This window comes from Solea senegalensis, linkage group LG10 (assembly GCF_019176455.1).
Source record: "Solea senegalensis isolate Sse05_10M linkage group LG10, IFAPA_SoseM_1, whole genome shotgun sequence".
NCBI lineage: Eukaryota > Metazoa > Chordata > Actinopteri > Pleuronectiformes > Soleidae > Solea > Solea senegalensis.
In genome coordinates this window covers 4918378-5062556 of record NC_058030.1, presented here as the reverse complement: position 1 = coordinate 5062556, position 144179 = coordinate 4918378, and the positions used below count along the sequence as shown (strand labels likewise).

Below are 144179 nucleotides of genomic sequence, written 5' to 3'. Positions count from 1 at the left end.
TGGAGGGTGAGGAACAGCATGACAGTCGTGAAAGATAAAGCAGGTTACAAACTAATATGAATGTTCCCATCAGGCTATAAACAGGGTTAACACTGCTCCCTGGTGGTGAAATACTGGAGCACAACCAAAGCACAGCTGTCTGTCCTTAGTACCCATATACTGTGTATATATATACATATATATATATATATATATATATATATATGTATATATATATATCTACAGTATATTTGTACAGTTTGTAAAAGGAAGCCAAGGATTTAAGAGCCAAGAGAAGGAAACTTCTCTGTTTTCAAAAAGAGCTCTGTTCGACAGGAAAAGGAGTACTTACATGGATCTTAGTCGCTAGGTCCAGGTCTTTAGGTCTTTTTTAATAGCACATGATGTCAATTTTTTAAATTACGCATTTACAGGAAAACAGAAGATAAAGCACGGTGTGATTGACAGCTGGTGTGTTCTATTACTCGCAGGTGATATCTGTGAGCGCCCGATTTGAAAAACTGTTACGGCACAAGTGGCAAATCTTCAATATCAATATCATTTTGATATTGATACGTATGTCAGTACCCACACATGAGCACACACACACATATGCACAATATAACTGAGAGCGCCCCATGCATGGCCGGAGGGATGGATGAAAGTGTACCACTTGTGGAGCACAGGGAAAGCATTCTTTATAATTCACAGCTAATTTAAACCTGATGGGCCACAGTTTGAGGTTTTTTTTTTGCTTCAGCTCCTGGTGCTGGTACTCGGCCTCGACATGTTGAGAACTGAGGCCTTGCTCACCTGAGAATCGCTCTTTTGGAGCCAGAGAGAAAAATGACTTCCAACCAAGGGGGAATGGTAAATGGGAACATGGACATCATGTGCTCTTGAAAAAGACCTGAAACTTGTGGCCGAGTTGTTTTTGCAACCAAAAGGAGTCTCCCCCTGGTGGCCATTCCGCGTATTAAACTTTGTGAAAATGCTGTAGAATCAAACCCTCTAAAAAAAGGAAGTATAAATATCAAAACTCAGTACACGATTGCAAACAAACCGACTCCTGATCCTAGATCTAGTTTTCCAGCATCGACCGATGATGCACAAGAGTTGTTTTCTTTTCGCTCACAATCCATAAAGACTGATTTGATGTTTAGGGGGTTGGACTGATCTGGGCTGGTGTTTCTGGGAGAACGTTTCTCCCAGCAACAGGCCTGACGTGGAGGAAACCCGACCAGCATCTGTCCTTTAATCTCCTCCAGAGGTTGGCCACTAAGGGCTTGTGTGCGCACACACACACACACATACACACACACACTCCCCCTCATTCTCTTCCACACACACACATGTGCACATCGAATCTTCCCACCAACATGTGCCCCACTGGCCATAAAAACTCAACTCCTGTGAGAAAATTAAGTAAAGCGCAGAACATGTTAAGGAACTGCCTGTGTCTTACCGCAAGAATGCACTCCTTCATTTCTGAAAAGACACACACCCCGCCCCCCCACCCACCCACCCCCCCAATCGCTGATGCTCTTTAGAGCGGCAGTTCGGATCCAATGCCAAGCCCCATGGGCTTTATTCGAGAAACTTTAATGACTTCAATGTGTGACTACTGGAAACACCACTAATGTTTTCAGAGAAGCTAGGTACAGGCATACCAAGGGGGCCAACAGCATTTTAATTATTTGGCCATTGGACGTAGATAAACTGCGGCATCTTATTTGTTTTCAGCCTATACCTGCGACTGCATGGCGGTGCCATTTCAAACACGCATCGCACTGCAACGGCACCGTGTGTGTTTCCTATTCCTGGGCGTCCTGTTTGACACTGGTGGTGGGGGGAAGTCACGCAGACAGACAAAACCAAAAGGAAGAAATGTGTGAAGCCATGGAATGTGTTTTAAATGCTGACTGTACCACAGAAGACAGTGTTAGCTACTCTGGGAGGACTTGGTGGTCAGACAGCTGAAACAAACACACACAGATGACATACAGTGCGGATTTCAAGGACTATTGAAAAAAAAAAAAAACGTATCCGGGGGCTGACACTGGAAATAAGGAGTCACCACATGACTTGAGTTTCCGCGAGTCGCAACGCAGAATGTGACCTTTCTCTTTCTTTAGCCAGCGTGCTGAAAACACCACAAGTGGTGACGCCACAGGCTGTGTTCATAGAGATAATCTTTCCTCATAAATCTTTGTTGCACGCGTTCTTTGGCTCCCTAACACAATAGACTGTTGAGAATAAAAAAAAAAACATTTTAAAAAATCACATTGACATTTCACGTCTAGCCATTATATGCAGCTAGGACGAAACCACCTCAGTGATAGTTGGGCCACAGTGGAAACCACCGCAATTAAAAAAGAGGAATTAAAACAGGAAGAAAGGGAGAGAGGGAAAATGTGTTTCCGGTGTCTCGAGCCCCCTTTCATACAGAGATCCTGCCTTACAGAGAGCATGTGACCAAAAGATACAAAAGATGAATGAGAGATGAGAAAATAAGTGTTACAACGATAAGATCTAGGAAGTGATGGTTGAAAAACCTTTAAACCTCCCTCTGACCTCCATTTCCTGCTTTAATCATTCAAAATGACAACACTTGGCCTTCATGCTTAAAAACTAAAAATATGACAACACTTTCAAAATTCACATCTTCTTCCTGCTGTCCCAGACAGGGAGCCCCCCCTCTTGGCCACACCAGGTGTATTAGTGGCTAAACACATTCTTCCAGTTGCCCAAGATGGTGACTTGGCCCTATCACATTTCCACTGGAAAAACCACAGCTTCTGGATACCAAACATGCCAACCGAGTGCCAGGGGGGTGGCGTTGGCCATGATGCTGTTGGCAGCGGCAGCAGCTGCAGAGGTTGGCGAGAACTTGCTTTGCCTTCATATTTTGCCTGGCTCTTTGGCCCCGACTCTCTACGTGAAGCTACTCTACCGTTCAGGCCCCCCCCACCCCCCCCGATTGCCGGCAGAAGCCAAATTAAGTATAATGACTGTCCACATTTACGCTGCGCTTGCAAACTGCCACCCGGGCGACAAGCGTCAAGCAAGAAGGTGAAGTGTCACGATGATTTTGTTTGGGTTTTGGGAACCTAAGGTGTCACATGATCTGCATTTCCTCTTGTGAGATGCTCAGTCAGTGTCAAACAGTGCCATTAACTCTGAATCAACGTATTAATGTCCAATACACTGTACTAGACTTTTTTTTCCCTACATCAAAGGTGGTGCAGGAATCTGATGTAATTTCTTATAAACCAACAGATACTCGATGTGTATGTTGGCCGGCTTCTCTGCAGTATGTACCAAAGCCCCTCATATATGTTGAATTAGGAAGGTTGCCCTCTGCTTTGCCTCCTGTGTTTACTAAGAGCCATGGCTTGTCTGAATCCAGGAATGTGAGGAGTTGATCATAGAAACACAGAGCGACTTAATTCCCTCAAGTCTAAGACCTTGCAGCAGAAACACACTGAGGCCCTGTACTGCTGAGGCCAGCTATTTGTTTTTCCTCAGCTGCTGGGCGAGACTTCACACAGCTCGCACCAGAGGGAGCCATGCTTTCCAGCAGTGATGCATTATAGACCATAGGAGGAGATGAGAGAGGGCTGATTGTCGCGAGGGAGGCACGACACCCCCTCAGTGTCCTTTTCACACTTCAACAGCTTTCTTCCTCCTCCTCCTCCTCCTACTTCCCCTCATTTTGGGACAGACTTTAACATACCAGGGCGGAGGCTTGGGATCAGTGTCGCGGCCTTTGATCTGCTCCCTGTGCAGTGCGCACACAGTAACACAAATGTTCATGTTTATATTAAGTCTGCGGTTACTAACTAAGAGTGGTTTTAGTAGTAGGGGCTCTTGTGCCAAGGCAGCGGACTCAGCACTGCAGCTGGTCCCTGGACGCTGCTCTGCGGCTGCCCGCTGTCTCACAACGGTTAGGATCAGTCAAACGCGGATGACAAATGTCTCCACAGGGACTAATAAACCTAATAACTTATCATCTCACTGTGTCACTCTCCTTACCCCGTGCAGTTCTCCCCACCTACTCGGCCGCGCAGTGAACTAAAGTGAGCTGTAGCCCTCTCCAATGTACATGATGAAATCCAGGCACCTCCGAGTCAGTAGAGGCCCTGCCTGTGTTTGGACTCAACTCACCCGCCACCACAATATGCACCGTACCCAGACAGCTACACAGCTACTGGACCAGCATTCCTGTCAGTGTTAAGTTCTTAACCTGACTCAATTTAGAGGATTTCACAAGATGAGGGGGCTCTGAGAGTAAATGCTGTTAAATATGTTGCTGCCTGTCTTGTAAAAGAGATTTTTAATCTAATGATGCTTGGTTAGTGATATAAATAGTAGCGTTGTTTTCTTTAAAAAACAAAACACCCAGTGCATTAACTATTAGCAGTAATAGATACAATCTCATGTGGGGTAATTAGATGAGTTCATAGCAGCAGTTCGCTGGAAGTAAACAGTGGAGGAAGAGATGAAAAGAGGCAGCTGATTTGACTTTGAATCATAGCACATAAAAACCACTGACCACCGCACTGACGCCAGCAGAGATACTAGTGAGCGTTAACTCCTGTTTGTTCAAGTATTACTCAGAAACATCCCCCCAGGTTTTCCCACACACAAGTACCAAGCTCTAAGCTGAACCATGACTAACAAGACCACACTGGAATTCTAAAAAAAAAAAAAAGGTATACTGTATATCTACATGTGAATGAGGAGTATGAAATAAACCCACCACTTCTGTGTTTGTAATTTTGGCCAGCAGGTCTGTGAGGCTGTCGCCCCACTGCGACTGGTCAGCTGAATCCAGCTGGAGGCCACAGATCGCTGCCCCCACACTTCCTGTGGCAATCATGGAGGGAGGGTACATGGCGAATCTGAAATCTGAAAGAGGAAGACGAGGGTTTGAGTTTTCAGTCATATTAGTTCACATAATTATTGCTGTTGTTATTCACCTGGTGCACTTTATGTAAATCACACTTTAGATTCATACATGCCACAAAAAAAGTAGAGATACATCCCTCCCAGAGACAATATGATTTGGTAATCTAGCAGTCAGCTAATAAATAATCCTTCTTTTGTACCAGGCCTGAACGCAGCGCTCACTAATGACCACGGGCCTGGATAATGAGGGTTCACTTGGCTTGTAAAGAAGCTGAAAAGCAACTACCCTCTCCCACTCCCCACTCCAGACCCCCTTTCCCCAGCCCGGCCCCTTTTCTTCCATCTCCTGAGTAAATCGTGTGCTCACTGAAAAAAGCCCCATAGCGCTTGGAAAGGGAGGAATAAAGAGGCTCAGTGCCTCTGCCAATGCTCACTGCTGTAGGTCCTTTTTCCACGTGTGGTCACAGGCGTGCGTCTCAAAGACCAATAACCTTGTTAGCTCCCCTCACTGTCATTCATAATGCAAATGAGACAGCTTGTGAACGGGCCAGAAGCCCGAAAAGGCAAGGCAACTGGCATACAGGGGGAGAGTGAGGGCAAGGGAGACAGACAAGATGGACAGAGAGAGAGCGCGCGCAAGTTTTTCACCTCACAACACACACACACACACACACTCTCCTTTCTCTGTTCTTGCTCAACTTCTACCTTTCTTTCTGGACAACACATGGCCTGCTCAGACAGGAGGGGGCAGTGAATGGCACACATGCCCCAGGCTTTGTTGCTGCAACAGGCAGCGGTTTGCATTGGCGGCCCTCCTATCTTTTAGCATATTAATAGAGTGGTGGACCTGCGAGAGGGAAGGCAGAAGAGTGTGACTCCATTGTCCAGAGTCATCACCTCATTTCACCCAATTGAGAGACACAGCATCCATCCCCTCTCTGCTGATAACAATTCAGCGAGACAGGCTGGACAAAGGCCGCGGCTGGATGGAGGGGGGGTGGCAACTAGGGTCGACAGGGGGCAGGAAGATGAAGAAGGAGGGATGGATGGTATGGCGACAAGGCAACGGGGAGAAAAGAAGGGAAGGTGGTGGGCGTGGTGAGAGGAGAGGTTGTAGACAACGCTGCTGCTGCACATCACTCTTAAGTCTGTGTCCAGAACCTTGTGAGGTTTTGGAAGAAGAAAAGAGTCGCCCTCCAGTGACCCTCAACTCCTGCCTCCCATCAACCCCTCCACCCACCCCACGAGCATGCCTCTTTTCCTGGGCCACCTATGGACTAGAGGAGTGGGCAGCCGAGGCATAGAAACAGACTTCACATTAACATATTGCCATATTCAATTGCAAAGCAAACTGCACGCAATGGCTCTGAAGGAGATTTTTCTTCCTTCTCTTTTTTTTTTATTTTTTTTATCTGGAATCAAAGAGGTAGGCCCTTTGATAGCTGTAAAGACAGCCCCTCGCTGCCTTTTTAACATGCACAGCCAGGCGCTTTCTCATCTTGTGGGCTCAGTGTTGACAAATAAATGAACTTATTATACACCCCTGTGTTCGCCGCTGGGCCTCTGCCAAGGGGCGATTTATTAAAGGCTACCTTGAGCCAAGAGGAAAGAGCACACAAAGCCCCTCAGCATTACATCACTGCTGTAAGAGCACAAGTTTCTATAGCTGGGTAAGAGGACAAAGGCATACACGGATTTACTGTATGTGTGCAGTGAGTGCAGACTGACAGGCATGGAGGCAGACGCCTCAGAGACACAGGCGACAAACAATGGACCCATTCCTACATGTTTTAAGATGCAGTGGACAGCGGGCACACACACACACACACATGCACGCACGCACACACACACACAGCATAGCTGTAGGTTTGTGGGAGAGCCGAGTGTCGGGCAGTGGGCAGCAAGCTGATTTTTCGCACTCGAAACAAGACAGGTCTGTAGCAGAACAAGGACGAGCGCGTGCAGCTGATGCAGGCTAACACTCCGGCCTGGTGGCTGCTGCATGTGGGGGGAAGAATGGCTGTATTTTAGGAGGCCCTCATTGATATTCATGTTGAGGATAAACAGTGTATGTAGCTGAGTGGGGACGCCTGCGATGGAAAGCTCCCTGTGAGCAGCGGCTGGCTGGCCTGGCCTGCACGCCTCTCACCCCCTTCAATGGCCCTTTCTCCTCCGTGTGCCCCCTCGTCTCCATTCCTCCATGTTCCTACCCCATGAAACTTCATCCTCAGGCCTCTGGTCACACAGTCTGCTTCCCTACATGGCCCATTCCTCCTGGGTGGCTGCTATTCACAGTATGCACATTAAACTTGTAAATTAATTAAAGCTGGAAAGTTGAACAACAGCCAAAAAAGGAGAGAAAAACACCTCTCCTTTTCACCCACTCCTCTCACTCCAGTGCTATAAATCAGGGTCTTGTATTCTATACATGTAGCTCTTATTGACCTTGTTTATTAAACGAGCAGCATTACGAGCAACCTCGGCCCGCTGACTGATTAAGGCCAAAAACAAACACCATTTTTGAATTGGCATACAGTGAGTTTTACCATTAAATAAAACACGACCTGGTAGTCAAAACAAGTCCGTCGAGAGCGGCTCACACGCTCCATACCTCCAAACAACAACAACTATGTGTTTGAGCAGTTCTTCCACGTGTAACAAGGGAAGAAATCACTGATTAAGTATAGAAACTGGCCTCCATCTGTCATATTCCATTCACTCGTGTTCCAGACTGTCATTCATGAGTCACACTGTGATTTCGACTCATTTAGCCAAAAAAACAGCTTTTCTTTTTCCCTCCCCACTTGTAGCGTCTTGTGACAATTCTCAAAATTCTTGCACCATCACCTCCACGGTCACAGCTGCAGCCTTGAGGCATGGGTGATGAGGAGCATACAGATTTGGATCACAGGGAGTTAGAGTTCACTCTTTCTCCACTGTGCAAGAGCTGGTATCTGTGTTTGAGCCTGGTTTAAATATTCAAAAAGGTGTGTTTCGTGACACGGAGAGACACTGTCGTGGCTACTTGATCTGTGGTAAGAGTGAACTCCACGGCTGACGTGTATATGTTTGGTTTCAGGACCATTTTAAGGGTGAGCATTCACAGAAGAAAATCTCTCCCTCCCCTGTGTTTCTGCTGTGACTTAGCCGGCTACATAACAGTGTGGTGCTGATTACACGAGTGAGGTCAACGTGGGAGGGAGACTCAGGACATGCCACTCAGTGATTCAACCCGTTACACATTTTTAGGCACATACTGACAGGAAGTGCCTTCCTGCTTCGTCTGTTGATGATGCACACAAGACCGGACCCGATGATGAGGGATGATAATTTGTCGGATGCGGTGGCTAATTTGTCGGGGTTCTGACTCACCGAACATGAAGGCAGTTTTCGTGTAAACAAACACCAGTGACAACCTTTTCATTGACCACATCTGAGATGAATCATTCATCTCTCGCATGCTGGGGCTGAGCCTGGAGGGGATTCACCATGCAGCAGGCAGCAGCCACTTGGAAAGGAAGCTATGAGGAAGCATTCCTGCCTCTGGACAAAGTGAAACCTAACATCCAGAATGTGTGAATCATTTTAGACCATTCGGGCGGTGACTGTTGCATAAAAAAGCGTGTGTTTGTTTGACTTTGGTGCTTTTAACTTGGGAAGTGGACGGACTATTATTCAAAATATGATGTTTGGTTAGAAGTTGTAAAACTGCTGTGGTCAGAATATATAAAGCTATACGATAATATCCAGCACAAGAAGAGCAAATAGTCTATTCCACGGTAAATATGTTACAATTAAAGTGGTTAAGTGAAGCCTTAGACCAAAGCTTGACCCCTTTCAGGTTTGTTATTTAGTGAATCATTAGTTGAAACTAACCAGCTAATCATCAAATTACTTCACACAATCCACATACCAGGAAAAAAAAACATTAATCAAACACTCTTCACAGATAAAAGCACACACTCTCGGTTACTTAAATCACTCATTATTTATACCTACACTTGTATCAGAATCATCATTGTGTCGTCCACGACAATTGACTCCCTCTCTTGAACAGCAGTGTTGGCCCTGATCCAGAGTTTTCTTTTTGGTCAACTTCTATAACTATTGTCACCATTCCATGCATACCATTACAGCGATTACGCTATTGGAGCTGTTTTTAAAAAAAAGAAAAAAAAGTAGACCATAATCTCCCCCAATATGGCAAGAAGACGGAGCTCAATAACTGCAGAAGACAGCTTGGGGTGCATCTGTCTGCCCCATGCAACCCATCTATTCTCCCACTTTACCTCAATTGAATAATAATGGAAGAGGAAGCTCGGAGTGCGTGGTGTCTGTGTGTAGGAATGGAGGTTCATAATCTCCCTTAATGAGCTTGTTTCTGGGCTATTATCCGGCGGCCTGCCTGAGGGAAGCGCTGGTGTTTCCTATCAAGTGGCCCTGCAGCGCTGACCCTCGCATGGCTCTGCATATGAAATGTAAGGGCCAGGCCTTTTGTCTCCATTCTCTCAGCCTCTAGCTGAGCCCCCCGAGCCATTTGCATAGTTGTGAATGGACCAGCCAATGTTATTAATTAATACAGAGCCAGCCTGCGCCACCTGACAAAATCCCACCGAGTGGCTCGAACGGAACTGTTTCATCAAAAGAGAGGAGCCATTAGGAATGAGAGGCCTTATTCTCCACTTCTCCTCTTCTCCCTCTTGTTCCCTTGAAAACAGAGAGCCGTGGTTTTATGTGTGTTTTCTTTTTCAGTATAGGGGCAGCAGTGGTGGGAGTGGTGGTGGGTGGAGGGGTTGAATGGACTCTATGAAATAGGAAGGCCACAGGTGACCCGTTGTCAAATGTCTTGCAAATGTAAATCCTCCTGAGAGATCTCCTCCTTCTGCCGCGTCTTTACCTTCTCAGCTCCGCTCGAGGAGGATTCTCAGCAGATAACCCAAAGATTTACGGCTGGGAACGTTCCACAAATGAGGTTTCGAATTCCCAGAGATGTTCAGATGCACCAAATTGTTGACTCACTCACGCTCCCTCTTTCTCTGTCTTGCCCTCACTCTCTGTTTGCCTGGATACAAGTCTGAAGAGAGTATACACAGATAAATGGCCTGTTGCTAATCCAGTGCTAACTCCAGAAAGTCTCTCCTCTGAAACACAATGTCAGGAGGACGACTCCTGGAGGCTCATAAATTTATTTCCACTGCCTCATTGAAGCAATTAAGGACAAAGTGCATGCTGAGCGTTTCACAATGTTGCTTTGGGAATTGGTCCGATCACTGACACGCTGTCATTCCACACATTACTCCGCTGGCACAAAATGAGGGGTGAGAGATGTGGGGCAAGACAGGGAGAGAGGAAAAGAGCAAGCGATAGTAAAGGAGAACGAAAAAAAAGGGAGACACAGAGAGAGAGAGAGAGAGAGAGAAAAAAGAGGCGTTTTCCCTTCAACATGAACTTTAGTTGCCAACTTTTCTCACCCTCTCCTATCCATTGCACAATCGGCGCAAAGGATTCCATCCCTTTGTGTTTTAAATACCTGTCACCTCCCTTGTTTCAACTCATCTGTCTATAAACACACTCCTGTGAATGATGTCAGCACAAGGAGCCCATGTTTCCCATGAGAGGCTGCGGTTAGCATTTCTGTCCAAGGAAGCTGCTGGTGGTGTTGCTGATGGGGTCGCTGCACGTCATGAGAAAGAAAGGATCGGCAGATAACCTCAGTATCGGTGGATTGTCTGATTATTAAGTGTTTAAGAGTGTTCGGCGCTGGCTGAAGTCTCCTGACGTTCCCTGATGTTTGCTTTGATGAAGTTGACGCAAACAGGAGAAACCTGCCCTATAGAGAATCTCAACATGGGAACTCAACATGGGAAAGCTATCATGTCCTCCAGCTGTAGGGTGGGGAGGCGTGAGAAGCTGGTTGTGGGGGAAAGGGGGAGGAGAGATATGAAAACATGACATGCCTTAGAATTGCCAGTGCAAAAACAATACACTCCTCTGGCTTTCCCTAACTGCTCTGTTCTCTCCTTGCATCTCGTCTCTCTCTGCCTCGACCAAGCCGTCTCTCCGGATCAAGTTTAGGGCTCCCTGTTCCTCCCACGACTCGCTGGATGTTTGATCTCGAAGGAACAATTCACCTCAAGAGCAGAAAGACAATGGCATTCCCGCCTACACCCCTGTCCATTCCTCTTCTCGACCCAATGCGACATGGGAATGCCCCTCAACCAAGCAAAGTCTGCTTTGAAGTGTCACTGGATGCTCTGCAAGCCACTGATATGCCTCTAAAACATGACCACATACCAGCCAGGGAGAAGACAGATGATGCACATCAGACCTAAGAGTCTGACGCTTAAATGTCCCTCCATGACACATGCTTTTCTTAGGCATAATATTTGGCCCCTGGAGGTAATGCATCTTCCTAAAGTGACTGCGGGTCATGGCTGGACTACAGCAAACCTCTGAACACAGCTGTTTTTGCTACAAATTATGGAGCGACGAGGGCTTTTGATAGGTCGGCGAAATAAGGGTCGACCTATGTGGTCATCAGGTTTTCAAAACTAGGACAAAAATCCGTCAATATTACAGAAAAAAAAACACATTTGTGACATTAGGCCCCACTACTGTATCCTACCTGTGGCACAGAGGGCGATGAAGGTCTGGACATGTTTGCGAATAAGTGCCAGCTTATCCTCGGGCAGCGGCAGCCTCCTCACAATGTGCTCAATGAAGTCATTTGGTGTCACTGCTGCCAAGTTCCACTTCAATTTCCCCAACACCACCAGTTCCCATTCCTGGAGAGAGGGGCAAAGGGTAGAGAGCAGAGAGAGTTGACCGAAAATGAGAAAATGCTTAAGTGACACAAAGTAAAACCACATATTTACATATGAGACACAGCCAGTTGAACGGCAGTCTTAAAACGTGTGTGAATGTGACTCTGTGGGGGCCCCTGGCCCCTGTACGGTGGCGAGTGTGTGGATGTTAAGCATTATTGTTATTACATTAGACTTGGCGCTGGCCAAGCCTGAGACGGCGAAACAGCAGCAGCAGCGCCACCAACCCAGGTGACCTCACAACACTGTCTCCCTCCCCGACTGTCTGTCTGGCATCTGGGGACTTTCCTAAAGAGGCCCACCAGAGGCTCTGCAGAGTGTGTGTCGAGGCTTATGTGTGGATGTGGAGGGAGAGAGAGTATGGACAGGCAGGCTGTGCCTGTTGAGCAGGATCAGCTATAAAAGCATATTATCTTCAAAAAACACACACGCAGTTTAATCTCTTAACTCAATCACTCATTTATTTAAACTATTAAACCCCCCTTCATTGTATATTACCACAGAAAATGGGATTATTTTTCTTTAATGCAGCCAGTGCTTGGCTACCAATTCAACTAAAAGAAGTGAGAAGAAAGTGCACTCCACAGTCTGCTCATAGGTACTAAAGAAGAGCAAAGGTTTTGTTTTGAGTCATTTACAACGGTATTTGTGGAGCGGATGAAGCACAATCCTGAGGTGATGTGAAACCTGCACTCGACGTCACAAATCAAAGTGAATGTGGGTGTCTTGGGAAAATGTGATACATAATACAAGATGAGTGCCTGTGTGCAATGTGTGTGTGTGTGTGTGTGTTTGGGGGAGGGCACTAGGTGTGGCGCTCTCTTCTCTTAGAGGGTATTGTTAACTTTCACTTCCCAGAGAAGGTGATTAACGGAAGAGTTGGTGACTAATTTGGGAAAATATTTTGTGGTGTGGTTCCGGACTGCAAGCCTTGTGACTGGGACTATGGATACTCTTCATTTTTCCTTTCAGAGAGAGAGAGAGAGAGAGAGAGAGAGAGAGAGAGAGAGAGTGTGTGCACATGGACTCAGTCATGAGACAATTCAACATGGCTGCCACTGACCTCAGCACAGTGACCCCTTTTTTGCGCCTTGTATATTTCCCGATTGCCCTGATGTCAGTGACACGGACACAGGAGAGCAGGCGTGTGTTCTTTTTTGTTTTTTTTAACCACCATTACTCATACAACAGGAATTAAAGGCACTTTTGATTTCAAAGTGAAATAAATCTCTCTCTAAAGAGTGTCTATCTAAATGTCTGATCCTATGCAAATCATTGACGTCTTGTACATCATGGCAGCTCTAAAAGCCCTTTCCATCAAAGTCAAGAATGTGCAAGAATGAAACATACAGCGAGGGCTGGGCTGTGAGAAAACCTTGCAACACAGGCTCTATGCTGACAGAGTGGCAGAAAGGCAGGCAGGCAAGCACCCACTTCCTTCTGCTACTGCCTTCCTCTGGTCACACCTTCTTTGTAACGTTGTGGTTCTCTTTACAAGAAATTGTTACCAAAGATGAGGACAAAAAAAAAACAAAAAAAACGATCACATGCCCTGAGCAGCTGATCTCTGTTTCCTGTATCTGCATGTCAGCCAAAATACTGCCTTATACAGAAACAGCGAGGAGAGGCCTCAGCAAACCAGTTCAAGCAGTGAAGGCTTTGACTTCACACTGCATCTAAAGGTAGGACAGACTCAGCGCGGCTTTGAGCTACATGCACTTTTACGTGACCTCACCTCGGTCTCACAGTGCACCGCGTGTTTTAAAATACACACTTTCTGTTCACATGTAAATCCTGCAAAACTGTATTCCACTGACCATTGAACCCATCAGTGAAGGGGAGTAATTGAATCAGACAACATTCACAGGCAGAAATGTTTTCCAGGAAATTATCAGAAGCCAACAAAACCAACAGATGCTCGTCAAGAACTGGAATATACTGCAGCAATCAGCCCCAGCGGGTAGAGCCGCCAGTCAGCCAGCGAGGCAGACCCACAAACATCAGCCACGTCTGAATCATAATATGTGGCCTCTTTCACAACATGGGTGGGATTGGTTGTTGTTTACCGAGGAATGTTTATGTAGAACCACAGCGCAGTGTGGAAATGCTTATCTGATGTGAATCTGAGTTAATTAATTGGTTTGCACTGGTGAAAGCATCTGGTGTTATCAGGCCAAAGCAGCCTTATCAAATAAATAGGAACGCCGAGGAATGACATTTATGTCCGCTCTGTCCTGTGTCATAATATAGTGTGTGATATTTATTGCTGTGGGACCATTAATGCATTGAAGAAAAGTGAGAAATAACACGGCGTGACATCATATCAGCAATGTGTGCATCCATGGTTATTTCTGGGACGAAAGCTACTCTGTAAAAGGCAAACTTGAATTTCCCTGTGTGTCTCCCTCTGTAGCTGACAGGAACAGAGTCAGAACTTTGGCTGGAGTTCAAGCTGACCTCGTTGCTCTATGCAAATATCTACCACTAGATGGCGATGGAGACCACTGCACAGACTGGATGGGTACAGTAAAGTCCAGAGGGTCTTGTACAGTAAAGGGAGCTCTTGTGGAACAATCCACTGAGGAGCTTTATTTTCCCCAGGTTTTTTTTTGCTCTTCGTGGACCTTTAGTGGAGACTGGACAGCAGATTTGGTGAAATGAGGACAACATATGTGATGTTTAAAGCTGGAATGACTGCAATGCTCATATTTCTATTCACCTTGAAATCAAAATGCAATAAAAATCAATATTTCTTTTCAAAGGGTCATAATTGTGCAGAAAACATGTCACAAATAACCGGCGGGTGATGACAGCATGAATCCCTCAGAGGTGCCACTGTGAGTTTTGCAGAACAAAATGTTGCTTACCAGCAGCTCCTGTGGTCTGATGGAGTTATCTGTGTAGATGCAAAGCTTCTCTGCAGTTAATGGACGAGTCTCTTTCAATTTGGATGCAAGAAACATGCAGACTGCTCCCAGCAGCTGCAGGTTACACTTTTTGGTGGGTACCACGGCTAAAAACCTGTCTAAGTAGTTCATGGCCAGGGGAAAAACTTCTTCCTCGCACTTCTGCTCCTCACAGACCTGAGCAAAGACACAACAGACAGTACAGCGACGTTTAGCACGACCTGGCTTATTTCCCAGCAAGAAATGCATATAATGGGTTTATTAAGAAACGAAAGAAACATCTAATTACAAAAAGAGCACATATAAATTCAATGACACACAGAGTTGGGGCCCGGCCAAGATTTTGCGCCCAGCCCTAATCGGTTGCGACATCATAAATTAATTCAAAATAGATAATTTATTGCAAAGACTGAAATGAGTCCCAAACATATACTGTCAATAGTCACATTCCTGCAGTTCATTGACTAAGAAATGAATTCAAGTCCCAAACAGTCGAGCCAAAAACACCCCGACAGCGCTGCATACGGAAACTCACTTTTCTTCATTCGTCATATTTTCATAAAATAATTAAAAATATAAATAAATTATCTGGACCGTTTTTCTTCACACCATAATGTTCAGCGGGGGCTTCCACATCATACCCGACAATTCGTATCCAAATCCACACGCGGTAAATATGAATAAAATGTCAAAATTAAAGCCAAGTAACAGGAGCTCGGGATAGAGTGCGTCACCGCCGACCCGATGTGTTTATTTCAAAAATTAATTAAAATTCTCCGGTGGCTCGTACACGGACATTAATGACATGAAAATAAAGCGCAAAGCCTCGGGATTGTTTACATGCGGGTGTTGGGAAGAAATATCCGACATAGTGACAAAAATTGAACATAATTCCAGAGTGAGGCAATGCGACGGGGGGAAGACAAGAGGAGCGATAAGGCCCTCGCCCCTTCCGACATTTAAAACAGATACCGCAAATATTAGCAACGCTTTTTATGATCATTTCTGTATTTCGCGGACACCCAAGAGCCTCCTCTGTCAATGCCGATGGGCTTTAGCCGCTGTTATTGCGTTTATGACACTGTAAAGTCCTCTTAAAACGCACAAGCGCTCCTGTAAAAAAACAACATGGCGATGGAGCGCAGGGCAGCATTGCATTGGGGAGTGCATACGTGTGCATGGAAATATTCCGGCAATCTAAAATAATAACATTAAAGAATCAACAGGCAGCGTGTACACGCGCAAAGTGAGGCGATTAAAAGCAATTCTCCGCTGTCAGCGAGATCACAGCTCATACTTTGAAACGCAGTGTTCGCGAGCGGACTTTAAACATGCGCATGAAACAACGGCAAAACGACACATTTGGTTCATGTGAGGGATAAACAGTCGCAAACGAGAGCTGCGACTCTCATCTGCTGTCCACAAATTGCAAACGGAGCTCAGCAAAAGCAGCGGTGAAACAAATCAGGAGGCTTTCAAGTCGAGCACGGAAATAAAAGCCTAGAAGACTTGTCAGCACTCGGCGTTTCGATATACCTCCAACATCCACGTAGCGACCATCCTCCGCATAAACGGCTGAATATCTTTCTGGACGACTTTGAAATAGGAATATTGGGGTAGAAATCTCTCCTCTATGGTCAACAAGCTCTGCAGGACTCTGTCATCGCACAGGAGGTTGGGATCGGGACGAGCTCGTATGATGGTGTCCATTTCGAGGCAGAGCAGCTCCATGGTGCTGGTGCTTTCACTTAAGTCAAAAAGTAGGATTTCTCTCTCGGAAGCGCAAAAGCAGTGTTGCAGAGTAAAAATGCAAAAGGATGGCAGGGAAAGTCTGTTAGAGGCATAAAAGTGAGACTGCAGGGGCTCCGTATGAGTAGTCCTGCCTCTCCTTGTTGAGAACTTTTTCCTCTCTCCCCACAGTGCGCCTCTACTTTCATCCGCCTGGCCAGATCAGGCGCATTTCAAGCCTGCCACTGACGCAATTCACTTCATTACCTCTGTATAGACCAGACGCAACATGCTGCACTGCTGTCCCTCTCCCTCTCTCTCTCTCTCTCTCTCTCTCTCGCTCTGGCATACAAGACAAGTTTGTGTAAACTTGTTCCATTTCAAAGAAATCCTCATAGCACAACACTTTCTACAGCAAATACACAACAATAAAGACAAAACAAGCGCAGAACGTCTTTGTAGAATCAAGTTTCACCACATTTTCCACACATTTATTGATTGCTTTGGTCTGAAATGAACCAGCATGATCAGTTGTGATGGATAAAATATGTATATATGATACATGAATGTTGCATAAATGTTGAATACATGTGTTTTGTCTGTTTCTCTGCCTATTTCTTAATCATGATAACATATTTTAAGGGATAATTGCAGACTGGAGGGCACACAGTGTATAATATTGGATTATTATTATCATTTGCCTAATGTTTCATACATACATTTACAGAATTAAAAAGTTTCAAGGACCCATCTTTACTCCTCAGAGTGGAAGTGGTCCCTTGTGCACGTAATCTGGACAATAATTTGGATTAGAACGTGAGAATAATGACTCATCACACGAGTATGAATCTCCGGTTAAATCGACTTTGTCTGTTGCTTTTCTTTGTTCTTTCTAGACTCGGTGAAGGATGATACACGGGGACACTGTACATATGTGGTCACGAGCGCTGCATGTTTAATTACAGGGGCATGTGCGAGAGCGAGCGCGCGGACAGGCAGGACAGAGCCACCCACCTTCCTCCCCCTCCCTCCCTCCCTTCCTCACCAACACACCCACACACACACACGCACGCACGCACGCACACACACACACATACACACGTTAGTGTGAATTTTTTTTTAAATGGCCGCCACAAACTGCTCGTGGTTTAAGATAGCTTTCTAGGAAACTTGAACATTTTTTTCCCCCCCTTGCATAATTTCCTTTTAAAGATAACACAACTATCAACCACTGCCTTTGTTCAAACTAAATAATAATCATAATAATAATGATGACCAATTTCCTCTTTTCTAAAACACAATTTCTAACTTTTCAAAACAAATCTTTATGATTATATATAGATATATACACATTGAGACAAACTTTGATAAAGAAATATTTCCACATGGATGGGAAAAAGCAGGTGGAAACTGAATGTAAGATAATTAAAAAAAATGACTGCCAAATGATTTCGTCCCCTAACATACAGTCACAAAGAGAATCTGCATGGCTAAATATGCTAATCCCCCTCCTATTCTTAGTCGACTTCAAAGACTGAGCCCTGAATGAAACAAGACTCAAGTGCATCAGGGGAAGAACTGGGGACTGTAAAATCCTCAGAGCTTTAGAGCTGCTGATTTCCATCCGAGACTTGTTGGTTATATAGCCAAAGTGGGGGAAATGTCTCTTTAAAGTTTTTTTTTTTTTTCTCAGTCTATGTTGTTTCCTCCTCCCTGTGTGTCTGTGTCGCAGAGCCAATAGTTCCTCAGCGCTCGACGGCGGCTGTGCGATTGTTACTGGGCAGAATTCTTCTATACCTCCTCCTCCTCCTCCTCCTCCTCCTCTCTCTGGTCATTTATCAGTCTCTCTCCTTAATGGGTGTTACTGCAGCTTTAACAGCCTATCAGGGTGACACGAGTGGCATCACGCAGGACAGAAGTTTCTTGAATCTTTATTCAAGAAACTTATCACAAAGTGTTTTAATCATTTCTTTATTAGGTTAAAGCAACACGTGTCGGCAGCTTCAACGAGGCAGAAAAAGACTCCATCATCAAGAAAATGCAAAAGAAATACAAGGAAAGAAAGAAAGAAAGAAAGAAAGAAAGAAAGAAAGAAATATGATGTGGCTGTGCTGCGGTGGAGAGGCAGGTGTTCCAAAAAACCTCATATTCAACAGCATCAGGAGCCTCCAAGCAGCTGCACCATGGATGCGCAATTACGCATTCCAAAGCCAAAAACACCAACTTTTAACCACATGATATTAAGTGGAAAGTGGACACTTTTCTTATTATTTTATAAACAAATAATAACATTCATTTAATCTCTCTCTTCAGTAACATCAGTACATGAAGATGGAATCTTGAAGTCCTGCTCCACAGAAGTGCAAATCACTATAAATAATTATGTGTATATACATATATAAAGAATGTCGGAAGAAAGCGCATCCTTAACTGACTTTTGATAGAACCACTTTGCCAAGATGCTGCTGTATAAGAATACACTTGTCATGCTTATTTATTTATTTATTTATTTACTCATTTATCTATTCATTTATTTAGTTGATTCATTCTGCAGCCCAGCAGTGGAACAGAGTCACCAGCGACTCCACCGAGAAAAATGAGAGACAGCAGCAGCAGCAGCAGTGCAGTTTGTCCCCGGAAGCATTCAATTACCATATCAGAATAAAATCTGAACACAACCCCATGAGTCGGAAACGATAACAAGACCTGTGAGGTATGAGGAGGAGATGGTTAAAGAAGTTTAAATAAATAAATAAATAAATAAATAAATAAAAAGTTCGATGAAATTCCGACGCTGCAAACTCAAAAGAAATATCCCGTCAAAGATTGATGATGTAGCTTTAAAATCATATAAAAAAAACAAAAGCGAACTCAAGTGCACCTGTTTGCAGCTCCACAAAAATAAATTAAAGTGTCGTGAATTCCCTGAATTGTTCACAGTTTAAGAGAAAATAAAAAAGAATCCCCCAAAAGGAAACGCACAACGCACTCCTTCCCCCGTTTTGTTTTCAATAAAAAGAAACCTCAAAGACATGATCGATAAAGTGAGACATGGTCACTTTTTCTTCTTCTTTTTTTTGTGTGCACTGACTCATCATCACATCACTGCACCTTTCACGGTTTAAATCATCGTTACAACAAGAAGCAGGCAACACCCCGACGACGAGGGGGAGGAGGAGGAGGAGGAGGAGGAGGAGAGAGAAGAGAGAAGCAGAGTCTGCATGGGCTACTTTTCCCTGCAGCTTGTTTTACCGACATCAACATGATGCTGAGAAAACAACACAAATATGAGACACGAGACACAAAGAAAGTGTCAGAGGGGGAATTTGGCAGCAAGCTCCTGAAATGACAGCAGCTCAGACTCTGACTGAAGTTTGTTTGCAGGTGAAAAAAGAAAGAGAGACACAATCAAACAGCTGTGCCTCTTTAATCAAGCCTTTTCTAATGAATCTGCCATTTTTATACCTAATATTAACGCACAAATAAACATTTTATATCATTATTCTATGAGTATTAAATATTTACACATTAGGATTTAACAAAAAAAACTGTAGATCTTTAACTTTCAGTATCATTAAAACAATAATATTTCCTCCTAACACATTTTTTTCTCCCATTTTGTAGCTAAACTGGTTTAAATAGATACAAATCTCTGGAGCTATGTGAAAAGAAAAACACACACAAACACAACCTAAAGGCAACACACCTGCATCAGCAGGTCAGCAACTGCCAGGCAGGAAATACTTTTCCTTTTTTTTTTGTCAAGAAAAATTAAATAGAAAATCATTACTTGCATGTTATATTATAATCTCATTTGACCCACTTCTTTATCATGTTTGTTTTGTGAATAAAAAGACACACAAATGTTAAAGAGATTTGATGTGACAAAAAGAACTTTGGAGGATTTATGAGAAAATGTACCTGTCTGTTTGAGCTGAACTGTGCCTTAATTGTTTATAAACCTTATTTTAAACTGTTAATTTATGCTTAATGTTTACTTTTATGATAAGAGGTGGTCATGATAATTTTTGTAGGATTTTTGATAGAGGTATGAACACTCCTAATCAAACGGATCATTGTGAAATGGCTGAGGAACAGGCTGATGTGCTCAAATTAATTCACAGATTTAATTATTTTCGCGTAAAGAACGGAAATAAAATGAAACATTTCAGTCTTAAAATTCAAATGTGCCCATTTTCTAATTTCCCCGACATCAAAAGTGTTGGATTTCCTTTTTATTTCAATTTTATTACCATATAGAATGTACAGCAATTGAATTAAAAATAGACGACGCGTGGAGGGATGTTTGGGAAGGTGAAAATCAGGGGAGCAAAACTATTTTCTACACGTAACTCAATTAAATGTTTACTTAAAAAAATACATACAACATAAAAGCAATCACAATCACACAGTTCACACTGACAGTTTAATAATGAAGCTGTTCATTTAACCAATCAAGCAGCAGGTGAAATGTTTTCAAGCCTCTAACGGCCTCCTCCCTCTCTGCTTGAGGATTCATCCACAAGTAAATGATGCAAACATCCATCATCATCACCATCATCATCGTCATCAGCTCACATTAATCATGTTTTTTTCAAGGCAACTTCATAACAAGTGCTAAAACACAAATTTCCAGATGTCTTCGGTGTGATCTGCCCTTTGTGGTGGCCACCGTTTGTCTGTCAGGCTCAACATTTCCCGCTATTTGCTGTATTTTTGCTCGGTTGAATAACCACAGATGTGTGTGTGTGTGCGCCACAAAACAACAATACAGAGAAAAGCTACTCATCCATGAGGAATCAAAAAGCAAAACAAAAACACCAGACTTCATGCAAAACTTCATGGGAGCAAAAAAAAAAAAAGCCGCAGAAGTTAAGAGACTTCACAAACAGTTGGTGGTAAAATGTAGAAGTGAATATAAATGATAGAAAATAACTTAAACACCTTCTGCTGCATCACACTGATCCATATTTGATATTTGGGACGTTAAAAAGTGAAAGTTCAATCAGATGATGAACTGAAATGATCGACATGAACCACAGTACGATCCACAGGAATTCAGAGGAGCAAAAGCAAAGAGATCAATCAAAAAAACAAACTGATACTTTATCACCACAGGAAGGAGACACTTGAGTGTTTCTTGTCTCCCAAGTGAACAAATGGAAAGACGCCACTTGTTGGGATTGTTCACTTTTTTTTGTGTTGTTGCTCGTGTGTTGTGCTGCAGTGGAAGCTCATTCCTGACGTCTCCACTAAACCACCTGTGGGATTTCTGCCCAGCTCCATGACTGATGTTACAACAATGCAGCTTTGGCATTGAGTGCCTTTGCCCTGCAGACTTCCTTCACACTCCCTCAGAACATTCTTGATGCAAACATGTCCTCCCCGAATTCTCTCGAGACATTCCCTTATCTCATTAACTGGGAAAAGAAACAAAGGTGGAGGGGGAGAAGGAGAAGGAGAAGAAAAGACGCGAAGAACAAGGTCTTAATTGTTGTCTTTTGACGTCTTCGGGACAAGACGTTGACTGCGGGACGCTGCAGCAGAGGAGAAAGCCCCTCTCTGTTGAGAAGGAGACACTGACCTCACAGGTGAGATACACATCAGAGCAGAGCCTCTGGTCAAACTGCTCCTCATGAACGCAGTGTTGCTCCAACATGCGTTCAGACGAGCAGAAACTTTTAATCCCCCCTTAATTTAGCTGATAAATCAGCAGGACTTCCTAAACTTTTTATACTTTTTCCAAGAAATGTAAGTTTGATATAATTTGTCAAACATACATTTAACATACATTTAATAACAATTTGTGGGTCAGAATCCAGTCAGTGGCTGATTTGGAGCATTACATTGACAGAACAGCTATTGCAGGGAACAGACCGTTAAAGACACTGAAGTGAAGGCATTTTTGGACACTTGGTGGAACACAGTTGTTTGTGTTGATGAACTCCGTGCATTCACTCTGCACAGAGATAGTCAAGCATTCAGCTTTATATCAGTATGTTGGATAAAATTACAAAGTGAATTCCACTGTTAACTTTTCATTGACAATGTGCAAGTGCATGAGTAACATTAACACTGGAGGTCGTGTGCATTTTTCAAAATGAATAATGAATAATGCCATTATTAACTGTTACGTCAAGAGGAAATATTAACGTTTTCAACAGTCACAGTGGATCACGTGTTTCATTGTCTTTGCTTCTGTCCAGTCACTTCACCAAGGAGTTCTCTTAGTGAACTATGTATATATATATATATATATATATATATATATATATATATATATATATATATATATATATATATATATATATATATATATATATATATATTTATACATATATATACTATATGTACTATATATACTATATACATATAGAGTTCTCTGCTTCAGGTAAATTATTATTATAAGTATTATTATTTTATTTTTCATTAATATACGGCCACTTCCCTACGTCTGTATTTTCATAAAATACACAAATGCTTCATTCTACAATCATCCACTGTGTCTTATATTATAGTTAGAGTTTCATCTCAGGTCAATAAAATAAAGGAACTCTATGTATGTGTGTGTAACGGTGTCGTCAGAGATTATGGGAAACGTTAAATCTTAATTAGCGTGGCATCAGTGACAATGATGGCACAGGACGTTTATTCACGATTTAAACGCTTGATGTACAGTCTGTTGTCTAGAAGGGGCAGAAGTGTATGAAGCGCTCATACATGAATCACAACATGACTGCACAGTTCATCCTTGTGTTGTTACTTTGCTTTTCACTATGTTGCATGATGCTGTGCTGATGGGGAAAACAAAAAAGAAGAAGATGTGATTCCTTTGCAGCACTTTGCACGCGGTCGTCACAACAAACGGCCGGGACCTGTTCAACCTTTTCTACCCCTTTATGCTTCTGACAATGTTCAGCCTTTCACCCTTCAGAGGAGAACTGAAACACGCAGAGTGAAAGCATCGTTAATAAGCTAAAGAAACAGCCTTGTGCGGCGTCGCAATCCATCACGGACGCCGCTGGGTGACAGATTGTTGAGAGACAGGCGAGCTTCCGCTGCGACCGCCGAGAAAGCCGTGTCACAGGAACAATAAGGTCTGGTGGCTTTTGGCCAAACCTTCAGTTAACACGAGGAGAAAACTGTCTGGCATTCATTTACCTTTCCTCCAAACCCCCCCCCACCTCATTCCTTCATCCTTGCCTCTCTCTCTCTCTCTCCCTACTTCCACCCCTGACCTTCTTTCACATGCTTGACCCTGTCTTTCAAAGTCCGTCAGCAACCTTTCATGTGGCCGTCAAATCTGGCACCAAATGAGCCAGAGAGGATGAAACACACAGGTTTGGAACACTGGTAGCTGAATAATGTGTCCTCACGGGCAATAAAGTGCTTTCTTTTTCATTTTTCTCCCCATTTTCTACCTGCGTAAAAGCAACAGTGGAGGCTTGGTCCACATGGAGCAGTGCAGAGCGGCTCAGCTGCTGCTGCTGCTGCTGCAGTCTCTTCCCCTCCAGCTCCTCCAGAATTTTCCCATGTTCATATCACTAGCCCTTGACTTTGTCACTCGTGGAACAGCTGCTTGCTGATACCACACTTCAGCTCCAGCCTATTGCACTCCCTCCTCTCCTCTACACACACCGAGAACAAAGGCAATGTTGATCAAATGTTAGTCCTTGGTGCAGAATGCAAGGACTGGAATTTTACGCCCGTCCAGCTTAAAACGACAATTTTGCCTCAAAAACAAAAACAGGGACGAAACTTTCAGACTGTTTAAAAGAATTGTGTCTCTCCGTGCTTTGGGAGGATCAACATCCCGAGGATGTCCACGTGGGATAACAACAAGTTCAGACTAAAACACTGGAGACTGGAGGTCAACAAGATCTTCCCTGGCATCCAAATAAAGAGACATTTTCCTAATTTCATCACGTGTAACACTATTAACGGTCATTAGCCATGCAAAGGGATGCCAGATATGATCGTTGACGGACTGAGAATCACTCAATAAGTCAAGCTTTCACACAAAACCTGGTCGCTATGATCATATGTTGTACTCAGCAAACCTGAGCTCACGTTACTGGACCAACGTTATGCTACTGAAGAGTGCACAGACATGGCACTGGTGTTTTAAACACTCGTGGAGCTGCTGAGGGTGAGGATAACCATTTCCTGGTTATTAATCATGCATTTTATTACACACCTTCACCAGAGGGGGAACAAAAAATGTAATTGTACAATCCCTGTTAACCACAAATATGTTAGAAGAATGTTTTTTGTGTAGGTGGAGGCACAAGGAGCAACTGGTTAGGGCGAGGAAAAGATCATGGATTGATGTCTGGTCTTGAACTGCGCTGCACTGTTTCACTCGCTACTACAATTTGCCAAAACATGACAATCAAACACATGATTCTGTTTAAAACTACAGACTTTGGCATAACTGGAGTACTGTCTTTCTTCCTCGCAGCCCCAGAAGATCAGGTTGAAATGAACCAAACAAACATCTGCCTCTATATTTAAGACGGAGAGGTAGACAAACCGCACAGTTCCCCAAAAATAAACCATGTCATTAAAAATACACCCAAAAACACCTGAGTGCACAAAGTGATGCTACAGTTACTCTTGTTTCCCCTGCAGATGGTAAATAGGATGTCAAAGCAACACGGTGCAGAGATGAGAACAAGATCAAACCTGGCGCTCGCCATTCTCCTGTCACTAATAATAACTTTGCGGATAGATGAAGGGGTTTTTAAAGCAAAAAGGGAAGAGAGGAGATGCACGTGCAGAAAATAAAGATGGATATAAACAAAGAAGACACGTGTACGCCAACCCCAAAAACACACACAACGACCGCAGAGAATCAGATCTTCTCAGTGATCAGCGAGAGAGAGAAATGGTGTGGGGAGCTTGGTGCGGATTCATTACAGCACCGCACATGAATGTGCTCCATCCTCCCCACCGCTGTGGATCACGCTGCAACAATCTGATCCTTTTGGGAAACTGAGGTGTTGGACTGTAATTTATAGGCCGTATCTTTCAAGTCTTTCCCTGGGCTCTGCTGGTGGCGTCAGCCGCTGAGCCACTGTGTGTGTTTAACGGCTACATGTGTCGCTCCCTATCTCGCTCTCCGAGTGGCACAAAGGTAAAGGGAAGCTTAACAGCCTGGGAAAAAGTTGAACAGTGTGAAATTACCTTGATCCAAAGATTCCTGCCGCATACCAGCCCAATGAACCCATAACAGAGCAGGCACTCAGTCAGAGAGCCCTGCCTGCAGGGAACAGCTGAGACATTACAGAGGCAGAGAGAGAGAGGGGAGAGAGGGAGAGAGGGAGGGGGTGGACGAGTGGTGGTTGTGGTGGGGTTTGCATGGGGAGGTGAAAGAAAGATAGATGGAAGCAGGAAAAGAGGCCCACCTCTGGTAATCTCCCGTCTACAGAGGTCAGAGGATCTACATCTAATGTACATCCTATGATAATGCAGGACAACTGGTATCTGACCAGTCAGACTTGGCGCTGACAGGCTCGCAGCTGTACGACCACACGGTGCTGATGAAATATAGTGAAAAAGGGAAAAATATTCCTGAAACAGTTTCCATGTTTCAGGAAACTGGGAATCTTTATTCCAGCCTTACTGCGAAATATAAAATAGACATTAGAAACTGTTCTGCGGACAAACCTGTGACAAAACTTTTGCAGTTCGTCCAACACCAGCGTACTTTGTTCAAACCTTAAAGTGGAACTATGCAGTTTCTTTTTGTTTCTTTTAATCCTAATTGAACAGTTTCGGGGTGGTTGTGATAGTGAGGAGAATGTGGGGGCTGTCTCCAACTCCCCCTACTGTCTGTTAGTGGAAAAAACCGCCTTGCCCTTTACGGCGCGGCACAAGAAGAGTGTTATTTTAGACGTTCATCATGGCAGAGCAGAGCAAAAAACCAAGGAGAGAAAACCGTTGTCGGAGGAAGCGAGGAAGAGGAAATGGCTGTCTGACCGAGCGAGGGGCCACACACGAGCAAACATCAGACCGGCTTTTTACAAATGGCGAGAACTGAAAAGCACAGAATCATGCAAAACGGATGCTGACCTGAGGTTTTTGCTGTTGCACTTTTTCATTATATTTGGGAAAAACTCTCTGTTCTCATGCATTTATGAGTATTTACACACGGCTCCACGACTTGTGTTCGCCGGCGACGACGGTGAGGATAAATCGGTCGACACAAGGGGGAGCTCTGTAGAGAAAAGGGCAAAAAAGAACAGACTCTCACTCTAAATGGAATAATATTTTATGAAATTAGATGTTAAAGAAGGTGTGGGAGTTGTGATTGAAAAATATTTACTGATGTTCAACCACAACTCAAACCAAATGTACTGTTGAGCAAAAACAAGTTGCTGCTTGATTAAACTACTTCCAACAATGGCACCACGTCTACTACGCTTATGTACATGCAAATTATGCTCTAATCAAGGACTTAATTAATCAGCAACACGTCTGATTCCAGCAGTGAATATTTGAGAATGTTTAACAAACACGTTTCATCATGTTCCGACCAAACGAGTAACGGACCGATCCATCGTTTAAGGAGGATAATTAAAAGAGACAGAGACAGTTGCAGCCGCACAGTATATCACAGCCCTAATCACATTTGTGTAACGGTTGCCTCCGTCTCAGACACAACAGTGACGGGGACGGAGTTTGTGTTGGCAAAGGACCCAAACACCCACCTCACACCCCCTGAGGTGCCGTCTCGCAGCCGCTCGCGATGTGTGCACAAAACAAAACCCGTCTCTGTCGACGCGGAGAGGAAATCCCCACTTCTAAAAGGAGGCGAGTTCAAACCGTGTTCACACCTGCACAGCTTTCAGAGTTGTGCGACGGTCGCTGACAAAGTCACACTCTATACGACGTCCAGACTGCTGCGTATCGATGACATGACCTTTCAGAGACGTGTTATTTCACAAATTAAAAGTTGATCTTAGAGGAAAGTATGAACCAGGAACAAAAACTAGTATTTATTTTGCTCTGGGTGATTGGTAAACTGAATAAAAATATTTTTTCTAGTTATTAATCACATTCTACTGAAAGGAATCATGACTAATCCAAACACCGATGGCAGCTTAAGGAAGTGAACCCATTTCAGGGTGATATAAGAAGTTAATACACATGCACCTGTCTGTTGTGTGGCAGTTTGTTGAAAGTGTATTCTTATCACAGTATCTGCACGGCCTCTGCAGACGTGCCCTCACTCTGTTTTCTTTTTTTTTGTTTTTTTTTCTGGAAGCGTGTGACAGTTGTTCGGGAGGAATAAGAGAAACCTTGCTATAAATGTTCTGACATATTTTGACAGCACCGGATATGAGCAACGATGCACCCTGAGCCACATCGAGAGCAACCTGAGAGCTGATGTGAGGAGTGTCCCGGGGTTCATCAGGTGCAACATGTGACACGCTGCAGAACTGTGTGAAGCAGTGAAATCAAACTGCTGCTGTTCCCGCCTGAGCATAAACGATTCTAGAGATGCAAAAAAAGATGGAGACAACACTTTAACATCCTTTGTCTGTACATGAATATTAACATGGAGCGGGTTAATCAATTAGAATCAATCCTTGTTTACACACTGATTAGTTTGTCTAAATCTCTCCAAAACTAAACAGTTAAAAAGGGACATTGTTTGCATTCCAGCTAATTAGCTTTCCTGAAAATTGAATTCCACCTTTGAAGACCCTACGTCAATGACTCCTTCTTCTTCTCGACTGTGTTTGTGGAGTTTGGATATTTGAGGAAAAAAACCAAAAAAAACAAAACGCAGTCATACTTTTACCAATCAGCCCTCACTGATTTATTCTTCTTGCGTCCCTTTACCTTTCTCTGTGCTTGCTCTGCGACCGCTCTTGACGGTATGCAGTAGCAGTTCTTTTTTTTTTCTTTTTTTTTTAAATGTAAACAAACAGTGTTGGCTGTTTATCCTCAAGGGCAAACAGACACGTTGAAAGTATTTCCCACCTTGTGAGAAAACTGCAAAGGTTTGTGTGCTTTGAAATCCACTCCGATATTGTTTGTGCTGTGGCCGATGCTAACGTTTAAAAATCAGCGACGGTGCCATGTACGATGAAGAGTTTTTGGTTTAATGACAAATGATATACAAACTTGCTGATCAACACTTAAGGTCGGTCTCAATAGTCAGCACTTTGGGTCTGTGTACTTATATATATTTTATATTTTAAATAAAAACTGTGCAATTAAATATTCAATACATTAAAGAAAAAAAAGACATGTTTTTTTGTCAAATAAACCTTTGTACATGCGCTTGCAGAATAACACATTTATAAATATAATATATGTATAAAAATGCTCAATAAATGCTCATACACAAGATACACAAGAAAGTAAGTCTACACTGCAAAACACAAGAAAATAAAAGGAATATATAATGTATAATGTATGTTTACGTTACCTTTACTAATAATTAATAACACATTTTATTTGCAAGCGCCTTTCTAACATTCAAGGTCGCTTTACGTAATAAATATGATAAATCAAACTCACACAAGTTTAGATAAACTAAAACAGACACATTAAAAAGTTAAAAAGGTAAAAAGATACGATGAAATAAAATGGACAAGAGGACCAGAGGTTAAAAAAATAATATAAGAATTTCAAATGCAGAATACTGGTGATAGTGGGGGACGGTCACGATGGGTAGTAAGTTAGTTAAATTGGGATTTGAAGGTAGACAGTGACCAAACCATCTGTCCCCCACTCAGAGATCAGAGAGATTAAACTTTTGTTCATTTTATAAGTTTGTTCTTTTTCAGAAACCATTATAGAAGATTCGACTGAAACCATCGACAAAAACACACGAAAAACGACAAAATCCAAGAACCAAGCTGAACAAACCCCAATAATCCAACCAGAAGAAAACACGGTTAAAAAACAAACAAATGAATGAATGTGTCATCTGTTAGTTAACGTGGAGTTTATACTGTTACCAGTCAACAAAGGAGGCAACAGTGTGACCCCGCTGTAAAGCCACATCTCACTATAACGGGGCGACATTGCTGTTTTCAGTCACCTGGCATTCGTCTGCGCTTTCTTTAGACCATTACGGCGACTTTGTGCTAAACCTGTTACCTTGTTGTTTTAACCTAATCCTAACTAATCCTTGTCCACGGTGGAATCAGGTGACAAACGGCTGAGTTTATGACACAAACAACATATTTACTTGTTTGAATTTTGGACGCGGTGGCGGCGCGACATGTGCTCGAGTGATGTCCACTCAGGATTAGTCAGGTATCACATGGAAGACCCACAGCAATACAGCCTGAATTAGCTGGTCCCAGGTTAGGAGAGGAACCATGAAGCCCTTTATTGTGATCTCTTCTTAATAATTCTGCAGTATGATACACAATGTTCTACAACAATGGGAAATAAACCCGTTTCTGCTCTTTCCCTAACGGCATGCAGGCGGCAACTCATTCATGTTCCATTACCTCTGGAATGTCTACTGTGGAATAAGGAAGCAGCCGCACATCACAGGCTGGCATTCATCTTTCAATCACTCCCGCCTCTCCCTCCCTCCCTCCCCTCCATCGCCCCCACCCCTGTAATCATGTTAGCTCATACATAATCGTATTTCAATTACTGACAGGAGGGTGACCCTTGCCTCCCAACATGCCTAATCTAATACATGTGTTTCCGAAAAGACAGAGGGATGCCTTGTTTTGGTAGGAAGGCAAAAAAAAAAAAATGCATCAGCATGCGGTGTCATGCCAAAGCTATAAAAAGGGATTCTGGGATTTTCTTCCGATTCATCGCGGGATGTCAGCAGCTATTTTTAGCAGGACGTATAGTGAACGTTGCGACTGGAGGTGATGTAAACACTGTCAAACGTGGATGAGGAAGAAGAGGAAAAGAGAAAGGAGGGAGGGGGTGGGGGGGGGTAACAGGGAGGATGTGTCCAGAAAGAATGCCAAGTTAACAATCTCACAGGGTAAGTGTGTGTCTCTATTGGCCTCCTGTGTGTGTGTGTGTGTGTGTGTGTGTGTGTGTGAGAGAGGGGGCCCTATGAACTCCAGGCCTTTCTGCAGTCCCACTGTTCAGGAGAGTGGAGAGAAAACACCAAAGACACCCCCAGTCATAAATCTACCTCTCCCCCTCCTCTGTCTGCCCCACTGGGTAAGGTAATTCTTTCCTGCAAGAATTTCCAACTCTTCCCATCCTTCTCTTCTTCTTCTTCTTCTTCTACGTCTACTTCTCGCTCTCCGTCTGGCTGCTCTTTCACTCCGTAATTCCCACTCTGTCACTCGGTGTGTGTGTGTGTGTGTGCTTAGTGGCCTTGTGTCATTATTATGGGCCAATTTGTGTCAATGCTAACATCCCATTCATCATGGGGGGAATGGTTTCCGCCAAGGCTCAAGGGGCTCACATACCTCACCTCTCACATTTTCACCATGGTGGCATCCGCTCCACTGTGGGGTTGGAGGTCAGAGTTCCAGACCTCTTGAGTGATCACTGACTTCTCTGCAAACCCCCACCCCCCCACTCTCTATCTCCCTCTCCCCTTACATTTATTCCTGCTCCCATCCTCACCAGCTCCAGCATGCCAGTCCCCCTCTTTCACTTTTTTTTTTCTTCTTTAACCAAATCACCAGTTTTTCCCTATGCATTAGATTTCCATCAATTCCCAGTTTGGGCCCTGACGTATTCCTTTATGCTTCCCTTCTCACACTACATGTCATTTCACCTCTGACAACACGAAGCTAAGATAATGGCACTGAAAAGCCTTATTGGATTTGATCAGTTGGAACATGTTTCATTAGTCTCATGTTTCTGCCGGGAGATCTGGAACCACACACTATACATTATGTTCCCATTCCCGAGACTTATCCCACCCACCGACCAGCCCACCACATCCCAACCCCCCATCACATCAATGGCTGAGAGCCCTTACTCTCACTGAAACTCCAGCATGCGGGTTGATGGTTTATTTCTTATGAATGAGCGGACAAACGACCAAAACGAAACTACATTCCTGCCTCAGCTCTGAGAGCCGAGAGGAGGCAGCCGGTTGTTCGGTGGCTTCGAGAGAATAAGATGAAGCACACGATTGAGAGTTAAGGTAAGAAAAACATGCACAAGGAAACATCAGCGACAAGAAACAGGGCCCAGGAGGATGATGTGTAGAGAACTGCTGTGGAAAATCTGAGGTTGTTCCCTCTGTGAACTGCAGGCCACAGAGACAAAGGACGAATTGAGGCTGATGTCAAGGTTCTCAGAAGGAAGAAGCCAATATCCCCTTTGATGTTTAAGGCCTCTTAATCTCAAAAGTGTTGCACATTTTTGTGCGTCAAGGAACTCTCATGGACAATTTTGCTTCCTGTTTAGAGCATTGAGCTGTTTGCACACAACACAGAGCAAAAAAAAAAGAGAAAAAAAGTGCCTGCCTTTCCTGCTTTAACCTGAAAACAAGCAGCTGACTTGAAAAGGATCCTTGTTGTTGTGAGTTTCTCTTGCTTGTTTAGAGATGGTATTTGCTGTAAATCTGTGCAGTGGGAGCTTGGCTCCGGTGTGTCGCAGGCTGCCAGACAGAGGCAGGCATGGGGAAGGAAGGCATGTGGGGCACGCAAGTCCGTCTCCATTTCTCTCTCTGCCAGCTCCTAATTATGCCCAATTACACCTTTAACACAAGTGGGCCGCTGTGGACATTTCTCAGGGTGTGAGGTCAAGCATTTCCTGTGTCTGTGAATGACCCAACGTCGGGGGAATTGTCTTGCAGAGGCCTCCCTCCCTCCCTCCCTCCATCATTCACTCTCTTCATCTCTGTGATCCCTCCTCCACTAAGCCTTGGTCCCAGACCTCCAACATTCACCAGTGAGTCAGATAGCTGGGATTTAACCTCTGTGGCTTACAGGGGTTTTCTCTTCTCTTGAACACAAACAAACAGTAAAAGGCATGCGCAGCCACCCGACTCCCTCCCATGCGCATGTGCATGAAGATACACGCACGCTCCTCGCATATAAAACCAGGCGTCTTGGCATCCTGAAAAGCGAAATGTTGCATTTTTAAGATGCCGAGTGTCCTGCATCCTCTCCAGTTACACAGAGACACGGTTTTCTATTGTCTATACGTCATCTATCGATTCTATTTTTCTATATATCATCTTTTCACCCATCATTTGTCGACAAAACACCTCGACGCGAGAGTTAATTACACTTCTTCTCTAATCTTATCTAATTGGCGGTGTGTGTTTGGTTTTTTTTTGTGTGCGTGGCGACATAAGCGTACGTGAGTCACAGCTTCTGCAGCAACCCACCTCAGAATGGCATAGTGTACCAACAGGTTGGGTTCCCACACCCAGTAGGAAAATAAATACTTCATAATCACCACCTATCAAAACAGGCAACGCACGCGGGGCGAACCGAAAATGGTGCATTCCATGGGAAATCCATAGCGAGCAAGTACATGCTCGCTCCTCCACGCCGACATTTCAGAGACACAAGGGAGAGATTAGAAGCACATATGGGAGGGCCACAAAACCAGGATGAAAGATGGTTGAGGGAGATGGGGGTTAAGCCCCATGTTTTCACAGGAGCAATCAGCGGTTGAAGTGACACGACGATTCATGAATTGTCTTCAGGTAAAATCAGCGAGCGGCTCAAGTGAGCGCGGCGACTTTGGCGCATGATTTATCTCACATGAAAACCCGGAAGTTGCACACTCCACTGGCAGACCAAGCTCATGTGGGAGATGATACGTGTGCACAGTTTGGTGACATTTCTAGCCCTAGTGGCCAAACCTGTCCCTGCAGGAGAAAACAAAAGCAAAAGAAACACAAGCCCAAAAGAGTAAAAAGACAACTGTTCAACCACTAGCTGCCTCAAACAGTATTTTATTTTTTTTCTGAATGAATTGACTGAAGTCAAAATCAGCAACTAGAGCAAGTCTGACTTGCACTTTTGATCTAATATAAAAGATGTGGAAATTGGACACTCCATGACAACATGTAACATATCAGATTCAGGACATCTCTGCACCCAGTGGCCAAACCTGTATCTGCAAGAGAAAATCAAAATAAAAGAAAAGGAGGAAGCAAACCCACATGCACTCATACACACACACATAAAAAATGAGAGTGGGAGTAAGACATTGTTCTCAGTTGTATGAGAAAAAAAACAACAAGTCACTGGCAGGAGAATGTGTATGGTTCAATCATGTTTTCAAGCATTTGGGAAACAAAAACAACGAACCACCCACCAACTCACACAGCCCTGCACACCAGGCAGTGCATGCACTCACTGCAATGACCGAGCATTTCACTCTGCCAAAAAGACAGGAGTGGAAACAAATATGAGCACAAAAAAATGTCCACAGAGAAAAATGTCAGTACTTTTTTTTTCTTAAATGCTGAGTAGAGGAGTTTGGTTGTTATTGGAGGTGGAGAATGAAAGAGGTCATTCATGACAAAGAGCCAAGATATGAGGAAACCACACTTGTGTCTGAAACAGGCAGTGGGAAGGCTGAGCCAAGTCTTAGTCTCAGCTGTTGTTCCAAGCCACACATTTATCACACAGGCACTTCCCCGGCAAGAAAAGACCCTCACAGGCAGCCATAGACGGGGCGCAGGCTCGCTTAAGTGACGAGATGACCCTGAATACCAGAGAGTGGCAGGTCTGCGGGATGAAAGGAGACCTTGTCTTGGCCTCTGTCTGTTCATGTGACTTTAAGTGCTGTCCCACGTTAAGGTAGAGTGAGCCTGCAGAGAGACACACACACTACCTGGCAAATATTTGTGTGCTGGATCCCACATTGTGCGCCATACGAAGAGGAGAAAAAGCTGAACTGGGTGGAATATGGCCTCAAGCTATTAAACACACTCACGTTCTCCTCCTTCACATTCTTCACTTCGGAAAAAATGAACAGGATAGAGAAGGTGGAAGCAGTGGGTGAGAGCGGGAGAGAGAGAGAGAGAGAGAAAGTCCATACTCTTTTATACTAAAGAGCGTTGTATGTAAAAGCCTAACGATTAAAGGAAAGCTTTTCCAGGTTTTGGCCATCTGTCACTTTTATGAACGGTGCCATAGGAAATTGGGTCTTTGGGTTGTTTGGCCTGGGAATAATGAGCCACTGAAAATGATTGTTATAGATGACCTCTTGGCACTGTTCTCATATGGAGCCAATCGAGGAGCCGCTCCGGAGGCCTCCTAACAATCAGGGATAAATCAGTTGGATGTTACGGGTCAGGGGTACGGGTGCTGCAGGAGGTAGCCCTGGGAACAAGGTAACAATGTCTTTCCTGCCTGGAGGAGGGCTGGAGTGTTTCTGACAGAATAAAGACCTCGTGCCAATCAAAATGTCCAAAAAAAAAAAAAAAAATGCTTTACTCTATACCTGAATCCTTGACAGGCACCGCATAAGAGGTGCTTTTGGGTGTTACTCGTCGACTTAGCTTTAAGACAAGGGGAAAGAAAGTGCTTTAATGTTGGGTTAAATTAAAACTAATGTGAACAAATGAGAGATATGGGAAATAAAAGGATGACAGGGGATGGGGTTATGAGGGAAGAGGACAGAGGTGTGTATTCCAAAAAGCCTATCAGTAGTAACGCCAAGCCCTCTTCGGATGCCCCTTAGACAAAACAGACAAAGCACCTGATAAGGTTGATTGTGAGAGACATTCCTCAGCTGAATGTGTGTGTGCCGATGAGGGCACGTTGTGTGGTCAGTAGTGTTCACACAACTGATACCAGAAATCCAAGTCCCTGGAGAGTTTGCAGCCGAATGTCCCACAGGTATGCAACAACAAACCCTTTCATCAACATGAAGACATTTCCACTCATCCTGATGGCTATGCAGAGGCTTTACATGCAGACTTATCTACACATTTATAACGGGGATCGAGTTTTACAGTATGTGATGTGATGTTTATTCTAGAAACATTCTATACAGTTACAGATAGAGTTTTATCAGATAAGTATTATCAGTGTTTGCATGGTTTGCTCCATTGTCTGGCTTGTCCAGTCTTTAAATATCCAGAACTGGTAACCATAGCTACAGCTGTGCATAAATCTCATCAGGACATCTCTGCATCAAGACAACCAATCTGTATTTTAAAAACATTAAAGCATGGAACCATGTTTTACCTTCTGTATTTAAAATGGCCAAAAATCACAGTTGTAATTTAGCTTTAATTAGGTTTTTTTTAATCCAAAAACAAATATAATGCTGTGGAAATATAAGGTCAATACAATAACATATAATTTTCCAATGAATCAGTTTATTGTTTTCTTGATGAACATATTAATAGTTTAGTAAAACATTTAAATTACTGTCAAAGACGAAGAAAGTGTCAATAAGTCAGATATTTTGTTGCTTCAAGGTTTTTTTTTTCTTTTTTTTGCCAGATTGAACATCACCAGGATTCGGTTGACCATTGGTATGGTGGTACTGTGCGAACACCACATTTTTCTTGCTGTTACGTGCAAAAACAACATCAGACAATGTTCAGGATGAGAAATAATTTATTTATTACCAGAGGGAGGAAAAAAAAAAACCCACAGGAAAACCACTACCTTAACTATTTTAAATATATAATATTACTGCCTAAGATTCTGCCAAGAAGGGTTTAGTTGACTGTAGGCGGTGATGTCGATCGGTTTTCAAAGTAAATGAATCCTGGGACCCACCCACCCACGTGGTGGTGATGCGTGTGGGTCTTTATTTCTGTCTAGAAACTGCACACAATGTGTAGACGCTATACATAAATATGCACCTTCACAAATGCAGGAAGACTTTTAAAGAGGCAGATTACAGTAAAATCTGAGGAAACTTGGGAGCCACGGATTATGAGTCAAATGCATCCTCTCACATTTGAATGTGTCTGGGGAAACAGGATGTGTAGCGACATCACCGCGTAGTTTGCTTTAGATCCTGAGCCTCAAAGTAATGAAATAATAAAAAAATAATGATCACAAACACTGATAAGCCTATGATCACCCAGAGGCTGCTGGAGGCAGGAATACATTTCCAGTTTTTAAACAGCAGACGTCGGGTCGGTCCAGTTCCTCAAGTTTTTCGGAGTGATCCGAAAATACTTGCCTCTAATCAAACTTCCTGTCAGTTTGTTTCCTAAGGGCTCGCTGCATGAAAGTTGGAAAGGCCAGTATATCCTCAGGGAATGCAAATGAAGAGGGTCGTGAAGTATTTCATGTTGCAGCAGCTTCTCGTGAATGCCGGGGCGGCTTCACGACTTCCATATTATCTCTCCTACTGTCCAGATCTTATCTTTAACTCTCAAATAGTTTAAGGTCTTCCTTTGATCCTGTCACTTCCATGTAGCTGCTGTATTTGTCTGCTTTAATGACATTTCATAGAAGATGAAAGAAGACACAATGGGATTAATGGGATTTTTTATTTAAGGTTGGAGAATGTCAATTTGACCATTTTAGAGCTGAAACAATTACTCGATTCATGAGTCATTAATTGATTAACTAAATGAATCGTCAACTATTGGTTTGAAGATTCTTTTCATGATTAAAACAAGATTTCTGGTTGTTTCAGCTTCTTAAATGTGAAAACAAGACATTTGAGAACATCATTATTTCCAGATTTGACAAACAATGATCAACCTTTTTGTTTAAAAAAATGTTATGGACCAAAGACCATTTATTTAATGTACCAAGCAGTTCTTGTAAATGATTATGTTACAGCTGTAAATGAGTCACTACATTAAATACAAATTTGCTTGATTAAAAATATCACTAGAAAAGTTGACCTTCCTTTCTTTTATTTCTCTCCTTTTATGATGCCCTTCTCTATTCTGAGAGTATGAACGCGTACGTGTGCAAAGTGACGACTCAAATACATTCCGCAGGCCAGAAGTATTAAAAGCAAGAAAGCTGTTTAGTTAATACAGGAAAAGTTTGTGAAAAAGATTCTCTCAGCCACTTCAGCCCAAGTTAGGATTTGGTGGCATTATGTTCCTCTCTCTCTCTCATTCCCTACGTACAGCTTGAATTATGGGGTGCCACAGTGACTTGCCACATGTGGACAGCTGCCCTGGCCAAACTGTCACAAATAAGGCAGTGTAGTGTGAGACAAGGGTGAAGGAGACAGATAGGGATAACTGGTCAGGAAATGATTGTATGAACTAACCATCACAACTAAGTAAACCCTTATCGTAACCCGACGCTAGTAAATCTAATCCTAATCCACCCATGTGCGCCTACACATACCTTGGGATTTAAATAATAAAGAAACAAACTGTTGGCTTCTTCTGTCCTCCTGTCCACTCTGGCCATAAAAGACGCAGATTAGAGGCCACGGTATAAATGCACCATGTCAACCGCAGCATTGTATCTTGTTTTCAGAAGAAAAAAACCCCATATGTTCAGTTCCCATTACCACAGTTGTTCTGATTCTGGACCCGTACGCCTCTGAGCATCATGACGAGCATCATGACAGTTTCACTGCATATGTACTGTACGTAACTGCATTGTGAAGTGTGTTTACGAACACACTGCCCTACATAAAGGGGCCTAAAAACAACAACAGATGCGCACGCCGCTGTTAAAGTTGTTTAGAAAAAGGCATATGGCAAAAATGCCATACGCACAATACATAGGCCACACAAAGGCCTGAGCGTGTTCCCTGCACCAAGCTCATCACGTCTGTCAAAATGTCATCTGTGTCTTCAGAATCATTCTCCACAAGAGGATGATTTCATAACACGATCGACAGGCTACAATGTGAGTCAGAGGAACGACAGAGGAACGTTACTGCTTATATTCAGTAACAGACAGTTAAGAAGATAAACAAAAACAAACTAGAACTATGAAAGGCAGTTTGTGTGACACACCCATGCTTGTGACATCCATTTTACATTTTCCTAATGTTTCAAGTTCTTAAACATGACAGTAAGACACAGATGACACATTTAGTCATAATGAGTTTCAGGAAATTTGCTCGCTAGTCATCTGCTCTCCTACTCGTGAGAGTCTTTTGCAAGAGTTTGAAGAGTCTGATGGGTTCACAGCACAAATAGATGAACACAGTGGTCCATGGATCTTTACACCCCTACTATTGATTCTCGTGTCTATGATAACTCTGGCTGTGTCAGACCAGGGGTGTTTTCAAGAGGCTGTGGGGCCCCCCAAACCAAAGCAATAGTGGCGTTGGGCCTGGTTAGGGGATTTCCAAATATGGTTTCACTGCAGTCTCCTGTACGAAGCCGATCATATTGCTTGATTTGCTTATCCTGTTGCTTCTCAGAGGCACAGGCTGAGTCTCTGAAACAGGTAACTGCAAAGCTTTGTGGCTCGCACACCTCCCTGATATCCACTGGCCAAGAACGATGCAGAGAAGGCTTTCAATGAGCTGGGTTGTAGGCAGAACATGGACATAGTCTTTCAATTTCCTCGCTGAAGTCAACCAAGAAGTAGCAATGAATGGAATAGCCACTAGGGGGCAACTCCAGTAGTAGCAAAAACAATGGAAGTCCATGGGAAAATGAGCCCACAACTCATTTTATTATCACCAGTAAACATTTCCATGATTAGTTTATGGTATCAATCGCTAGTTTCAAGTCCTTTTTCGTTGTCATTTTCGTGATTTTTGGTCCCATTTGGAGGAAACGAGATGATACGATACAACACATAAGAGGGGAACCTGAGTGTGATTGACAGCAAGTGACGCCCTCTGACCTTCCGGTTGCACAACCTCAACACAGTGACAGCCAAATTGCTTCAAAGCAGGACTTCAGATTCTTATGAGTGACATCACAACCGGTTGCCACTTGGGGCAGCGTCATTCCTCAGTCCAACACTGAAGACTGAAAAAAGCCACATGCTGAAGGAAGGACAAAAAAACAACTTTTCTTCAGGTTTGACATTTTGTCTTTGGCTGCAGGCCGGAAAGTTTGTGCCGAGTAAACTTGAATGCTCAGAACCATTCCTTCAATCAAGGTCAAGCCATGAAAGATAACTTCTGCTGGTGATTAGAAACACTCACTGGTTTTGTTGTTGTGGCCGATCAGTGTGTTTGTAGAACTGCGACTGTCACAAATGATGTAGGGCCTGCATGCATTTGCTGCTTTGTTGCAGAGAGACAGGAACAGACAGAGAGAGCAAGAGAAAGTAAAAGGAGAAGAGGGGAAGGGGAGGGCGCTCTGCACAAAGGAGAAGCCTGGATTAAGTCATGAGTGGCAAGCGACATAGGTTGGATTTTTAACCAGTGAGATCACATCCTTTTCCCTAAACAGAGGAGGAACTCATCCTCTGGTGGACAGGACTGAGCCCCAACACTGTCTATCTATCTATCTATCTATCTATCTATCTATCTATCTGTGTGTGCATGTGTGCATGTATGTGTGTGTGAGCGTGACAAACGGGACATCCATTATTGAGCTGAGACAGTGGCATGCAGCCCTGGTCTCGCACCCAGGAGGCTGCACACATGTCAGTAATCTGCACACTGAGGGACACACAGTTGTGCAGATTGCTTGTGTGCCTGTGTGATCCTATGTGGGAAGTACTTAGTGTCCATTAGTGCTATGTGTGTGGACGCTTGTGTGTTTGCGGGTCAAGTAATGACAATAAGACCTTTAACCATGCACTGCTTGTTTCTTCAGTTTAAGATGAAGCTGATTCTGGTCTATTGTCAAGTAGAAAACAGCGACATCGCGTTTTTAACACCTGTGCAACTACAACTGCAGTGTGTTTAAAGGTGGAGTGAGATTGTTGGTACCGGGCCATAATCATAAAGCATGACTTCTCAGGAAACACAATACAAGTTTTTCGCTGCCTGTTCCTCGTTCCATATTCCCACACAGACACCTGTACCACCTTTAGTTTTACTGTTACCGAATCAATTATTCATGCAAAATCCTCTTACATCATCATCCAGGAGAGCTGCTCAGCCCCGAGCCAGAGCCAGGACCAATAAATGATGGCTGCAGTTTACAGAGCTGTGGAAAAGTAAAATTTGGACTCATTAATTTCACCGGGCCGGACCATGTGTCACAGTTAAAGTTTCTAAGAGAAAGTCGGTGCTAAATGGTTTACAGTCAGCCGAGGTTGTGCTTTTACTTTGGAATTTGAATGTGGCAGTGTGTTACATACTGTTGCTGAGAGTCTTTCCAGGAAAAAAGGAGCTCAGTGTTGTCAGGTCTCATTGCGTATAAATCTCGTTTCTTGAGGGAATTTTGTCACTCGATCAGCCTGAAGGATGCAGACTTTTTTTTTTTTGTAAAAAAAAAAGATTTATGCGACTAATACGATCATACTTTTGTCATGGAAAAAGACACAAATGCGGAGGCACTGGAACACACCAGGAATGCAGGTCTAATCTTGATCCCTGTCACACGTCTTAGTTACCTATCCATTTCAAGAGCATTCATCATGCTTATTGCATAAAAAAAGGAACACACACACACACACACACACACACACACACACATAGCCCCTATGCTGCTGCCATTTCTCCTTTCCCACTTTCAATGCTGATGTAAAGGGATACAGTATGTGAAGCCAGCCCATGTTTCTGTTCCTCCCACACTCAACCCCTCCTGCCTTCCTTCACTCCACTTCCAATCTCCAACCAGACATGACCCTATGTGTCTAAGGCAGGGTGGAGTAGTAAAAGTCTGGGCCTGGTGAACTGAGGGGAGATGGTGCACAGATGGAGATGCTCTCCCCTTACAGCCTCACTGCTGCTCAGAAGAAATTAAAAAGATAGAGAGAGAGAGGGGAAAGGTTTAAAGAAGATATGTGGGTGAGTCAAAAAAGAGAAATAAAAACACTTGTAATGGGGATTTTCCTTCCTTTGGGAAACATTTCCTTCATAACTTTTAGCTGAGTTATTCATCCCTCCATCTCTTTCTCCCTCGCTCTCTCCACCCGCAGTCTGCCCTCCCTCCGCCCCTCCATCACTCCTCTCCAGACTGGGCTTTCACTTTGGGGGGCCCTCTGCTTCCCTCTCGGCTGACCAGGGAGCTTTCAAGGTACCCTGATGGATGCTAATGCTGGACTCTTTCAGATCGTTTTACAGCCGGAGTCTTTGATCTGCCAGCAGGCCTCTCTCCACGGGCTGCCTGTCCTGAGAAAATGTAAATCCCCGCCTTACAGACACCTGTGAAAAAAATACAGCAGAAAGAGGGTCAGAAAAAGAAGTTACTCTAAAGAAAAAGGGGAAAAGAAACGATACAGTATTGTGACATTTAGAAAAAAAGGGGACATAGTTCAGATTGCAACAAAGAATGAGATGGAAATTGTGCCGGAAATAAGAGCGATTGTGGAAAAAAGGGGGGGACGGGGCCGCAGAGAAAGGAGTGCAGAAACTGAGACATGGCAACCAACAAAGACGAAAAAGAGGAATGGGTACCACAAAACAGAGAGACAGAAGGGACATGGACAGAGGCAAAAGAAAGGCTACAACGAGTAAAAAGACGGAAAGTTCATCTAAAGACCCAGCATGGTAGACAGGAGGAGAATGGGTGCGAGAGAGAAAGCGAGATTGAAACAGTGGAGTTAAAGTTGGTAAAAGCAGAGACAGATGGACAATTTTACTCAGGATGAAAGAGGGAGAAAGACAGAGTGAGCCGAGGCGGACGAATGAGGCCTGCTGCGCACCTCAAGGGCGGACGTGTCTGTACGGTTGAAAATTTAGGAAGAAGACGTGTGAAAGAGAGCGCAGTGGAGGCGACTCCAGTCAGAAATGACCGCTGACTGCACTGAAAGTGGCCTCGCAACACCAGCGGCAGCAGGCAGTGCTGTGAATAGTGGGACTGCTGCTGGACAGCTGGGTGCAGCTGATGGGAGGACAGACTCTGAGGAAGAGTGCTTGTCTTCCTGCAGCCAGCTGCTGTGTCCAGAGGCTCGCAGTGACAGCATAAGGCTCAGAATTGATTGCCAGAGCTGGCAGTTCAATGGGGTGGATGGAGTGCAGTGAGGGTGACTTCTCTGAAGTAGCACTGTATACAGCAGCAGCGAAGCACAGCTGGCACATACTGTATCCTCTTCTGGGAAAAAAAAAAAAAAAGAAAAGTGGAGAAGGAGGGAGAAGAGAGATCACCATTATTGTGACCCTCCCTTTCTTTCATTCTGTCTCTCTTTTGTTGCGCCTCCAACCACTTGCTTGTCATTTCTCTCCCAGAGAGCGTGGTGAAGGAAATGACTGTCTTGCAGAGAAACTGTACTTGTGTGAGTCCTGCTCCGTGCAGGTACACACAGCTGTACACCGAGACATGAGGTTGCTTGGTATAGCTGCGGTTCTTCCTGCACGCAGCACAGGTCTTGCATCTGCTGCGCGTCTCATGTATGAAAGAACTTCTGTGAGTCGAATCCAAATTTGGACCCCATCACGCCATGGTTTTATTATTTAATTCGATTTAGGAGGAGAAGGGACAGTGGAAAATATGTAGTGTGAATTAGAGAAAATAAAATCACATCACATCAAAGCCTCTCGAGATGAAATACACCTCCTCTGGCATGATCACAGCTCGGCCTCTTCTCTGATCAACGCTTGAGTTTCCTCATACTCCTTCATATACCCACGCACCCCGCCGCTCTCCATCTCCCTCCACTTTCCTGTTGTCCTATCAAAACAGGAATGATGTCACGCTCATTGTAGCACCGGATGCGAAACAAAAACCCCCGAGCCCAGAGTCCACAGTAGCAGCAGCAGCAGCAGCATCCTCCTGTCTGCATGTCTGCTCCTTGTCAGTCTGTCTGTCCGTCCGTCCGTCTGTCTGTCTGTCTGATCGGGGCACATCCGGCCATCCTGACTCCTCTGCAACTCCCCCAGGCCGCTTGTGTCAGGAGGAAGGAAGGAAGGAAGGAAGGAAGGCCCCGCGGTCACTCAGGAGGGAGGCTTTGGAGAAAGGGAGGGAGGAAGTGTGAAAGGGTGTCTTAGCTGGAGCGGATCCACTCCACTGGAGCCTCTCACTATAGAAGGGCTGTTTGGATAGGGACAAGGCCAAGCACAAGTGTGTGTCCATGTATGCTCTGTGATGAACGACATCATCACAGGAAGGAAGCGGAATTGTGTTCTGCTGAAATAATTGTTTACGCCACTGAAATATTCAGCATGAGTGTAAATGTTGCTAGCCCATAAGCTAGTTGGGGACACTTGTGTGTGTGTGTGTGTGGTATGTGACTCAGTGCTTCTGTGAGTTCACTGTTCATCAGAGAGTGACAGCTTACCTCAGTGGAAATTCAACTGAGTCATCATGTTCGGGGACTGTGCTCGAGCTTTAGCACCTCTTTCTTCACACAGACATAAACACACACACACACACACAGACATTTCAGTCTAGTCAGCTTTCAACCATAACCGTGCGAGAACACGCCTGACCTGTTTTCATCACGAGAAAAAAAAAAACTGTCGCTTCTCCAAGCAACGTGTGAACGCCGCCGTGCTCAGTGTTATCTCACACAAGCACTCACCTCATCTTCGCATGACCACGAGATTTCAGGAAAGGAGAAAATCAAAGTGTAAAAGAGGTGAGGGAAGACAGTGAATCCTTGTTATTGCCAACAACAGGATTTTTCTTTTTTCCCTTTTCTGGCTTTGTTGCTGGAGAGCCGGGGCGGAATTAAGTGCACTGGAGACTGAGTTGGAAAAAGACATTTCCTGGTGTGAGCAGAGGGGTGGCTGGGAGGAAGACTGCCAAGCACAGAGGCAAGGAGGCAGCCACTGTCCTCCACTTAGCGCCCCCGCTGCTGCAGGTGTTGCGAACGCTAAAGCAGACTGGTGTTACTGGTTTGATCCATGGAAGCAAACAAACGCGGCCCAGTAATCGAGGAATGGTTGGCCGCTGTGCTTGAATAACATTGTTAAGTGCCTGTGGGAGCAGCACTTGACTGTCCCCGGCTTAGCCTGTGATTTGACTTTGCTCCTCTGCGAGGGAAGTGCATTTGTTGCTGTACATGATATACATCACTTTGTGTAAACAGAGGCTTGTAATCTGCTGTCAATGGAAGGGGAAAATCCAGTTGGCAGAAGGTTGGGCGTCTGCAGCTGATCGCTTGAGACTGTATAATTACAGCAACAACAACAAAAAAAAAAAAAAATGAAATACCGTTTTCAAATGAGAATTTATGACACTAAATCTGAGTGAAAGAGAAAGTCGGCAAGGCAACATTCCTTCCTATATGTTTAAAAGAGCTGCCCTTGCATCGTGTGCCAGTTGCAGTTAAAAGCTAAACCATAAGTCAACACATCACTTCCTGCATTGAGTCATTATTGTTTTATTTGTTTTGTAATTTCTCTGCTTTTTTGGTGTGTATTCAGCTGATAAGACTTACAGTCGGGGCTTGAAAAGGCACACCCTTTGCTGCTCTTGTTCAGCTACTAAAAATAAGCGGTGAAGTAATGTGAAAAACACTGCTCTATTTACATTCTAGTAAGTTACAGCCTCTACACTGCCTGCCTGCAGTGTTGAATCTGGGCTAAATGACTGAGGGGAAATTTCACTGCTTTCTCTTCTCTGGCCAAGCAACAGGGAGACATGGTGAGAAAGTGGAGACAGAGAGAGAAAAAGGCAAGAAGTGAGGAATGAAGAGAGAATACGGGGGAGGAACTGAAGTTGCCTCTGTTTTAATTGGTGGACATTGCAGGGTTAAGACATACCAGCGATGCCATTATGAGATGAGTAGAGGAGACAGACAGCTGTCACCACCATGGGACTTGTGAGTGTGTTTGTGTGCGTATGCACTGTGGCATCTCATTCCTTTCTAATAGCCAAAGGGAGGTGGAGGAAAGAGATGCTGCCGGGTGGACGGCCGATACACATCTCTCTGGCTGAATTTATGAATGATTGGGATCAGAGGGGCACGTGGACGGATGTGTGCCCCCCTGTCATCGCAAGTCCCCTCTGACGACACTGTTGTCCTCAAACGGAGCGAGTGAGACGGGCAGAGAGAGTGAAATGCCGTGAATTTCAAACGAAGCAGCTGCAATGTTATATTATTACATTCATTTGTTGCATTTCCCCACGTACTGGTTAATTAGTTTCCTCTGTGCAGACATCACAAGCACACGTATAGATTTTTTGGCACATTTTGGCTGACTGCAACTCTACAGAAAAACCATGCACTTGGCTGTAATGCTGTGGGTTTGCAGCGTACGGATTGAAGATGCAACTAATTAAATGCCAAGAAACCACGTTGTGGTTTTTTTACTTCAACAAGCTCAGCATTGCTTTCAGAAATCAGAACAATGTAAATTCCTTTCTGCCTCAATAAATATAGCCCCTTTTCCACTGGTAAGAAAAACCCCACATACACACACACTGAGGCGAGGGGAACGTTCACATCTGGGTCAAATGACTGCAGTAGATGGGTTTTTATCAAGTCAGCTTTGCAGTGATGTAAACATGACGCACAGGTGCTAATTTTGTTCTCGTGCTTTTTTTTTTTTGCAATCGAGACACTGGGTCTGATTCAAGTAAAAGACATGAACGTGGAACCATTTCAGCATTGCCACCGGTCTCCATTCTGCTTTATTTTTTATCTCCTTATCTGTGCGCTGTGTTTCCCTCTTGTGCATTTTCGGTAGCCGGATGACACTTCAATACAGTTTGATATTTCATTGCGATCTGAGCTGCTGTAATCATTCACTTGATTGATCGTAAATTATTGATATAAATATAAACAGGAGAAGCCAAAACCAACCGGAAAAAGGAAACACGATACTTATGTAAAAATGCTATAATAGTGTTATTATTTACAGTGTATAAAATACGGAAATGGGCTTTATCGCAGAGCAAATAACACACAACTGGCTCTGGTGTCGTGTCTACAATGCAGTCAATGGAAAAAGTGGTTCCTCCTTTCAGACATTTCCTCCGATCATTATGCATCAGCCCACCTGGAAGTCACCGCATGACAAGAAAATCGTGTCAGACCATCTGTAATAAACAGCTGATTCTGAATGAAACGAGTCACATATTTGATCACATTCTAACAAACTTTCAGTCATGAAATATAAATACAATAGTACCAATTATTTTATGCCATTTTAGAGAAAGCAGAGCTTCCCTTGCTGTATTAGAGAGATCGCCTCTGGTGTCACAGAAGATACACAGACGACACACGGACTCAAACTTCTAACAACGTGGACCAGTTACCAGTGAGCGTCAGCAAATTTGTCATGAGGTCCTCGACTGTGTTCCCACTAAGTGAGTCACCACATGATTCAGATTTCAGATTCTAAAAATGCCTTTGTAGCAAAACAGTCTTTGTTTATGATCCGACAGCATGTCCTGTGATGTGTTGCTCACAAAGAGACATTTGACTACTGTCAAATGCATTCTGGGTATTTTACAGCAGGACTATTTCAAAGATGCAATTTTGTGGGGTCTTTTGTGACGATTAAGATTCCCATCTGGAGACTGAAAGAATGACAACAGTGGCCACTTCCATGTTGCATGAATATCTTCAACAATCTCTTTTTAAGCTGGCAACAATTTAGGTCTTAGTTGAGTAAAATAATCACGTAACACAGCCTTGATTAAGCCACTTAGGGAGTGATGGAGGGAAAAGTGGTGCGATGTAGGTAACTACTTTGAGGCCTCTGTACATGAGGTGGCCAATCTGCACTTGTTTCAACCGCTTATGTCACAGCTTTTGAATCAATTTAACGTGATAAGGTGCACGGTAGCAGCTAAGACACACCCAACCAGCTGATGAGAAAAACAGAGCGTGGACTCACTCACATATTTCGCCACCCGCTCACCCTTCCCTTACCTCCCAAATATCTGATGAGGAAAAATAAGTAAAAGGACCTTGTTTGCATCTTATCTGCAGGAAATAGCATTAGCCAAAATTGGACTCTTGGGCTGGGGCTTGAAAGGGATGGCATGGCTTTGGCCATCATTAGTCCTGTCCCCCGACGTGCAGCCTGCCTCTGATCCAGAGCCAAGGCTGGGCAGGAAGGTGGAAGCTGGGCAGGAGAGGGTCGGTAGCCCTGGGTGGGCTCCACCACTTGGGTCCCGCTAATGGGCCGGCAACCATCAGCCTGGTATGTCGGTATGCAGCCGCCACCACTTGTGCCGACAGGGGGATTTTAAAATTTGAAGATAGAGCAGACGATAGAGAAACAAGAGTGGCAACCCTGCCCACCTCATCACACTCACTGCCACTATCACTGACCGTCCACTTCTCATCTTCCCGTCACAGACTGAAGTGAATCCAGCAGAGCACAAACTGCAGAAAGTTAGTTCTGCTCACACGGGTCTAATCTCAGTGCTTTATGTGTCAGTGTTTCCATGTTTCCTCTTTCTCAGAGGGAGAAAACAGTCTTTCTCAGCTCACTCACATCCCACAATGCCCTGCACTGCTACCAATGAGAATCTAGCCTTTTCCCAGCAGTTTCCACAATGACAGCTATTTTTCCCATGCTCTCTTTACAGAGAACCTATTTGGGGCATTGAGGCTATCAAATCAGCTGAGAATGAAAAAAAAAAAACTCTTTGAGAAGTCGAGAAAAAAAAAATATTTCAATGGTCAAAGCTTAATTTAAAAACACTATTGTTTCTAACTGCACTCATTTCTTTGTATCGACTTTTTAACAACCCTCCCAGCACACTCTCCTTTTCAGAGACTGTATACTGAAGTCTTACGCGACGTTTCCTGTGCTTTCACAGACATTATGCGACTCGAAAAGCACAGTGCCTAAATTTACAGCTACGCTTGTGACCAACGTGTTGGGGTGAAGGGTTCATCGGGCCCCGAGGCAAACATACAATCTGCCTTTCAGGGTAACGACTGTGACAATGACAGAGGCATATCACCTTTGCTCCAAGCATTTTACAACACAAGGCTCCCCTAGTAAAACAGCTCTGGGGCAGCGGTCAGCATCATAGCCCCAACAGACAGACGCAGTCAAAGACACAGTGTCAAGTGTCTAATGATGGGACACTCAAGTGTCCCCCATTGTACTGCAAAAAATGTTGTGATGGACACTGAAGCACAGGGAGTTGAACAAAAACAGGAAGGCAAGAACATGTATATTCTATAAGAGCTCTTTGATACTCCAGCAAGAGGTTCTCACAACAAGACGAAAGGCTGCGTACTGGCTGGCTTATCAGAAGACTACTATTAATACCAGTGAGACTTTGTCCCCCTGTCCCCTAAGGGAAAATCATGGAGGAAGTCATCGATTCTTCCCACCATAATCTCTGGGAAGGACAGACCTTGCCTCTTCCCTTTTGGGTGACGAGGGTTATTATTCTAAAATTGTGAAAGGACCCACACAAGGGCTATTTCTGTGTCTCAGTGTTGGCGAGGAATTAGAGACCTTAAGTCTGCGCCACTGTAGCACCAACAGACCCTCATTATTATGGCCTCCTAGGACTGGGGCTTCATCTCTGGCGATGATTTTTTTATTAAGTGTTCTTGCAAGAAAAATAACATTGTTGTCTGTTTCTGCAAAAGCCAATGACCTGTCTACTTGATAAGGACCTCTAGTGGCAGTGTGAGCAATAAAAGACAATTGTCAGAAGCGACAGTGCCAGTAGCATGACGTTGTTATACACTATGAACTCTATAAAACCACAAAACCTCTGAGGAAGGAGGGAATGGGTGTTACTTTGACACAGACGACCCCTGTCCGCATCCTCTTTCCTTTTTAACAACCAACAATGGTTTCTTGTAATCAAGACCCCAGACTTAACGTATAGTCAACCCACTGGTTTCTGTGTGTAATCACACAACAAGCACCGTATTCATGGAGAAACAAAGTGCATTTTCTCCTGCGATAATAATAACGAATCATAAAAATAAAAGCATTTTATTGAGGCGGTAGGAAACAATGTCATCCTGTTGATGATAACGACAGACCTCAACTTCCTCATATGGGTCATTTTACACATTGTTCACACATGAGGCTCAGAGAGCCCAATGCTAAACCCCCCTTTTTACACATTTACAGAAGGAAAAACTAATTTAAAGCATAAAAAATACACATACGTTGTCATGACCAAGATCTTTTGTCTTTTCACTTGAAAGAAACTTGTTGACTTAGATCCACCCCTGAGTAAATTGAACCATTTAACCCTATTGGACCTGGTGTACGAGACCCTCATCACGGTAGTCACATCACAGACTCCTACACTGTTGCCATTACTTTTAAGAATGGCTAGTAGTGGAGGACTCCAACAGTAAAACACAACTATGGGTCATAATAAAATGCTTGCACACATGGTTTTAGGCTCAACTGATGCAAGACAATGAAAACACATCTTCTTTTTGCACTTCTGTTGGTGTCAATTTAAAGACATCATGTGTTTCCTCTCTATTTCTTGGCTGAGTTTATTTGTTTTATCACATGAACACTGGTAAGTCATTTTTCAGTGCTCAGGTGTAACCATGGTAATTTGCCTTATAATTTTCTTATATGGACATCCTGGGGGTGTGTGTTTATAGGTCACATATTCAGGCTTTAAAAAGTGTTTTTTGTTGAGTCCAAGTTATGATTCATTTTATATCCCATTTTTTGTAGTGACATAAAGTAGCAATAATTGTGCAGAAGTCACAAAATTAGACCGCTTTTCTTTTCTTTTTGTTCATAAAAACGAGCCGAGTGAACTGTGACATATTTCCCAATTTCACACATTCGACTGCAGATGTAAATTAGCCCAAGGCTAACTCTGGTGTAATGCATCAGATGGTGACATTTATGTTTTTAATTGCACATGGTCCCTTTCAAATCAAATCAAATCAAAATCAAACCCGATTCTTAACATTTTAAGTATATTTTGTGTTTTTCTTTCATCAGATTGTCTAAAAAAAAAGGATGTAAGACACTCTATCTTACATATACTGCACGTTTGAACATAGTCACTGAAAAAAGAGTTCTGAGGGTACACACGCTGATATCACAGTCTTGAACGGACGTTGAATGCTTCTAAACACCCAATCCCATAACAGCTGTAAAATTTCTTTTACAGTTTATTTGATGCACTTTATCAATGTAAGATAATAATTCCTGCCTGTGAAATAGATGCGGAAAAGAATACAGGAGTAAAACACCAAAAGACATAGAATACGGGACAGATAGAGCAGGTCGGAGACAGTGAGCTGGAGGACAAACTGCACAATGGTGGTTACAGGATGAGGATGAGGATGAGAGGAAGATAGGCTGCCTGTCTTTGTGTGTGCTCGTCTCTCTGTGTGCTGTATGTGTGTGTGTGTCAACGTGTGCAAATATCAGTGCATGTGTGTAGTAACACTCTTCCTTTGGCCGGAGCAAAGAGCAACCACTATGACTGCCTGTGTACACGTGTGTGTGTGTGTGTGTGTGTAGATCTGGAGCAGTTAGAAAAAGCAGTATAGTAAAGCAGATGTTTCCTCAGTTTGGCCCTAGAACATGAACACAAAGACAAACAAGGGCCTAACCCAGAAGAACTCATGCTGAAGTAATCATCACAAGTTTATTCCCCTTAAGATAGAAAGTGTATATCTTAACAGTGATCTGAGAGAGAAAAACAAAACAAAAAACCTGACATAATTCAGCAATAATGGATCATAGTATTTTGCCTCCAGTGGTGCAACATGCAGGGTGGAACTTTTCCCTTTGGTTGACAAACTTGGTTCAAAAAACTGACAATATTGTTACTGATCATGACAAAGAAAAAGCTGACTATAAACGCAATAAAAGCATGTGAATATCTGGGGAGCAGTTCAGAGATGGAAAGATTGCCTCGGTTCATCTGTCTCATATGAAGCGTGTGTGTCTGTCTATGCTCATGTGGTGGGAGGGGCCTGGGACAGTGAGCCGCGATCCCAAAACGGTTTGCATTTAACGGCCTGGGAATGACATTCAACAATCAGCTATTTATCTAGGATTCCTGCCCACCACAGCTTCAACGCTATCAGGTTCCCTTTTGGCATCGAATCCCGAATATCGCCAAATACACTTTGACACCACATCCTCTAGTCTCCTCTCATCACTTACACTTTCAGTTTACAACTAAAACTATGACAGTTTATGCAGGTTTCCATTCCAGCCATCAAAATACATCAAAATGAACCAAAAAGATTTAATTCCCATGAAAAATTAAAACAAAAAACTAAGTTCAGCTTATTAAACAAGAGCTGAGTGCAGTGCACCTTGCGAGAAAAGACACTTGATTTGCAGAAAACATGAGCAAAACCGTAGGAATTAGTCAGCACAGTGTTTGTGAATGAATATGTGCATGTGTGAAAATGATAGAGGAACGACTGGAAATGGCAAAGTGATGCACTGAGCGCCACCTCTGTCCTAATAGACCCATGCGAGGTCAGCTGTGAGGAGCAGGGCAGCTGCACGGCGCTAATCCCAACAGGCAAACGTTGTGAACACAAGTGTGGCACTGCTGCTGCCGCCGCTGCAGAGCAGCCAACCACGTGTCAAAAGTGTCGAGTCACTCCGAGAGCAGCCACTTTTTAAAGCATTTTGAGTAACAGGCAAAATAATGAATGATGAGTTAGTCATTTATTCATCATTCTTGAAGCCTCCTGTGCAATCATTCAATTCATATTCTTATTTAATGTTTTATTTTAAATAATACCTTTTAATAGCATCTGGAACTCCAGTGTAAAGAAGTCAAGATTTGAGTTATGCGACACTAGTATGAAGCATTTCAGCAATGTTTTGCTAAACGATGTAAAAAAAGAGAAAGAATTACAGTAATGAAGCCTGGGGGAAATTCACAGTCACCATCATCTCTACTTCTACAGACACAATGGTCCTGAGTTAAGTTTCCCATCCCATAGAAACAGGTCAGAAACACTGGCGGGAGATGACATAAAATTCTTATTATCTGTCCGAGAGGAAGCAAGAACAATGCAAACACCACATCGGGCCCAGGACAGAACCTTGGTGAACAACAGAAACAACTGATTCAACTGAATTGTCCACAATCAAATGTATGTAAAGCATCACTTCTGTTGCGTAAGAATACTACATCTTATCATCAGAATTTGATTAGCAATTTAAAAACTAATTCAGTCATTGTGCACAGAATGGCTTGAGGTGAAACCACCTAAAAGGTAACATTTACAGGAATCCATGCTTATGGGGTTTCAATGGCAGAGAAAGACACAGTAGTGGTATCATATCATTGTGATACTGAAAATGACAGTAACGAGGTCAATAATAGATTCTGTGCTGACCTTTCCCACACTGAAAGCTACTTCTATTTCTCACTTTTAGGGATGTAGATACACCTGCTCTTACTCTGAGAGCAGATGCACAGAATGTGAATGGTGCTCACCAGCCATAAGTAAACCTGATCAAAATGACACTAGTGAAGCAACTCAAACATTAGCACAATTGCAGGCACTTTAAATTCCAGCAAACACTTAAGAATGAAATTAGCAACCATTTCCACTGCTATGTTTTTATTTCCTTTTTAGAAACAGCTATGACAGCTTCAGGAGGCAGAAGAAAGCTTTTCAGAGACATGAGACAGACAGGCAAGCAAGACCGGTTTCATTCAAAACAAAACTACAAGTCTCGCAGTTATGAGCAATTTTTAACAGAGAAAAAGACCAAAGCCCCATTTCATGTGAAATGTAGCCAGTCTTTGTCTTGCTTGTGTCTGTTACTACGCGGCAAGAAAATGTGACCATTCAGGCAAGTTTGACTGGAGAAGCAGCACGTGTTCAAACGCCACAAGAAGAAGCAGACGAGTCTCTGCTCACATGAGTCAGCAAATCACAAGAGGAAACGAAATAAGCGTCTTACCTCTGGTCATCCTTTCGAATAACTCCAGAGCTGAACACACCGACAGGATCCCACTCCTAAAAGAGATAAAGAGAAGTGTGACAATGTATTAAAAAGATGACGTGAAGCGTGAGGACAAGTCAGAGTGATGAGGACGAAAAATGCCAACCATGGTTAATGTAACTCCTCCTCAAATGCTGTGACAAAATCAAAAAAAGCATGCACTTGTAACTGCGCCTGCTCCTACTAAGATCGCCTTCGCTATAAGTAGCTGCGATGTCTTCGTCCCGCAATTCCCCAGGAAAAGCTCTTTAAAACTCCCTAAAGATGAGGAAATTAAGAGGAGAAGAAAAGCAGAAGAAAGAGCAGATACCTGCTGTGAGGCTGCAGGTATCACTGAGAGAGAGACAGAGAGAGTGAGACTGTAACTACATTATAGCTCAATGTTTGTTTACAGCATGTTGTTAAATTGTGACCAAAATGGTGAAAATGTTGCGTCTCTATGTGTTTCTTTAACAAGTGTTTTGCTACCAGAGCGTTTAAATTACAATCTTGAACCAACACTGAAGAACAGTGATGTTACCCAGCGTTGGTCCCCACTTAAGTGTGAGTGTAATTTTGTGTTTAAACAGCACATTTTTAAAACCTCGTTTGTTAAACCTCATTTTTTAGCCTCAAAATGTGGAACAAATATTCTGCTCCTGTAAAAGAGACACAAAGTTAAAATGCTGTCGCTACTTTTTTTATTTATACTTTCACAGTCTGTGCCAAGTGAAGCGTGTATGTCATACTTAGGGCTTGTCATATTTGTATAATGACAAGACCGGAGCTAACGCTGAGGGCAATAAAAATCCTTTAAATGGTCACTCGACAGTGTGTTTGGTTGATCCAATGCCCTTTTAAATGTTTTCACTGGAGGTGTGTGTCCTATATTTTTTTCTATTTTTACATTACTTTTACTGGTTTAATGAGTTGAAATAATTGCAATGGCGTGAAGATAACAAACTGGAAAATCTCATAACTGAGACAATAAGAAGTTTGCAGACATTATGAATATTGTGACCTTGGAAATTGTGCTCCAAATCAAATCCTAATTTTGGATCAATGAGAACAGAAGCTGCATTATTTCAGTACTCTGCTGTTTTCTTCTTCTCCACTTAGACACACTTGTCGTCACAGTGACTTGGATGAGAGGAGCAGATTATTGCACAAATGTATATGCTAAATGACCTTCCTATCAGGTATAATCTCTGGCTGGCCTCATAGAGATCGTCTTATGTGAGCGATGCAGTGAAGCCTAAGGGGCCTTTCATCACGGCGGGTCAGAGAGCTAGCTTCACTTCCGAAGAGGTGACGCCTCACACCTGCCTCCCCACGTTCCTGCGGAATGTCGTTTAATGGGAAGATAAGGTTGAATTCACTCGGAGGGGCGGCGCGGAGCGAGTGAAGGAGTGATGGAGCACGGGATGCGAGGAGCTTGTTGCATGAAAGCCACTGAAATGTGACGTTGTCAAAACACACATTTCTCCCCTTTTTTTCCCCCAACAAAGTGAATACATCCGAATACAAAGCATGTGGTGGGGAAAAAAAAAGAAGCAGAGGTTTGAATTACAGTAGATCTCTCAATCTTTAGACGTCAGGAAAAGGGATCTGATGAATGATGAGCAAGACATCCAGGACTAAAGATCATGCATTGTCTGAGATGGCTTTTTAAATACCTTGTCTTTGAAACCTGAGCACCTGGCAGAGCTCCTCAGATACCTCCTTCTACCATACATACACCACACAACTTAATTTGGTAGATCTTGACTTGGCTCTACGGTTGGCACTGAAACTCTATCCAAAGCAGTCGGATGATTTTTGATCATGTTTTTGACAGTTAATGAAAGGCAAATTACGCAGCTCTCGCCCGGGAAATCGCAACTTCCCCTTTTTCCTTAGAAGGCTTGTCAGTGTTTTTATTGTGCTTGTTTCCCTTTAGGTCTGTGCATGTTTATTGACAGTGTTGCACCAGCTTTAAGGTCTACGTCTTATCCTAAAATGACAGCAGCTGCTGAGACGACACTGAGAGTCGCCAAAGGCCCCAGTGGAAGGGGAATCTCCCACTCTGAACAAAGCTTTTCTCATTAGTCCTTTAGACAGCCTTTCCTGGGCCTCTTTGCTTCTGAGGCAGAAGATTATAACAGCTGCATTTTATTAGGGCATTAGAAAGTTTCTCCGTTGACGGTACATCCGTTTGTGTGTTACGCAATGTTAGCAGTTCATGCAGGTGGGTGACAACAAAGAGATAAGGGTGCAGGTAGAGTCCCAGACCTATTCTGGCTCCTAATCTCCCCATTCTGACACACACTTTGATTTGTGAGTCAGTCCAAAGCCTGAGTAAACAACCTGCCTTGTTGCCACCCAAGTCAAGACTGCAGGTAACTTTCAGTCAACTCTTTGGTCTCCTGAGCATTTGTTCAAGGTGGTTCATTTATCTTTTCAACCCCGGGTTAATTGGAAAAAAAGTAACTTGACTGGCAGACTACAGTGTCCTCCGCGCTCTCCTTTGTGGAGCAGTTTATTTGAGGCCTGTTAAGATTTCGCCCCTCTCTGTTTGTCCCGCTGTAGCACGAGCAGACAGATGTTCCCGCACAGAGGTCGGGACACACAGACTCATAAACGCATGAAGACACACAATCGCGCCACGTTGACAGAAATGTTTCAGATCCTCCGAGAGGCGAGACTCCAAATAAAGACGAGGTGACCGCAGAGAAGAGACGGGGAAAAGAGCGAGAGAACGTGGAAGCGTTACAGACGCAGTGCAGGACAAAGCAGTGGATTCCTGTCCTGTTTTTACAAGTTAGGCTAAGACACTTTATACTTAAACTTAAGGCTCCGGTATAGAATGTACACGTGTGTGTGTGTGTGTGCAGCTGACAGCAAAAAACACAAAGTCAGATCCACACAATGCCATTAAAAGCTTGCAGTAAAATCAAAAATACTCTTACTTTTTATAAGATGTTGCTTTTTATATGTGATTAGGTTTTGTGGATTATGAGTATTTAACATGATATTTCTGTATTTAGGAGGAGCCTTTGTGCTTGAAGCATCACTATGGCAAATAAAATCCTTTTGCTACCAAACTTTCAGCAAGAATAAAGCACAAAAGTGGAAATGTCTGCTAAATTTTGAGCATTATTGGTGGTACGGAGGACATGAGTGTCACATGCAGACAGAAAGCCTCGGGTGACGGTGGGAAGAAGCACCGCTGAAAAAGAACATGGAGTTCACGGAGATAAAGGCAATAAATATGATCTGCTGTGACCCCACACTGTGTCCTGCCGTCTCTGTGCATTCCACACAGGCCCCACTTAAGACGTGAAACCTGTGCTGACAGCTCAACCTGCTGACCCCTGCGACCTCGTCTATCCCTTCCCCCCGAGGCGGGACACCGCCGGAGAGAGGAAGTGACACGGCCGTGGGGGGGTGAAAGGTCGACGCAGAATATGCATTTCAAATGCAAAGGGACAAGATGGATGGATGGCGGCGACAGTGGTGGAGGTTAACTTGTTTTTACAAGTCAAAGAATCTCAAATAGTTTCTTTTTTACACTGAATAGCAAACGTGTCTCGTTGAAGCAAAGACAAAACGACAAGATGTTGACAAAGGACGTGCCATTCAGAGACAAAGAATGGACAACAATATGTGTGTCATTGAAGGATGTGGATAACTATAGTCGGGATAATTAAATGTGGACTGATGCAGCGTAAAAGTAAATCAAACTGCTGTATTTTTTGTATGTATATATGTATATATATATATATGTATATATATATATGTATTGTCTGTCCATTATCACACACTGGTGAGCATTTGGAAGAACAAATGGGACACTCATGGTCAGAGGGCTGTGTTTTGGTTTGCTCTCTCCCTCAGGCTTGAGGAGATTGACTGGATAAGGAGATCCAGGGTGGTCAAGATTTCACACTGCTGGTTTTACTCTTAAGCTGAGGGGCCAACGACCCATTAGTGACTTGCTGTGGGAAAATACGAGGAGTTCTCCGACGGCTTTATTTAGTCTTCATCTTCTGGATCTTCAGCCGCCGATCTTACCCTTTTGCTGCTGTGACCAATACTTTTGTGGTTTTCTTCTGGCCTTAAAGTGATATAATCAGACCACATCAAGGGTTTTGCCTTACAACACAGGTGCACTAAGTGTTTCAAAGTACAGGGAGAAGAAATGGACATATAGGTGAGATGTGTCGTAGAAATGCCGAAAATGAAACTTCTGTCGAAAGTTAAAAATAGCACTTGTTCCCTTTTCTTGAGCTTTTCATCTTGAGCTTTTGTTTTGTAGTTTTTAAACCCGTGTGCCATTATCAGCTTATTTCGCTTGACAGCACTATAATAAGCCAACATACCTTTAATCAGTGCCATCTGTCAGAGCCAGTGGACATACTGTATATCACCGAGGACGGTGAGTGTGTTTAATGTGTTGTTATTACTTTACAGGTGTACTTCTTTTTTTTCCATTCCACCCACAGCTGTCTTTTTTTTGGCATCAGGGACAAGCACAGACACAGGCACACCTTTAACGGCAGAGGATTCCAAACCAATGGAGGTTGATCGGGAGAACAAACTGTTGTTATTTCTTCCAGTGAAGTGTGTGTCCTTAAGGGAACAAATCTATCAGACATCAGGTCAAACAGACCTGACGGAACGACACTTGTTCACTCAGCAAAAGTCATGGTTTGGTACGAACCTCTGGAAAAATTGCTTTTCATTTACTAACTTTCCTTAACAAAGGATGTGCTCAAACAAAAATTGTTAAGTATTAATACTAAATCATTCTCAATATGTCTCCACTCACTGACAAAACTTAAGGGTGAACATGAAGGCTCTCAAATAAACAGGAAGTAAATTCAGTTTGTCTATCACTCTTGGCTTGGCGTCACAGTTCCATCGTCAGGGGAAACGAGGAAGTGTTTACCTCTCGACATATTTTGAAAATGTACGCGCGTTCGTACTGAAAATTTGTTTGTTACACACCGAGAACATATTGCGACTTGAACGGTCATCTGTCAAATTTAGGAACTGAAAGCACAGTATAGTGTATAGTTTGAGCCATACACTATACTGACACTTACGTATATCTGATCGGAGGTTATTTCAGTCTCAAAATAACATAACTGTCCTTAATATTCCTCTCTCTCTTGCGCTTTCTGGTTGTTGTTTTTTTTTACACACTGAATAAACGGAAGCCGAGTCTGGGGCCACATTCTTGCCCTTTCCACACTCAATTGCCAACACAGCACGTGGCTTTGTGCTGGCTTCGGCGATGGCTCCTTTTAGAAGTTCTTAATGGGTCACACACACAATATACTTTGTGTTACCGGGCAGTGAACCTCCACTGAGGGGATTGGTGGTGTCACCAGGGTTCAGGTGATGGAGAGGCAGAGAGGGAGAGACCCATGGGTTGATGACATACTGAGCAGGAGTTCAGACACGCAGGCTCACAGGACACCCGGCTCCTCCTGTGTATTTACTGCAGATGTGTGTGTGCATTTGTAAAATATGGCAAAGTTGAAATAATGCTATGCATAGCCAACTGCACCTGTCATACACAGTGTATGAGAAAAGTGATTCACTTAATAGTGAGGGGAACACAAAAAGTCCCTTAAAACTTCTAAAATGTAACCTTAAACATTTTAAAAGACAAAACAAGTTTGCACAATAAAAAATAAGTAAATAAATTTGCTCTCTTCGTGTGTTGCATCATTAGGGCTGATAATAGTCGCCATGTCGTCCCTCATTAACCGTCATTAGTAAATGAAAAAGATGTGTTTACGGAACCCAGACATTTGCAGCTGCGCTCATTTATTCAGTTGAATTTGCAACTTTTCAACATCTGATTTTAAAGTCAATGAAAAAAAAAAAAAAAGCCACGTCATTTCTATTCAGTAAGTGACATTTCGTGTAATGTGACCCCTGCTCTGTACAGTACACGCACACACACACACACACACACACACACACACACACACACACACACACACGGACCTCTACCACACACAGGCACGCACACACATCGATATGTCCAACAGTGGTGAACAGCTGCATGGGTCGCTCTGGAGCGAGACCAGCCACCTCTTGGCCACAAAGGGCTGCTTGTGCCCCCGGCTCGCTAGGAACATAAAACACAAGAGATAAGACCAGACACTGTTTGCCAGGACCAATGGACCTCCCCAAAACAGGAACTGCAAGTGCAAGTGTTTGAAACACACACACACACACACACACACTGACACACATGGATGAGAGGAAGCACACACATGCATGTAAATGACACACATGTGGCACAGGTTTGAATGTATGCAAGTCTATTCAAATGATTTTTTAGATGGCTGATTAAGTGATTATGTTGGTAAGTGATTACTTTTGTTCATAACAAATGAATCAAAGTGCAAAAACGTCATTTTTTAAAAATAATCTCACCATTTCTCCTAAAGACGATTGGATACGTGTACTTTTTTGTCCCCAAAGTGTTACTTTTGGTGGCTTGTGTCAGCTATTGTTGGCAAACTTTTGGTAAAAACGTGTTGCGTTTTGACTTTGTTAGAAAACGCTGGCCCTGAGACGTGAAAAGGAGCCCGATCTATTGTGCTGTGAATAGCGGCTCAGGCAAGGCCAAAAGAAACCTGCTTCAACAATGAAGCCGTGCTCTCTATTCTTTTCTATGTGGCTCTATTTCTGCTGAGTCATGATTTGTCCAGTCACCACTTGCAGGCCCACACAGACACAGGGCCACACACACCATGACACAGTAGAGGCTGTGTGGCTTGGATCAAGGTCCACTTGCAGAAGAGGAGGAGGGAAAACCCCCAAAACGTGACTGATGCCTTTGTCCTTATCGCTGCCCTTCTTCTTCCTCCCTCTATCCATCTGTCTATCCATCACCAGGCCTGTGTCTCTCCCGCTCTCTCTCTCTGTAACCTCCCCATTCCTGTCCATCTGTCAATATTGCCACTCTCCTTTAATGCCCACAGATCTCTCTGTGGTCACTCTTATCTTCTAAAAACTACAAATGTATTCTCAATTAAGTTTTGTAAAGAGTGTTTTTTTTTTAATAAACATTGCAATACTTATGATACTTTTATAGAAGTTTATAGCTGTGGAACTTAACTATCTTAACCGTTTGTTTTCCTTACTGCATCAAAACAATAAAACGGATGAAACCGTGTGTGGTGCAAAGTTTGGTCTCGACGAGGTTTCAAACTGCAATCTGCGGCTTGGTGGACGTCTCACTCTTGCTAATAAAAATAATACTTATATATTACTTAAGGCTTAGCTCCTTTCAAGTAGAGCTACAACTCACGATTATTCCGTTTGTTCGATTCTTTTCTTGATTAATCGAGTAAAGAATGTAACATAAAATGTTAGAAAATGTTGAAAAAGAATGATCTGTGTTTCCCAAACCTCATAATGATGACAATGATGCTCTCAAACGTCTCAGATTTTTCCAGTTTAAATCATTTCTTGCTAGAAAATATTCACATTCATTTAAGAAGCTAAGAAAATAAGAAAGCTTATTTTCATTGTTTTATAAACCCTCTAAAACTGAATAATCTACTAGCAGATTAGGCTGCAAAGAAGGAATAAAACAAAGAAGAATAGAACAAATTAGAAAGAAAAGTTTTGCGAGACCGAGTTGCTGTGATGCTTGTTCTCCTTTCTTTTTGTTCTATGCAAAGCACACTTGTTTCACATGACATCGCAAAACAACACTTGTGTCGGTTCTTGGTCCCGTTCCTGTTGAGTGCACGGACAAACTCGGTGGCACTTTAAAGTGTTTGAAATGTTTGTGTCCACTGCATTAACAGGGACGTGTGTGTGTGTGTGTGTGTGTGTCTCTGTACGTCCAGATGTGTGAGGACGATACGGGACCTGCTGCATCACCCGGCAGTTTATTTCAATCCTTTCCACCTAATTCATCACCTGTTCATACACAGTTCACATGCATTCAGTGAGCCAACCTTCCACTTCACACACACACACACACACACACACTGAGAAAGAGACAGCGATGCAGATGTAGTTGCTGAGCAACACAACACATTAAAAAAAAAAAAAAGAGTGCGATCCGACCAAAAGAACAACACAAATATTGGCTTTGCATGGTTTAGAATGAGAGTTGGGGGATTTTGCAGAACTGCCGTATGTATACAGGAGGTGGAAGCTTCAACATCTGTTTACGCAAATAAGGGTGAGCGAGGAGGACGGAGCCTGAAACACCTGGGACTTGGGTCTCTTTTGGGAACGCAGAGTGTTTAATCCACAGAATCAGCTTGTCGTGAAGGAGATTACTGATATAAAAGGCGGCGGGGATATGGACGGTCACACATTTAGGCATATACAGTCACAATCTGAGACGAAAATGCAGTTGAAAACCAAGAATCATTGGTTATACAGCATGTTTAAAAAGGTTTTTTTTATGCTATATTGACGTGCGATGCAGAGAATGGAGCCTATACCTGCTCTGAAAGCCTATTTTTGGATTATAACTATGCAGAATTAAGTGAGTAGTTTGTCTGCTTAATTGTCAGATCCAGGAAGTTCAGGAGTTAATATTAAACCGTTGATCAGTTAGAAAGAAACTGCATTCATCTCTCGTATTCAGCAATGTCTAAAAAACTCCAAACATGCGCTTTATGGGACGCAGCATTCATTACATTTAGTGACGCATGATTTCATGACAGAGCTTAAATGTCAAAATGTTGCTTTATTATTTGGTTCACTTAAGGTCATTAAGAGACTTAGAGCTGATGACGTTTATTTTACTAGAATTTGCAAGATATTATTATTTTATTGTTATATTTTGCAAGATACTTGTTCAAATATCTTGATATTTCAGATTATTTGTGTTCACTTGTTTTTATTATTCTGTCTCTGCTGCAATGATATCAGCCTTCTCGTTGACCCCACCCACATCTGTAAACAACAGGGAATCTTTTTTTTTTTTCCTCCTTTTATTTTTTTCTAGAGAATGAGACAATTTTTTTTTGTCTCAGAGGCAGAGAAGTGTTTTCTCTCAAGAATCAAGAATTTATTATAAATCTATGTTTTATGAAAGCAGATGATTCGTGACAATCAAAAAGAACTGTATTTTTGGCGACAGAAATAAACATAGAGATAATATGCGTACTGATATTAATTGTAAGTATTTCACACTTCCTGTTTTGCATTTTACATCAAACATGAATTCTGCATGTATTTGTTGTGTCTTTGGTTTGAAGATAATGCTACAAATCGCTGTAAATGACATTTTCTCTGATTGTCATTTTAAGGTCAGACAGTAAACATACTGGAGCTTTAGTGCTTGACTGACTCTCAAGGAGAGTGTGTTTATAATGAGCAACATCACTCAATGAGAACAAGTTTTCCATTTGTGTTACTGAGCAGCAGCAGCAGCAGCAGCAGCAGCAGCAGCGACATTTTCCGAGTGATTATAACCAATTCCTGTGTCACCTCTCTGTGCCAGAAAAACATTCCACTGCCACTCTATTTGCAAGTTTTATTCTTAAATCTTGTGATTGAGCATCATACGGACAACTCACTAAACGAGACATGTATTTTAAACTTTAACTGCAAAACGAGCCTACGTCAGGGGGGGGCGGGACGGATTCCCATGGGATTGGTTGATAATTGCCATGTTTGGAATGATGGAAAGATTCTTTGATCTACGTGTTCACGGGCAATGTACTGTACATGAAAGAGCCCAAAGCATTATCACTGATTAACAGAAGCAGCCGCGTTAAGACTAACTCTACCTTTGTTGAACCCTGATCCAGAAACAATACATTAACTATGTGGAAGGCAGGTCACGCACATCACACCTCACTGGTGACTTGCACAAGCACACCCTTACCCCGCTGATAAGATTTCGACTTATTATTTCGCTTTCACTTTGACTTCAGAGCAACAGGCATAACTGTAATTCGTAATCCAAAGGGTGGGCCACGTCGCTAAGATGCCGCGAACGTGTGCTGTGCAGCTAACTTCCTGCAAAAATCTGTCAAGTGGAGGCACCGATCGCCTCTGATCGGCAGCAAACAGGATGTTTCTTCAGGGTTTGCCATGAAAGATGTGAAAGAATAGGTGAGGTGTGAGGTGTGGTTTGTAACAGCTGATAGCTCTTTTTATTTTGACTCAGCATATTGATATGCTCTTCTTCTTTTTCTTTTTTTGCAGCATGAGGAACGAAGCCATAAACTGATTTGACAGAAACAGTGGTAACAGTAGTATTTTTGCTTTGTATTTTTGTATTTCTGCAAAATTGTTCACGTAAAATGGAAGTGAACTCTTCCTTCTTCTGAGTCTTTCATTCATTCTTTTTTTTATTTGGATACTGCTTCCTCTTCTACTTCTACATGCCGTCAAGATGGAAATAAAAATGAAAAAGGACGCAATTTTTATATGAGATTAGGTCATTCGAAAACAAAAAAGAGGAAACCATGTAGACGTGTATGAATTCACTACAACGGCCCACTTGCTTGTAGAGCTTCTGCAGCAGCAGCAGCAGAAGTCTGGAGCCACTCTCATGCAGCCACTCAGTCTGACTAGCGCCCTCTATGAGCAGCAGGTATTATGTGTTTCCCCGGAACAGAAACCGGCAGAGCAGAGCAGAGCAGAGCAGAGCAGGCAGCTGGACAGAAACAAGTGCAGCAAAGCCACCAGCTTCACTCATGGAGAAGGCAGTGGTGCAGCGGTGCAGCAGTGCACCCCAGGAAACAGCTGTTCTGCTATCAGTCACACTTACACCACAGACACGGGACGGGAGTAAGTTAGGGGTTCTGGCCTCGTTTTTTATAACAGTGTCTTTTAAATTATTAAATGATATAATTCTGCGTGGGATTGTTTGTGGTGTTACATTTTTTTATTTTTTTTTATTTTGTGAACGAACAACAACAAACGCTTCATTCAGCCCAGTGACAGATAAGATTTGATCAAGAAAATGTGGGAAATGGTGAAATTAAAAAACAACTCCCTATGATTGCTCTCACTTTTACAAACACAAAGATTTCCCACAGCTTTAAGAAGTAGAGCATGTCCTTTGGTTTCTTTCACCTGTTCACTGACTTTAAATTACTCGACACACGTTCATGGTTTCTGGTTACTGTCGGTTTGCACCTTTGCGTTTTCATGTTCTGAGCATTTAGGGGGCAAAACATCACTCTCGTCAAACTATTCTAGCTTCAAAATCTGATGAGATATGGATCTTTTATTTCATATACCCTGCGTACGAGCTTCAAGTTCAACAAACTCACTGTTATAAATATACATCTACTGACAATCAGAACCTCATGTTAGTGGATAAATAGTAGGAGGGGAAATTTACTATACAATGTACTCTGTATGAAATTAGTCACATGAGACCTGGTTTACATTCATTTCAATTTGTTTATGCATGATCGAGTGGGACATGTGCAAAGGGAATTTATGAGATGAAGAAAAATCTAAGAAACAGAAACAAAGAGTGAAAAAAAGTCAATAATGTGACCAGACTGGAACTTATGTGTCACTGGCACCTGTAAGTATGACTTAAAACCTGTGTCAAAGATAAAGAAGCAAATACTACTTTCAAATTTCAGTCAACAAAATGTTGTATTAAAATATTCAATGAGGTCCCTGCAAACACGAAGACTGGGGATGAACAATTACAGCCAGATTCGATAAAAAGACCACAGTGGCATTATCTTATCAGCTGGCGTGGAGAGAGGAGACGAGAGGAAGGACGACGGGTGTTATTTCCGTTGGCATTCTTTCACATCAGTGTTTGCAGTGGCATGACCACTCCACGGCAACCAAAGCAGAGAAAGGTGATCACTTATCAGTGTAAATAAAGTGTCTTAAACTAGGAGTGTGACACCATCAGCATGCAAAAATCCCCCTTTTGCAATGTCTCACCAATTATTTTTCTTATTTGACGTGATGTGTGTGTTACGATGCAGAGAAATCTTCAGAGTGAAATTAAAAAAATGTAAAAAATAAAAAGCCACATGTACTTAATGGAAAACATACATGTTCTTGGTGTGTCTTTAAGCGAGAGGTTTTTTTGGGGGGAATGTGGGGTCCTGGTGGAGTCACATTTAATTTTGCAAGGGCAGGTGGGGAGAGAAGGGTGAAGCACAGTGGGGTTTCATATCGTATGTCTCTAATGTCTGTCTGACATTCTTGCTTGTCAAACGCCGGTGTTCCCGTCCGTCTTCACGCACAGACTGTCTGCCACCGACCTCCAACAAGCACAATTCCACGTTTCCTTTCCTCGTCTTCACACGCGCTCAAAGTCGTCCTCTCCGTATAACGGTATAACGCGCTGAGGTTGACCATGTAAAATAACGCTAATGGCTAAAGTGCAGTTGCCTCAACTGTATCACTAGTATCAACAGACGGACTGGGACGTCCTTTGTCCTCCCTCACACACATTTCTTTTGTGTAACGGACAAAATAACATGCTTTTCTTATTTTAGTTGACTGTTAATCAGAAGCTAGACAGTGTCAGGTTCACCCCCTCCAACATCAGTCCCAACTTTCTTTCTTTCTTAAGCCTCAGTTCACCCCAGTGTGGCCTCATAAAAGCCCACACCTCTCCTCTGGACTTCCTGGCTACTGATTGCAGCATCTGACTCACAAAAGGCAAAAAAAAACACAAGCTGCTGGTGTCTGTACCAGGTACCATCTGGGTCTGGTTACCCGGCAGTGAAGGCAGAGGTGGGGGCAGACAACGATGGCAGTGCGGAATGTCGTCCGCCCGGGCCCCCCTTTAAAACTAACCAAGGGGCCATGAGAACCTACCGAGGAACATGGATGTATGTGAAACACAGTCGTAATAACACACAAACAATGTCTGGAAGATGTTAATCTGTTTCTTTTTCAGGGGTTTGGATTACAGATTAGTCAAGCCGAGGACCATTTCTTTAACATTTTAGTATTTTTGTTAGCTTGTAAGTCACACTAACCTGCTCTGAAACCAGTCGACACATGTATCTGCGAGAATCATTATCTACAGTCATTTATTTTCCCATAAAGCAACATTCCTTTGTCTTGTTGCATCACTTCATCACAAGATGAAGGCCACTTCAATCAAACAACATTCATGCAAACTAATCTAATTAAAATATACTCATGGCCCGATGAGGCTAAATTTTAAATAACGACTAAAAATTGAATGTAATAATCAAGAAATTCATTCGGATTCATTAGTGGGAGTGGGTGTGGGTGGGTCTTAAATGTCTGAAAACCACCGTGGGTAATTCTACAAAATTACATTGAGAAAATGACTAATTTCGCGACTGCATCTGCATAAATAGTTCACAAAAATGACATTGATAGTGGTGTCTCCATAAAAAAAACACACTGATCAGCATCAGCTCTGAAATAACTCTGAGCAGCGTTTGGTATGAAAATACTAATGATTCGACGACATCATCAAACACAAACATCCTGACACGTGGAAACATTTAGAGTTAAAAAAAACGCCTCACAAGCGCTATAAATTCTTGGCACACACTAAATAAAATGCTTATAGTTGAAGTCATTGTGAGCATCTGTATTGCACATACAGTAGCTGTATTTGTACGTACGTGGTATTAGAAACAGTGAGGAAAAAGTCAGTACTGTATACTCTGTGTACTCACCACTGTCCTGGATGTGTGACTGCTGGACTATCTCTCAGTCATTCTGCTGGGTGACATTACTGTATGAAGGATGTCCTGGACAAAACTGATAACATAGCATTCCTCATCACTGAGGTCACTTCCTCTACCCACAATGCATCGCGGCCAGCTGGTGGACTAGTTTGCGCATTAGGAGTGGAGTTGACCTGTGAACCTTAATTGTTGATGCGCAGAGCACATCAGGTGAAACTATCACGTCGTGGACATATTTTCACTCTATGATTGTAGTTTACTGCTGTAGCCGGACATACAGACGTGAAACAACACCTGGCAATTTAGAATCTCCAGCTGACTTTACCTGCAACGCTCCAGTAGACGAGATGACGATGCAGCGTCTTCATTTTGGGAGGTGTGCAGCGTTAATAACCAGCCAGTATGCTGACATACATAAATATTCCCTCACTGTCTTCTGTGAGTCTGGGTCTCTGTTTCACTTACTGTAAAACAAGTGACGTTCGCGTTCCACATGTCTGCAACACCGGCAGGACTACTGGAACTACTGAAAATGAGGCAGCAATGAACGAGATAAGCGCTTAAATGGTTCATCTGGTGCATGCATTGCTTCTTTCTAGGCAGAAATGACGAGCTTAGTCATTATGATCGCAGTTGATGACTGTCTATCATCACATTTACTGATCTGAAGAGGAAATAAATGTGAATACTAACACATGAATGTCTACAGTACGTGCGGATTGGATAGACAACACAGACTTTGACTGAATGAAGGGGCAGGGGAGAGGGTGTTTTTGAACATGAGGCCAAACATGGCCAGATCTCTGCTCTCTCAGCAAAGGTTTGGAGAGAAGCCGCTGCTTTTGGCTCGGAAAGAAGAAGAAGCCCAGCCAGGGTGGCCATGGATGATTCCTCTTTTGTTCCACCTCTGTCACCTAATCAATTTTCTTTGGCAAGTCCTAAATAAAGTCATATAGTGGTACTAATGTTTTAATATAACTCCTTATGGCCCCAGACCTCCTTACTCCCCCCGCGCCATCTCAATTCATCAGCAGGCTGAGAGGCAGCACTTGTTCTAGTTGGGTGAGAAAGAAATAAGGAAAAGAAAAAATTTTGAACAAGGGAGGAAGAGTCAGTGTGTGTGTGAGAGAGAGTATGTGTCTGCAGTATAGGCTGTGAGGTCAATTTTGATTCAAAGCTATCTGCGTGAGGACATTTTGACATATTTTGGCTCATCCTCACAACTTTAAAGAGCTTTTGAGGGTTAAGGCTGAGGTTAAAGGTCAGGGTTAGGCATTTACATGCGATGGTTAAGGAACTACGGAATGCGATACATCTATGAGTGTCCACACTGAGAATGCTGTAGTGCATGTGTGTGTGTGTGTGTGTGTGGGTGGGTGAAATAGAAAAAAATAAAAAAAGGCCATGTCGTCCATCCATTTTACTCTCAAAGAAAGCAAAGGAAGGATTAATTATAGTACGAGGACAATGAGGAAAGAAAAAAAGTAGGAGAAGCACAGGTAGAAGAAGAGGATGATGAAGAATAAGGGGTAAAAAGGGGACTGCTGGGCTCAGCAAGTTAGCGATTACTGATTAGCCAGCTCGGTCCTGTAGGGAGGCCTGTCTGTCCTTGGCTTGGGAAACAACATAAAAGGGAGCCGGCTGTTTTGTGACGGGACTTGAAAGCTTGGTAGCTATCGGGAGACATTAGCCTTATCAATGGCCGGTCACTAGAGCCGGGCTATATGAAGCAACAAGGGCACTGCTTTTCCAGAGGGAGATAACCGGCGCATACCTCGGCCCACATTTGCATGCACTGGGGCAACAGGCAGGCAGAGACACACAATGTGATAGAGAGAAAAAAATGAAGTCAGGCAAGAAATGGTACTTTTGCCAGCTGATATGTCACGGTGCTAATGCAAGACCGCTTGTTGGTCAATCAGTGTAATCCAATGTTTCTTAAACCACTCTATCTTCCTGCCATTTTTGTAACCCCTCATGTTATTTTGAAATAAATTGTGAAATTCCTGCAAACTATCCGCGTCTCGACCCTGTCTCTGAGAATAAACTGATCATCAAGGTGAGGGGTTAAGCGCAATAAGCGTCTTTTGAATGCTGAAAAGGACCCACCGACACTTGGTGATTGTGTGAGTTTTCCGTTGCATGAAGTCTCGAGGAGCAAAGTCATGGACTTGGGTCAATGGGGGGAAAAAAAAGATTAAAAGAACAACATCAACAAAATGACAGAAAGACATCAAAAGACTTTCCGGAATGACCCGTGCGTTTCCCCCACATCACCATGTACATAACACATTGGACCAGGCCACAATTTGAGAGAAACACATTCACACAAACACACACACACACACTTACAGTACTCCCCCCTTCTTTTTACCGCTCCCCCACAGCCGCCTTCCCAGTATATTTGTGCTGATTGATTTTTGTGGGGTAAGGTCATTCTGAACAGCTGCTGATAGACGCGCAATTCATCTGGAGTTCAAAGAGCGCTCAGGTCGGTCAGCGCCATTACTGTTTGTACTTCACCGAATGACAACGTCATCAGGCACCAAGTCTTGTCAACAGCGTGGGTGGCAGGACAGTAAGTCCGTCCGTCCGTCCGTCGGTTGCTTTTCTCTATCTGCGATCACAATCACCTAATCAATGCAGTAAAGCCTTAGATGTGAAGGGCAGATTGTACACATGGAAAATACAGTACACAAAACCATATTATCAGAAGTAAGACTGATTTTTCAGGATGATCACACACTAATGTGTATATATGTATATGTATATATACTGTATACATATAACATGTATCATTAGTTTTGTCCTGCTTGTACCTGCAATGTCATACTTGTAATATTTGCAGTGCACAAACATCTGGAACACAGTTCAAAGAAACCCACTCCGCACTCCGGCGCCACTTTCCAGCATTAGCCCCTATCACTCCTTTCATTCTTTCATGCCTTCCCTTGTTTTCTTTCTTGTTTTTGTCCCAGTTCTAACACCCCGACCTGCCTCAGATCCTGTTTTCTCCTCGCTCAGCTGACTGGCTGGCACACCTTCCCGAGGACAAAGTCCCCCAGGGAGAAAACGCTCGGAAAAAACAGGCACGTGCGCGCACATCGGAGCACATATGTGATCATATGCAAACACAAGCATGCGCATACTTCTGTGATACGTGCACAGGTAGGCAAAGCCGCACCATACACACACAAGCACACACTTCCAAAGTCCTCCAGCGTCATGCCTTCCCACCCTACACTTGATAAACCCTTGTGTGAGCCTGACAAAGCAGGAGAGGGCACTCAGCAGCCTTTGAACACTGGAGCATGTTGCATAAGGCAGCTCACTGTACCAAAATGGACTGCATTCACACGCCGAACTGCGAGGCTGTGCAGTCATCGCCGTGTGACTCAGACAACATTTTCAAAGAATCATATCTAATCATGACGCACATACTTGTGCTTGTTCTTCCGACTGTAAGAAATGAACGATTGCAACAAATTCTTTCTTTTTGACATTTTTGAGAAATCGCCGAGGAGGTCGATGCACTCTTTAAATGATTCAAAAATGTTTGTTTCAGAAAAAAAAACATGTTAACAACCTAATCAGCATGCAAATGTTGTGTGTGTGCGACTTGTGAGATAAACAAATGTCTGCTTCCTCAGATCATGGCGGGGTATTTAAATGTGACAGGGAAGCGAAACGCTGCAACCAACTACTACAAAACAATATTTTAATATTGTTCAAGCTTTTCTATTTTGAACTTGTTCTGCTATGGCAATCGTCTGACTGACTTTGATCATAACACAATATAAAACTACGGAGATTCAGGGATTAAGTCGAGCTCCACAACTCTAGCTGTGACAGCCGATATGCTTGGTTGCTTGCCCGTGTTTCATCTTGAGCCATGGTTCTCAAACTGTGGCACGTGTACCATCAGTGGTATGGTCGTTGGACCAGAAATACTGTTCTACTGTCATGACTAAATAATAATAATATCTTATCTTAATACATTTGCCTCCTGTGAAGAGTCTGACTTTGCTCGACCTATTCACACCACTGTATTTTAACGTTGGCGATAATAGTGTGACTTCAGGATTCTTAATATTTTCTCAGGTGGTACTTGGTATAAAACGTTTGATTTAAGACAAGACAGGTACAGGCCATCTGTTCTTTGTGTGCCTCTTTTGGTCAACTTCACAGTGAAGTCACAACTCCAAAATGTCACCCAGCTCATGTTGTTTCTTCTAATTAAATCACGTGTGGTATTCTAGGAAATGTGAGATGGAGTCTGTTGTGAGTTTCACTCATACTAGGGAAAAAGAAATGTCGGGCTAACTTCCTGTTGCTTACTGCTGTTAGCATTCCCTTCCCTTCCCCGTGTTCTTCCTCAGGAGAGGACCTCCTCTTTGTGGAATCATTGCTCCTGATATTTGCAGGTGCCTGAGACTTTAAACAACTTTAATTTAGACGCAGGCGTGTCAATTGGCAAATGTACTATGTCTCAAGTCGCACTGTAACTCACTCACAACAATCATTTATATTATTGTTTAAAAGCATTTTCCATCGTCACATGTTCACTGGAAGCATCCTGCTTATCATGCACGCATTAGCACAACTCTGTTCCGAGTATCAAGATCCACAAGGAATGAAAGGAGAAGTTGTTGAAGTTCAAAGCAGCAGTTTCCAGCCCAGAAGAGGAAACCAGAGCGCTCTGTTTGCCATTGATGTCATCGCCAGCAAACCACACTTCAAACTGGTAATAAGGGCAGCAGGGGTATTTACTACAAAACACAGAGGGCCTTATTTGTTCAAGCCGCACACCCCGCGTGCGCCTCCATGCTTCCACTGACGCTGTGCACTAATGGTTCCCACATCAGACTCCCTCAGTAGCCTCAGTCACATATGACCGCCATGCATCACCATCTCCATCCACCTCACCCCCAACGGGCTTGGTCAATTAGTACGTAGCATGGAGGGCGCAGAGCAGGCTTCCGAAGGGGGGGCCTCCTGGTGAGGGATGTGAACGTACCGGCTGAGGAAGCAGAGACGCATGTACTGAAGAAAAAAAGAGTCCCATTTGGGATGCAGTGATACTAATCTGACTTTAATTTAACTGGTAAAATGTGGACGTGAGTGTATGCATGTGTGCTTATATGTGTGTATAAAGATAGGGGTTGAGGGAGCCCCGCACGGAGTAATTGAGTCCGTATTTTCAAACAGCCCAGACCAGATCTTGACTCAATCACGTCTGGCCCCATGGATGGGGTAGACCGGGGTCTACATCTTTGTTTGACAATGTGTATGCTGAAGATTGATTTTCTGGTTCCAGTGGGAAAGGAGCAAATGGATGTGAAAGGGAGGAACAAGATTATGCATCACGGGGAAGGATCGTGCAGGAAAAGTCCATGTGCTGAACTGACTTCTTTTTCTTCTGCTTCTGACGATGGCATTTTTGATCTCCTCAGTACTTTGTATTCTTCTGTATTCACACAGTCATGACACAGTCTAAAAAAATATAAGACAAAAAATAAAATAAAAGATAAAATATCCACTTGCATGACTCCAGCTAAATTCTGGTGAGAAACCTGCACAATAACAGCTTCATCTGGCAAAAACCCATTTTCATCAGTGTAATTGTATAAACTGTTGTTTTTTTATTACCCCAGAATGAGCTTTTTATAGCTCTACACAGGCCGCCATTTTGGACCACCATGTTTTTCCAACAGCCCACAATGGACAAACTGAACATACTTTTAAATTATGGACATTTACATTTTCAGAAATGGATAAGGCAACTATGCCAGTAAATATCGTACAGAGGTGGAATAGAGAGAGTTAGGTGGTCTGTGATATAGACAAAAAATAAATTGTGGTTGAATGCCCTAAATTTCTACAGAAAAGAAACAAATAACCACATACGCTATAGTCACGTAGCATTCATTTCCCTTTTCGGGTTACATTCAAAGTGAGAAGCTCAAATGATGCTACTGTATGAACAGAATAATATCGTTCAACCGTGATACAAGACACATAATGGTGTTTTCAGGGGAAGTAGGATGCAGGGTGTAAACAAAGAGGATGCAATGCAACTCACCACTAAAACCTACCAGTGTGAATGTAGCTCAAATGTTGTGTTCATCATAATTCATTTTAGGAAGGAATAAGAACTAGCTAGTAATAAATGTTTTCTTTTCTTGAATAAATCAAACAATGAAAACTTATTTTTTTTCCTCTTTGGTAAGCTGAGCCACATTGTTTTTAATATATTTTTCCCTCATGATCGACCATATGTGGATAAAAAGCAATCCGCTGCTTGTCTATACGTATTCCTTTTGCAGATGTGAATCCAAACATTACAATTATCTATTATTGTCATAAATTTAGGAGATTGTTTATCCTCTGTGAAATTTCAGTATGCACGCTCTATCCATAATTTCTGGCTGCATCTGTTTTTGTTTTGTTTTTGTTTTTTTCCCCCTGATGCCACTGCCACAGCAGAGCAACTTTGGGTTTTAAAGGAAGTGGAGAAATGAACTGCACACACTTTCCTTGTAGGCACAGAATTAATTGCGTGCAACGATGACAAAAAAAAAATAAAAAATCCTTGGCATTTCTCAGCTCGATACTGTTGCTATACAGTATTATATCTTCTCCACGACGAGAGCTGACACACATAACATGTTGCCATGCGGAGTGCAATTATAATCACACAGTCAAAATGATTTTCCCTGTGCATTCTTAGCAATCTCCATTTCTCCACCATCTGATCTCAAACATATGATCAAAACCAACACACAACATGGTTTGAGTTTCACATCTTTAGGGATCGTCCCACACTCGCTGGGAAACTGAATGTGCGTGGGTGGGTGTCTAATACTTCCAGTTCAACTGCTTCACTACCTGTAGGCCTTGGAGGTTTTGTTCCCTCCTGCATTTGATCTCTGCTCAGTTGTGGAACAATGCCTGACCTCAGCCAGACCTGATAAAACATCCCCCACCTACCATTTCTCTTGCAATTAACATGCTGAACATGTAATTCACAACAGGATGATCTTGAGAGTCATATACAGTAAAGCCTCTATTAAATCCAGGCACCGTATCAGATTTCAAATGCTTGGTGAAATTGCAGTTCACTTTGCACTACAGGAATGCGGCGCAGATGCAAGTACTCAGCAGATAATGTGCAGTATACAATGTGAAGCCAGAAGAAGTAAATATTATGCAAAAGGGGTTACTAGTTTTATGTGAAGTCAATTAAAACTGAAAAAAAAAAAGAAAAGAAAAGAAAAGAAAAGAAAGACTACAAGCGGTTACAAGGATAACATGAGGATGAATACATGAATGCATGACCTAAGTTTCCCATACTGGCAAGAAACATATGAAATGAGTTTTCCACCACTGTGATGTCAGATACGACAAAATTCCATAACATCCTGAATGCACTGTTCACTCAAGAATTGGATGGCTGTACTGAAAGGGGGTACAGATCAAACGCGGTGGCCTGGGGCCGATTAGATCCAATTCCACTTTGTTACCAAGGCCTGCATTTATTTGCTGAGATTTACCATACAGTAAAGTCAGACATAGGCCTTGCGGATGAGGGCCCCTTCTTTGGAGTCTCCCCAACATATAAGTGGACAAAAGAAAAAGGGGCCGATTGTAGATGATATAAACGAGCCCGGGGAGCATCTGACTTCCATTGCTGAGCTCAGCTTGTGTGTTCCACTTAGCCACTGTTTTTCTGAGGAGATGCGCAGCACAAGTCACCAAAGCCCCACACTCAAACACTCGTGATGTCATTGAGGTTCTATCATTACAGGGTGCAGATGATGCTGCGCTGGGGCTAGGTTAATTCCCACGCTTGTTTCTGCAAACTTTACTCCAGGACAAATGATGCCGAGGAGTTTCCGGCTGACATTGAAATTGTGTGAGAAAAAGAGAGGAAAGAGGACAGATGAAAGCCAGGGGGGGAAGATTTGAGAAAAAAGTGAACCTCGAGACAAGATTGTGACGTCTTTTTTGTGTGTGTGTGTTACAATCAGTACTGCGGCATCACTCTGAGAGCATCTTCATTTCTCAGATGAGGGCAAGCGCAGATATAGTACCAAATATGTCGATTCTGCAGTCTGACTAATTTAAAACACTTATTAACAGAAGTTATGATTGCACTACATTACATATGCATAATGAACAAAGGTGTGTGTGAGTGTTTTTTTTTTTCCAGCTGACTTTTACAGACTTACAATATAAGTGGGTGTTAACTGTTAGATAAGCTCAATTGTACTGCGCCACATTCATAATGTGGCTTTCTTGAAACATCTGAGCACTTGGAATGAATTCTTCACTTAAGATAAGGAGTATAGGTAATCTGGTCCAAATAGGCCATCTGCTGTTCCCACAGCCAACAACAGAGGCTAATAACATGCTGCATCCAATCAGATTGGACCAGAGTCAGCCGAGATAAAGGCGAAGCAATAAAATGAAACAATCTGGTGCTTTGACACTACAAGGAAGAGAGCTTGCTATTTCGCTGCTGGGCCGGGGGCAGGAATGTGCTCTTTGAACCAGCTTTATTTAACAGCGGAGCAGCATGCGCACAGCACGCCCCGAATCTCCGAGCTGGCCCAGGGACCGTTTGCTCCTGGCGTGGGTACGTCAGACACAGGGCAACCAGGTCAGGGAGCTGGCATCCTCACCCCTGGCACAAGTTGCTTCCCTTGGGGGCGTAGGGGCTGACACCGAGCTCATGGGGAGCACCAGACAGACAGGGGCCTACCAAACAGCTTGTGACCATAACCAACAGTGGCCGAGAACAATGAATGCAATTATTTACAAGAACACAGTCCAAGTCTCTTTTAGTATCTGCCTATTACGCCTGTTTACTCTCACTCTCCTTGTGCGGGGCAGCATGGAAGGGCTGTGACCCTGTCGGTAAAGTCGTCAGCAGGACCTTTTCATAGTGCCCAGGGCGACCGTGCTATTCATCCTCTACTGCCACCAGGCCTCATCAGCATCCAGATGCAGCGTCTTCCCTACCAACTGCACATTTTGATGAAAAGTCAGGGGGGAAACGAAGCAGAAGCAGATTTTTCAAGGTTTTTTGAGCGAGAGAGAGAAAAAAAAGAGCAGCATAAAAGAAGAATGGGGTTTTCTTTAAGGTGCAGTGTTGAGGTAATGTGGAAAAGATCCACCAAGGGTTCAAACAATAATACAGTGGTGAATCATTACTTTCATGCACCATTAGGAAGGAATTTCTCTTTCTTTTGGTTTTTACTGCTGAAAACCTGGTACAGGCAGACAAGTTTCTGTCAGCACTGTGGCTGAGAGTTGTAAGGGGGGGGAACCGAGAGCAGAAAACTCTGCCCAAGTACAAATATTATACATTTAGCCTCATAAAATCAAATCGTAAAGTACAATTTAATGTAATAGCTTTTAATATGACATATTTTTTTACATAGTATAAGTGATGACTGGTGTCATTGACGGAGACTCCTTTACTAATAGATTAAAAAAAGGATTAACGACCATTAACACCAATTGAAGGTTGAACTCAGCAAATTTTCCATAGTCAGAAAGCGCTGCTTTGGGTTCGAGTGTGTTTTCTCAACATCTGCAGATTCACAGTCAAGACTGGCAGAAAGCAACGAGCAGGCACGATCATTACAACACTTAAAATCACGAGTATTTCTCTTTTGACAGATTTAAATATCAAAATATCACTGATAATCTTCACCTGTAGCTTTACTTATACTTCCAGTCCCAGTGTGAATGCCCATCCTCGCTACCACTATCTTACATTTACAGACACCAATTGACCTAACCTTCATGTCTTTATCACTGCCAGAGCAAGGTGTAGTACTGCACAGTTGGAGGAAACACAAGCAGGCATGGGCAATAGAAACTTCACACAGAAAAACCTTAAACTGCAGGTTCACACCCAGAACCTTCTTGGTGTGAGGTAACAGCTCTAACCACAACACCACTGTTCTGCCAGGTTTAGATATGTCCTACGGATTTGTTGAGATTTCATGTCACAAAAAATTTGAGGTAACAGTCCGTTAGAAACAAAAATGATGAGCTGTTCCTGAGCAGAAACGTCCGTGTTTCATGCATCGACTTCACATTGACATTGTTTTATAAGATATTTGATCTGTAAGATCTGACAGGAAGCACATATCACCTGCTGTGGCGGCGTTATTGTGACTGAAACCGCAGCGGAACAAGACGATTTCGTTATCCGTGCTAAATCAACGCCGGCTGAGCAAACAACACACACACACAATGTGGAAAAACTTGACTTATTTATACAAATACAGGGGCCCAAATACAGTAAATACAGTAAGTTCAATCTCTTTTCCCCATGGGGCTCTTCGCTGTGGCCCTTTAGGAGTATCCAGATGAAGAAAGCGTGGAGTGTGGCAGAGGGTCCTTCCATAAACAATAAACAACAGTTATCTTGTGTGCGGCCGTCTGTGTCGAGTGGCACATGAAGCCAAGCCCAGCATCTGAGAGGCGTCTGCTCTTCTTTCCACCATTGGTCTTGTCTCTTTCAATGGCTTATAAAAGTGTGGATGTGTGTGTACACCCAAGGGTGTGTGTCTGTGTTCGCAGCACAGCACAGGGCTCCTCTGTATTGTATTCTGAAGCTGGCTGCAAGTAAAAAGGCAGAATTAAGAGTGGCGGGGGCAAGAGCGAGGGAGCTGCCAGCACACTGCAAAACTGCAGGGAGCTCCCCTAGATCCCAGCTGCCCAGGACTGGCTGAGAGCATCAGGCGAGTGCCAGGCTTCCTCGGCCCTCATGGAGGTCGTCCAGAGAGAGTGGGAGGAGTGGGAGGTACACATCAGAAAAAATGCCAAAAATAATGTCTGGGCCAATATAAAGTCGGCCTTCAGGGAGAGAAAATGCTGACATACACGAGAAAACCTCTTTCTACTGGCAGGTGAGACACATCAGGGGCAATTTGTTTTCAGAGAACAAAACAGAGTTTTCAAGTCATAATTGGTTTTATACAGTGTTCATATTTTATGAAGCACTGGAACATAGGGGCAAAGAACTTCCTCAATGGCCCAATAAAATGGTCTTTCATTATTGGTGGCCCGATTGCCTCTCCCTCTCTTACATGGGCTGGCAACACAGTGGAAGACGACGTTTATCTGGAACGGTTTAATGCATTATTTGTCTAAAAATCAAGGGAGTGAGTTTATTTTGAAGATAATTATAGCTTTTGTTGTGTCGATGGCCAAGATAAGCAAGGGTTCCGATCCATTAACTGATTGTGCTTTTTCTGGCAAATGCCAGCACTGAGTTTGTACTGCAGTATGCCGTGTAGGAGTCCTGGCAACGAGCAAGAAGGTCCTACCAAGGGGGTCGGTCTCCTTCCACTACAATACAGAAATCAATCAATTATTTTAATATGAAAAATATAAGATTTTTTAAAACCGCCAGTATAAAACAGTTTTTAGTATGACACATAAGGCTTTATCACGAAGACTTCACTTCCCACCCTTCTGTCTCTACACTGGCTTGACTACAATAACATGACTCAATAAAAAAATCCAGGCCATTAAACATATATATTATTCAAACCATATGTAAAACCACTGCCTGATCAGACTCTCCGCACACCCCGAAAAAGGAGTAATAAAGTACAGTGCGAGGCAGAATGTCAGCCCTCAGGGTGGAAGTTCTGCTGTAAGCCGTAATAATTACATCGCAGGCCTATGGAAATCCCCTTGCTGGTGTAGACACTTTTGCCCTCTGAGCTGACCCAGGAACCGGCTGGAGCACTCGTCATGGCACTTGGCAGACGGCAGCAATTTTTTCCACAGGTCCTCAGAGAAAAGCCCTTCCTCTGTAGAGGCAGGTAATCACAACAGGAGCACATCCCCGCTACAGGCGAGGCCAGTGAAAGCACGCCTGCTTTGTCCAGTCCGGGAGAAGTTCGGAGGCTATTTCTATGCGTTGTGACAGAAACAAATGACCCCCGTGTCACACTGCCTGTCAACCTCACTGCCTGCTGGGGAGCTAATGTCAGTGGTGTTCGTCATTGTGTGTTCCCGCCCTGAGGCCACCGACAGGAAGTGAGCTCCACGACAACAAGGGGGAGAAATCATTTACATCTACAGACTCTTGTGAGGGCGCCAGGAGACTCAATATAGAGGTGATGAAAAGCTCAGGAATGAGAACGCATGTGGCGTATTTGGCACGCGAGACCCTTTGATTCAACAGACTAAAATTAGAGCGACATGTGGAAAAAGAAACAGATATACTGTAGTGTAAATTCAGGCCTCTGGTGGACTCCAGTCTCATAATACCTCCAGTTTCCTGCTCAGCACATTTACAGCATTATCACCAACTAGACGGGTCTCCAGGTGTGCTTCCGGTGTCAATGTTGTGACGTACCCTGTCTGTGGTTTCCATTGCTGCACGTTTTCCTCTGGAAACCTGGAGTTCATTTGTAATGTCCAGAGGGGGCCATTTGGATGCATTTCACAACCAATGTTGTGACAATGTTCTCTCCAGCACCTTATCACCGCTACTGGAGCTACCCCAGAAATGTATTTATGTCAATGTCAGAGATGCGTATTGCTGGAAATATGCACAACTGCCGTAGTACATGTTTTATGGTCTGAGAAGTGTCATATTTTGGGGAATCAACATTTGGGTTTTGCAAAAGCTGGAAATAATTTAGAGCAAAATATGGAGGGATACATGGCCATTCGTACATAAAAAAATACATTCAACATACTTTCAATGCAATTATTTCATTTCAGTTATGCATTAGAGGCGAGCATGTTAGCAAACATCATAGAGGTTGTTTGTTTCACTGCTGAAACAAACAAACAGCTGAAACACTGCTGATGTTACACCAACTGCCAACAGTTCCCACAGTCTAAACAGGAGGTCCCAATTTCAGTGGCCACCAAATACTTTGGTGACATAAATGTGGAGAACTTAGCAACAGTTCTCATGCCAGACCACTTTTCCTCTTATCCACAACTGTGACTGATCTGAGTGATAAATGGTCTTGTGTGTACAAGCTGACAGAAAAAAAAGAAAACTAATTTCCTCCGAAGGCTGAACACCATAAACAAACCCAGAGCAGGTATCGAGGCTCAGGTGTCTGACTGCGGAGTCTTGCTCCTTGCTTTCATGGATGAACGAATGAATGCAGACCTACAGACGTGCATTCATATGAACCCTTTAAAATTGAAACCCCCAAAAGTGTCTGTGTCCAGGTGACAACCAACGGTGTACAATCAAGATGACAAGCTTGAAAAGAATAAAGCCATATGACTTACATTGAAGGTGATGGCGATCCGAAGACGAAGATCCGAACCTTTAGTCCTTTTAGTCGTGGTTAGCATGTCATCTCTAAACGTGGCTCAATATCTCAGACAGCCTGACCCCCAAGCATGAGGTCGTGTGTAGGGCCACAACAGGCCCCTGGGTTTTCTCGTGCTGCTTCTTTTCTGCTTTCCAACATATCATTCCACGTGTCTTCAAGACACTGGTGTTTGACTTCACATCTGGATTAAAGAATACAGAGGGCAACATTTAGAATACACACATTGTCAAGAAAACTGTCTCAATCAAAAATACTTTGCTCAACATATGCTCTCATTTCCATTTTGATGTCTGTCATCCGGGCCCTGAGAGGCCTCTGTGTACACCCTGTGGACTCCAGATGCCCACAGTGATCGGCTCCCTCTTAACCAGACCTAACAGGACTAGCCCACCATGGCATTGGCAGCGGCACAGTCAAGCTGACAATTATTATCTACATCACTGCCCTTGCTAGCAAGCTGACGGGATGGGCAGCATTTGTCTGGCTACAGAAGACAGTATCTGTCTGCCTGTGTGGGGTCAGTGAGGACATCCTGATCCCCCCCCCTACCCAATATTAAGCTACATCAGGCTCCTTGGTGTTGTACGTCTGGAGACAGAGAGTGTCTCTAAGATCTTCGTGCTTTAAATAGAAAGCACAAAGAAAGCAAAACTGTTAATAAACAGCTGTCCTATCGTAGACAGAGAGGGTTGCAGGCATGTGTTTGCAGGAAACCCGATTATAAACGACAAGGACTGCGGTGTGATTCATCCTGGGATCTTCTGATTATGTGTTCTCCAAATCCTCCTCCACCTCTCCTCTCATTACTGACTGGTGTACACCAAACAGTCACCACCACCATCATCTTTCTTTTCCTTTTTTGAGTCTTTGCAACTCACTACTCAGTAATGACAAACCTGCTGTCAGTGAATCTATGGCTGTTTTGATTTCCTGAAGCTCTGGCCACATCATTGTGTACCTTTATGACTCAGCCACAAGTCACTCAGCTTTCTGGCACAACCAAAACGCCCTTCCTTTAAAACTGACTCAACTTCATACAGGAACCATCATTTCTGCCGCTGTCAACAGAGACAAGCTTTTTAAAGACCTTTGTGACTCATCGGGGAGAAGGCACAGAGCAGGCGGTATAGGCAACATCTTAGAGAAAACAATAAAATGCAGATAATGACAGATATGGCCTGTAACACAGATGGGCCAGGACTGTTTTAGACAGACACCCCCCTCATATCAGTCAGAAATTGCAGATTTCAAGCGCGCTTCCCTTGAAGGAAACATGAGTGGAATTGAAGGATCAAAGAGGGAAGACTTATGGACTTACAGTACATTATAGCCTACAGATGGTGCAAACTGGTGTTTTGGTGCGGTGATGCAGACAACTGTGTACAATAATTCATACTCTTGGTCATATGGGGAAATGGGTTTTTAAATTCTATTTATGAAAGATCCTTTCCTCTTGTTCATCATGTGACCTTATGCTGCCTCGCACTACATCCATCCACTGATATTTAACAGTTTGGCAGAAATTATTATTAATAACTAAACGGTCCCACATTGCCAGACATAATGTACCTCCTCTGTGCCGGGTCAGTGCTGGAGAATAGTCCGGCGGCAGCTGTTCTGATTTTGCAACACAGAAAAAAATAAGAACACTGGATTGTTTGTATGTTTTTCCTGCAACCAATCACAGCCATCTTGAGTGGTGCTAAGACCAGGATACAGCAATTATGCGTCGGGGTAACATGTTGTTGTGGTGGATCATTTGCACGTGGGCAGGTGATCACGTTCCGTAAAATGAATCAAGGAAAAGTCACCAAACAGTACATTTTAAATTTGTCTACTAATCTATTTTTGTCAGAACCCCGGATGCTAATAATCGGAGAACGAGGCCACCATTTTAGATAAAAATGAAACACATCAGCTACAAATTAAGACCTAATTGAACCCAACTGTTCTTCATCGTGTGCCACAAGTATAGTCTTTTAAGAGGCTTTGAGGTGGGGAGATCCACTATTCATCTAAGTGACATTGTTTATTTATTTTATTTATTAATGCGTATGTGTAAGATCTGAAATTTGTGAGCTAAAATGACATACACATATTTGAAATAGACAGTTACCTCATTCTGCTTGTTCTTACTGTAGCAGGAGAATGCCGATGAGTTTCCAGGGACCGAATGCAAAAGTTGACAAATGAGAAAAGCGAAAAAGAATGGCGACGCATCAAAGAGGATCATTTGTTCAAGTGTAACCATACTATGGCAACCGGAAATATGCGGAAGAAAACAATGAGACAAACATCATCTGGGTCCACAAGAAAATATTCTGCAATTCAGTGAGATGCGACACCCGCGATAACCCTTCCCGGTCTCCATCTACAATCTTTAAGCGCCGAAAAACATCAAAGCTTGGAACAGCGCCGCATTCTCAAAGTCAAAGTGACCACTTGTCTCAACTTGGACGAGATCCGAGAACGTTTCTGACATCGGTGTCAGCGAGACAGACAGGCTCATTCAGACAAACTCGCTCCTTCCTGGCTCGGTTCTCTTGTTCTCACAAGATCCAGTGCATTCATAACCAAACAGTGGTCAGCAGCACAAGAGGATCAAGGACACCAAAAGTCTGTGATTCATAAGCAGTGCCAAAGGGTTTTCCATAATACACAAGACTACATTACAACAAATCAATACCTTACAGCTGGGAAATATAATTCATAGCTTTAGTCAACCATTGTTCCCCGATGCACTCCCCTTGTGAACTCGGTGTCCTGTAAACACATGAATGCTGTTCTGTTCTGTTCTGTTTGGCTTTATTCTATTCTTGTGGGTCTCTGGTAGTCACTGGAGAATGCTCCAACCCTGACACAAATCTTCTATTTACACTTAAGTTTATTTAAAGGAAACGCTCTGGAACTGATAATTGGGAGGGGGAAAAAAGGGATATACATAGTGGCTCAAAAATAGCAGTGAGATGGCAAATGTAGAAGGAAATAAAAAATAAGAAGAGGTAAGAATAGAGGGCTGGAGGATCAGAAACACCACATGAGTCGAAGGCAGCGGAGCGTTCTCCACTGGTGTCCCTCTTGTGGTGTCCCTCAGTGGCAAATCTTGGGCCCTGTCTTGTTTCCTGTCTATATCCGCCGTTTAGGTCATTCACTGTCTGTCGCTGTAATATACATTATACAATCAGCTTTTCAGCCAAAGAGCCGATAAAGCTGTCGACTGTGTAATACATCATATTGTATGGAATCTGTTCCCGCATACATCTTATTACCAGATGTACGCGGGAACAGAGGAATCAAATTAGTTTTCCTTTGTCCCTCACAGGGTCTATCAGCTGTAGATGAAGTGGAGTTATTATCATTTCCCCTTGCATTATTTGTGAATAATTTGATGGCATAAATACAAACCATTTCGTTAATTTGTTATTTTGTTTGACTTCCTACCGCTCCCACGTTCACACATACATATTAATAACCTTTCTTTTGATCTCTCTTGGTCACATTTCCGCCCTGTTCCTGGACATGTACCCTCGACTATGTGTCACTCTTTCTTTTCTGCCTCTCACTGGCCCCTGGCACCGTCTTGAATATTCATAACTATCCTCTGATGAGCATGCTAAATGGGTGTCAAGATGATTTGGCCACATGACAGAAGTGGATTGTCTTTGATAAGCCCCGACTTCAGCCACAACAAGGCAGCAAAGAGGAAAAGAGCCACAGAAAGAAAAGAGACATTGACCCTGTAGGGGTTTTTGGGTACCGAGTTGGACCAATGAGAACATCAGACCAGGACCGTTGGTGCAAGGCCTGGTCAGAAATGGAGAGGTCAGTAGGGGGGCAGACCCCTGCAGTGGCCCTGGGGGTGAAAGTCATTGTCACCAGGCTTTAATGGGTCCTAAAATTCCTCAACTGACCAAACGATTGAGAAATGAAAGACATTTGTGATTCAAATAGGGCCTCTGGGGGATCCAACACGAGGTCTGCTGTTGGAAAAGCTTCTCAGAGGAAACAAACACTCTCACTGGTACCCACAAGGATCAGCCAACCTGGTCCCCGTTTTCACTACAGTTTCACATTTTCATATTTTTACATCACAAAACTGTGGGATTTAACTTGATTTACTTTGACCTGGGAACAAAGGCAAGCTTCCATTTCAAGTAGAAATTATTTAATTCGTTTGCCCATATGGCAGAGTGAATAATTCAACATTCAAATAGTGGTGGAAAAGAAAGCATCGTAGCACAACTTTGGTGTTATTCCTGCAACGGAATGGCGTCCTTAACTATGAAAAAGTAGTTGTTTTTATGAACAGCATGTTTGTGAAGACCTGCATTTCTTTATCTACAACTCTAAATAGAGGGGTCACCGTGCAATTTCAGAAGGTAATAGCTTCCCTTTGTTTATTTATTATTCTGCTAGTAGGAGTTTGGCATAAACTACAAAAAGCACCTCCAATCTCAACAACAGGAAACACTGATTTTGTGATTTGATAGCCCCCATGGGGCAAGTCCAACTTTCCTATAGGCAAACATATACACAAAAGCAACTGAACTGTTTGCCTGCATAATGTTAGACTCCATGTTCCTACATGTCCAGGTCTGAACAGAAACCCTATTATCATATGTCTTTGAAGGTTCTCAGTCATCCAGGTCATAGTCATCTTCTGTAGGACGCTGTATAGGTGGAATCGCTATTATCATACATTGATTTAAAAAGGTATTGGTTTTCTATGCCTGATGCGATCTTTAGAAATCAGTGCAGCCGGATGATATACTATACTGCAGATGTTTTGTGGCTGATTTGTTTGGCGAATTTTCTTTTGTTTATCATTATTATTATTATTATTGTTATTATTGTTGTTGTTATTGATAATAATAAATAATATAATAATATAATATAAAAAATATATAAATAATATAATATATAATAATAAATAATAATAATAAATGTTTAATAATAACAAACAATACATATCTTAAGCTGAACACATTTGGTCCAAGTCTTTCATTTGCATTCTGTTTCTGCACTTCAACACACTAAATATTAAATGCATGAAACAGCTCAATAAAACAAATGATCAGATAACCTTTTGGATAAAAAAAAAAACCCTAAGCACACACTTACAACAAAAATAAAATATGCAAAATACACCTCTACCAATTACTAGATCTACCTCTAGACACCAATTTAATAATAGAAGGAAGGAATTTAATTATCTGACTTTATTCATAAAAAGCAAAAGCAGAGGTCCCAGACACAGATCTTATACTTTAGCTCAGTTTACAGGCAGAGTTGGAATACCTCTGGTTGTTACATAAATCTTCACATCCCCTGGGAGGCATCAGGGGCTGGCACTACTTGCATTGTTTCATCTGTCAGCGCTGCAACCTCATCTAGCCTCACTGGACCCAGCCCAGCCCTTTACGGTGGACAAAGCCCCGACGACCACCCTCGAACCATCTTACTCGACAACCTGCCACTGCCACCCCACATTTATCAGGCTCATAAAAACATGCTCATGCACACGCACGCATGACAGAAACCTCAGTGGAAATCACAAACCTGCTCACTAATCTTCCCTAAATCTGCCCCCCATTTTGGCTTTATCTGTCCTTTGTTATCAATGCTAGAGCTGGAGAATGGGAGGAGGTCACAAGGGTAAGGCTTCTTTTCCAGCATCTGCTTAAAAAGAGGGGGGTGGGTGGGCAGGAGGAGAGAGCTAGGCAGGACAAGGGGCCTCCCCTTACTCAACTCCTAAACCCTCCGCGCCCCAGCCCCCTCAACTCTGATATATTTGGAAGTCTTTTTTCCTTTTTCCTTTCCTCTAAAACCCAAATAAAGTGTGTGATGGATGAGTGAGCAGGGGGCAACACCTCCCCCATCAATCTAGAGCCAGCCGGGTCTAGGAGGGAGGGGCGGGTGGGGGCTCCAGAGGAAGCAGCAGCATGCACCCCATGTCTCCCTTATGTACACTCACTGGACGCACACATGCACAATGTATTTAGCTGTCACACACGGTGTGCAGAGACACCCACGCATATGCACACGCACCTCGAAAAAGCACGTGCACAGTGCAAACACGCGACAGGGTTGCAACAAGTGATGAGCGACGCTCCCAAGCGTCGGTGCACGCAACCCGCAGCTCCACCACAGCACAATTAAACAAGCCTTTATCAGCTCCAATATATTGCTCTCACAAACAGAGGGACACCCCCTATGATTACAGACATTCTGATTACAAAGCAAAAATGTGCAATTGCCATATACCAGACAGGAAGGACAAGTGAAGAGAGGAAATTAAGAAGAATGGATGCAGAGAGAAAGACCAGGAGGGGTAAAGTAAAGAGTGTGGGGAAAGGAGAGACCAAATGGTCCTGGTTAGTGGCTGCAGCAGAGAGAGAGAGAGAGAGAGAGAGAGATCTGAACAACAGTCAGAACACCACCAGCACAAGGAGTGAATTCCAAGAGAGTGTCGTCACCTGGAGCAAGGGAAAGGCAGGGAAGTGGTTTTAGAAGAAAAAAGAAAACCCTAGTTTAAGCCTCTGGGTAAGTCAGTGGGTGGTTTGCTTGGTGGCGTTGTATATATAGTAAACCCTCTCTCTCGCTCTCTGTATATGTTTATATACAGCATGTGTGTGTGCGTGTGTGTTTACACTCACACAGTGGGCATTCTCATGTACATACGGGGACGTGATCGGCATCACTCATTTAGAAGCCAGACACGGTATATGGAGTATAAACTGTGGAGGTGCAAAGACCACACAAATTCCCAGTGTGCAAAAATAATACGCTGAAATAATAAATGATGCGATGACAGCCGTCGCATGAGTATATTATGGCATGACGATGAATATAGTAGTAGTTAGTTGAGCGAAGTACACAGCTCACCTGCACATTTTTTTCTGAAACTGATTTGACGTGATGGCGTTCGTAAGCTTAACGTCTAAAAACACTGTATCATGCACAATTTACGCCACAGCTTCAGACTAAGTTTTTGCATTGGCTGTACTTATTGATTTATTGATTCAACGTGTTGCCTTTAGTCACTGTCAGGTTTTTTTTTTGTCATTTCCCACATGCAGTACATTCATACTTATGTAAATGACTCTGAACAAGAGTGAGGTGAAGGTATATGTTTGTCTTGAAGCACAAATATAGCACAGTGTGGTCAACTGTTGTGAGTTTACTGTCTCACTCAGTTAACTCTGACTTAGATGTGACATGCATGCGGCCAAAGGGCACCACCCTGAAAACAACACGACAGCCTAATACTTAATATTATCTCTATTTATCACCCAAAAAGAATCACTGTCACGAGGATCCTTTTGAAATGTCTGAGTTACAACAAAATGTCCATTTTCAATTAAACTCAACAAATGTTCATTGATATTTGAATCATTCTCCATGCATGGCTTCCTGTCTTGACAAAACCAAAAACAATTACTTGATTAATCGATCACTAACGTAATTGTCGACTATTTTGATAATCGAGGAATCAGTTTGATTAAACCAAGATTTGTGATTGTATCAGCTTCTTAAATGTGAATATTTTCTGGTTCCTTTGCTCCAGATTACAAAGAAATCATTAAAAAGTGATTTTGGTTTATGGACAAAAAAATGGCTATTTGAGATCGTCATCATTTCCAGGTTTGACTAACACTGATCAGCATTTTTTTTATGTTCTCTGACATTTTATGGACCAAACATTACTCAATTAATGGTGAAAACAAGCGACAGATTACTCAATTATGAACATAATCGTTAGTTGCAGCTCTAAAACACACTGATCAGATACAACATAAAACAATTCACCTGTTTTAATGACGTGTCTTTCTGACAAGTGTACAATTTGAACCCTACTCTATCCAAAAACACTACTTGGTTAAGTCTAACCCTTAACTTAAGCTTAACCACTGACCAAAAAAACAAAAAAATCTGCCCCAAAAGGTGTCCAACATATGCAGGTACACAAATAGTTGGAATGGTGTGTGTGTGTGTGTGTGTGTGTGTGTGTGTGCAGTGCCTCTAACCAGCAGCATTGTTGAGGTTGAGCTCATTTGTAGCCTCTATAGCCTCCAAATCTGTGAAGATCCAACTCATATGTAGCCAAACCAGACTCTTCAGACTCCAGACAGTTTGATGTGGGGACACAAACCTTGTGTTGTCATTGTTGTTGTCATTTTTGTTTGTGGGTCATGTGAGGGCTTCCGGTAATTTCATGCCACAGATTGTCAAGTGTGTGGTTTCCTAAACTATGGTTTTTGGATACAAAATAAACGGCAGGCCTTTAGCCGTTGGGCACCCACATGACAAGATAACGCAGCATGTTGTTGTCCTGAGTTCCAGGCCTGGACAACAAGAAATCCTTTACGATTCCCATCATAGCAAACCAATTACACTGCACAGATAGTAAAGTCACAAGTCAGCAATAACGGAAAATGAAGCCACCGCCAAACTAAAAATATGGGCTATCACCAACACATAAGGAGCTGAGCTAAGCATAGCTGCACACTTCTGACACAGTGAGAGAGATGGATAGATAGAGATAGAGAAATAGAGTGAGAGAGATAGCCTAACTAACAGCTGTGAACATTTTCCATTTGAAGTGAAACATTCCTGTGTGCTCATGGTCATGCACACTCCAGCGGGCTTCCTCTCAGCTCCATGTGGTATTTGTCCCCAGCTAAGATCCAGAGAGTGGGAGAGTGAGCTGCAAACTTTCCCAAGGATACCATCCAGCCACATGCCACTCCTGCCCTCCCTCTCAGCTGAACGGCCCTGCTTTCCTCTCACCCCACCCGTTATCTCCCTCTGCCACCACCTTACCTTCCTGGTCACGTTCCATAAGAATTGACTCCTGATCAGAGAGAGAGAGAGTCTGTATTCTAACGACGTCTCCCATGGTCATGACCAAGTCTCTAAATAACTCTCTTGTCGGAGTAGTGTCACAATTAGCCTTGCCAACTGTGTGTGTGTGACTTTATTTAGGGTAAAAAAATATTGGCAATTTTTGGATGGATTGGTTTTAAATTGTGCACAACTGTTATCTTATTCAATGAAACATCGCACCATCTAGATTATAAACTGGCACAAAATTGACGATGATATTAGGTGATACCCTGAGCTATCATCTTGCACCAGTTTGAAGTTGACATACTTTGATCATTGTTTCTCTAGAACTATCACATGGTTTGGCTTAAAAAAATGTACACAATTCATTTATACCGAGATAAACCCCACTCATAGTGATCATTAGCATTACCATTTGCCTTTGTGAGCATATTATATGGACTCTTCATTCCGCTGCCGTCAGAGAATGGAACAGCAGTTTTCACTTATGCATATTTGTGACATCTGTGGTGTGAGAATCTTGATAATGTGAGAGTATGTCATCAGTCGTTTTGGTTCACAAGATCCAGAGTAAAATAAAAGAGGAAAGAAGGTCAGATGAAAACTCAACGCTGAGACAAGAAGTGTGTTAACTTCCTCCATTGTGCTCCCCTCACACGGTCATTACCAAGATGCTCTAAAATCCAATGACAGCGTCAATATGTAAATATCCTGTAAATGAGCTCAAAGCTATCATGCGGTACAGTGCATCAGATGGCACTATGTATGTTTGAGCTGCACACTGCCTGTGTCTGTAATAAATGTTGTGGTGGCCTTGCCCTATACATTTAAAAAGTGGAAAAATGACTTTTCCTCTGCTATTTATGGCTATTTCGTGCCATTTTCCCTTCTCCCTCCCAAGGATCTATTCCCTGCCTGAACTCTTTTTGGACAATCCTCAACAACTAAAGCACTCGTATTGTTTGTTTTCTGAATGTTACACATTATTCCGGTGTATTTCCTTCCAGGAACATTCTAACACTTAGTCCCAACTTTTCCGCCCGGGGTCCAAATCCACAATAAATAGCCTGGGCATCTCTCAGCTCTCTTCACCACCTCATGGCAGTTACAGTTGTGACTATCATGAGATACAGTATATGTGTGTGTGTGTGTGTGTGTGTTCTCAGGATCTTGGCTGTGCTTGTGTGTCCGCAGGATTTTGGGTCTCCAGTTGTGTGGGTAACATGATGCTTCAAGCCCAGCCAGTTGCCACAGATGGTAAGAGCACAACAGCTAAGCGCAAAAAAGGAGAGCGAGGAGGAAGTGCTGTTATCACCAGCTGGCTCGGTGGCTCAGCTTGAGCAGTTGGTAAGACGAGTGCAGCAACAGGAACGCGTGGGTGTGCATGTACGATGGAGGCCCCCAAAGTCTGAGAGGGTGTGAGGAAGTGTGTGCATGTGTGTACATGTATGTTGTGTCTAGGTGCAGTGCATCCACATCTGCCTCATGAGTGGGTGTGAGTGTGTGTGTGTGTGTGTGTGTGTGTGGCCTTTAATGCTCCTCAACGCGGTGGCCCACACATGACGTACTTGTAGCCCAGAGCATTTTCTTCGACCTTCATCTTGTTTGTTTGTGCAGCCTTCCGAGCGGACGCTGAGAAACTTATACTTGTTGCTGTGTTGTTTTAGTCCTGATTACCCGGCGGTTAAAGTCTAAATGTTACAGCAATTTGCAAACATGTGAGATAAGGGAATGCTGCCAGGAGAAGAGGAAGAAAAAAAAACAAAAAAACCTGTAGTTTTACTTTCTCATTTTGGAAATGAATGGGCAGTCTGTCCTCATTTAGTGCAGCAGCCATTCAACTTTTTTTTTCATACAGATGGCGAGAGATGGAAGTAGCAGACCATCAGCTGGAGAACGTCAGGATCCGAACACCTGAAGGTCGTGTTATTTGGATGCTGAACATTAACACCTGTCTGAACTGATAAGTCTCGAAGGAATTTAGACCGAGACGAGCATGGGCCTCTGACAGTTGGGAGGATGCAGCCATGAGACCTTGCGTACCAGTAAAACTAAAACAAGAACACGTTTCCCGTCACATACGTTCACTCTCCTCCCATTTTTAGTTTCTGTGTGTCTTTGTGTGGCCTTGTGGTGTTACTCTCCCCACACACTCACATGTCTGCCTGGGAAATTTGTGTAGCGTAATATATAACCATCTAAACATGTAATCGAAAGCTTCTCAAAAAAAAACACTGCAAACATTCAAGAGTCTGTTTACAGTTTAGGGGGAGCTGGGACTCCCCTACAAGTCTGCAACAATATGACGAAACACCATTTTCCAAGTGCACTCTTTCCTAGCAGGCTCTTGTCTTTCCACATTAATCTTTCCATATTTACATCTAAATATAAAAAAAAGAAAAACAAAGAACAGCCAAGGCCGACATTCCCTTTCTCTCACTGTGTCATCCCACCCTTTCCTTTAAAACAGTTATTGTTAGCACGTTTCATCACTGCAAGCCAAACAACAAAAGGGAATGTGCACAAAAGCAAAGCTTGACAAACCCCTGACATCATCTCTTTCTGGTCTTTTTTTTTAATAGCCTTTTGATGTTCAAATCCAGCTCCACCTCTGCATACTACATCTTTAAGAGACTGGAGCTCCTGTTAGGGAAGGCACTGTTACATAACAGACACCTCTGCCCCGGCCCCTTCCTTTGCACATGTTTCAGAGTGTGACAAGAGTCCAACAGTGAAAAACGGGACAGAGGACCCTCTAAGTGATTGGAGATGGAGGAGGGAGGACAGAGGGAAGGAGTGTGTGTAGTAGTCCTCACAGTACATCATTCCCCCTCTCTCTGTCTCCTTCCACCCTCTCTCTCCCCCCAGGCAGCAAGCCATCCCCTGTCCATAGACAATGGGAGTGTTAAACCAAAATAGTACCTTGTTTTAGCCAGGCTTCCTGCCCCTGTGCAATGGCCTTGCAGCTCTCTTTACGCCTTATCAAAAAGGGGATTCAAGTGGATTTCTAAATCCAAATGGAGACCACAGTGGGGGGGGAAGGAAGGACTAAAACACATACAGTATCTCACACGATGAGGTCGAGAATAAGGCATGGGAGGCAAGAGTAGTGCGTGTACATCCCAAAGTTTTCACTTTGGGAGTCATGCTGTTTTTTAGGAGTCAGGTCTTGTCGATTTTCGCCACGTGCAGTTGCAGCAAGTTCATCTCATTTCCAACGTCTATCAAACAGAATGTTTCACAAAGAAAGTGTTTCCTGTCGCTGTTTCAAAGTAAAAGCATTCAAGGTTTTTTGCTAAATGAACCCATTCATTTGTTTTAACAAGGCTCAATCAACATTTATAATGGGGCTGAATGATCAGTCAAGTCAGCCAGGTCATTGTAACCATCCAGGTCATAGCGACTGGACTTCAGTTTACTACTGACTGTGTTATTGATTTAGTATGGATATCACCAAATTATTAAGCTTTACTACTAATTCAAGGATGAGAACTAGATATGAATCATGTCTATTGGTGTAATGCATTCTAACATCAACAACTTTTTTTAAAAAAGAGCACTAAAACTGCAGTCTTTGCAATTTGCTAATTGTGTTTTGGGGTTTTTTCAAATTGCAAATGTGGTTTGAATGATGATTGGTCATCCCTTTATTATAATGTAAGTTCCTGGCATTAAGTGAATACAGACCTACTCATTTATGGCAATTTTTCAAAGGTAAACCAAAACATAGGGCTGGCAGCAGCAGTTCTACAGACACACGGCAGACAACACTGTGTCCGTGTGAACAATAGATTAAATGTGTACATTGAGCGTGGCCTAAAGTGTAAAGGAATAGGTGAAGAGCAAGACAGCCTGCAACCAGCACTCCAGTGCCAAGGTTAGTTAAGATACAGATGGAACACATCTACAGGCTGATGAACCTCTGCTTCCTCTCTTGGCCTGCGTATAACGCTTTTGAGATTAGTGGACTCAACAGTGACTCATGTTTCAGAGACAACAATGAACACACATGTTGTCATAAACAGGCTGATTTCACCCACATAATACACAAATTACGGCTTTAAATAGGCTTATTCACTGAGAATTCCCCCAGGAAACTTGGCCTGGAGATGGGGGAAAAAAAGTTAAGGGAAGTCTGAGAGACATTTGCATTATCATATGAATATCTGTTAAGTGGGTCATAAAGTTAACCGACAGTTATGTGGAATGTTAATATAGGTTAAAATTGTCTCCTCATCATAATGTGCAGATTTATTTATATTATTTACAGATAACAATTATGATTTGGAGGGCTTTGGTTTTTTTTTAAAAAAAACAACAACAAAAAAACTGAAATTAACAGTGGGAAAGACTGTGGGGTAAACACTTCAAAGCAGTCAGAGTGGGATGACAGTGGGATCATTAGTATCAAAAAACCTGATGCACCACATCAAGTTCTGAAATGTTGTCATTCTTTCTCATTTGTAACCATAAAAAAACAAACGGCAGGTCAGGACTTGAACAATTACAAAGTCTGGATACGTTATTGTCTGAGAAAACAGCGTTTTGTTCTTATTCACATTTGAGCTCGCTGGCTTGCAGCCGTGGGTGTAATTGCAATCACAAAAATTGAGCACATTTCATCTGATAGCCGTTTGGGTTTGGCCTCCTGTTCACAGCATTGGGCACGGCGTTTGATTCCTGCTTTATTTTCCTAGGTCTGTATATTGTAGCACATTCACATAATGTGGCCCTAATTGGCGCTGTTCATTCCAGTTAAACGCTACCAAACTGAGAGAGCCGAGCAAGCTCCAATCTCCATCACTGTCAGACCCACAGCAGTTTTTGTTATTCATCAAAACAAAGCAACAGTCAGGAAAACCAGAAAAGTAAAAGCCACTTTCGCAGCAGACGTAGACATATTTGCAAGCATGGGATATTAAGAGCTTAAGACCACATAGAGTGCTGGGAGATATGAGATTACTCACTATAATTCTAAAAAAAGTAAACAATCTCTCTCATGCTGTTTCTAACTATATCTCACATGCTCTCTCTCTCTCTGAGACTATGTGCTCTGTTTGGTGCATTCCCAAGAAAGTGACTTTCTCTGCATTGTCTGGAGGACAGGTTTTGAGAAGTTTTGGCACTAACCCTCTGAGGGCAGTGGGGGTATGTCTGTGCGAGGGCCTCATTCATGGCTGTCGAAATATGATGCAGTGAGTAGACGCATCCCATCTGTAGCGCATTCAAAGAACATCGTCCTACTGAGACCTTCATTATGTTGCCCAGGGGAACACATCGTCTCTGTGGCCGCATCACTGTCGACTCTCTGGTTGTGTACTCTCCGTGTAATTACACAGAGCAGTGGCTAACAGGGAATGCACCTCGTCGATTCCTCTGAGGACCACAGGGTCGAACAGCACGCGTCCTCTCCCCGGGAAAATACCCCCATTATCGTACCTGGTTGCAACCCATTGGGTTACTGTGGGAACTCTGTGGAGAGCACGGTCCCGTTAAGACCGCGCTCAGTGATCCGAACACATGTGGACAGCGCTAAGTGCGACTGTTCACACCTGTCAAGAAAATGCATCTCCTTAGACCACGTATGATTGGATCTGGCGTCCCTTTTATTCCAACACGCGGTGATGTCATGACTTTTTTTGCGAGAGCAAAATATGTTTTTAAAGAGTCTGACTGTACAGATGTGACTGCTGTCAGCATGTTTGTGTGTGTGTTGGCATTCATGGAGTTCAGACTTGTACTCAGCGCAATCTGCCAGTCGTTAAATCACTCAGGAAGAATGTAAATATCGGCTCGGAACAAGGTGCGTATGTCACTCTGGCTACAATGATCTTTTTCTGTTTTATACCATATAATTGTCATTAGAATAGAATAGAATTCTACTACATCATTATCCTGCCAGAGCAGCAAAATTGTCTTTGGCCTCTCCTGTACCAGCTGCAATTACCCTAAAGGACACGGTGTACTTTCAGGAAAGTTGCTGAGGGGCAGTTTCTAAATGACTGTCAAAAGACATCGGTTTATTTCCTTCAAAAGCACATTTATCGCTGTGTGAACGCACAAAAAGGCCTGTGGCCAAAAGCATAACGAGCTGTGTGTGAACACGCACAATAATCGTGCAACGCGAACATGTGATGTTCACATGTTACGTGTGAGCGTCGGAGGATTGTCAGAGCGCCAACTGGAAATAAAAAGAGCACAATCCACAAAACCAAAATGACTCAGAAGAACAAAAGGGATGCATTGATCATCAGTAAGTATACTTGTGTCTCCAATTCACAACAAGTAACACATACCAGCAGCACTTGGGATAGAATGCAGTCTCATACAATTAACAACAATTGGTTGCATTCCCTTAAGGATTTTCCCAGACAAAGGTCCTTCCCATATCAATACTGTCCTGAGCTCCCTCCCTCGCCTGCAGTGCTGTGGTATCATATCTGGCCTCTTTGTGCACAGGGGGATTTCCAGCCTCTGAAACGGTGAGCTGGTTGGGAATGGGCAACCAACCTCTGGGCAGCATTTCTTTAACCGTGTGGGAACGGAGCACTCCATGTGGGACAGGATGACACAGTGACAAATATGCACATATGGCTTTTTTTGGCCACTTGCCGTGACTGTGTGACAGCGATGGGATGAAACCAAGCAATATTTTAATAATAACAACAATAATAATAATGATGGATTTTATTTATATAGCGCTGTTCACCAGTTGCTTTACATTCAAAGCAGCATTTAAGCTCATATTGATTTTTTAACCTTTTTTTAAACCTTTATTTAAATTACATTTTTTAAACAAAAAGTCTGAATAAATCAACATCCCTCATCGATTTAAATGAAATAAAACTAATTTAACCCTTAGAACGCAGAGCATTTTGGCTGCTTTTTTCCATTAGTATGTTAAAACATACAGTATATACAGAGGGTATAAGAATGTGAGCGACTTATATCCTTTTTATGGCACAACCTAGGGAATCTGATGAAAAATTTCTTTCATTTTCAGCAACGTTATAAACACACCTGAGCAAAAAGTACTCAAATGTAAAATCGGATTGAATTTGTGAAATTTGAAAAAAAAAAAAAACGTCTCGTTTTTATGAACAAAAAGAAAAGAAAAACACTTCACTTTATTGGTTTGTGCAGAAATAATGCTACCTCAAATATATAAAATTAATCAGAACTTTGACTCAGCAACACATAAAAAGACGAAAAAAATATGTGACCTATAAACACACACCCCCAGGATGTCCATATAAGGAGTTGTGAATTATTCCCACGGCAAATTACCATGGGTGCACCTGCGGCACAGATAACAGGGGTTAACTATAGCTATACAGTAACTAATTGTGGAATGAAGCAAAAGGAGATCACGTCCATCAAAGGAAGGAAACAACAATCAGTCGAATCTGCCTCAAACCCCTTCACTAAATTTTTAAAAGCCCTAATCAGGATTGGCTTATAGCTATAAATCAATCTGCAAATAGTTCCAGGCAGCAGAGATAGAGCAGATAAAAGCATGTTTGCCATGTTAAGTAGAAACCTGTGGGACAGTCAGTGAAAGAGTGTCATTAAAGCACAAACAATAATAATTACCTGTCTTGTGCAAGACATACCAACACAAAGGTAAAATGACAAGCCTTTTCCTGAGCAAGTGACAGGACTGGAGCTCACAGCGTGACACAGCGCGTGGGTGTTGTGTCTGTGTGTACTTTGTTGGCCACAAAAGAGACACCAAGTGAGTGACAAGGACTTGCTCTACCAACACGCATTCCAAACTCAAAGCCAACACGGCTCTGCCCGTCATATATCAAGATGAAAAGTCAGCAAAAACATTCCATCTGTGAATGAAACGATGAGTCACAATGACGAGATCTGCTGCCAGTTTCCAAGCGGCAAACATCTCACAGACATTAATATTACAATGTTGGCTTGACGCTAAACTAATTAAGAGGTTTGTGTAGCTCAGTGTTCATTAACACCCCGTTGTGGAGGCAACATTGTTTTGCTCTGAGTGTGAGCATGAGAATGAAAATGTGCAAGGACTTTCCATGCAATAATGTCCCCAGTAATTACTGCCAAGTGCTACCCCCCAGAGCTAACCCTAACCCACCCACACACACACACACACACAGATCAGCTACAACTTTCAAAACCACCTGCCTGATACAATGGATGTCCCTCTTGTGCTGCCAAAGCAGCTTTGACCTATCAAGGCATGGACTCCACAAGACCTCTGAAGGTGTCCTGCGGTATCTGGCACCGAGACGTGAGCGGCAGATCTTTAAAGGAGCCGGGTGCACTTCTCATAAATGTTATTGTGGCTCTAAGGGTTATGCCAACTTTGCATTCACCACCTCTGTTGAAAGGGGTTTAGGGAAAGTCGGGCTTGTGCTAATCAGCAGTGCAAGTACTTTATAAATAAAGGTTCTATTGACCCACATCATGTCCAGCACTTGTCTGTGTCTGACTACAGGTAGGCTAAAGACAGAAGGGGCAGCCACTCTGCTAACTTAGGGGACTGCATCCGAGTTTCCTTGGCTGATCTAATCACCTTTCCTAACACTGCTCTGGGATGTGACACTTTTCTTTAATGACCAGTTGTCAGTGTTTACTGCAGCTGGGAAAAACATACAGTAATCTCTTTGTGTGTTTTATGCGATGCAGAACACTGCCCAGAGCATCACACTGCCTCTGCCAGCAATATGGATTAGAGGCCAGCAGTGTGGGGTTGGGAATCATTTCAGTTTTAATGACTCTGCTGATCAATTACAGATTTGGTATGACGTCCTAGTTCTGATTCTTTTTGTATTTGTTGAAGAATAAGATCTAAAGCAGCATCCAAGTGGAATTTCAGCAGATTTATGCGACTGAAAGTCTAAATTTGACATGATTGATACATTATTCCACAATTCACTCAAATAAATGGTGAAATAAAAAAAACAAAAAACAAATACAAATAAATGAGTCGCTGAGCTGAATGTGACACCACTTCTTATGTGTTTTGAAGCAAAGTGTGTTGTATGTTTAACACGCTCCAACTTTCTCGGCATCTCTTTATGGCATTTGCAATTAAACGAAGAGAAGGGGGAAAACAGGATCAGATGTGACATTTAAAACATATGTATGTTAATCATAAAAACGCATCTGTATTATGTTAGCCCCGTGTAAGAAATGGAAATGCAAATTGCGAGTGACTAAAATGTATATGCATCACGTGAATTTGCGCAATTAATCAAAACAAAATTCTGATAAAGCAAATGCTTTCCTTTTGTCCAAGCAGAGCTATAACCGCACATTAATTGTGCTACCAAAGCTATTTCTCCTTTCAAAAAACGTTCAAGTGGAAAAGTGTTTCTCTCTTCGCTTTTTTGATCAAGCGGAATTATTACTAACCAATCGCGACTTATAAAATGCTTTTGATACTGAAAGCAGACTGAGATGTGTTCATTAAGCTCGCAAAGATGTCATTTATCAGGGAATAAAAAAAGACTAGATCCACTCCCCTTCTTTGATAAAAGTGAGTGAGTCCTCCGCAATGAAAACGATCACGTAATCGCGCATAGTAATGGTCTAATAAAGTAATTTAAATATAAAGTGACAAATTAGATGCAATCGTTGATACACCAGATACACCCAATTACAATTAAGTGCTCCAACAAAGAACCTCACACAGAGTCTGTGACCTTCCATAGTGCAGCTCTTGTACAAGCAAAATCCTAATCTTGTGTCTCAGTGACTGAATCGCTTAAAAAAAAAACTTGTCCGGTGAAATGGTCAGTAATAAGTAGACAGAAGGTTAATCAGATCTGCTGGACAAATGCAGAAAAAAAAAAAAACCCCAGCTGCATAGAAACCATTCTTCTATTAACAGACTTGTAATTGCTGAGACAGACAGACAGATGCGGCTTACAAAACAACTCGTGAGGAGGAATGCCAGCCATTTGGCGCGTACAGTACAACAGATGAATGGCTTTTGTTGAGGGGTTTTACCGGGCCTAGTTGACAGAGGGCTAAAGTCAGTGCTCCAGCCCTGCAGACAGACGGGACAAAGACAGACCAAGAGTATTTTGCCCACAGTTTTTTTTTTATCTGGGGGCCTTTTCACAGCTAATCCACCGGGCCTGAGAGGAGCAGCAGGACAGGTCAGCAATGCTGCTCCACCTCTGTGGAGGCCTGAGTCTTTGGCAGCATTATAGAGGCAGATAAAGGAGCTAGACGGTGCCTTCTGTGTCTCAGAAGTCATTTTTGTCAGACTGATTTTGATCCCTGACATCAGGCTATTGGAAGTAAAGCTAGTAGGCCCGTGGCTCAGTTTGATGGCCAGGTAAGCCGCTGTAGAGTCTGCTGTTATTACAGTCTGCCTCAGCTGGATGGTCAACAATATGGCCCGACTGTCATGAGTTCACAAACACACATCCACACCTTCCATTAACTGCATCCTTCCCTATTTTCGGTCTTTCTCTTTCTCTCTCTGGTTCTTTTCCTCAGCTCTTGACTCCACTTCTGGACACCCTAAATAACCCAGACCACCTTTTTGAATGGTGGCCAATGTCTATGAATCAAAAGCACTCTAAATATGTCACATTCCACATGGTATCTATCTCTGTGGTGGCAGTACTTTCTCACAAAACTTAAACCCTATTTTTCTTTGAAAGAGAGTACTGCATTGTTGCTCGAATTATCCATCCAAACCCTAGCAACTTCCCCAAATTGGTATGCCACAGGAATTCCTGGCTGCGCTGCCAACTTTAGCTACCTGGTAAAAGGGATTAGGGTTGCTTTATCCTTTATTCAAGAATGCGGAATGGTTGAACTTCTGACCAAGTCAGACAGGCTTGACATTCAAAGCCTGTGTTCCAGGGTGATGTCTCCAACCTCTGTTGTCATTCTCTCAGCCTTTCATTTCTATTAGGACAATTGGACGTCAATGGCACTTCATTAACTGATTAAAGCAAAACCTTCTGTACTCAAACGGCTGCAACAACAAATCTATTAATGGATTACTGGAGAGCACAGGGACTAAGTACTCAAGGAAGGAAGGGATAATCAAACACAGGTGAAACCAATTAGGCACAGGTAAATCACGTTAGGGCGGGGTCGACAATCAGGAGGGAAGACAGGGCAGGAAGTAAAACTTAACAAGGAAAAACTACAAAATAAAACAGGAAAAACAGAAACAACTGAAACAAAAACAGAAACAAAGAACTAAACACCCATGGTTAAAGAAAATAGAAAGTCCAAACAGAATATTGTCCAAACAAATAGCACCTGGTGAAACGTAGGGGTGTTTCTAATCAAACCAAGCACTCCAACGTTTCATCTTTTTAAAAGGGAATCATTTCAAATTTGAAAATGTAATGTGACATTTCTCACCATTTTTTGTTTGGATGAAATAATTTTGAAATTGAGTTCTCGGTGGAATAAGAAAATGACAAACAGAGAATGTGTCTTGCAGACCGACAAATGAAAAGTGATGAGAGGGGTAAATAGGGAAGTGATGACATAGAAGCGTTCATGATGGTTGGAGATCAAACATCATTTTAGAAGAAGGTTAACACCCTTGCAAATGCTTGGCCAACAGCCACATCCTTAATATAATTATAATCCTAACATTCATGTTTGAACACCATCCATCCCCATCAAAGATGTGGAGTTCCAACAGGTACAATCATGTGCCCATCCCACTCCTCCTCCTCAGTATGCCTCAAGGCTATCATGTAAAAATAGCTATCATTGATAGCATTCCTTTGTCATGACACTGTGCTTAAGGTGACTACCACTCCCAGTAACCCAACAGCAAGTCTCTCACACTCAAGCCCATTCATGAATACCGTCCTTGTTCAAGCCTTCTCATTAGCCTCGTTCAAGCCTTCTCAATAGGTGTCGATGCTGCACATGGTCCCATCAGAACATGAAAAAAGACAGGGCCAAAATATTTAGCTGCTATGGTCGATGCCAAGACATCTTCAAGTAAAAATCATGAATGAGAGAAGATGCAGTTTGTATCACATCCAAAATCTCTGTGGTATATGGGGCAGAATTGTACTACAATGTTTTTTAAAAGCGATGCAACAGCTTTATTGTATGTACTGCAAATCACAACATTAAGCTATTAATTGCATAAACTTGTGAAGATGTACTGAACAAAACTGTCATCTGAAGGTAGGAGGGGTGTCTTAAAATTCTAAGAAACTGTCACCAGGCCACAGCCCAAACTATGATCAAACACAAAAAACCAAACCTCGTATTTATCTCAAATCAAAACCAAGCGGGGCTTTTCCATTTTTGGTTGCTGCCTGCTCAAGTGATACCACATAAGACAAATGAACAGTATAAAAAAATAAGCAAAGAGTCTTACAAAACAAGGTGTGTCTCGGTTTTGACAAGGTAAACGCGTCTTCCTCTCGAGTCGAAGAGGAATCAACAGGAACTTCTTTTAATATGTTTATTTTAAAGATGAAACAGTGCACTAACTTGTTTGCATCTGCAGAACTGTCATTTAGAAAGACCTGTTATGCTGCTTCTGCAGTTGGATGAGGCGTCTGTCTGGTTAGTAATTCTAATACCCAGTCTGCAGCTGAGAGCCTCTCTCTCTCTCTCCTTTAGTCAGCTTCACAAGCCAGTGTTGCTGTCCTTCACGGGGGATGAGAGGCACCTGTGAGGGGGATGCTGCAGTCGACCTTGCTCCCTTCTCTCATTTCTGGAGTCCAGCTGACGTCTATCAGAGGGCCAAGTCTATCAAGGACATGAACGCTCAGAGAAAAAGAGCTACACTCCTCCACCGCTTGACTAGAGTTCAGAAGGAGAAATGGACATAGTTCCTCTGCAGATATCTACGCATCTGCACCACTTTAAACATGAACTTTCAAATATTGCTGCTCCATTTTAAATGTAATCTCAGCAGCTTTTTTTTTTCCCCCATTCCTCGAAAACCTCATGGCAGCTATAGCAGGGAGGACTGGAGCTCTGGGCCGACACCTGATGCCCTCCTCCTGGCACCAAGGGCCACTGAAAGATTCCTCAGGCCTGTGAAACCAGCCGGCTGTGCACGGGGTTCAAAGATTCAACAAATTCCAGGGCAGCTCTCAGGAGGGAGTTACTTTGTGAACGGCCACACAGGACTAAAAGCCCTCAAAATATTTCAGAATGTTAATTATAGACTTACCGAACACATCTTATGTGTTATAAAAGCTCTCTGTTGAATGCTTTATTGTAAAGACACAGTTATTTACAGTTCTAAACTACCAATAAAGTTTTGCTCTCAATTACTGACATCTCAGATTACCAATGCAACAGTTCCATTAGGATATTACTCGAGTGCTTATGCGATTGTAACATGATGAATGGGGAAGACTACACGATGATCACCTATGGCCATATGCAGAATTAGATGATGAGGATGAAACAATATGCAATCTGGGACTCTTAAAAAACTTCCTGTTGGGGTGGGAAACTGATGGTGTGTGTGTGTGTGGGGGCTGTCCAGATGGACTGAGGGCCAATATGGACGGAGCGGGGTCATAACAGAAACCAGAGTATCAAAGCTAAGAGGGCTTATTCCAGAAACTTGGCACTTTCAAGTAGCACTTATCTAGGGGTATCATATAAACTTAACCCTGCTGTCAGAATGGCTACATGGAAGGAAATGAGTTGAGGGTCATGACCTTGAAAGCACAAGTCAAACGTTGCTGGCCATGGCACACAGAAAGTCACAAGGTAAGCTGCACAGCCCCAGCTTCGGCGTGCCAGATGGCTCCAACATCCGAGTCGACGGCTGAAAGAAATCTCTGAAGACCTGCGTCCCGTCTCAGGCCCCACCCACAAGAACAGCAAACTGATACATAAGTAACAGCAACTGTTGCGGGGCGACCACACACCAGTTTGAACTCATTTCCAGTCATTTATTTCCCACTTAATTCAAAATCTCATCACTGTCAACATTTAAAAAAAAAGGAAGATTAGCAGAGATTAGCAAGATCTCATGTGCCATGCTTGATCATCGAGTTTGGACAGATGCAGTTTCATGTTCTCGCAATATTTTCTTTGCAGTGACAAATTTTTCAGCTCCCTCCTCCAAAATTCTGGCCAGCTATATACAACCTAGTGTGAACAGTGTCATGTCATTAACCACACTGTCAGCACCACAAGTGGGCCATAATGATGCATCACTACTGTGCTCCAACATCACTATGGTAACAAAAGTAACAAATAATTGATGCAGCACATCTTTCCTTTGGCACGTTCTCTTCCGTGACTGTCACTTCTATTAATCTTCGCCACAGTTTTATCCGAACATGGTAAGTGTCAGCAGCAGCTTCTGAGTGTCTGATGAATGTGCCGGAATCTACCATATCGGTTACAGCGAGAATTAAGCACAGATTTAACACGAATTACAAGGTCATCTGAGCACTGTGCAAGTCTCTCTTCAACTTCCCCTTGAGCCTGGTTTGCAGTGGAGCGAGAAATACTGCCAATAAATGTTTTTGATAAATTTGCATTAATGACTCTCACAGTGTCTGCTCTCACTAGATCCAGCAGGTTGATATTCAATCTAGCAGTTAATCGATCGATTAGATATAGATTACTACAAGGATCAATTAATCAGTTGACGTGATACTTAAAAAAATATAATCACGTTCTCTGAAGGTTAAGTTTTCTCCAAAGTCTGATGTTGTCATCCGACAGTAAAATGTGTTACTGACCACCTTGCCAAATGTAAATGATTAAAAAAGTCGTAAATGTGTTGAAAAAGTAGACAACATTCTCTGAGGATCCGAACACACAAACACACAAGCTTGTATTTTGTATATCTCAGTGAGGACACATCATAGCCATAATTCATCCCCTAGCCCCTTATCCTAACATTAACTATCACAACTAAATGCCGAACCCTCACCTTAACGTAAACCCAATTTCAACCCTTACACTAAAAGCAGGTCTTAACCCTGAAAAAGCCCCTTAAAGTTGTTTGTACATTATTTGGACCTCACAAAGATAGAAATATACACATACACACACTTTAGTAGTAGGAACGTTGCTGCTCCAATATTAAACTACCTGTTCAACAAATATGACGAATAGCTTTGGTCTGCACTAAAGCATTTGGACAGCAAAAAAACAAAACAAAACAAAGCCTTATCCCCGATCCTAACCATTTCTTGTTCCTAATTTTCTCATTCTTGGGAATTAAAATAAACGGCAACACATTGGTGCGTGTTTTTGCTTCCACGGGGAAGACACTTTCTGCGGGACAAAGACATTTTAGCTAACTAGCGAACCGAAATCAGCAGTGCACGAGCAGGTGCACTTACCCACGAGTTGATGATACACTGCTGATTAAGTGTGCCAAGGGTTTTTATATCATTACAGCAGTTGAGTTATGCTAACGATTGCTCTGGTGAGGCACCGCCATTGAGCCTTATTTTTAGGCATGCCTTAAAAAAAGAAATGAAACAGTTTCCAGTCTTTACTCTATAATTCTTTACTCCACAGTTGTAATTGTTTTCAAATGTTGTCAGCCACTGTTTTCTAACATGTATTATGTGTAACGAGGAGAATCTGCTCTTAGCTCTGAATATTTTTTGGACAACATTTTCAAATCTAGGTACGTGTTTACGTATTTGAGAAATAGTTTTTGGTTGCAACCTTTTTTGGACCAACTGTTGGATAACTACCAGGGCTAGTGGCTTTAACACTTATCTCCTCAAGACTTGTGCACTTCACAAGTCATGACAATCTGCCAGGCTGACAGCAGTTTTCCTTTATGCATTTGTATTACATTTCTAGCTTTATACAAATTGGTGCTGCAATTTGAAGAAAGCCTGCCTCTCATCCCTGGTTCATCCCACCTGGTCTACTGACTGCACACTTCAAACCTTCAGTCACCAGTTCAGCCTGAGGGCTACTGCACAGTGCCATTACACATGCACAATAGCTCATCAAGGTGTCTTATTTCTGAGTCACATTCTTGGCTGAATGCAACCCTGAAATCAAATCATGTGGAAATGAACGGACAATAGGAGGTCTCCGGTCTACAGGCTGATCTGTGGATGTGAGTTGATTGAATTTTAAACTGTGCAAACAAAAAGAGAAAGCTTTAATAAATGGACACGAATCGAGTACAAAGTCACGAGGTGAGTATTTGACTGTACTTGATTAGTCAGCGAAAAAAAAAAAGTCTTTTTTCCCACCATCAGTGAAGGGACCACAACATTGGCTTATGGACAAAATGTGTGGAAGAAACTCGAGCGCAACGTTTCCAAATCAGTTCCTCTGTTCCGATCGTGTTTTTGTGTATGTGTGGTCTGTGTGTTTTTCAATATGTAGCAATATATGTAATGAAACAGACTCTTATGAAATCATCTCACTGATGACCTTTCCCAGCACGCGCTCTAACTGACAAGAGGGAGTGCATGTGGACGTTACCACCAGCAATCTATAGGTGACTCTTTGATTGGTCCATATACTGTCATTATACAGTCAATTTGTTGTCGAGCTGTCATGGTAACCATATCATTTACGTTTTATAATGAGATTATTCAGTTCAACAGAAAACCATTACAGGGTAATGATGCCAAATTAGATAATTACACACATACTTTATTGTCCATCTTTTGACTATAATTATACACGCTGTACATGCTTTGTGAAACAAGCAAAAATGGAAGTCAGTATGAAAAATAGTAACACTGAACCGTAAAGTTAATACTGGTTTCTATGCCCATATCCTGTGATTATGCTTTCAGTACTTCAGTACTTCAGGACCTGGCTTTCATAACACGAGTTGCCGACTCATCCTGAGAACTGTCCTGAGGACAAAGCGGAGGACGGCACCCTCGCAAATGCAGAACAAGGCTGACGTGGTGCATTCAGTGGAGATGCAGAAAATGCAGAAATCAAAAAAAGCCTGTGTCACGGGCCAATATTAGGACAAATATTGACAATAAGTAATTATAGTCAGTCACAAGTAGGCAGGTTTTCTATGCCTCTGCTTTAATTATTATACTCAATAAGGCAGACTAGGGACACACATGGTCATGCAGTGGCTAGTATTGTTGCCTCACAGCAAAAAAGGTAACGGTTCGAATGGCAGTTTGACCACATGGAGGGAGGACCTTTCCATGTGGAGTTTGCATGTTCTCCCCCATTTGTGCGTGGCTTCTCTCCAGGTTCTCCACAGTCCAAAAACATCCAGATTAATAGGTTAGTTGGGAGTTGGGAGAATGAATGAATGAGGGTGAGTTGTTGTTCGTCTCTGTACGTTGACCCATGACGGACTGACGACCTGTCCAGGAGGACAAGGCTGTAGAAAATGAATGAATGAATGCGGTTCCGCAAAAGCAAGGAGCATAAAAATATCTCTTTTATTTCCCTTTCCTCATCAAATGAAACTCGCGAATAGAGACGAGGACTTGGGCCAAATCAAAGAAATGTTACGCACGAAAGTATACCCCGGGGGCATTGTGTGTCTTTCACAGTTACAAACTGTTGATGTAAAGTAAATCTTTAATAAATAGGAGGAGGAGATCAAATAAACAGCATCCGCTTTGGCAATGATAACCGTAGGAGATAACGACTCTGATGTTCTTAATACAATAATAGCACACTTCATGTGTGTCAGGAAGGCGTTGAATGCCAATTAGGGAAAAAGTTCTGTCGTCACAGAGAGGCGGCACCCATTTGAAGCAGTCAAAGGAGTGTGACTACAGTGCCTGACGTGGGAAAATGCTGCCACTTTGCTCCAAGGCTTTAATGTCATGTGACACAGTGACACTCTGACTATAGCATGCAGTTTTCTAAATCCAGCATGCATTAAGGTAAGTTAACTGTGCAGTGCCACTAATAACTTGCCTTCCCCACTATAGCTCTTATTGTGCAGTGGACAGACAGATGTAAAAGCACTAAAGCTAACAGGATGTGGATGTTCATTCAAAAGAAAGGTTCTTCAGCGAGACATATTAGTGTTTCAGGTTCTGTTTTTACATAATTAGCCACTTGAAATGTTTCATGTTCTCTTCATTGTGGTTTCGGTCAGCTGGAGATGTTTTAAAGGACCGTGTCTGTTTCTCTTGCATAGAAGACAAGTGGCGAGTTGGTTTTAATTTGTTGACACATAACACACACATAGCCTATGCGATGCACAATTTTCTAATAAGAGATAATGGTTCCCAGTACTTGGCCCAAGGCAAAACATTAAACATGAAGTTTTTTTTTTACCCGAATTCCTGAGATACATTGTTAAAATACATTGTTATCACATGTACGGAGATGATTCACAGTCAGACGTGTCACGCTTTGAGTTGCCAGGTGAAGATTACCAAACTCTCGAAAACCTAAAGGGATGACACCATGGCAACCATTTTAAGATGAACAACATCAGTTGTGTATACTTTTGCGAAGAAAAAAAAACAGGAAACCGAAAAAAAAAAAAACAACATAAAAAAGTTGCTTCACATTCCTAGAAATCCTCCAAAAAATGAATACCAAGAACAGGACGCGCATGCAGCCTTTACTGCGTCACTGCATTTCCATTCTACTAGTTGGTTGCTTGACAACGGCTGCTTTGTTGCCATTTACACACACACACACGCACACAGACACCATGCTCTGACATATAACATTTTATATCAAGTGTGAGGTTGAAAATGAGTGGTGAAATGCTATATTCATCTGCTCAACTGTGAGCGTCAACTTTGAAAACCAAAAACAAGTGTCAAAGTGCAGACGAGACCTGAAAGCACCTTCTACATGAATGACATGGTAAATTAAGGACACTATGGTGCTGATAACTGTGGTCTGACCGTTACATCTGTTAGTTAAAGAGCACTAACCTAAAAAAAAAAGAAAAAGAAGTTACTTTGATACACAAAACGAGGTTAGCAGTTGACCGTGTGAAGTTCTAGTGAAATGTGTGGTTTACATGAGGGGAAACTACCCGCACAATTCTTTGCATTAGCCTTCCAACAGCTGTACAATCAACTGTGTAAACATGGACGTACAGTTTTACATGAAACTCGCAACAGGTCCATCATCACATGCACACGTTCACAACTGACTCACGCCCGCGTGGTGTATTCTTGAACCAGTCAGGACACAAACCCAAAGCAATCATGCGTGCAACGAGGCAAACGCAGGCTGTGGGAATACTGGGACGCTCGTATAGTTTAAAAAAAATGTGTACGTATCAAAGTGGAAAAAAATGTTGGTTTGCCTGGCAGAATCCTTTAAGAGAGGCTGGTTCAACGGTTAGGCCCGTCACAGTTGCACACCTGGAGGCTTCAAAGTGAACACACGGCAATGAAAAACCTCCAGAGCTTGTGATAGCTGGAATCTGATGCATCCATGACCATAGATGAGGTTACATTCACACACAAATGTAAAAAAAAAAAAAAATAATAATTATTGTGTGTGTGTGTAATTAATAATAGACATACACAAATATATATATCATTAAAAAACAACATCTGTCAGTCACTATAGGCCAGGCCGCCGTCTTCTCGTTCGAAAACTCCCAACTGCTCAAACATATCTTTTGTTTTGAAATTCTATACTTGTACAGTATAAGGCAAACAAAACACTCCCTTCCCCTCTGTGCATTCACATCAGCCTTGACACTGTGTTCATCTTTTGTGTCATTATAAAAAAATGATACGGTCAAATAATAAGAAGATTAAGAATAAGACATCGACTCAAAAACACAGCACAGGTGGTGGAGTCAGTGTGCCATATGGTGGGATTTAAGAACGTATGTATTGTGTTTGTATTCGGCAGATAAACATGAAATATGAATCTAAAGTGTCACAGAGTTTGTGACCTGATGTGACCATGTCACCATCGCTTCACACATCTAAAAAAACCAAAAAACTAAATGATGATTTCATTCAGTCATTGACGCAATAAATTCATAAGCAATCTACGGTCAGTCGAGTGGTGGGCATCAGTTTCATCTCAGATCTGTGGGAAATTATGAGTTGTGTCAGCTAATGACTTAGCAATTATATGAGGTTGTTATTAGTGATGCTTTATAATTATAACATGTGGACTCAAACTCTTAAATACAAATCTAACTGAGGCACAAGCACAAACAAATAAATAGAATTTGGAAAATAAATCTATAATTTAATTAATTCAATGTTCAACTATATATACTGTATATGAAAGTTGATGTATGTTTTATGTTTTAGCAAGCTGTCATTGAGTTTGACAACATGTAAAATGTGTATACCTGTGTTATTATTATTATTTATTAATTAGAGTTCATTAATAAAGACAATCATGGTCATGCTATTGTCCAACAGCTGTCCAATAATACTTGACACTTTGACCTGTAGAACTGTTTTGTTTTCCTGAATTATGTGCTATTTTAAAACGAGTTCCAAAGAAAAGCGATTCAGAAATAATTATACTACAGATTAAAAAAAACAACAAATGTATTTGTAGTCTAAGGCTTTTAAACAATACTACATATATATATACATATATGTGTATGTATATATGTATATATACATATATAATAATTATTGTGATATTGATTTAAATATCTATATATATGTACATATATATAAAATGAGGACATCAATATAACAATAATTATTCTTGAATTATTACCCCAGTCCTAAAATAAAAGATTGTTGAGTTTATGACTGTGTGGATTGAGTTTGAGCAAAACTCAACAGTTACTCCAGGCAACAGGAATGCAGATAAGTTTATCCCCAACAAAAATGCTCTGTGTATTCGAGACAAAATGGTTATCTCCGTGAGTCCTTCTCTCATTATGACAATCACTGGAAGCTGCTGTACACATGTGATTCCCTACAACACCCCAAGTGTGTTATAGGGGAACTGTACGACCACTGTTGTCTATTTTGAATCAGATGGTGCCATTATATCAGAAATATTACAAATCTCTATCAGGTTTATCAAGCCTTGGGGGTATTTCCTTTCATTCATCAGGCCTATTTAAAGCCATGTTGTGTACTTTTATTCTCATTATACCATGTGAACACCACAGCAGAGTTAAGGACTGTTTTAGCAGGGAAACCAAAGCATTAAATTGAATGCAGCAGTTCCATCTTAAGGTCACGGCTAGGTACTACAACAAAAAACAAAACATCTTTCACTCTGGGTCTTTCTATGTCTCTCTATCTATTTAATAAATCTGTGTCTATTACACACACACACAGGCATTCTTTTCTGTCGCTTACGAAATTCAAACAAGAGGATATTCATTGTACGTGTGTAATGTATCTGCCAGACGGTGGAATGAGAGAGAAAAATATGCATTATATGCGTAGGACAGCTCCATCAGTGAGACCATTGAGGGAGTTGTACTTGGAGGAATTTAAAAGGTCTGCATGTCATTGACCAGAAAGCTAAGAGCCCAGTTTGTTTGTTGCAAATGGAGATTTTTTATTATTTTTTTTTCCCCCAAAACCATGAGCGGCCCCGTTATTTTCAGGCGCACGTTTTTCCAGCATGAGAGCCGGGAATATGTGTACTAATGCAGAGATGCAAAAAATGCAGGCATGTAAGTGCGCACATGCTCAGATACACTGCATTGTTTCAGGGTGGGATGTCTAAACCTCTTGGCACCAGATCAGTACGAGTTTCCCATGAAGTTTGTGGAGCAAAAGTGACTTGGGCTGATTATGGCGGATAAGTGGCCTAAGCAAATAGCCCTTCCACTCTGACAAGGGAGTGGAGAGAGCAATTAGTCCAGTCTTGAGATCTACAATTCCATAACCTCAGATAAACCTTCTTGATTACCCCATAAAAACTGGCCTTTCCTGAATGGCATGTCATTGAGGAGAAATGGGGCCATGCAAAGTGCAAGGCTGGCAAAAGTCCTGGAGTTCAGCAAGTTAAAACTGTAAATGGAACAATGCCAATCATGCATATTGTAAGTTGTGACAGCGATAGCTCTGGGAATGAACGCACATGAAAAGAGCACACAGAGAGCATTAAAGTGCAAACAAGAGTGGCGTGCTGCTGGCAGTTAGGAGGCATTTTCTGCTAAAAAAGAGATGAGCACATGCATGCAGGTCATTATTGATTCAGACGGAGAGTGCAGGCTGCTTAAGGGTATTTAACTTAACACCCACTGAGTGGGGCTACATTTGATTAACACTTCCTTGCACTTTACGTGAAACAACAGCGGAGAAAACTTCTTTTTCTACCTCTTTTCTGCATTTTCCGTGCGGACCTAAAACTGTGACTGGGTCTCCAAACTTTATATGGAGACCTAGTTTTTAAAAGGTATCAACCCACTGGAAACTGATTCAAAATACAAATCATGGCTACTTCTGCTTCTATTTTTGTAACACCTCATATTATTGTGAATGGGTAAATGATCCATTTCCTCGTTTGACAAATGAATCACAACATGGTATGCACTATGTTTAAAACATAAACAGCAAAAAAGCAGGGAAAAAAAGCAAAAGGTATCGTCAACCCAGTAAAAATCTCCTGCAAACCCATCTATGGGTCCCAACCCAGGGTCTGGGAACGACTGCTGCAGAGTGCAATACATTCCAGTTATGAGTCCAAAGTTCTGACAGCTTCATAGTTCACAAAAGATAGCTTGTGTACAAGGCCAAAACACCGAAATTGGCAAAGATATCTGCCACACTGCACGAGGTGGTGAATGATTGAGGCAGGACTTTAGCACGCACACACACACACACACCTACAAATACACTAGTCGTGCTACTAGTAGATGAGTGTGAAGGAACATTGTGATACACGGTAAAAAACTGCGACATGTCATCATTCGGGGGACTAAGGCTACATCTTTATAGACTTACTAATGAGAAAATCAATCGTACAAAAGTAAGATTTCTTGTATTTGACGATGTTGATGATGTTCACAGTTGGTGGTCGAGTCCTGGCCACTAAGAACCAATCAGGAAGTGAATGAGGGCAACTGCCTCATCGTTACCGAAGATCTCAGTTTTGCCCACAGCCCCGATGTCAAACTAAAACTGAGACAATAAAGTTTTATAAGCTTTTTTTTTGTTTTTTGCGTACGTGTAGAACGCATGCTTATAGGGTGGAGCAGAATTTAGTAAGGATGTAGTCTGAGTTACATACAGATTGGTACAAATACAACGCAACATGCAGGTAGGTCCAAACAGTATGGAACCAAAAGAGCCAAGTTATAGGCCATGGTAAAGTACAGTAAAAGGTTTCAAGATGAGGGGGCTGGAGGGAAATAGGGGGAGGGAGCAGTGGAGAGATTGAGCGTAACAAGCAAGCACACATAAAGCCTGTCTCATTCTTTTTTTTTCTTCTCCACTCCCTCCCTCTTTCTGTCTCTCCCTCTCTCTCACCATTACAGCAGCATTAGAAGCTGAGCTGCTCAACTGTTCCAAGATGTCAGAACTACAAAGCTCCCTTGAATGAGGGAATGTGGGGCCCAGGGCGGCAAGGGAGTGTGGAACAGCTGGCCCAGTGGTGGGGCCTCCTGTTCCCTCGCTCTGCAGCCGCTGTAGCTCGCTGGGACAAGACAGGGAGGGATGTCTGGCTTGGGGGTGGTGTGTGTGCATGTGTGTGTTTGTGTATTTGAGAATCTGCGAAGGGAGGCTGGATAGAAGGGGGATAGGGGAATGTTTCTGTCTTCTCAGTGTAGGAGGGATGACACAGGGATCACCAGCCAGGTCCCCCTGACCAAAGCTGGAGAGGATTAGGTGGGTGGGGACATCGGAGGAAGTGTGTGGCTGGATGAGGTTGGAGAATTGTTGCCAGTGATGTTCATGCTCATTTCAGGCTCTGAGATTTCACTGAGCAGTAGTTGCAGAGTTGCACAATGACATGGAAGGGCACACCACCAAAAAGGAACCGAGCAGGGAGTAGGAAATCAAGAGTGCTAAGTAGAGATTCACAGAAGGGTTGTATAAATTGATTTCATAACACACTCGCGCAAATGCATACACACATGTGGACAGAGAGCTGCATCTCCAGATGCTCATACTCCGAGCTTAAGGAGACATGGAAAATTACAGGGAGAGAACACTTGTGGCTTCCATCTTGTCTTTGGTGTCGGAGAAGTGTGACTTAAAAGGGAGGAGGATAAAAGGAGACAAACTATTTTTGACAACCGTAAACAAGAGAAAGCTCTGTGCTGATGGAGCTGGGCACACAGACATCAGGCAAAAGATATCACATAAAAGATTTCACCCGAGCTCAAGGAAGGTATCGAGTTCAAACAAAGCTTAATTTGTGCAGCAAAGCATTTCCCAGAACATGGACATACAGCAGAGGAGCGTATGGGTGTTCAAGTGAGCATGTTCTTGGCCGCCACATACGATGCTGGAAAATATGGCTAAGCTGGTGCAAAGAAAAAGCACAATGAAGGCAATAGAAAGCGACTTGAAGCAGCTACATCTGCACTCATGGATATAGAAGACCCATAATTACTAGCTGCAATGGAATTACAACTTTCAAAGAACAAACTCAAGGCAAACATTTAATGTAAACCACTATACAGTGAAAGCATTCAACAGACACTGGGTCCCATGAACGGGTTCTGTTGTTCATTCAAGACATTGCACCGTGTCCAAGTCTCACTATAAATGTATTGTTGCTCGATTTTTTTTTTGGTTTTATTAGCGTTTGTTTTCGGGGTGTTGTCATTTGTATTAATAAGATACACATGGATCTGCTTGCGCTCTTTTCCCCCACATTCACATAAAGATGCCCCACATGCACAAAGGAGCATGCGCTACACAACATAGGGGTTACACAGGAAGCATATCTTCATGCTACATAAATACAAACCCATGCGCAATGTGCACACACACACATGCCACGTTCCCATTGGGGCGTGTGAGTGCTGGAGATTGTGAAGTGCACAAATTCCAAAACAGAGAAGTAAAACATCCCCTTTTAAAGCAAAGACTGGATTATTTTACAGGAGTTTCCGTTTGAGGACGCCACACAGTCCAACATGCACTCGCTCCACACACCATAAAGCTCAGTCTCCAGGGCGGCCTAGAGAGGCATCCAGCTAAGATTAGAGCAGGTCTTAAAACCGGATCTTAATTGTGTACGTTTGTAATTATACAATGGTTCGCCTCTCCCAGTTAGAGTAACTTAAACATCTGGAATTGAGCATGACAGAGGTTTGCTTTACCACTGCAAGAGGAACGTGTGTGAAATGGAAAGAATTACAAACAAGTCAAAAAAGTGAAAGAGGGAGAGAGAGAGAGAGAGAGAGAGAGAGAGTAAACGAAGAATGCTATGAAATGAACTGGTGAAGGTTCAGCAGCGAGCACTAGTAACGCAGGCTTTTCCTTTTTAGTGTGGAAGCATGTGAGGCATGTGCTGTAGGAGGACACAAAAGATGATTCCTGGAGTTCCTCCTTTGGCACAAAGCAGAGCAGCAGGCCAGTGAGCAAGCGATTCCATCACTCAGTCAACCCAACAGTCCCACTTGCGGCGCCCGCTGTTCATAAGGTTTCCCATCACTGTGGAGGCTGCACAGAGCATGTGCGACAAGCATGAACATGCGTTACGCAAAGTTCAAAACCTTAGGCAGAAGAGTGAAGTATTGCACAGCACAAAAGGATTCTACACAATCATGTCACAATGTTACTGATCTACCATCAACTCAATGTGTCACACATAGAAGTTAGTGAACAAATCATGGAGAAATGGTCACTTTGACACCCCAAACTAAAAAACTAGCTGTGACCATCACAGGTTTGGCACACTTTATCACTATCTTGCCACTTTTATGCATTTTTGTCCAAGGAAAACATTAGTGGAGGCCCTACTTGCCATGAGAGGGACCTGAAAACCTGAATGACACAACGCTTATAGTTCCTATAGCAGATCAAACACGCTGATTGACACGCAGGGCTGGGTATGCCTTTTACAGAGTGTTTCTGCATGTATTCAGTCAAGGAAATCACTGAGACAATTTCCACCGCAGCAAATGAAAAGACTTATTCATGCAGATGGGGTCAAACTCCGGTTTGATTGACATAATGGCATGGAAACAGCTCATTCATCTCTCCCATAAACTACGGCTTGTGAGGGCCCACGCTTTGAAACCTGAGCTGAGAGCAGTCTACCTCCTGATATGTATAATGCTAACATTAAGTGGAGCAATAGCACTCATTTCCTCAGTTTATTATTGCACACACTAGTTACACAAAGACAGCAATCTTACACAATTCACTTCTGCAGCGGGAATGAAAAAAGAAAGAGGAAGCTTCCTTCTTTGGGAATGTAGAGGACAAACACTGACAGTCACGGGGGAGGAGGTAGCTTGGAAATGGACGACTGGACAAAAATAGCAGTTTGCTGCTGATCATCAAATTCAGAATTCAGATGTGGTGTGAAAATATGAGGATTAAGCAATAGACATTTTTAAGAGGAGACAAAGAATGATAAAGATATTCTGCTTTTTTGCCCGAGTCACATTGCCATACTCATACTCATACACCTTAATATGCAGGGATCTAAGGGTAGACAGACTGATGTCCCCCACTTTTCTCGCTGAGCCTTTAGTATCAAGGCCAATCAAACAATTACAGGATAATACGTTGCAATTGCACACTAATAAAGACATCTGCGGCGAATCTTTCAAAAATCCCAAGATAAAAGGGAACCTCACAGCAAATGACCAGATGGACAAAGACAAGTGGCACCAGAACCACATTTTAAATGTATCCTAATTTTCCAGTCAGGGCTAAAAAAGAAAGACAACCTATCCTGCATCAGATGAAACACCATGAAATATCACTTGAGTATCCTAAATCCCAACAATGAGTAAATTATACCTCTCCTCAATCCAAGACATTTGGTGACCTCAGACTGACTGTAAGCAGACATAAAATGACAGTCCAGCTCTGACTACAATGTCTGTGAGACATTAGCCTTAAACTGTCTTTGTGGTATTTTCTCTAATGCGTCGAAAAGACACCGACGTACGACGGACCTGAGCCGATGTGACATGTAACGCGGGGCTGAGTGTTATTATCAGGAAAATATCAGGTGTGTGAACACTGAGTGTGTACATGTGCCTGCTTTTCTTGGCAGGTGGCATTCCCCTGATGAGGGTGCACGCACGCGCACACGCACACACACACACACACACACTGTCCTCTGCATGAGATGACTCACATGCCGTGACATCTGGTTAGTGTTGGATACATTGTTTGGGGCAGCTCAGTGACTTCACAGTACGTATAATCGAAGGAAAAAGGAAAACGAGAAAGCCATGGAATAAAATACATTATTACAATATTAGGCCCCATTTCGCCATTGTTTTTTTTCCTCTGCTAACAATGGGAGGCCATGCCGCCAGCACAGGGAACAACTGTGAGTCGACTAGCTCTAAGACAACTTCAACCTCTGGTAAGAGAGGTCAGAGGAAAGATATGGAACGGAAGACTGGAAGAATGTGGGCAGAAAGTTCTTTGCCACTTGAGTATTAGGAGTTTTAAGATTAGAAACACTCCTTCAAAGAGACACGAGTATTCGAGGTGGACTTCTCTACTCTGTTCTGCTCACGATGAACATTTAACAGCTTGTTTCTTGGGCCAAGCCAGGCGACATCATCACCTGGTATGTCACCTTCATGGGTGTGAGGTTGGATTGATTGTGTCAGGCCTATAGTGAATATGAAACTGAGCTGTTGTGACAAAACAATGGTGTTAATTGTGTATGGAAATGAGCTCCAGGCAGATCCAAAGCAAAAATAATCTTCAGTGAATTTATCCTCTCATCCCTCATTACTGCATCCCCCCACGGCTTCATCTGGGAGAGACAGTGGTAGAGAGAGGCTGTTGAAGAGACCCACCTCCCTCTTCTCCCAGCGCTGCCTCAGGAATGCTTTTCTTCTGGCCCCCTTAGCCCCATGTGTAGACGCCCTCTCTGCAGGGTGTGTTTTGCATGTAAAGCAGGCTGCAGATGCTGTCCGCAAAAGGGACCAGGAGGGACAAGGGGGACCGGGACACAAGGAGGCCCCACTGCCATGCCACCCGCCTGGCCTGGCCTCGCTTTGCTGCCACCCCCTCCGCAGCTCCCCTCCAACAACACCTCTCATTACTTCACCCCTCAACAGCCTCCCCCCCCGCTTTCAGTTCAACATGCCACCCCTCTATCACCCCATTCCCTCCATCCACCCCTTCGACCATCCCTCTGCCACCCTCCTAGCACACGCAGTTGTGTGTCTCCTGGGAAACAAGCTCTGTTTGGTGTATGGAGGCACGCTGAGCTCAGACAGACACACACACACCACACCACTTCAGCGGATAGAAAGACCTGAGAAACAGCATTTGGACGGAGAGAAAAGAAGAAAGAGTGAAAGAGGAAGGAGAAAGAGAGTGATCACCTCTAATAAAATGGTTCTTTACAATCCTGTTATGCATATTCGGCTTGACATGGCCACATTCAGGGGAAATAATTAACAAGTGTATGGCGTACATTAATATTGCATTTGACAGCAGACAGGTGGCTGGCTGAGAGCAGATGTTAGGAGGCAGAACGGAAAGACTGAGTGAGGGAGATATGGGGGGGATATTACAAAGTTCTCTACTAGTAACACAACTAATATGTATTAATACACTATTTTAACTCAAAAACACCAATGTATTTTAGTCACTATCAAGAAAAATGCAAAATAGATATTTTGTATAGCTTTAAAATACAAAAGGATTCAAGGCTTTTCTCCCTTGGACCATTTTTTAATAGTTTACTGTTTGACCTTTTTTTACCTGAACATTAAACTTTTTTTTTTTTTTAAATCAGTCAAAACATCACTTCATATTGAAAATAGCTGTAATTGGAGGTTCACCATCCCTTCACGATATATACTGCATGTACTGTATCTCTACATGAGTTCATCCATCCCTCCAGTGCCTCTGTCTGCTGCTCACAAAGCACCACAGTGTGGCCAGTCAGGGAGGGTGCAACTGAGATGACATAATGGTGTTTTCCATCCAGCTTCTCCACTCCCAGGATCTGAACTCTGCTGAACAAGGTGTGGTGGGGTGTATGTGCAGTGGGGCCGCTTGAATAATTGTAGTAAAACACTGGTTAATTTGGATAACAACCTTTTCTGTTTACAATATTTATAACACATGATCCCAGAAGGTACACCTTTGGTACAGTCAGGCAGACAGGAATGATGACTTTGCCTTTTATGTTTGTCACATTGCAACGATTTGGGAAGCCCGTGTGAATGCTTTAACAACTGTTATGAGTGAATGAAGTCTTACTTGAGCAGGCACCTGACAGCATTTAGCACATATGTGCAAAGCAGCACCTGAAAGTGTTGAGCATTATCTTTAGAAGGAATGGAGAACTGTGAACATCCTCCAGCACGGCTTTATACCACAGCAACATAAAAGGGAACCATCAAATAACAAGAGTAAACATTCATTTCCTTGGGTAAAGCCTGGAAGTGAGGGAGGGTTGATGCCTCTATTGTTTGAAAGCCAGATAGATGTGTGGCCAGCACACCAGTTTGTGTGGGTTGTTTCCCCTGAAGCAGCTTGAGCCCTCTCTAAATTTACACTTGACACAGTAGCATATCATCACTTCCTTTCTGAACTATATAATGTACATTGAGATCTTTCTGTGAAATACACCTCTCGCTATGATCTGTATCTCATCGGTAGGGAGCCGCACTATCAGCACTGGAGAACATACTCAAAAGGTATTCCCGTGGTTGACAGATAGACCTGAAATCACTACTTCTTCTGCCTTAATCAGAAGGCTGCAAAAATGTTTTTCATTGCATTCAACGCTCTCGTCTACAGACACTCACTGTGCTCCTGTGTCTGACTGTGCCTCAAAGGCCCGGGAGCAAACACATGGGTCAGGAGGCAGGAACTCTGGTAGTCCCCATGCTTTACTCCAGCATTTGGAATCACTCTCAACGTATCACAAATTCCTCTTTCTTGGCAGTTGTACAGTGTTCCCTCTCTCTCTCTCTCTCTCTCTCGCTCTCTCCCTTTCCTCTTTTCATCAGTGCTGGCAGTGGAACTGTAGTCTACATTCTGCACTAATTAACAACCTCCATAGAAAGACCACCAAACTCGTGAACTGGCACACTCATCGCACGCTTACAGTAAGATTCTCTTTCATTCTGTTTTCGTCTTTCTTCCATCTTTGTCCACCTCTCTAAACGCTGTGTTGTGTTTCGAGCAATAGGCGGGCGGGAGCTCCGAACCTGAAACTCACCAAGGCGACACCTTGCCCTATCAACTCTTGCACGGCAGTTGAGTCTTGAGTCAATTATCACACACCTGGATGAGCAAAATCAACATTCCTCCCGTGAACAGAAAACAAGAGTTGATATCATGCTCTTGCGTGCAATTATTTATATCAATTTGCAAATTACCCCTAATTTGTGCGTTCATTCTTATTTCATCTACACCGAGAGCAGAGTGGAAAACTATCATTATCATTAACATATTCTGGATTCTATGTCTCTTCTTGTATAAATATTGACTGAAGTAAAACAAAAAAAAGAGAATCACAATTCCATGAAACCCTATTTGATTGAGAGGAAGAAGTGATGAATATCGTGTGTGACGACCAGCAGGTCACATCATGGCCACGCACAAAGCATTACTCCAATTTATCATCTATTTTACGCTAAATGGCACCATCATTTACAAAATAGACATCATGCTATATTGGAGAAGAGCTGAAACGAGAGATGAAGTCACAAAGTCACTCCTCCATCAATGGCCGGGTTAACTCTTGCACCATACAGGGACAAAAAAAGTTTCTCCACCCAACCGCAGCGATAAGAACTGTCTTAACTCTACTGTGAAAGCATTCCTTGGATCTGTTGCACATGGACAGTATGTTATGGCATAACACTCCAGGACATGGTTTACAAGAGAGGAGAGAAGTGCTGCATGGTTCCAGCTGTTCTAAGTAGTCCTGGTGGATCCTATAGTCTGCAACTCAACCATGAAGAAGAAAACACTGAGGCTCAGGTAAAGGTGAAGCGTTATCAGGGTCTGACAATTCAGATTCAAGGACGTTGTCGGCATAAGAATACCTTCTATATGCTCATTAAAGGGCAACTACAAGGAAAGACACATTTTCTATTACTTGATTGTTTTTTTATCCCGCTTTAAAGTGAGCGCAGGAATATTAAGTCAGACCAACATGCACACAGGAGTTTTTACACAAACCCACATGAGCACTCTGCATCAAAACCCCAACCTGCCAGTCTGGGGCATAAATCGAGCCTCTGTTCGAGCCTCTCCTCGCCCTCCTCGTCTCCACTGCCATCTTCCACCACCAACATCCACACCACACAGTTCGTCACAGGACAGCGCAAACTTGAAGCACACAGACTTCAAGTCTTCAAAAGAAGACTTAAAGTCAGAGATACATGTCCATATTAACCAAATGGTAAATAGATAGAGGGCATGATCTGGGCCATTTATTCAAACTTGTGGTAAGACACGTGACAAGGGTTGGTTTTATGTCTCACAAAATGGCATCACTTGTTTTGTGTTTTGCTTGATTATCCACTTTAGGTCTTTGCCATTTCATATTTGACAGAGATTTGGGAATCTATTTACAAGAGTACTGTAAATCAGTCCTAATATGCGACAGTTGCCAGACTGGGTGGTAAAATGCACAACCAGCGCTGAATCTGAGTGGGTGGGGAATGTAGTTTAGAGGATCTTTTAAGCCGAACAGGGTTAAAAAAGCTGGTAAATGTTTGTTTATGAATGAATGAAGTTTAGTTACTAAACAGCCGTCTACAATTATTTTATAGCACCTGAGGTAACCTATTGTTTTTTATGGCTGTTCACAGCGGTACAGCTATAAACCTGTGTGGTATGAAATAAACAATGTTGCAGAGAAAACATTTTGTGACTGCTGTAATGCGTTTTTTTTTCACTTTGTTACACAAATCATTCTCAGCTTTCTTCTCATTTTTACATCAGGAAAAAAAAAAAACGATGTCGGGCTTAACATTGTGAAAGACATGAAAAAAAAAAGAGCTCTGGATAAATTCCTATAAAATGCCCTCGTGCCAAAAAAGTACTGCACAAGTGTGTGGTTCAGTCTGAATATGAGACAAATAGCTGAGTGTGTTGTTCTGACGTTCCCTGGTGTAAATAAAGGGCCTATAATACATCCCTGTATTCTTTGAACCATCATGAAAAGTACCAGGAAAAGAAGGAACAATTGACAAAAGGGGGACATTACGGAGCGACGAGATGTCAACATTATTGGGGAGCATTTGACAAACTCAACTATGAGTCAAAAGCCTTACAAGGCGGCCCAAACATATAAAACAAGAGGTGAAGGCTAAAGAATGAAGGAATTCCGAGAAGAGACAGAGGGTCCAAGGAGACGGTTTGCCCTGTTTCCCAAAGAGATGCTCAGGCATGTCAGTGATCACAGACAACCTTCCAGAGTTAAGTGACTCTGAATAGCAGCGAGGGGACACAACAACAAGACTGCTGGACCAGAGCAGGGCAAGTGGTGCTGGCAGGGCCGGCGCATTGTTCCGCGAGCCGAGCAGGAGGCTATCACGGCCAGGGCCAACCGCTAGCCACGTGCTCCTCACGGAGGCCCGCATGAATTATTACATTTCATTCTGTTATCATTCATCATGGTTCATTATGAGGAGACAATTGAGATTCAAGAGAACACCACACTCTGGGGTCAGACGGAGGGAGTGAGTGAGCGTTAGGGGGAAAGAGAGAGAATCCCTGCACTCTCCACTGAAAAGGATGGAGGAGGATGGACAAAAACACATTGTCTGTGGATTTAAAAAGAAGGCTTATGGCTGCTATGAAAAAAAAAAAAAAAGGAAAAAAAGAAATGTGCTCTTAGAAGAGGAGAAGAATGAATCTGCCCCTGATGCACACTCAATGAGATGTATGCTGGTGGAGCCATAGAAAAAAGGGAAAATTGAATGGGATGGAATCTGAGGCAAATGACACTCTAGTGTTTTGAAAATAACTGACAGCTGCACAATAGGACACCAAAACAGGCTGCAATCTGTCCATAGATAAGATGAAAAGACAGGGACTTGAATAGAAGTGCGACCAAATACATACAGAGATACTGTCCATTCATCGCACAAGTGGATAAATAGACAGCCATGAAAATGCACATGAAAGGTGACGTTTCGCTCTGATAAGTGAACCAGACAAAAAAAAAGATTCCCAAAGAATTTGTGACACAATTAGGGCATCTAATTCTGGCAGAACGTTTGTGAGATTTAGGCTTGGAGCGGTTCTTATTCCCACTTATTGTACACAGAAAACATTCATACCCACAGAGACACAACACAGATCAAAAGCTAATAAAGAAACACTGGAGTCGTGATGAGTTCAGCAGGGGACACTGTTATTGTTACACCAAAACCACAGCTGATTACAAACCTGCCCGAATCAGCGATGTATTCCTGAATGAATGAGCTTTAACCACCCACAAGAGTCGCTGTGTGAATTTATTTAATCACCGCCTCTCCTCATGGCTCCTCCGATTGTGTGTGTGTGTGTATCCCCGATGCGTTCGTGTGTGTGTGTGAGCAGAGAGGTGAGTATCAGAACACACTCCTCTTGTCACTCGCTGTTCGCTGCATAACACAGACATTTTCCATTCTGTCAGCGCGAGCGGCGAGCACACTGGCTCCTTCTAAACTCAGCCACCACTTCATTAAATGACTTCAGACTCTTGGCAGAGTCAGTGGGAAAAGTCTATATTAACTGTGTGTGAGATCCACGGGGTGACCAACAAAGGCCATAGTTGTTCCTCCATGCTGGGTGCTGCTCAGGGGGATTTCTGGGGCCTATCGGGGTATCCCTACACGGGACCCTGCGCCCCATTCCTGTCTCTCACACACTCACACTCACACGTCGCATTCATGCAGACACAAACAAACGTACGAGGATGCACACCAGAGTCGCGTGACCTTTGCCCTACTTTCCAGGAAAAAGGGCCGGGTTACTGTAAATTGGCGAGTGCAAGGCATGAGCCAGCGACTGTGGAGAATAAAGTGCATATGTGTGTTCTGGAGAAGGCGCCATTTTGACATCATTACAGTATGCACTGTGCAGGACTGAACCATGTTATGCGTTGCACAGCGGAGTGGGGGCGCGACTGGAGAAAGGAGCGAGGGACGGGGTGGACGCCGACTCGAGCGGTCCAGTGCAACAGCTGGTTCATTTGTTTACAGGAGGCTCACAAGAAGAAAAGCATTCTGATGGTACCCAATGGCCAGGAGGAGAAGCTGGCAGTCAGATCACCCCGTTCACTGTTGTTCAGCCAGGTCGAAGAACTGTGTCATTTAAGGTCAAATGGGCAGTGCAGCCAAACGATCAGTCACCCCGGGAATCAGAACTTTGAGATATAAAGTGAGAGGAAAAGTCAAGTTCCACCATAAAGTGTAAGCAAATGGGCAAGAATTTAGATTTTTTTGTTTATTAATGACACTTTCTGTATTTGTTTATGATGCACTGCAACGCTGAGATGTCATGAAAGCAGCCTCTTTGCAAAATATGACATTCTGACATGTCATAGCAAGAAGAAAAGCCCGGGCTTTACTGATAACCGATGACATTAGCAGTGGCTCTGATCAGATCAAACGCCGCAATGAGACATGAGTGTGTGAGCCTGATGAACACCAGAACTCTGAAACCGAAGCAGCTAAATGGAATTCAACCATTAATCATTCGATTATTTACATCAGCGCCAAGCAAGCGAGAAGAAGCCACCGCTACAGAGTCTTTCAGATGGATTGACTGGATATGCCACTTTGTGAAAGACTTACTTCAACTTTAACCCAATCAAGTGGATTTATTTGCTTTAATTAAGCAAGTTGGGGCCATGTGCCTTCACACATTAAGTCATTCATCTTGATGTGAGAAGTTGGGGCAGGCTAATTATCCTCAGGGGGTAAAGACCCGGTCAAAGAGGGTTTGCATTTACACCCACACGTGATGAAAGTCACACGTGTAATTGTCTCATGTTCAGACATATCCACCTTTTGTGTCTCTTGTGTGTTTCCTCTGACGTGTTGGTAAATGGGCAACAGGCAACTTTCGTGTCCCAAGTGGTTCCTGTTTGAGCGAGTGTCGTTAAGATGCCACAGAGGCAAGGTGTTGGTAAGGACACAGGTAACTGTCCTCGGATGCAGTGCTGAGCTGTGCCATAAGTATGATAAATAGCAAGTGAATGCTATTCTCTGCACTGTTTTTGGATTGGGAATAATGTATATGTATATATATGTATACACATATGTATGTATATATATACATATATATATATATATATACATATATATATATATATATATATATATACATATATATATATATATATATATATATATATATATATATATATATATATATATATATATATATATATATATATATATATATATGCAGTATATGTAATGTCCTGTAATGTCTCACAGAGTGTAACACTGTATCAACACAGAAGACAGAGAGCATGAAGAGCCGAACATTGCTGTGCTGAGTCTACACAAGAGACGTTCAGCCACGGTGTCGAGTGCAGGTCAAATCCGTTTTTTTGGGACAAGCTCAGACCTCCTCAACAGAACATCACTGTGCGTAAAACGCAGAAAAACAGACTTGGAGCGTAAAAAATACGCTTCAGGTCACGTTTAAAAGGCGTGGAGCTCAAGTAAAACACAAACTCTCACGGGGGGGCCAGGCGTGTATGGACAGCTGGATCGATTAAAACGGAAGGTGTCACATCAGACGCAAGGATTTATGGAAGAAATGCGTTCTATGTAGATGCACCGTAACTGTCCTGGAGAGCAGGGTTTTTTTTTCCAAAGAGACTTCCATCTCACCATTATCTATATCGCTTTTAAACCTCTGATGCTCACAAGGGGAGCTGGAGCCAATCCCAGCCTCGGCCGACAAATGCTACCCACAAATCCCTTGGACTGAAGCATATGTACAACATATTGAGTACAGTTTTAATATCATCACTTTAAGGGTCATTTAGGGATAAATCAGATGCCATTTTGCTAATTCTAATTCATTCAACTGAGTAAACGAGATCAGGAGAAAGTTGGACAGACAAACAAACACACAGCAAGACAAAAAAAAAGTCCACAATGTCTAGATCTAAATAAAGTGGAGTCGGCAGAGGCTTGAAGGTGGACTGAGGAGACAGAGTGAAAGGAATCTTCCACCAGCCTGGATAAAAGGAACTGAAACGTGTAGCAACGGGACTGTGTTTATGTGTGTTTTGCTTTGGAGGAAGCATTGTTTTTATAATACGTTCATCTGTGAGATTCTATGCACTCAACTGAGGATGGAACATAATTGAGGAAACGAGGACACACACTTTCTGCACAGTTACAATGCATTTAGTTGGAGCTGTAATTGTCGTTTGTGCGCTCATTGACTCCCACACGCCGTATTGCATGTGATAATGCAGCTCAGACTCTCGCCCATCACCCACGTTGCCAAAACTGTACAAGGTTCACCTTTCACTGGAAATTCCTCATCAAGGGAAGTTTACTTTCAATTAAAACCCACCGCAAAATCACTCACACATGCACACACACATAAACCGTGGAGCATCCTGAGCCATCCGCCACGTTACACAAAGAGAGTCAGTGCGCGAAATGAAGGAATAACACAGAGCAACAATATGGTTCAGTTCTTTTCACCGTGGGGTTTCACTTGAGGAAATTTTCAGAGTTTCAAAATACTACATCCTTCCTACACTATGACCATTCTGAATGAGACTCTCTGTCTTCATTCTACCTTTCTTATCAGAGTTTGTTTCTCTCTCACACTCGCACAGGACATTGCCATCTAATCCACATCCATCCTCGCTGTGAAACACACACTAGATTGATTTTGCGTCTTGTATAAACTTCCAACCCGAGGTTAGATGCTGGGGTCACAGCGGCTGACAGAAGGCAACGTAGCTGGACTTCAAAAAGAGGCCGGTCTTACATGGGGTTAGTTATATTCTCATCGCCCCAGTATGTCCATTTCCTATTTTTAATGTAAGAGAGAGAGTCAAGGCCATGTTAGCTGGCTGCTCGCTGCATTCAGAATGTCCTGACGTTTTCTTGGACGTACTTCTCTGAGCAAACCAGAGCTGTAAATCACGCACTGAAATAACAAAAAGAAACCATATCTCTGCGCTCATTAGTTTGTGATAATCTCATTCCATAATTTAGTGACTCTTTGATTTATCTATGCTGTGAAAATACGTAAGTTTTGTTTTTTTTCCATGACTAGCAAAGACCTTTGAGATGAAGTCTTGCACGGCTTTTTTGTTTAAAGAGAAAACAATGGACATTTGAGACACTGGTGTCTTTATTAAAAGTTAGATAACGGCACGAAAATAAAAGGCTTGAACTGTAAAAGTGACCGAACAGTGGTGGTGACGGATGCTCTCCTCACATGAAACTGTTTCACAGTGAATGAATGATTGTATACGTTCAAAGCCTTCCTTTGTGATTTCAACTGCATGACTTTTCCGCCATCTTGTGGTTAGGTATGAGAACAGCAGCTGTAAGAGTCTGTGGCAATAGTCACATGGCAAGGAAGCTATTGAAAAAAAGGAAACACTATAATCCCATTAAATGTGTCTATTTATTTTTCAGAAATTAGTTTGGAGTCAGTGAGTGACATGACATGAATGGATTTAAAGGATGGTTTCACCCATTTTTTCCCCACTTAAAATCATTATGATGCTGCTGTGTTGGTTTAATTCACATTCTATTACAAAATTTGACCAGTTTTTTTAATTTATTTGATTTTTTTTCAGATCTTTAGAACACTAAAAGGGCAGTGGCTTTCGTTTTCTTTGAAGGAAGTGACTTTGAAATCAGCTTTTTTGTTGATTCAGTTCAGTTTTCAACTTCCTCTGTTTCTCAGATCCACTGTCTGGTGATCGAATAACACATTAATCTCTGGAAATTAGTAAAGAAACTGTATATTTTTTTTGGATGAATTGGTCCTTTGAATATTGGATGGACACATACATAGCATTGATGTCCAAAGTGTTACCAAAACATGGACTGAGAGACCCTAAATACAGAATAAGGTTGAGGTGAGACATAATATTTATGTCTGATAAACAAAATCTCCTGACATAGAATAACAGACATATATGGACATATTTCAAGACTGTAAAGGGTACTTTTAATGTCTTTGTCTCAGCTCCCTCTTCATCACAGTGGCCCAGTTCCAGATCCATGCATAGACAACAACATCCATGTGCCTGCTCATGTCAGGTTCATAACATGCTGCTGGTCTCAGGCCAAAATCTGTACACAACTACATTGTAATACACATTTATTACAATGGTCAGGATTGTAATAATCATGTATGAAAACGAAGCGGGAGACACATATGAAAATGTTCTCCGAATTATTCAAATTGTGCAAATTGCTTGTGAAGCAGTACTGCTAATGACCACTAGAGGTCAAAGTTTTACCATGTATTTGGATAGAAAACAGTGTCATATTAATTTCACTCACATGGAAAACAAATAAGAACATGCATACCTTATTGACACATATTGTTTTATGACAACCGTAAAAGAATAAATAAAAGGTAAAATGTTTTGTTCATTACATTTTACATTCATTTGTGTATTAAAACCTTAAACTGTTAACAACAAAATGAAAAACAATAAAAGACGTCTCTCAGGGCGTATTTTAACGTCACATATTCCTGCATTTCAGTCTAGCACAGCAGCCATCTAGATCAGGGGTGTCAAACATATGGCCCGGGGGCCAGAACCGGCCCGCCAGAGGGTCCAATCTGGCCCACAGGATGAATTTGTTAAAATTTCACACTACAATTACAATCTAAACTTAATGTCAATGCAATAGTTTTCACTTCCAGACACCTGTGACTAAATGTTTGTGCCTTTATAGATCCAGTGTGCTGTGTAAATAGCAAATTTAGGCATGATATTGTTGAAATTGCACTAATATCTCTCAAGAAATGTTATGTTTTGTAAAAATATCCTTCATTAAATGTAAGACAAAAGGAGAAAAAACAAAGGAGTTCTTGTTGTTCATAGGTTATTATGCTGGTTTCATTATGCTATTTTACTTGTCCGGCCCACTTGAAAAATGAGTTTGACACCCCTGATCTAGATCATCTGCAGGATAAGTTTGAAGAGCAGTGGAGCTGCATGTCACTTAAAAAAAAACAAAAAACCAACAACATCCGGCTGACTTCATGACACGTGTGATCTCAGTGCACCTTTGGGAAATAAGCTGACATGCTTTGACGTAGGTACACTGGGGAATTTTGTTTTTAGCACCACACCATCGCATTGTGAGCAGCTGGCATGACTACCAGAAAAAAAGACACACCTTAGTCTACTAACAAGCCCAAAAAAAAAAAACCTCACTGTGTTTCTCGGGTGTAGTCTGTGTCATAGATTTGTAAAGAAGCATAGCTGATGTTTGAGTGAATAACAAAAATGCTCACACTTCATTTGACACGTCCGCTTTGTAGTGTAACTCTCTCACGTAAATGAACTTCTGCATAAACTGGTATATTCAGCATTGTCAAAAAAACAAAAAACAAAACAGATGTTTGAACAGCTGCTGCGTCTCATGGACGGTGTCTGCCGATAACAGACATGCATCTACTAATATAGAAATTTTCAACATCATCCGGAGCTGCCCTTTCACACAGGAGTACGCGTCTCATCTGGACGCTAACAGTGCGAGACACACTCTCACCTGACGGAAAACACGGCTGAGGTATATCCTGTAATCTCTGGAAAAGCCTTAGCTTAACAAAGCCATAACAATCTTTTACTTTGTCGTTTTTGGAGAAGGAAAAGGAAGGAAATGAAGGAAAGAAAGTTATCATTATCATAAAGTGAATGGACCAAACCACCTCCAACACAACGACGAAGGTAGTGACAGTGAATGCCAGTGCAAGACAGAGGTGACATCATCGTATCGTCTACATAAAAACGCAAAGGTAAAAATGATTAAAGAAAACTTGAGTGGCATCATCTAGACTTGTTTTCGTGTGGATAGTCTCTCAGTCTCAGATGTCAAACATGTAAACTGGGTTTAATTGGAAATACATACTACAAGAGAAAGAACATAAGCAAGAGTTTAATTAATCGGGTAGTTCTTTGCTTGTAGTAGATTGTAGTGATTTAAAATAACTCATCTGAAAGTGACTTTTTCAGATGCTCAGTTTCAGGGGAAACCACTCGTGTTTAGTTTTGTTTTGAGAATTCATGCAGTGTGCCAATAAAAGGTGACTCTCAAGTCATAAAACAAACTGCGTCTCTTCTCATCTGAACTGTGAATTTACGGCAAAGCAAAGCCAACCACCCAAACACCACGGTCTGTCTGTCGTACGCCTTGTTTATGTACAAGTGGTGCAAAGAGGAAGCGATGACGTCAGTGAGTTTCATGTACAGTGGCAACGTGACAACAATGCCACAGGGAAACAAAGTGTACTCATCTCGCTTAACAGGTTACTGATGTTAATTAGAGTTACGCTTTTGATATACGGAGGAACTCCAACTGCGGTGGAGATTTCAAAGTCAGTTGACGTGAATAGTACAGATGATAAAATCCTTTTCTGAAGAAGTAAGTGGGGTGTTAATTTCAGCAAAACCACATTACAGCTGGGAGCTCAGCGGCTGTGGCAACAGAGAGCATCCACTGAAGCGCAACTGAGTCATCAGATGACAATATAAGGGGATTTTTTATATGACTTGTCTCGCGTAACTCCAAATCTGGTGAAACGCTTACATATTGTTTGATATTTTAGGATTAATCGGCATTTCAGGACAGTCCCCAAGTTTATCTACAAATGAACTACATCGTACAAATGTGACTGTTCGGTTTGTGTAGTCATCAGTTTGTATGTCTCATACGTGTCCCTAAGTGACAGTGCCAGGTAACCCGGTGCTTTTTTTTTTGAGCCTGCTCTGGCGAGGTTCCAAGCGATCTGAGCCAATCCTAAAATGTGACATAAAAAGACGGTGGACCACTGATTGGTCAGAGAGTTTTGTCACTGGAAGAGTCACAAGAGCGACGTCCGACACAAGGATCCAACCTGCCATTCTTAAAAACCAAGCAAGAGGGTTACGGCTGCTGCCTGCAAAAATACACGGTGTTCTTTTGACGAGGCGCAGACATTCCTGTGCTATGACAACCCCGACCGCGTTGAGGAGGTACTATGAAGTAATGGAAAACGACATGTCTGATACCCAACCCGAGTAGAGCCGAGAAGTGCTATAAATGTATCATGGAAGGGTGCCATTTCATAACCAATGGCCAGAATCCAGTAAAAGGATTTGCAGGGCAAGTTGACTGACCAGTGAACCAAAATGTGCCCGTTGCCGAGGGTAGAATCTCATAGCTGTCTCTAATATCTGCCCCATTATGAATGACTTCTTTGAGGTAGCCTACGTGTGGCAAACTAGCCATAGCCAGCATGCAGATAAACACTCACTGAATGGGAAATCACTGACGACAGGAGACAGCTCTGACAGCTTTTAACTCAAATGCAGACACAGAAGCTCATTTCTAATACGACTTGCTAGAAATCATTGATCAGGATTTAGTGTGCATCTCTTTATTTACAATATTGCCACTGTAGGAGCCCCCTGATGGTTATTGATCTTAATTTTCAGACCCTGAGACAACCTCTATTTCTATTTTTTCATCTGCAGACTCCACATGTCCTCCATTGGGCTGAGCTGAAGTTTAGAGGTTATGGTTATAATGTTACAGTAATGTAAAAAAAAAAAAAATGACAATAGTGACATGATTGCACACTCGCTGCAGCAAATGTTGCCGCTCAGCTGTTTATTATAATAATTATGACACTCGCTTTCATCAGATGTGACATCGATCTCTTTGAAGAAAATTCTAAATTATTTCCACGTCTGTTTTTGTTCTGCTTTCCAGTATATCGGACGCTCTCAATTATGTAACATAGGGAGTTTAGAATATGCAGCTTAATGTCTTTCTGTGATACTTCCCAACTATTAATGTTTCTTGGGAATGATTTATCTGATATGGCTCAGATATCACAGTTAAAGCTCATAGTTTCCATTTTAACCTTGTTGCCACAGTGTCATTTTTCATCCGAAACAATACCAAGGAGCCAAAAGCTGCCAGCTATGAAGCCAAAAATACAACACAAGTGTGTTCCAGGCCAAGGAACGCTGGAAATGAGTAGTGCTTGTTAAGTCTTAACTTAAGGCTGTTTGTCAGGTAGTGACAGAGAAATTACTACAGTACAGATGCCCTCCTCCAACTACAAGCCCACAAACAAAGAGCAGGGTGCAAACAAGAATAAATAAAACTTGAGAGCCGTGCAAACCACAAGTGTACCAGAAAGAAATGCATCACACTTGCAGAGAAATTAGTCGAGAAAAAAAAAAATATCGAGTGCAAGTCTGAGCCTCTGCCAACATTTCAGACGATTCAGTTTCGCAGCCATTCTCACAGGAAACTTTTTTCACTCCCCCTTCTTCCTCAACCCCTCCTTCAGCTGAGGTGGGCGTGCTGAGGGAACACAGAGCGTGCAGATGTTGACGTTCCACAGCTAAAGTTGTGCCCACATCCGTTCTGAATGAAGACTTCTGTAGCCTATAGCAAGCTGTTCAACCTAACAGTAAAACAGCAGGCAGCAGAATACGGCACGTCGACAGTGAAGCTTACTTTCAGCACCACTGGAGCTCAGAAACAACGGCAATGGCTGTCAGTGGGTGGGTTACGAAAGCATGAGAAAAATCAAAGGGGAGGCACTTACTAATCTGAAAAAATTGTATCTAAATTATACGTCTTCAAAAACCTATGCCACTGCGCGTTTTTTACGAACATAATAGGATTATTTAAAGTGAGCACTTTTAATCCCCCACAGTGACTACCTGATGAGTTAATGTCTCAGATTAAAAGCAGACCAAGCAGTTCTGGCCACTTATCACCAATGACATGTTCACATTTACTGCCTAATCATAGGTACGTCTCCTTCACTCAGGGGGCAAATGATAATGTTAAATGGATTCAGCTCCATTATAAAGCCCGCTCATTGAAATTAGTCAAAAGGTTACCGGAATGCTAATAAAACTGAAGCCACCAACTCTCTACACAGATACTGAACACACATTATACTGTATGTTACTAGGGAGATTAGGGCTGATAAGAAAATATTGTTTTAGTGAGCGCTGAAGACACACAAAATACAAAAAAAACACAAAAATGTTTCAAATCTAACTGTGTTTGTGCAACGCTTGAACATTGCAACGACACACACTGTTGATTTTGTATTGATTTTTTATACAATTTCTCTACTGAATAATTCACAAGTGGATTCAACCAGGGAAAAAAACACTAGCTTTTCTATTGCATTTATCATTTGTGTTACTTTATGCAGAACACACACAAACACACACACACGCCCACACACACGCACACAGACCTCTGTATCCTTGCAAACTGAACTCAAGTAAATGAGCTAATGCAAAATTTGGTTGCCATGTCTCGTATGTGTACAGGTTAAACCATGCATTTCATTTAACAAATCAAGTACACAATTGTAGTACATCAAAAAAACTAGTTTTAATTTTTTTTTACAAACTGTTGATATGACACACAAAAACCACTGATTACACTTTATTTATTCTGAATAACTTGAATATGGTTTCTTTGTTGTGTCTATGACGATGAACTGAATATTTTTGCTTTCTGAACAAAACAAAACATTTGGGGAGTTTGGCATTTTAAGATTTTTTTTTGGGGTAAACATGGACATTTGTCACCTTTTTCTGACTTTTTAGGGGATGAAACAAACCAAAACAAACAAGACAACAATCCACAGATGAATCAACACATTCTTGTTGTTATTGAGGAGTTCACACCCTTGAATGTCTCTCAAATTGAATTATTAAAGTCTCATCTGCTGATAAACTGTTGTGACACGACTGCCAAGCAGACCACTGACTGTTTGAGGAACACAATTAAAGAGAAAGTAAAACAAATACAATAAGTAATAATGAAAAACAGACTCGTAGAACGTTGCACTGCACACTTCAGGTTGTTGACTACACTCTGGCATTTTGTACGTTTTAAACTGTGACGCCATAGGGCGACGTCATTCGTTGAAACGTCCTCTAACGTCATGTTGTAACAAGAAAACTTAGTGTCCTTTACTCACGCGCGGTTTACTTTGTTCATGTGATACTTGTAGCTATGTTACATGACAGCTGTTTAACACGAGCACAGCTACTACGAGTCACGAGAGCACACACACACACACAGCCGCTTGGGCGGTCACACACATACATGCGTACACATGGCGCAAAAGCACAGTTTATAATTAAAACACAACTGCCTCTCACCTGTTCTGGTACTTTCGACGCACTTGGTCGCAGCACGGTCGCGTCGCGTCGGAGTAAATAGACTCTGGTGAGCTTTAAAACAGCGTGTAAGACTTGTTTACAAAGTTTTCACCGTAGACTCTCATTGGTTTGAGTGGAGTTTAGTCGACGCCCCAAACCTCGGTCACTGGGCCGCGTCCCAATCGTTGCTTCCTGGACTCGCGCTGCCTTCCTGCACACTTGATACACAGCGAAGGAGACTCGAGTGGCCTCGGTGTTTTTCTTTTCTCTACTCAGCCATTTTATCCAGCAATAGAATAGGTATTATTAACTACTGAAGAGTATTAGGGCCACATGTAAAGACTTTTTTTTGAAAGACAAGTATATAACAGCATGAATTCTAAGAATAGAGTCAGAAGTCTGAGATTAAAGTCAGGTTTCTGACTTCTTAGAATTGGAATCCTGACTAATCTCAGAATTCATACTGTTTGATTGTTTTTTAACTTTCTTTCAGAACATCTTTTTACATGCAGTCCTACTCTCCCATAGTAAACAGTCTTGTCCAGATTTATCACAACACAATTCACAGGAGCATGTGTGCATCATTAAAGTCAGAATTGTGACTTTTCTTAGAACTCTGACTAATCTCAGAACACATCCTGTTTTGTTTTTTGTTTTGTTTTTTTTTTATTTCAGAACATCTTTTTACATGCAGTCCTACTCTCCCATAGTAAACAGTCTTGTCCAGATTTACATTTTTATTATATGAACCCACTTTTTGGAAGGATGGAAATCCATCACAACACAATTCACAGGAGCATGTGTGCATCATTAAAGTCAGAATTGTGACTTTTCTTAGAACTCTGACTAACCTCAGAACACATCCTGTTTTGTTTTTTGTTTTGTTTTTATTTCAAAACATCTTTTTACATACCCCCCAATACTCTTCCGTAGTAAACAGTAGTGTACATCATTTTAAGTTTCTAAGTATACGAGATTAACCCTTGTCGTAGTCAGAAATTTGACTTTTTCTTAGAGGTATGATTTCAATCTCAGAATTCCTACTAATCTCAGAATTCATACTGTTTCTTTCAAAACATCTTAGCCCTAATACTCACCCACAGTAAACAGTCTTGTCCAGATTAACATTTGTATGTGAACTCACGTTTTTGAAGGTTGGGAATCCATCACAACACAATTCACAGGAGCATGTGTGCATCATTTTAAGTTTCTGAGTATTTTTGTTTTTACTCAGTCTCTGTAACCACTAATAATATCATAAAATATTATTGTAAAACAGCCATATTCAAGAGACATGTTTCACAAGTGAATCCCCACATTGTATGCATACAATCTTAAGTAAATAGGAGAATCATCTTCTCATTTAGAGAACAGACTCTTGTCTAACTACAGCGTTAACACTGAGTGTTCCATGGAATACAATTAACACGTCGCACATGCTCCCCCATTGAACAATCTCAATGATAATGCAGAGTTATGCTACGTAATGCTACGTAATGCTACCTAATGCTGTGTTTCACTCTTCTATTCCAAGCTGCCAGCTGGGCAGGTATTTCTATGCCCCCACATTATAGGTCGCTAGACACGATGGAGAATGAGTGGGTTCTTCAATTTTTTTGGCAAATTAACAGACCAGAAATGATTCTCATTCATCATTCGTCATTTCATCTTCAATTTCTACGAAATGAAAATATTTTTCACCTGAATATCACAAGCATATGTACCGTATTGCATGAAACTTGCCATTTTCAGAGTGATTCTGAAAATTGTAACCCATAAATAATACATAATAACATAATAACACGTAAATTCCACAGGACAATTCAACCTCCGGTCATGTGTGTCAAAATCCTGCCCTGAGTACGCGTATCATCACCTCTAATCACCTTCCTACAACAAGCTTGCTGTACATTTCCATAATGCAAAAACATTGTCAGGGTATAAGCATGTAATCCAGGCCGCAATTATATTCCTTTCAAAATATAATTGGCAAAACAAATTAGTACATGCACATGACCTGAATTTTAGGAGGCAGGGTCATTATCAGGACAACACTGTCTGTGCAGTGAAGTGTGCTGAGAAGTCTAAAGGTTCTGTTGGAGAAACCACAAACACTTAGTGATATAATACAGATTAGAGATATATACAGAATGTTCAGAGCATATTCATTTTGGCCCAACACATAATATAATCTTATATATAGAGTTATTTCTGTATGTTGATTTGTTTTGCGTCATAAATAGGTTTTTATTACGAGCTATATATTGTTCCATATCAAAACAAAGTTACTGTTACTGAACAGTTGCTTTTTCAAAAATGTTGATTTGAAGAAGCATTTATAATTCAAAATAAAATAAATTGTGCCCACGGAATAGCTATAACGTGGGGACGAAATACTAATTAATTATATTATCATTCCTGGACACCTGGGTAAGCAAATTGGGCGGTGTTGTGTTGTTATTGTCGTACCTGCGCCAGTAAAGAAACCTGCCTCTCAATATTCTGTTTAAATGCCTCTCTGTAATAATAGTTCCTTGCAATGACAGGCTTTTCAGAATGTCTTTGTCACTCATTCCCAGCCTAAAATAAAACTCTATCACGCTATCTCTGTCCATCGTGTAGCTTTAGCCACTCTACTGCCTCTACCTTTGACCTTAGAGGAGGTGCGCTCGATTTGCTTACCCAAGTGTCCAGGAATGATGATATAATTAATTAGTATTTCGTGTGCGCGTTATACTTATTTTGTGGCCACAAAATAGTATTTTGTGCGCACGTTATAGCTATTTCGTGGACACAATTTATTTATTTATTTTACCCGGGCACCGTAATGACAAATAAGAGAAATATATACTGTATATATATATATATATATATATATATAAATATATATATATATATTTATGTATATATATATATATATATATATATATATATATATATATATATATATATATATATACATATATATACATACATATATATGTATATATATGTACATAAAATAGGAAGTTAAATAGGAAGTATAGGAAACATCGCATGACCTGGAAAGTATCGAAAAATAATGTATTTACATTTTCTTATTAAATAGAAAAAATAGAAGAAAAATAATAAAATAGTTTACATTATACAACATTGTCTGTGATTTGTCTGATAAATTATTAACCACCAGAGTAAAAAAAATACAATAAATAAAAATAACACTTTATTTGCAAGTTCATTCCTTTTTTGTTCTTACCTTGTACCAAAGGTGTTTGTTGAGCTTATTTTCTGCATCCATATGCACTGTAAATGTTTAAGTCTTGTGGCCTAATTAAAAACATGTATTTTTAGCTTCATTTAGCGCTGAAATCTCATGATAATTAAAACTGGCCTGTCTGCGAGCAGTGGCAGCGTGAACAGCAGAATTACTCGTGTCTGAGTGTTTTTCTCGTTTCTTTGTGTGAGAAACGTTATGAGACCGTTACCTGTACACAGACTAATTGGATATATATGAAAACAGAGACATTTTCCACACAGGTAAACAGTATGCAAATTGATGAAGAAGAAGATAAAGATATATAAAAAAATATTGCTTAATTAGGCCCCACAGTTTTGATCTTTGTTTCCAGCTTTTGAGTCGTTTGTGCCAAAGTTTTTTTGTGGGTTTGCTTAATTGTGATTCTTAATCCACAGGCTCTCGTGGGGGTTAGACTACAGCAACGCAATAATTAAGTCAAAAGAACCGAATGGGAATGAGGAAATCTTTTTTCTTTCTGACTTAATCTTTCTTTCATTCTTTCTGAGGTCGAACGTTGTTGGAAAATCTCAGTTATGTTAATGTTATTATGTCTGGAAGCTATAGATGCAAAGAACGCTCATTATTGTAAGATTTTAGATATAGCAGCCGACGGGATGAGGGAATGAGGACCAACACATGAACAAATACATAAAAAAAGTTACTTATATGATATAATGTTGTTTATACATAAGCCCTAATTAATTATTTTTGATCTGGTTAACTCAAATTCTCCTCTCCAGTTTCACTCGCTGGGTGTCACTACATGATGCGTCCTCATGGTGGTGCTGTTCAAGAGAATGAGGGGAAACTTGAGCGGAAGTTACCTGGCTGAAGTAGCGGGAGTTTAATGGTGGCGAAAGCTACGCTAAGAGATGCTCCATCCACGTTCAATACATAGACTTTATGCACTTTGTTCTCTACGTTGCGAATAAATCGAGAAATCCTGCACTTTTAACTTAACATTTAACATTTTGATGATCGCAGAATTGTTGTATCGTGATATAATTGGTATCGTGGACCACATATTCTGTGATTCCCACCCTTACTGAAGACTGATATAAAGTGATTGAAAAAAAAAGAAAAACACATTCACAGGCCATTATACCGAATTAAATCAGTGTCACTGATTAAAATTAAAATCCAGTACAAAAAACTGTTTTTTGGGTGTTGATGCGTTGACTCATTGAGCCCGGAAAATGAATTAGACCCATGCATAAACCAAGTACAACTATAAGGGAATTATATGCTAACAATAACAATTTAACATGTAAATTGCACAGGAGATAGAATTATTATCTTTATAAAAACACAGGCATCACAGTGCTTCTTCTTTGATACTTGATGATACTTATTTCATGAGAAACACACATGAAACAAAACTTAAAAAGACTTTGTTATTCCAAAATAACACACAAGTCCAATTTGTGCTCAGTGAGATTTGCCCACAAATGTGCAGATGCTCACTTGTGACCGTACCTTTATATTGTTTTTCATTTCATCAACGCTTTTACTTTTACTTTTACTCACCGAGTGTGTCCTCTGCCATTGAGCAGACCTATACGCACTGTCTCTTTGACAAATGGATGTTCCTCAGCAGGACGTGGTCTCGCTAACTGCCCACCCCAGTGTGCCTGAATGACAGGAGAAAGCCGTGAGTGCGTTGGCAGTGGGGGCCAGGGGCCGGATGGTGCCGCGCGCAGAAAGCCTGATAATGCCCTCGTGTGGTTAATGCCATTTTGTCTGACGCTCACTTTGGGAGCGCTAGTGGGCCAATTACCACAGTGCCAAGTGCTTAATCCCCATCTAAGTCTGCGAGACAAACAGTGGTGCCGAGATTGAAGGTAATTAAGAGCGATCCCTGACATGCAGGCTGAATTTTATGCCTCTAAGCTCAGCTTTACTGTCAAAATGACTCCTTAGCTTGCGTTCAGATGCGCCAAAGCATGGCCGAAAATGCACACGTGTGCTAATACTGTCGACACTTAGCCTGACATTTGCGACGGGGCAAACAATCCAGACCCTCAGCAGTCATCCAAGTGTTATAATTACTCAATTTCTACACTCCTCTCCAATCACAATTCTTCTTCTTTTTTTCTCATACTGAAATGTGGTTAAGCCTGTACTCTCAACACCGTTATATTCAACGGCCTGGATATTACTACCAGCCATGAGCAGGTGCATCTTTGTTCTGTGGGAACATTCGTCGTTTTTTGTTTTTTTTGTTGTAATAATTCACAGTTAAGGACAGTTCTGGTTGAGTCGCCTCATTTAATTCTTCTTATCGTTCTCATTATCTCGCAGTCTCACCTCAGTAGCTTGATTGCAGTGTCTAAACATTGACTCTGCCCAGTGGACACTGGTAAAATAACAATCACTGGATTGAAAAATGAATAGTACGTAGAAATGCTGGGGAATACATTCACTCTCGCGACGCAGACAGAGAGCGCACTCTGCAACACGAGAGTCTATGATCTCACTGAACGCTCATAATGGCCAAATCATCACAGATATTTGTGTCTCTCAGGAATGAATAGACGTTTATTCATCTACGTCTAAATGGTAATGGCATGGCCATGAGACAGAAGCATGCTAAATGGGGGAGAACCAGAAAAATCCATCACTCCCAGTCTCTGAGGCTCTGATGTTGTTGCACTAATTACACATAAAAGAGTCAGTGAGCTTTGAATTGTAAATGGTGTGCAGTTGTGTTGTGCTTCTCTAACCTTGATGACCACTGGAAGAGCTTTACACTACAGTTTTGCCAATCACCCATTCACACTATCAATGAACTGCCGACCCTCTGGTTAGATGATGAACACCTTTATTGCCAGTACTGTAAAAGGAACTTGTAAGTGGATTTTTGCTTTGGACAGAAACAGAATCAATGGTTCCTGGTGGTTCCTTTATCCCCCCCCACCCTCCCAAAAAAAGCAGACAAACAGTATTTCATAATGCAAGACCTTAGCTTGTATAGTACAATATTCTGTAGTTATTATAACAATAAATATTGAAGAGAGAAACCTTAACAAAAGAAATAATGAGGGTTAGTAATTTCACCGAGGCGTCATTTTGCCCCAAAACAATGCACCACAGAGTTTAAATTGCCTATAAGTAAAAGAGATTAGTTGTACTGAGACAATCCTCAGACGATTGTTATCCTAAGCAAAGAAAGAAAAGAGAAGACAATTAAAAGATTACAGTGATAAGTAATAAAAGACAAGCATCTTGGTAAGAGGGCTTTTGTTCTTGTGCACGCTTTGGATCTCAATCCTCAATTTTAGTAATTATATATATACATGTATATATGTGTGTGTATATATGTATAAATATACATATATACACATATATACATATATATATGTATATATATATATATATAAATATTATACTATAATTATTTCTATCTGTGGCCTACAAAACGCACAATGGGCTTTCAGGTGTGTGTCATCGCCAGTAAGGGGCGGGAAAGCAAACACAAACCTCGTCTTTGTGGCATGTGGCATCAGTCAGATGACTTCATCCATAAAAAGTCATGTGAGAACGATCCCCCTCCCCCGCACTGTGGAGATCAGAAGACCTTTAAAGCTCCAGTGTGTAACTTCTGTTGCACCAGTATTGCGTAAGCTCACTTTACAGCCTTTGTTTACGTTCAACAGCTTCAATACACGATACACGAACAATCGCACGTGTTGTACAGTAGGTCGACATGATGTCACACACATTTCAAAGGTTGTTTTGTTTTGTTTTTTTCCCCAGCACACAAAGTCCTTCATCTCATCAGGGGTCTCACTACAACAGCAGAGCTCAGGTGTATGTGGACCACCCACTGATTCATCTGGACTGCAAGGACTTGCATCCTTGACTCTTTGTAAGCAGGGGATGGAGCAGAAGGTGCACAGTTAGGGAGGCTGTTAGAGAAATGTCTGTTTCACACTGACATTATACTCAGGAGACCAAAAATACATACTGGCACATGCAAATTGGTGTAATAGGGGGGGAAAAAAAAAAGCAAAAAACATTAGTTGCAAATGTACATAGTCATCAGATACCCAATAGAGACACATTCTTTTTCAAAGCATTTATCCAGTCAGACAATCATGTGGCAGCACAGCAGCATGAAATCATGTGGTGCAGGTCGTGATCATCATTAAAAGTTCCCGTGTGTAAGAATTTAACGACATCCGACTATACAGGCTGCAAGAAAATACAGAGCTCTTTCTTTCGTACAAGAAAGGACCTTCTCTCCTCACTCTAGCAAGACGGCAGTGTCTGTAAAGCAGAGTCTAAGGTCCACACAAAAGAACACGATGATACATTTATTCAATGGGTAGTATACTCAATTCTTTGTTAATAAACCGCCGCAAACATCACACATGGGACGTTCAAATCAGTCAGTCGTAGGCGGGATTGCGAAAGAAATAGTCAATTGTGAATCTAATTCCCATGTTGTTGAATAAAAATGTTTTCATTGCGTTGCTCTCTGTCCTTGGCCCCTCCCACCAGATGAGCACAGAGAGAAATGTGCTTCATATGAAACACATGACCTTAGGCAGTCTCTCTGCCCACATTAACCCTCATTTTATTTTTTTTCTATTTTATGAATGAATGAGTATACACAACTGCTTAGTACACCAGCCAATAAGAGTGTCCTTTCTCTTGTCTGCTCTGTAATTTGTCACAGTGGCCTGACTTCAAGTATTTGTGACGCTGCTAGGATTGCGTTTATAGTTTATACAGAAAACATTCATCGAGTGGCAGTTCTGAGAGAGGTCAGAGGAGAATGGCCGGGCAGGTTGGAGCTGACGGGCATTTCAAACGCAGAAGCTGATGGGATGAAACAGCAGAAGAACACGTCAGGCTCTACTCCTGTGTGGACGTACGTTCACCATAACTGGACAGCTGAAGACCACGAACATGTAGCCTGCACTGATAATATGTGTGTTGTTTCTTTTTTAATACTGAGACACACAGATGGTTAGCGAAGCGGTGTGAGGAATCACAGTGACAGGGTGAACCAACTGACCCAACGGGTCTCGTGTCAACAGTCTGGGCTGCTACTGCTGCTGCTGCTGCTGCTGATGCTGGTTTAATAGTGTGGGAAAATGATTTCTCACCACACTTTTGGCCTAGTTTTCCAATGCTTTGAATGCAGCAGGGGCCACACATCACTGTGGCGGGAAATCATCTGTGCAGTGGTTAGCACAGTAGTACAGCAACAGTCTCTCTGCATGGAGTTTCTGCATGTTCTCAGATTTGGGGATTAGGCAAATTGGACACATTGATGAGTGGATGTGTGGCGACCCAGTGCCCCCGTGACCCTCATGTGAAGGATAAAGTGGGAAAAGATGGGTGAGTGAATGCAGCAGCTAAGGTTTTCCTCAGAAGGGTCCCGTGATGCAAATGGCTGTGGAAAATAACAAACACCAATGCTGGATCAGGGAGGCCATCGAGATCCAGAAACGGGTTCTCGGGAAGATATGAAGAAGATAGTACGAACCTTTTTGGGCGGGATGATCACTTTAATGAACTTCAGTGACCTTCAGTGACCTCCAGATTACCTTTAAAACGTAGCACTGAATGAACACGCAGCTATAACAGCAATGCTATACACGAAGTAAAGCGACTTGCGTCAACAACAGAATGTCAAAGCGAAGTCTTGTGGAATCCAAGCCTTGGTGATGAGGATTGTTTTCCTACTCACCATCTAAAGGTCATCTTTATATTTACCACTGCATCGCTGATGTGAATGGATTAATTAAATTAAGGTGTACATATTAGTGAGGCAAGGTGCTGCGGTAAGAGCGGAGTGACTCACTTGGACCTGGTTCAGCAACCCGACAAATCCACCATCTAAAATTAGACGTCATGTAGTGCACTGTCTGCATTTTTTTACTATTCAGGCTGTTGTTGACACACACACACACACACACACGATGGTGAAGGTGCTTCGCTGGTTAGATTATCAATAGGGAAAGAAACTCTTAATACTGTGCCGTGTCTGGCTTTCTGCAGACATATTGTGTTCTAAAGTAAAGCGGACGTAGAGTCAGGGCCAGGGCTGTTGAAAACACTCAAAGAAGTGTTGCTTGCTTCTGTTTCTCTGCTTCTATTGTAACTGTGATACATTGGCGTGCAGTGCTAGTAAAATGACACGTGCCTCTTCAAAACAGCATGGGTCGCCACACCACCGGCACAAATATCTTAAAAAAACAGTGCGCCCATGATGAATTTTATTATATTTTTACTAGTTTTCTAATAAAAGTTACTGACGTCCCCTCATTTAATTTGCCAAATTAAATTGCCTTGAGTGCAACAGCATTCATAGGTATCAATGCCCATTTTTAAGTGGTTATATTGAAATCCTGGCGCTTTTGTAGAGGTTAGAGACAAACTGCAGACCAGACCTGGTTTTTCCTTTGTTTGGCCTGGCAATGAGGGGTGGCACTGTTGCTGAAATAAAGATTTAATACTTGGCATTCATCACTGATTTTTAGGGACTTGACGACACCAAACATAAATATGGAAAAGTGAAGTGTTTTAAAACTTAAACGAGTTAGTTTGGATGTGGCCTCGGGCTGACTGCAGGCCGATTTGCATATTTGAATAGCAACTTAACGCCCTTTGAAATCACTGACCTCCAGTGGTTTAATGTCTAACCTTGCCTTACCAAGAGACATCACTGTCAACAACAAAGTGCACTTTTGATAAGGCAGACGTGAAACACAAGCTTCAGTCTGAATTAGCAGAGTAATCACGACTTAAGTGGGTTTTTTTTTGTTGTAACTGAGAAACTTTGGTTTTTAAGTCAGAGTTTTGTTTTTGTCGCCAATTTTTCCACATCTCTTCATCGAAGTCGAGCTTTCACTAAGGTAGCTCTGTTATCGCTTTTAATGAGACAGGGAGAAAAACGGGAAACTCAGTAATGAATGAATGAATTGATTGATTTACTCCTTTCCAGATGGTTTCTCTTTCCTACTAGTGGTCCAGATAGTCCATCATGTCTCCAACCCTTAAGTCATACAAACTGAATTTAAGGGTTGAATGATGACAACCATTTCAAAAATGATATAACACTCACCACTTACAAGTGTCAAGTCCCTCACTTGGCAAAAAAAACTACAACTTCACATTGGAATCAAAATTATTCTTGCGACTAAAATGAATTTAAGACCAGAGTCATTATTCTACCTCCCTGCAAGCCATTTTTTTTAGCAGGAGCAATCAAGCTGAGAACCTGATACTGGAAAAACAAATTGGCCAGTTGGGCATTTGGTGAAACTTCAGGTTAAGTATAGTGGCTGCACATGTGCGAATAATGTGGAAAAAACACTTATTCTTTGCTTCATCAAATCCTGCGTCTACATCATGACCGTGTCCTCTTCTTAATCTGTGCTATTTCTAAAAATAAAATATAGTGTGGCTGTTTGGCGTTATATTATATTATTATATTCTTTCATTATTTTTCGGAGCCTGAGCTCAATTACTTTCCATAAAAAAATATAACTGATTGAATTCAGAGTTTTGCTTGAGAGAGGTAATCAAACACCAAAGGTTCTTGTTGTGAAGTTGGAAACACACTGGATGGGTGGCATGTGCGTCGCTGCTGCGGCTGTGTTTCCATCATGTTTTTAATCAAACGCCCATGCTAA

The 144179-nt window shown here is 42.4% G+C and overlaps 1 protein-coding gene and 2 long non-coding RNA genes across 3 annotated transcripts in view; 1 reads left to right on the top strand and 2 right to left on the bottom strand.

Annotated features, from left to right (window-relative positions):
• Positions 1–16608, bottom strand: part of LOC122775413 (G1/S-specific cyclin-D2-like) — a 22123-nt gene extending 5515 nt beyond the window's left edge. Inside the window, exons 1-4 of the mRNA XM_044035269.1 lie at positions 16157–16608; positions 14582–14797; positions 11516–11675; positions 4742–4890 (exon numbers count right to left, since the gene is read on the bottom strand). Of these exons, the coding sequence (XP_043891204.1) occupies positions 4742–4890; positions 11516–11675; positions 14582–14797; positions 16157–16351 (720 nt within the window). The 5' untranslated portion in view covers positions 16352–16608. The remainder of the gene's footprint in view (positions 1–4741; positions 4891–11515; positions 11676–14581; positions 14798–16156) is intronic.
• Positions 13276–14470, top strand: LOC122775416. The gene is made up of 2 exons (XR_006361104.1): positions 13276–13396; positions 13599–14470. It is a non-coding gene; the product is annotated as an uncharacterized LOC122775416 (long non-coding RNA).
• Positions 16609–36930: 20322 nt separating the features above from the next.
• On the bottom strand, positions 36931–133396 carry LOC122775415. Its single transcript, XR_006361103.1, has 4 exons — positions 133254–133396; positions 80014–80241; positions 53057–53112; positions 36931–41455 (listed from the first exon to the last, which is right to left on the bottom strand). It is a non-coding gene; the product is annotated as an uncharacterized LOC122775415 (long non-coding RNA).
• Between the last annotated feature and the right edge of the window lie 10783 nt (positions 133397–144179).